Below are 144,179 nucleotides of genomic sequence, written 5' to 3' on the forward strand. Positions count from 1 at the left end.
TGGTATTTAGATAGTTCAGTGACTTGTAGAACAGTGAGGGGTGGTTGCCCTTTCATAAACTTTGAATTTCCACCCATGCATCTACTGACATTGGGATTTATTCTTGACTGTGACTAGTTCAAAGGGAAGACCTGGTCCGGGCTTCCTCAATGGTAAATATTGCATAGCCATAGCTACCTTTACCATTAGCAGTATTCGGTGTTTTCTGCAGTGTTTTGGTTTATATTCAGCGTTTCTTTTCCATCAGCACTTAGGCAATCTGGGTCCCAAGCCTTGCCTTTAATACACTTTAACACTGCCTATTAGGTTGCATCACCTTCCTGAAGTAAAAAGCAGTGAATGTGTTACACCTATTTAGTTTATTACAAAAATCCTTCCACAATCCTAATGGCTGCCCAGATCTTTTGGGAAAATCCCTGCTCACACAGCTCTCAAACAGCAGGTCTGTGTATTTTGGTGATACTCCATCACATTGGTCAGTGTTCACCCCAACCCTCTGAAGCTGGGGACCATGGAAAACAAAGTAAAATCCTACATCCAAGCGCTGAGAGATGTCCTTCTGGGAAGAAGTATTCAAATGAGGTGCACAAACACCACAAAAAACGGAATGGGGCAGGACCCAGGGAGCAGTAGCCTGTCCCTTGCAAGAGAAAGCAGCAAATAATGAGTTGGTTATAGGAGAGATAAAAGAAAAGCTGACCTCTGCGATAAGCATGGAGGTGGTGGGAAGGCTGAAGCAAGGAGGTAATTATCACAACTCTCCAGGATGAAGTGGGTACAAGAGCTAACGTAGCTGAGCAGTGAATCTCAGCAGCAGAAAAAATGGATCGTGCACAGCTGCAGGGGTTACTGCTGGAGGCTGTATCAGAAAGAAGAAAAATAGATATTGCCTGCAGAGGGACCCGGCACTTTATTGGGCTTCCAGGAGAAGTCGGCTCCAGCGTACGCAGGAATTCCTGTGAAGATGATTTCCCAGCTACTTTAGATTCACTGCAAACAGGTTTCAAGTGATAAAATTCTTTTGGGGATATGGGTTGTAATGAATGCTCCGTTTTAGAAGAGGAAACAAATAGTGCGATGTTGCAATGTTTTAGCAGGGAGAAAGCCATTGTTTCCAGATTTGTATTAATGATACGGAGTAGGAGGAGAATGAAGAGATGACAGCGTTTGTAAATGAGGGAAGTGATCAAAGATCAACGGCAATCCCAGGAGGAAGGGTGAGAGCAGTTGGAAAATACTAAATTTCAGCTCCGATTCTTGTATCCCTTAGGATATTTTATGAATCTATTTTTTTTTTCCTGTAGAGTTTTCTGGGCACCTCAACTGAAGACAGTGCATTGAGCCTGCATACCTCTATTATTTGGCCAGCAGTTAAACCCAGCTTCAGCTCCTAATAGTGAGGAGCCTGGAGTCAGTAGAGACAGCAATACTCAAGCCTTGTGAGAGAAAGCCAGCTGAAGTTGTTTCAAGACTCCTGTCAGGAGCACAGCTCTCTCCATGTGAATGATTCTGGGTATTACTCACAACTTGTAAGAACAAACTGAAGAAGAGCATTTGAGCTGCATTTTTAAATACAGCCACATGAACAATGCTTTGGAAGGAAAATAATTCTTGTCAAGAGGCATTTATATGCAGCACCAGGAAAAAAATCTCAAGATCTGCTCTGGAGATCTAGATCTGTAGGCAAAAAGATGTAAAGTGGGAAATCCCTAAACACAAAAAGAATTATGTTGCTCAACTAACATTATATTTCTTGCATGATAATAATTACAAACAGACGCAGCATTTGATGGTTTGCAGATTTATTTCTCTTCTCTACTTAGTTCAGCTAAAATTTGTACAGTATTCCCCTTCATTTGTGGAATAATTGACTTGTTCTGATGACATCCCTGGGCTTAGGATCTCAAGCTGAGCGCGATCTCCCAGTCGAAGCCGGATATCTCCGTGAAAGCAGCACTGTGATTTCATCACATATTACTGGGTTCAAAAGTTGCTGTTGAGATGCAATCACCTGGGCTGCGCACAAAGTGACGCCCGATGAGCAGAGGGGCTCCTTGCGCCCTTTATGGTGGCTGAAACAACAAACCCCGTGGCTCTCCCCTTTACACAATGTCTGTAGCGATGCCAAACCCAAAAGTCTTGAAGAATTGCATGTCAGGGAACAGCAGGAGAAGACTTTCTGTTTCTAAAGCTGCGCAGGCTCTTTGGAGCGACCTGCTCCTCTATGACTGCCGGCCAGGCTTCCTGCTCTTCCTTTCCTTTGCCTACTCCATTGCCTCATCTTCTCTATTTAAAGAGAATTTCAGCTGTCGACATGTTCTTTGTGTGAGTTTGTTGACTTCTTTTGCAGGGCTGTTTGATGCCTTGGCGCAGCATTTGCTATGCTGTAGCTGGGCTTTGCCACTGGGCTCCTCCTCAAGCAAAGCTCTTGTGTCTCCATTATATCCTGGCACCTGCAGTACCTTTCTGTATTTGAGAATGTGCCTCCAAATCTTCCTCATCTTGATCAGCCTTTCTGTGTTCTCCTTTGCAGACCTGGAGGAGGACTCCCCTGTACCATGGAGTGAGCAACCTGTCTTATCTCTGAAGGGACAGGTAGATGACATGTTTTCCAGGCTTTTCATGTGACAGAAAATATCTGCCTGTGTATGCAAGCTGAGTCACCTTCTGCCTGCAGTTGCAGTCCTTGTCACACACAGTCTCAAGTGTTATTCTTGGCAATAATATCTCATCCAGCTCTGCTTCTTCTCCCTGGTGATCGTGCACTTTGGTTTCCCATCTTTATCAGAACGGGCAGCTTTGTGCTTAAAACCTGCTTTTGTTTTTGGTGCTTTCTGTTTGTGTTGGGCATTTTTTGATTGGGAAATTGTGTTTCCCCTGTGGACCATGAGGTTTTGTCTGTGTCTTACTGCCTGGTTTTCCTGAGCAGCTGGTCCCAAGCAGACATGGGAGGTCACCTCTTGTGTGTTTGAAAATTCACAAGAAATACTAATCAGAAATGAGATTCTAAGATATTACACGTGCACAAAGAGTTAGAAGAGAACACAGTGGCATTTATAATGCTCCATACAGGTCTTAAATATAAATGTTTCCATGTATTAAGAAAGTGCTACCTTAAACTGTTCAATCACTCTGTATAGGCTGCAGCTCACTCAACAGTAAAGCTTAGGCCTGTTGCCAACCTCTCTTCAGTAGACAACACAGGATTGCTCCATCATATTCACTCTTTTCTCTCATGCTGCTGTTTTCCACCCTCCTTGGCCAGGCCCTTTTTCCCCAGCAGAGCAACTGGTAAGCAACCAGTACCTTACTTTTATCATTAGTCTCAATTCATGGAGTCATTGCCTGTAATAAGGTGCAAATCTAACCGTTAGTAGAGCTTCAAGAGCTTTTCTGTATGGGTGGCATACACAAAAGTCATGGATGATTTGGGCTAGGCTGTCATGGACATCTTGTCTGGTTCTGTCAGCACAGCTAAGCCAGGGAAAGGTTTGGCATGTGCTGTAAAAGCTGAACCTTGACCCAGCCGTGAGAGAGGCGGCTGTTTAAAATGAAGTCAAACAAAGCCATTTCAGTATTGACTGAAATACTTAATTTTATCTGCACTGACTACTGCTAACATATTTTCCACTCAGTTACAAGCAGTGGGATAACCCAGGTCAAAGATCAACCAGATGGATTCTCCGTCCTCAGCTGCCCTCTAAGGACAGGGCTGGGAGACAGGACAAACCTTAACACAGGCCATCATCCCTATGGCCTTACACCTTTGCCCTTGGACACAGGGGGAAAATGAACCAGATGCAATTGGCTGGTGATTTGGTTTTCAAGCCAGAGGAAGTTGGAGTCTCCATTGCCAGAAGCCAGTCAGCTGCCAGCAAAGTATTTGCGTGAAGACTTGCCTAACATCTTCTGGCTGACAAACTGCGTTATATGTCTGTCCCTGTGCCCAGGAGTAAGCATCCCAGTTTTCTACCTCAACATGCTGCGTCATATACAGCCAAAACTGTACACTGCTCATGGCCGTGGTCTCCAAGCCAGGTCCAAGACAGAGCTGATGTCAGGGACCTGCCTTGAGAAGAAGGGGAAGGAGCTCTGTCCCAACAACTTGCTGACACCAGAGTCCTGAAAAAATTAGCTTAGCAGCAGGCAATATCCGAGCCAAGAAAAGGCAGATCAGCAGCTGCTGGAAGCAGAAACTCCTTCGCAAGTTCTGGTCCTCTCTGTTATCACCCAAGCTGCTTGCCTGACTTTTAGCAACAGCTTTTTGTTAATTAGGTCATGCGTGGCCATTGTATGTGAAGTGCTACACGATCCAGTAGGAACAGGGTTTTGTGCCGGAGTCTTTTCACTCCTTAAGTCTCTCTTTTTCTTTGCTCTCCAGGTTATGCTGAGACAGAAGGAGGGACTTGGAGAGGGAAGATTAACCTTTCGCTGGCCACAATTCGTTCCCTCTTATCACGGAGGATTTGGCAACCCTCCCCCCTCCCATCCAGCCTATCTGTCTGAATTGCTGAAAGCATAATGCTCCCATACGAGAGATAAGTAAGTGAGCTCTCTTTCTGTTCCATAGGGATGAACTATAGTGTATGCAGATTATTAGGAGAAGAAAATAATATCAGAGAAAGGTGGCTTTCTTAAAAGGCATCGGTAGCATTAGTGTCATGTGTGAAACACCCATTTGTGACAACTGTACTGATCTTTCAACGGAAAATTGTGCCGTGCTACCTTTTAAAGTATGAAATGCTAATTTTGGATTTACAGTTTTTGAACTGGAGGGCTGTATTTTGCATGGAATTTTGTTTAATTTCCCAGTGAAAAAAGGCATTTGAAACACAACTGCCTACAGCCAACTGTCAACAAAAATCAACTGTAATAACACGCAGCCTGTCACTGATTTATGTGGTGATGTGGTAATCTTCTCAATTTAGCTGGATATTTCTTCTTCATACCAAATAGCTGAAAGTCTTGCTAGACATTTATGAATATCAGGAGGTACTATTAGGATGATAATGGGGCAAGATTAAAGAGGTGTTCACTAGTTCAAAGTGCCAGTTAAAAAGACAGAGAATTGAGAGGTATAGATATATATGGCCCATTGGTATAAGTGAACTTTATATTTTCAGAGTTGCTTAAGATTTGGGAGACAGCATATTGAGATCCATCTGCCATGAGAGCATCTTTCTAAAGGGAAACTGGGGGGAGCAGCTGTACACATTCCCCCCCCCCCCCCCAAAAAAAAATCTGCTTTTGTTTAGCAGGGGATGGGTTGAAAATCTTGAAGATGAAGCAAATGGGTATGGGTGATGTTAGGGCAAAACTGGGTGCTGAGACTCTTCACCCTTTTCTCTGAAGGTCTGAGCTTTGGACATGGTCACTTTGCTGCGTCTCAGCGAGAACTGGCAAGTAAGATATCACACGCTGTGTATTACAGCTAAGAAAAGTAGTTGGCCTCTCATAAAAGAGCTAGAACTAATGCAGACAAAACGATACTGCAAGACTTGAGCTGCAAATAAAGAGACAAGTTTGTGTTTTACAAAAATGTATAATTTACCAGGCATTTCATTATGCTGTATAAAAAGGCAAAAATGATAATTGAAAATAAATGTGGCTGCCTAGCTACAGTATATGCTGCCAGCGTTACTGTAAATAGAAGCGCTTTCTTGCTGAAGATAGTTGAAATTTTGATACAACTTCTGTCTGCAGATTTGTGTAGTGTATCTCGTTAAATTTGTTTCAGTTTGGGTATTTGTTGCAGAGAAGCAGGCAAAATGTGAAGCTCTGTCTGTGTATTTGTGTACTGAGGGGTTTATACGACTACATTCATTATTAACACCGTACTCTGCAGATGCACACATCTGTGGAGTCTGAGAGAGGATACGTGTTGGTGAGTGCATTTCAGGGTAGGCAAAGTACACCAGGTACTTTTAAGTTTGCCAAAGATATTCCATTGCAAGCTCCTGTCTTCCAAGGAACATGGTTACAAATACACATTCACCAAAGCAGTGTTGTAGGGTTATTTTTCCCTGAAGCAAAGGGAACTTTGAACTGCCATTTTTCATAGGCAGCATGCAAGGATGGGGCTACTTGGGGGTGCTGAGAATTACTGAAGAAGGAGAAAATGGGTCCATGAATTGTCATTGCTTCTGCTTTGAAAGCTTCTTTCTGGCCCCCGTCATCCTTTGGGTAAGAGCAATTTGCCACGGACACATTGTCCATCTGTGTCCTAATGTCTGCCTGGTGCTCCCTACATGCAAAATGGGAATCTTTCCTGAGGGAGTGTTCTGGGGAAAAAAAAACCCTCTCCTGGATTGAGATATTTTCCTATGAGACTTTTAATTTCTCAGTAGAGGGAGCAGCAAATGGCTTTAGGCTCACTTCATGGTGTCTGGTCATGTTCTGCAGCAGCAAAAGGCTGTGCAGGTTACTCAAGTTATGAGTGAAGCTACTGAGTTTTCATTAGCTGTGGAATTAAGCTAAAAAAGCAAAGGTAAGAGGCCTTGCCTTGACAGAAAGAGGCTTGTCACCACCAAGCTGGCTTTGGAGGCCACGGAGGTAGGGTCAGAGAGAAACAGCAAACGCAATGAGTTGCTTGTTGGGACTCCCATACCACAGAACCCCCAATAGGATGGATGTAATAGGAACACCATGGACCAAGCACTGGGAAATAAACTGATCAGAAGGAGAATTATATTTACATGTGTGTGTGTAGATCCAATGTTTAAAATTACCTTTTTTTTTTTAAGGCTTAGTTTCCATTTGGACTCTTTTTTTATCTATAGACTCAGCTGGGCTGCATTGTTCAGACAGTCATGGTTGTGTTTGGATGGGTCAGGCCCTCTGAATTCACTTGGCCTTCAAGCAAAAAACTCATCATGAATAATGAAAGAAAAGGAAAATAATGCCTGAGACAGAATGACTTTAAAAATGATTAATATCTATTCTTTCCCTCATAATTTGCCTCCAGACTTCTCCCTTTTCAAGATAGCTTGCCATTAGCAGTTGAACTTCCAATAGTCAGTACTTTGATGGAACTGGTGCTCTGAAGCCAAAGAGAACATTAGTATTTTTATTATTATTATTATTATTATTTTATGAAATCAAGGTTCATTTTGACAAGTTCAAAGCCCCAGATGAATACAGGAAGGGCCAAGTTCTGCCCTCAACCACATCTAGTTTGCTCAAATTGGCCACTTGAAACACAGCAATGTTTGCCAGAGACATCCTGAAATTCTTGAGACTATGGAAGTGTAAACACCACTTTAAGGTTCCCATCCAGTAACTGCGTATAGAAAAGCAGGTCTTGTGCAGAGCATCACTGAGGGGATTTGTGGTGAGAAAGGAACAGGATACATCAGGGGTGCAACTGATGGCCACCTTGAGTGGCTCAGCGGCCACCACTCAGATTCCCAATGTTTTGTCTCAGGCAGGGGATTTCCTTTCTCCGAAGGCTTTTATTAAAAGCTAATTCAGGTAAATGCTGACAATAAGCAAGCAAACCTGTTGAGCCCCGTGTCCACAGCTTGCAAGGAAGAGGATGCTTCCCTGTGGCATTAAAGAGAGCTAACAGCTGAAGAAAATATTGCATGTTTTACCCTTTCTATTTAAAATAGCAACAAGAAAGCACTGCTTTTGCAATTGCATTTAGGTTCATTTCCAGCACCTCCCATCTCCAGGCTCTGAAGTTTCCCAGCTACCTCATTAAAGGAACCATTTCCTATAGTGCCCTGGCCATGATTTTGAAATAACCCAAGGTAGCTCCATCAACCCCCAAAGCAGCTCCACACCACTATGTAGGGTATGCTGAGTCAGGGCTGGGATGAATGCAGAGCAATTATAACCAATGAGCTGAAAGGAAGTTAATTAGTAAATTCCAAGCACCTGTGGAGCTCTTTCCACAGCAGTTGGAGCTTCTGTTTTCTCCCCCAGCACACAGCTCTATTGCACCTTGCTTTACCTTCCATCTGAATATCTCCATCCAGCCATATGGGTGTCATTCGTTGTCTTGGCCTATCCTGAATTTTGGGTAAGTCTTTGTGTTATTCCTGAAGATTTACAGCTTTGTAGCATGACAGTGCTTTAGATTTTGGTGAGATGAAGAGCAGAGATAGTTTCATGGTTGTAGGACCTGAAGTTGCTCCTTTCCATGGCAATTGCAATGTGGAGTAGTTGCTTGATGTGAAAGATGGTGGTTTTGTCTTTTTGTGGCAAGAATCTAATAATTGTTTTACTTTTTAATCCCTTTACCCACGTGTATGTTTATTTCCTGTTACGTGGTTCTGCTTTGTTGGCATGTTTAACCTTTGGATGCCTGTACGTATGTATTGCCTCTCTCGTGACTCTTAGCTTACCATCTGTGGATAGTAGCAAGGTTTTGTGGGAACTGATACTTAAGAAAGTCAGATTCTTTGATTTCCTGTCAAAATAGTGGCTGATGATTTTGTTTGTAAGGGTGAGACGTGCTAGTTCTGCGAGCATGATGGTCTGTGCAGTACCTGAAGTCAAAACTGTTAATGGTCTTCAGTCAGGCAATGCTCCTGTTGAGTACATGGGGTTTAGCCCTGGTTAAAACGGGGATTGCCCCAGGTTTCTGCTTTATCCTTTTCCTGGTGTGTCTGGTCCTGGAGAAGGGTTGGGATAACAAAAAGTGAATCTTTTCTTCCAGGGCTGCACTTTCAGAGCAGGGTTAACACAGGCTTCAGGGGTCCCAGCTAAACTCATTTGCGAGCTTGTGGTCACAGCTGAACTCCATTACAACACTGAAGGGTAAAGGATGGCTGCAGAGTACTGAGTTGCTCCTAGAACTTTCCGTGCCTTTTGAATCAGGCTCTGCGTTAATTATCTCTGCCTGTGCTAACGGGTGGAAGGAGGCTTTTAATGTATGCCAGGAGATAAAGCTACTTGTGTTGCCCACTGAAAGCATGGCAACCTCAGCTTAAATGGCTGAACCTGTGTCAGGTGCCCTGTTACAGGCACTTTAGTGGCTCAGGGGAGCAAGGCTTGTATGGCATAAAACCCCTCCCCAAAGAAAATCCCTCTGATTCCAAAGGTTTCACCTGCAGCATAGAGCAGTCTGGGTTTTAAGATGTAAAAATGCACTTGTATATTATCTGCAGATATAATTGAATGTATATTCAAGTCCACGATAGGTACACCTGGGCTGCCTCCCTGGCATGCATAAGTATTCTCTGCATGCTTTGTGTGTTCCCTGCAATCTACACTACACATTAATATGACAATCCATATATTGTGTTAGGACATGCTGTATGCAGACAATGCTCCAGGTACTGAATTTTTATATATATATATTTTTTTTGTAAACCCTGAAATATGGCTGATATGGTCCACTGCAAAATGAACCTATATTGGAAATGGCAAAATTGTAATGTAAAATATACTGGGGTCAGTGGGGTGTGATGTTTTTTGCATACATTTTTTCTCCCTTGACCCATGCCATTCTCCCTCATATAGGGGGAAAAAAGCTTCATCTCACACAGAAATGTGATGTCCTTTACTGCCAGAGGCTCTTGCTGTTTTAAATGAGGAAAAAGCACAATGCATGAAGAAGGAAAATTAAAGCATATTCATTTTGGAAATTAGATACGGTGTCAGGAGACTCTCTGGAAATAGCAGGGTTTGAATGGAGCACCAGACTACAAGACAGTTCACTGAACTTTTGACCACTATTTATACTATGGGAGCTTTTGAAATGGGAAGACAGCAAAGTATTTTATAGCTGTTTAATAGCAGATTGTGGTTTTTACTAGACATTTATCTTCCCTTGGAGTGTGTATAAGATAAGTAAACATTATGTAGTGTAATTGTGTTGTGTTGGAAGCGCTTTAATTTAGGGTTGGTTTATTTTCCCTGTTTGTGGTACATCTCATCTCAAGCAGCAATGCTGCCTGCCTCTGTGAGTGCATGCACTTGCCACCCGAATGCCTGACCCATCCTGGGATCTGAAACGGAACTCCTGGGATCTAAGGACTGATGGTTACGTATTGGGCAAAGCATTACATCTTAAGCAGGGCTGGTTGTGGCCCTGGATGCTTTGGGAAGCTCATGTAACTTCTAGCACCAGGCCTGGCTTGATCTCTCTCTGATTCTATATAATGAAACTCAGTTTAATCTCATATAGGGCTTCAGTCCCTCTTTAACATTCCAAGTACACTGAGCATTACACCCTTCCAGGGTTGGCAGCTATCTCATTACAATTGTAATGATGCATCACCAGGCAGACATGCATGAATGAAACGCTGTTTGCAAAACCAGAAATGTGTTTGGGGTATTTTTAGGTCCTATTAACTTGGGCTGTTGTTCATGGAAATAATGTGGAAAGATCAGAATTTTGATGTAATCCAGAAAACGTTGTCTCGGAGCAGTTTTTAGCCCCTTAGTCAAGACTCTGCTTTCCCTTCTCCCTTTTCTTTCTGTCTACATAAATTTAGCTTGAGTTGGCATGGGGAAAGTTTCACCATGGCACTGGGTGTCAGTCTTCTGGGAGGGAAGTGCTCTGGAGAAGGAGCTGCCACTATCAAACCTGCAGCTGAAGGTTCAAAGGGAGTTGTGCTATACCGTGATAGCTGCACATGGTGCTATTTCTGTTTTACCCCTTTTTTTTTTTTTTCCCCTGGAGATGATTATAAAATGGATCTGTTAGTGCTTAAAACTGTGAACACTACATTAAAGCCTTTTTTTCTCTTTCTATTTTTGTGTGATATTTGGAAAGATTAAAGCTGATGGACATCCATTGTGTAGTCCCTTTGTCTGCTGTTACTTAGCCTTCCATACAGTATAGCCTATGTGGGAAGGAAAAAAAGATTCTCCTTCTGCCATGGAAGATGCTTTTCTTCCTTGGACTAGAAGCTCCTCTCCTATCACTAGCCAGTAACAACCCTTCTGTTCATCCTTATGTCAAAGCCACACTACTGAGCTAATAGAGATCGCTGACAATTAGAGATGAGCTGAAATGATTTGGCAAACTCCGGGTGCTTGTGAACCTGAGGGTGTTCTCAGATCCCCACAAGCCTGTCGGGTGTATTGCCAGCCGTGTGCTTCCCACGTCCCCCGTCCTAATAGGGAGAGCAGTTGGGACATTGAGTCCAGCTGGGCCCGGAGGTTGGAGAAGAATGAGAGGGGGAGTCTATCAAGATGCAGCTCTTCCCTGCTGAGAGATGCAGCTCTTCCTTGCTCTTCCCTGCTTCCCCTCCTGGCTGCTCTTTGTTGCTTCTCCTTGCCAAGACGTCCCAGGCACTGTCAGGTTTCTTCTCCCTGTGTGAGATGGATGTGACAAGATCCCAGGGTGGCTCTCTGTCTTTTGCTTGTGAGTAGCTAGATGGGCCATATCTGGAGATGCCACTTGAACAGACAAGACAGACAATGCATAAGATAATGTTTTAAAAGGAACACAAATTCCCTATTGGCAAATGCCTCGTCAGGTTTTCCATTTGGTTTGTTTCCTCCTTTTTCTAATGGCTTTTCTTTGTATTATTTTCTTTTCCTCTGGTCTTATGAAGCAATTCTGTCCTGTGCTCCCCAGTTGATTAAGACGATATCATGAAATACCTTGAGACCCTCTTTATGCCTGAACCTTGTAGGGCAAGTGGTAATTTTGGATGGTTTCCTTACTTTTCATTCAGTTTTAGATGATTTGAAGGTAACAACCTGAAATAATATCCCAAGTAACCCTTGTTGAAAAAGCAACCAATATTAACATACTCCAAACACGTCTTCAAATTTAGAGTATGTAATGAGATGGTCTATCACTAGAAAAGGTGACTGATTGATGGCTAAGCTATGGTCAGCAGCTTGTCATCAGGAACATGATTTCCACCTTGAAAAACTGAATTTACCTTTCATGCTCATCACAGACCTGGGCCAGCCAAGAAAGCTTTGTTCAGTCCCAACTAGCTATTCGTGGTAATATGGAGAGAAGCTGGTTCCCCAGCCTCATTAGGGAGCTGTGCTGCAAGAAAACTGCTTAGGGAATTGTTGTAAATCACTTGAATCCCATGAAACTGAAATGAAGAGGTGTATTTTCATTATATTATTTTATTTTTTTAAGGCCCCAGGGTCTCTTTCTTTTTCATCATGGTATGGAAACCTGTATTTCAGCCTTCCCATCTGCCAGAGCGTCTATTGTGAAGACTTCGGAAATATCTTCTCCTGAAGGCCAGTAAAACTTTTAACCTGCACCACATGCAAACTTATGTCTGTTAAATACTAGTGGTGAAGAGCATCAGGTGGCCAGACCCTAGAAATAGGCAAGTTTTGATATGTGGGCATATGAAATGTATCTACCTAGCTTCTAGAAACAAAGAGAGGGACCATGCTGACAGTTAGATCTTTATCCTACATGACCATACATGCTTTGCCGTATTAAAACGTAGGAAACCAGAGCAGAGCAAAGGCACAGAGGTAATCAAACAGGAAAACAAATGACTTGGCCTCATCGTTTGCATCGTAGACCATGTGAACAAGTTAAACACAACTTCTTTGTGTGCATGAAGAGATAACAGATCCACATTAATTTTAGAGCTGATTGCCATTCTTTATTAATAGAAATGTAATGCAGTGCCAATGCCAAGTCCTGCCAGCCTTTCCTTTTTATCTTCTTTTTCAAACATAGACAGCATTGAAGGTCTGATCTTTGTATCTTCTATTTATTTAGGAGCTGGTTGTTAAGCCAGGGGACAGCAATGGCACCTTGTCATGGCTGAGGTGATGATGTCTTGTCAGCAAACACTGTAAATAGCCCTTGGAGATTTTTTCTGAGGCTGAAAATAGTTTCTGTAGAATAATGCTAACTTAATATAGTTTCATAAATTGAAAAGAATTGAATGAATGACAGTAGGTTTGTGAATAATTTGCAAATTGAAACAGTGATAGAATTCGTCAATGTGTTCTCTATTAATAGTTTGCTCTGCTTTACATAGCTGCCGAGCAGTCTTGGTTCTGTTTTTTTTTGAGGAAAAACTGGATGCTTCTTATTATTTTTGTTATTTTAGTACTTTTTTTTTTTCTATTCTAAGGGGCATTGTTTACTTTTGAAGTGAATGAAAGATTGATCCAGGTTACGTTCTGACATGACAATGAAATTGTCGATAGAAATCAATGACTTGTCACATGATGAGTTAGGGTCTATAAGGCAGCCTAACAGTGTCCTTATATCTTCAGCCTTCAGCATTGTGCTTCCCTCCTTGGGAGCCAAGCAACTGTACTGTTATAGAAAGGTGGTGTCATCACTAAGGGGATTATAATGGAGTTTAATAAACCTGGAAGCTGAGGCATGGAGCCTTAATACTGGCACCAATGTTATAAAGCACTGTATTGTCTATAGAGCCTGGTGTTTGCATTTATTGACCCTAGAAGGGTAATATAAACAGAAGAGTTAGAGGTCAAAGAGCTCACCTTCCACAGCTATAGATGGCCATTGAGCAGAGCAGGTTAGCACACTACATTGAAATAGCACCATGACAGCTCTGTCCTCCCAAGGACTTCAACTTAATTGGCCACAGTTGCTTTTTGATGTTTGCATGGAAATGGGGACAAGATTATTTAGCCTTGGGGAATGTCAGTGTTAGAAATGGCCATGAACACGTTGATGCTGTGGTGTGTATTGGGCAGGTGCCATTCAAACTGGGTGCTGATGGGCTCCTGGGTGCTCCAGAACACTCCTTCCTGATAAAGCAAGGCTTTTGCCTCTTTAGCCCGTGCTTGACGTTTGCAGCCTGTTCACTTAGGGCAGATTGATGCTGGTTGTCCTGTGTGATTGCCTATGGTACAGGCATATTACTGCAACAGGGAGGGTGGGGGTAGTTGGCCTGGCCTGACCAGGAGAGCAGTTTCCCTCATCCAGGGGGATGGTGCATCCCTCTCACTCTCCCATATTGCCCTCAAATTTGGCCAGATTGTAAATTATACAGTCTGGCTTCAGACCCTTTCCGGAACAGAAGTGCCTTCAGTTTAAGCTAGTTCAGCCCTGGAAAGAGATGGCCCTAAACAGGAATCATAATTATTATTTTTTATAATTAAAAAATAGAGAAAACCCCAAAGAACATGATTTATAACAACATACAGGAACAATTTATTCTCTCTCTCCATGGATTAGAGGGGTGGTACTTGGAGCAGCTTGTTAAACAGAAGTGCTTGGCCCCTGGCCTTGCACTGCTGTTTAATGATCCACTCTTCATGTGCCACCTCTCTAATCCATGGAGAGATAGGTACAAATTGTATCTATAATGTTATATTACTTAACAGTATAATGTATTATAAATCATAGAATTGCATCCCTGCCTTGTAATTGGTGAGATGCATTGCATGAGAAATCCCCTAATTCAATATAAAGTGGTTGCTCTTATGCATAACTACCTTTCTGGATCAAACCAATTCAGCCCAGAAGTGGTGAAGGGAACGTTAAAGCTTTTTTAATTAAAAAAAAAGGCAAAAATATGACTTTAGCATAGCTTTATGGGCCCCTCATTGGCTTTATGGGCTCCTGCCCTCGAATGGCTGTTTAATAGCCCCCTGCTCACAGGGAGCTTCACTCTGCAGGAGGAGCTGGTCTACAGCATGTCCTCCCTGCTCCCAGAGGATGCTTCCATGCATGCTGGTCTGTTTGCACCAGGATTTATCCTCACATGTGGCTGTGGATCTTCTCCTGTACACCATTTACAGTGCCTGCCGCGGTGATGACCTTGGAGCACTCTTGCACATAAGGTCCAAAGTAAGCCCATGTTTTATTCCCCCTACCAAACAAAGCCCAGTCCTTGTCCTTGACTAGTGCCCAGCAAAAAACATGGCTTCAAGGGAGACTTGAACCTACCCAAAATATCCTTATTATGTAGCACTTTATCAGTAAAAGAAATATTTTTGCTGACCCCAATAGTAATCCACTAATGTCCTAAAGCAGGTTGAGTGATGGGCTCGCATGATTTATTCCATGGAGTTGCAAGTCCAGATGCGTCTCCCCCAAATAAATAACTAACCTTTCTTTAATAAATAATAAATAAACCCTGAAGCTATTCTAGACAAACTATGCTTAATTAAAGCCTGTGACACTAAAACAAGTTACCTCTCTTTTCAATTAGAAAATGCACTTGCGGCAGAAACAAGAAAATTTAGGATTAAGAGTGTCTAAATGCATGATAGGAATGGGCCTTAATGAAAGTAAATAAAACAGCCTTGGTTTTAGCAAAGCTTGGCTCTGGGATCAAGGGCTCTGTGCAGTGATGGCAGGATGAAAAGGTCCCTAAACCACATCCATGGGCACTAATAGGGCTGCTGGTGTTGAACTTGCTGGACAAGATCCTGTTGATCTCATATGGTTTCCAAAAGTGGTGGAGACCAGCAGTCAAACAGGTATGCAAACCCTTCAAGCCTCTTGGAGGCAAGAAGTCTGGAAACCCCATACAATCAATAACTTTATTATTTGTTTCTCTCTGTTTAGTTTGGGCCAATCCATAAAAATTTAGGAAACCTCTCATCACCCTCCTCCTGCAGTATTTCACCCGCAAGAAGAAATTTGCTAGGCTTGAAATGAAGAAGAAAAGGAAATAAACTCTTTGGCCCTCCTAATGACTGAAGCTAGGACAAATTTGCATTGGGGGTAGAGGGAGAAAGCTGGTCTCAATTTAGGAGGAAGCATTGTGGGGTATGTTAACGAAGTGAAGCTCCCACTTGGCCTTTCCCATCTCCTCCTTCAGCCATGGGGCAGCTGGAATTACTGATTCAGACAAGTTACTTAATGTCTTGTGCTGCCTTATGTAAAATAGGAAGGCAAAAAATTCCCTTTGGGAAGTGAAGGTGGGGAGGTGGAGGGCTGTTTTACATGCAGCATCTCCTCTGCAGGGTGATACCCTTTACTAGGTGTTGTGGAGATGGGAAAGAGCTGAACTGTTTGTGTTCAAAGTTTGCCTTGCTTAGTAAATACAAAATAGCAAGAACCCGAGATAATACTTCTATTTGCAAACAAAAAGCATTTAATTTGAAACCCCTATGGGGGTGGGGGGGGATGTATATAATTGATGCTTGTTCTTGCAAGAGACCTAAAATCTTGATGCGCTGATTCCTCAAGCTTTTTGCTTTTGAATGTATTTCTGTGAAGTGCAAAGATGACACTAAAACTCCCACTGAATTTTATTAGACGTTTTACTAAATAAAGCCAGCAGAACAATGACAATACTTTTCAGGGCAAGTAGATGAGACTGTTTCTCAAGTAGTTTTGTTGTTATATTTAGGTCTGTGGTACCCAGGTTTCCTTCCTGCTCGAGTTGTTTTGCTTTCACCGAGTGTGAATCGTTTGCTGTACAAATGTGGTGCTATGCATTTCCTTCTCATCTCCTCTTTCTCGGTAGTCCTACCTGCTCTTACAAGTGAAAGCCTGGTGTGGGGGAGCAAGAAAAAGAAATAATTCATTATTGGTTTGTCTCAGAAAGCCCCAAATAATTACGCTAAGGGAGGTAAAGTATTTGTCTGTCTTATGACCAGCTTCAGTTGCCCCTGTCCACTCCCAAACCCCCACAAGCCTTGGGGCACTGACTTTTCCTCCTCATTTTGGGCAGGGGCCATGTTATCCCTGCCAATGACCCCAAGCAGATAGGAGGCTGCCTGGCAGAGTAGGGCTGTGCCATGGGGAGTGAAGGTCAGGATGAACCAAAAATAAAGAGGAAAAATGCAAAGCTCTCTTCTCCGCAAGCTTTAATCAGTACCGGCATCCTACATTTGTAAAATGACTGCCTAACGGGTGAAAAAAAATCCATTTCTCTGGCAGCAGGCACTTACTCTTAAATCAATGCAACGCAGTAGGGCTTGCTTTGCTTCTCCTTTTCTCACTTTTCTATTTATTTGCTTTATATGACAACAAACTTGTCTCTTTCTGCACCGAAGCGAGCAGCGGAGTGCTTTGCTTCCCTCCTTTCCCCACCCTATGGGATTATTGTGAGCAGGGTGCAAATATAGATTCTTTTTGTGGAGTGTTTTTATATGCATAAAAATAGGATGTAATGATTTCGAGGATTAAAGTATGGTCAGAAACTTTTTAATACGGTATGAAATACTTGCACTGAGTGTAGCCCTCTCTCACCCTCCATGACCTCCATCCTGAACGTACAATAGCAATAAATTCTGGAGCAGATTAAGCAATTTCCCCATAGTAATGTGTCTATTGGAGTTTCAAATAACCCAGAGTAGCCTGAAACATTTGGATATTCCAGTCTGTATCCCTTCTGTATGTAGAAAGTTGATGGCAGGGCAGCATCCTGAACTTTGACTCCTTGTAAAAGTTTAAATTGCTGCCCTGCTGGGCTGAGGGAATGCTAATTACTTCGTCTCATACAATACGTCCAGACTACTTATTTAAAACAAAGTAAAATCCCTGAAGACACAGCTTTTTGCATGCCAAATCTATTGCACTCCCCCCAGGACACACCAAACAGCAAGGCCTGTTTGCATACAGCAAATTTGCTGTTTAGCAGCCTTTAAGAATAAGGTAGATCTTGCACTGCTCGTGTGAAAATTCAGTGCAGCATTTGCCTGGGTATTGCCCATAGCAGCAGCTGCAGCACACAAAAGCTGTGCATGTTTCTCCTTGGGACCGCAGAGGGTGTCCCCAGACAAAGATTGTCTCAAGACTGAAGCTATGCAATGAGTAGAATTTCTTACAAGCAATTAGGAGGCTTTCCTGGGCTTATAGCAGGGTGGGCATTAGGGGTATGTCCAAAATAAGGACAAAGCTATGAAACGGGAGTGAGGGAGGCTGCGTCTTCCTGGAGATGCTCAAAATCTTCACTGCTTCCTCCATTGCTGGAGTCTAATAATTATTAACATTTCTGTAATAACAATATTAATTACCAGGGAAGCTGAAGTTCACTCGTGATTGTTTGGTTCCTTTCAGCAATCATTAAGCACAATTAAAAGATCAGAAGTGATGAGCTCCTGGCAGTGATGCTCTACATACGGGCTGCTGCTGCCGCAGAGTAAGGAGCTGTGGGCAAGAGTGGCTTTTTGTGGAGTTCATGGTGCAAACGTGGCATCAGTGTATCCTGAAGGAAAAAAGGACAAAAAGGAAAGAAATCCCCAAAGATCACAGAGCTTACAAGTTAGGGATGGACAAATCACTCCAGGAAGCAAGAATCTGAACAAATGTTAGCCCGCAGCTCTGCCTAGCTGGGAGTTGTTAGCATGCAAGCTTGCTCGAACACAGATCCGAGAGTGAACCCAAAAGATTGTTGGCTACTTGGACTTTGAATTAGACCACAAAATAACAACCTAAAGTTTTCCTGAGCTTTGGTCGAAAGCACAGGGGTTGTGGTCCCATTTATTTTCTCATGGACCTTGAATCGACTAGAAAGTGGTGTTATGTTGGGTTTTTCTCTATATACAAAGAGCAAACTTTGTTTATATTCAGCCAGAATAAGCTTGTCCTACACAGTGATGACAACTGGGATTTAGTTCTTGGGTTGCTAAGCTTTGGGGAGGAGCTGTGGGTTTCAGTCCATGGTAAATGCTTTTGGTAGAAGATGTTCTTCCAGCCCCGTGTCTGAGAGATCTTCATGGTTCAAATCAATCTTATTTCCTCATGAGGACAGTCTTGGAAATACTCCCTACAGTTGGTATGTGTTAGCACGTCAAGACAATAGCTGGGATGTCCCAAGCTGGACCCTCTTGGTACTCTGGGGTGATGCTGTGGTCCTCTCAAAGGCCTTGCAAGCCACATTCCCCTGGTTCTGGAGCAGTTGAGGCTTCATGATGCCTTGTGGCTCTCCCAGGACCATGTGAAGGGGTGAGCAAGTGCGCTGCTGGCATTGGGAGTATTTTGGAAATAGGTTAAATGAAAGACATTCCTAATGTGCTACCTGCCAAATGTTTTTATGTAAAGAATATCTTTTATGGAGGGAAACAGCCTACAAATAATTAATTGGGGAAAGCAGACGGGTGAGGGGGGAGAATGAAAGGATTTCATAATATTTCAGACTGGGAAAAAGTGTCACCAAATCAACAAACAGGGTTTTCATTAGGAAAAATGTGCTTAATTTCAGACCAGGGATGTGGAAGTGCCCTGAGAGTTGTTCTCAGGGAGTTTTTAGCCCAATCAGAAACGAGTGAAGACCACAATTATTATGGGAGTCTGTTCTTCAGAGAGCACCAACCCAGTTTTGCAAGCCCAAGAGGTCTGAACAATCTCAAATCAGGTCTGGCTGAACAACTATTCCTGTCTCTGCTGTCTATGCCAAGTGAGATGTGAGGTTTCTTGTTACTGTTTTCAAACTCAGCGTAATGTTTAACCTTTGAGATTCTCCTGAAGAGAAAGACAGGGCAGAAGCATGTTTATTAGATCTATCTGCATTGATGAAAGGCTTTAAAATCTTACCCACAAGTAAAGCTTTACTGCAGAAAGCTGGCTGAATTTGCTGGGCTAGTTCTCACACAGGGCAGGGCTGCGGGATTTGGGAGTGTGATGCATCGAGAGGACTTGGTGATGCTTGGGCCACAATTCAGCTGATTACGAATGTGCAAAGCGCACATCTGGGCATAACGTTCAGAGCCAGAATGAAATCAGAGCACAGGCCCCAGCTCCTCCCCGGAGTTGCTGATGAAAGGTCACCCTGTAGCTTTTCCCTGCTCACGTGTGGTACCAAATACGGAGCTGGCAAAGCCTTTGTGGATGCTGTGTCCTCCACAAGCGGATGCACGAGGATGCGCTCGCATCCCGCTCAACACAGATATCGTGCAGGTAATGATTGCTTGTCAACCAGGGCTGATTCAGTAATGTACCCACATCACAGGCAATGGCGTGGTAGTACTGGAATTAACAACTCGGTGTTTTAGATTACTCCCTGGATTTATAACCTTCTGGGAAAAGAAGTTATTTCTAGACCCTCTGTCAACCCTCAATCTCTAGTAAATGAGAATATACTAGTTCTGGGACTTTATGAAGGGGGGGGGGGGGGGAATATAAATGAAGGGAAAATGATTTTGACCTGAGACAGAAATTCAGACAAAGGATTACCCGTGTTGTTTGAACAGACAGTGCATAAACATTACCTTCTATTAGGAGGAACAGAGACTTGCAACATCCAGGAAACTACTTTATTCACAAAATAAAACTAGGCCCATTTCTGCTTATTCAAATACCACCCACAACTTTCTGGGGAAAGATCATATGCAGAGCATATTTGGAAACATTATTAGGAATGCATAAAGTACAGTATTAGTCAATTTTATATGCTCAGTTGCATGAAATCTGTGTGTTTAAAAAATACAATAATTTGCATTTCATGGCTTTTGATAACCTCAGGAGTGCACTTGAAATTCAGCACATGCCCACAGCACCTCCCAGCTCACCCCATTTTTAACTGAAGACCAATGGTTTCTATTAAGGGATCAGGCAGGGACTCTGACAAGCCAGTCAATAACTATGTGAGGTTACTTCATTAATGCTGTAATGGCTGATAGAGTGAGAGGCAAAAAACAGGTTCCTGACAGCAGCAAATGAAAATGATAGAGATTCCTGAAGCAACGCGCCTTTCCTTTGTCATTGTCTTTTGCTTGGCTTATTCAAAATGTGGCATTTATGTATTCAGCCTTGATGAATGTTGGAGGCTTTAAGTACTTTTTCCATCTCTAATGCAGCGCCGATTGCACATTGTTCTTTCTTTCTCTCCCTCTTTTTTTCCTCCCTTTTTTTCCCCTCCTATAACCTCTGCTGTCAAGGCTTTGCGGGCTGAAGGGTTGCAGGCACTGGCTAAATAGCTTTTTTGCTGTAAACGGTGAGGGTGACGGGACGATGTATCATGAGCGCTGGCGGGGTCACGCAGCGACTGGGTGGCGGAGGCTGGAGCTGCAGCAAGGTGGTGCAGGAGGCTCCAGGTCTTTGGGAAGGAAAAGGTAGCGACCCACTACCTCATGTGTTACTGGGCTGGTTTATGGGAGGCTGCTGGTGCTTTAGGAAATGCACTGTGGAAGTGATAGGACAGGGGGGAATGGGTTTAAACTGAAAGAGGGGAGATTTAGATCAGACATCAGGAAGCAGTTCTTTACTATGAGGGTGCTGAGGCGCTGGCACAGGGTGCCCACAGAAGCTGTGGCTGCCCCATCCCTGGCAGCGTTCAAGGCCAGGTTGGACACAGGGGCTTGGAGCAAGCTGCTGTAGTGGAAGGTGTCCGTGCCCATGGCAGGGGTAGGAACTGGATGAGTTTTAAGGTTCCTTCAACCCAAACCGGTCTGTGATTCTATGATAATTTCCCTCTTGATCCCATCCATTAATGCCCTACTGGGGTGTCCCCTCCAATGGCTGTCCCAGGGTGGTCCCCAAAGGGATGTCACATTCCTGCTGTTCCCCCAAAGTGGAGTCATGTGTGGAATTTGAACATCAGGATAATGGATCTGGATAATTTAGCTTTTTTATTGCATATAAATGCCCACATTACAGTTGGAAACATGATATTCTTACAGTTTGCTTTCGCTCTTATGTTGTTTCATTTAACTATTTACAGTATTGCATGTTCTGTGCTATATTAGTTTTGGTCACAGGTCCTTTCTGCAAATCACTTTTCTTTAGGCCAGGCCAACCAGAGGGCCAAGGCAAAGCTTAATGGTCACCCCTTGCAGAATGGGACACCTTCATGTTTGTGCTGTGCAAGAAAGCTGCAGATTTATCGTTGCCGGGCTTTCCAAAGGCGATGCTAAAGGTGCAATACACCTCCTCAGACTTGTCAAAGTCACCATATGATGAGTTACAAAAATATTTTGTTTTTTATTGTTCTATTCTCATCATTATTCCAGCTATCTCAGCCATATGTTGAGTAGTTTTGTTAAAAACAATCTATTCCTTTCACAGTGTGTTTGCAACACCTGGTAAATACCTTCCCATCCTCTGGCTTTTCTATTCCAAGGCAATCCTTTACTTGCCTAAAACCAGTTTGTTTAAAGCCAGCTTCTGAAGATACTGTTACTGAGGCTTAATTCAGCGCAGCATTTAGGCATCTGCTTATCTTTAGTCCCCCAGCAGTTACATTGCAGAGCAGTATTAGACACATGCCTAACTCTCTGCTGACTTGAGCCTAAATGGCCTAAATATCCAAATAATTAGATTAATTTGTGGCTTGATAGTGGAAGACTTTTGGCCTAGGAAATGAGAATGCAAAAAGTATGTAAAGCAGTTGCAGATGTTTATTTCCCAGCTAACTCAGAAGAGACTAAGGCAAGATGTTGATGCTGGGCGCGAGTACGTCTGAATGTTAAAAGTGCTTTAAGTTCCTTTAAGGAGTAGCTTGGGTATGAACCAAAGCTTGATTTAAAACTGTTTCTGCAGCAGGAGCAGAGAGGCTCAGAGCTTCCACTATTTATTTTTTCTGAAGGCATTGGTAACTTCAGGGATTTTCCCATGTTTATGGTTTAACAAGAGGAGAGCCAAGTATGCTGTGGTTAATGACATAAGCATCGAAAAATAGAGATGCGGGAGATCTGGACTCACAAACTGCCTTTGGGATATGGGGCTGCTGAATGACCCTCCCAGCAAAGAGGGTGGCCACTGCTTTCTCCAGCTTGTCCTCTGTACATGCTCTCCAGCAAGGAGTGCTGTTCCCCATGGGAAGGGAGAAGGTCCTTGGGGATTACTGCACCCCCTGTGATAAATCAATGTTTATCTATCTAAGAATTATATGTCCAAGACAGTATCCAGCCTCTTCCTATTTGGATTATACAGGGAGAGGCATCTTCTGGGGAGTGGCTGTTCTACTGAGTTAGTGTCCTGCACGGGGCATGCAATTCATGTTTTGCAGGTGCCCATTTCTCCTTGTAAACCGGAAAGGGAAGCCTAGTTTGGAAATATAACTGGTTTTTGAGGTGCGTGGTTTAAAATGTTATTAAACCCCCTTGAGGTGGAAAAGCCCATGCTCATCTATATTGCAAAATGGTTTTCTATCTTAACTGGCCATGCTCTGAGTATTTTCCACCTCTATGCTAAAACAAAGCTGTGTGGAAACCACCAACCTCTTCCAAGAAGGAGGAAGTCTCACTTGGGACTGATAGGGTTACCTGCCAAATGTTTGAAGTGCCAATTTCCAGCCGAATACTCATCTGTATGGTGCGTGCTGAATGCACTCTGTGTGTAAACTGATGTCAGTCTGTTACCTCTGTGGGATGTTGGAAGACATGGTGATCTAGCACAACGTTCATCACTGGACTTGCTCTGTGGTTGCATGTGCTGTTTGAGGATGTCCCTGTTGGCTTTTGTGCAACCTACTTCTCATGCAGCTGTCAGTCTGTGTTCAGCCCTAAATTATTCCAGCTTCTTTCAGGCCACTCTTCCACAGTCTGTTTCCAAGATGGGAAAGGCTGTGATTCCTCCTGGTGCAGCCAGAATGGGATTGGCATGTCCCCATCACTGCAAATACTGGCGCTGTGTCATTCCCTCTGGGACCCAAGTGGCCAAGGGCAACCTGCTGCGGAGCTGGGGTTGAGGACTGTCCCTGGATGTAATCTGCCTTCCAGGAGAGGAGCTGCTCAAAGGGTAGTTGTGCAAACAATGCTTGCCCTCCATTAAGATAACACCCCATGGTGAGGCAGCTCCAGGAGGTGCAATTTGCACCTCTTTGCACACGCAGAGGTGTGAATTGAGTGAGGAAGCTGCCACGCTGTGGCTCCTCCATTGGGAAACCACGGGGATTGTTTTCCACCAGGCAATAACGAGAAAGGGACAATCATTTTACAGACTCCAACAATCCCCATCCTCACCTAAATTGCACTTTTGGGTCATAGCAATCTGGGAAGTAGGTTTATGGGTGATCTAGCACCTCCTGTCCTATAGAGCAGGACCCTACCATGGGGTTGGGTGGGAGAAGCGGTGGGATGCAGTGACAAACCTCACTTCTCTGTCTTCACTCTTTAAAGCTACTAACAGTAATTTCTGTTGCACTTTTGGTTGGTATTTGGATGCAAAATCATGCTATTTTGAAAGGCAGCAAAGATGTGAAACTATTAATACAGGTTGGTTCTATGTGCAGAGCTGGTTTTCCTCATTTTTTTGAAGTTGCAACTTCAGGAGCAACTGGAAAATGCTTTTCTGCAAATTTCACAGGACACAATGCACCTATTTTACCTGTTCCTATCTACTGTATGCTCCGAGCACAAAAGAAAGCATTTAATGAGCTTGATGAATTCATCAATTAAAGAAAATTTCATATGCTTTCCATGATCTGATTATTATTTCAAGGCTAAATTCTATTCAACCCATCCCAGTAGTCCCTAGCAGATATAATATAGAAATAGATTAATTGTTATGGGGTATATTTCAAAAAGAGATACAAAGTGAAAGGCACTAATGCATGTATTGCAGAAAGATAGGTGCATGTTAAATGCTTTCACAGAAGTGACACAATCCAAGTGTTTTAAGAATCTTCTGCAAATGAGGCTGCCTTTAGTCATTTTCTCTATTAAACAAAAGTTAGAGAAATTCTTGCTAGCAAACAAAAAAACTATTTTAGGCCAACACAATACATCCTGAAAGATCCAGTTTGCCATGCCAGTAGTCTTATTGGCTGTGATTTGTATATTAAAAAGACTTTAATTGCCCAGGTAAGTGCCTGCACCTGCTAAGACATTGAATATTAGAGCACTTTATTCTAATCTCCTATAATATAGGGCACAATTCACCCATAAAATTATTCTCTGCACAATTATAGCCCCGTTTTGCTGAGGTAGAAGTGCAACTTAACTGTTTGGTTTTATTCATTATTATTAAAATCATGCAAATTAGGACCATTAGGTAACAGTTGTGTGGTTAACTACTCAATAGCCTGGTCACTGCTTTTCCCTTCCACTACAAACAATTACGGGGTGGAGGTGCGTGTTCCCTTGCAGCTCAGGCTGTGCTGTGTGGGAAGTGGGGTCTGGAAGAGGAAAAGCAGTGTGGAGACCCCTGGGATAACTTCTCCACAGTGGGGTGGCCATTTGTTTGAAGGCCACTTGTTTTGACCACTGAATTATGAGCTCTGAGTCTCACCCAGTTTTCCAGAGTGTCAGGCATCCTTACTCACACCCCCCTGATATCTCCCTTGAAGAAAGCACTGTACTCCCTACCTGACTTTTGCATCTTCTGTATCATCCTGTTTCCTCCTGTGCTGCTCGGTGCCTTGTTTTGCCTGTTCAGATGTCCCTGAAGCTGCTCTGAAGTCACTGGAAAGGGAAGTTAGGTGTAAAATTGCCATCCGTTTTGTGTAAGCTGCTTGGCTTTCTCATACAGAAATTTTCCCATTTAAGTGGGAAATTTGTGATTTCAAAATCTAGAGTTTTGTTCCGAATTGGAACAGAAGCACAAAGTTGAAATTGCCTGTGAAAAACACATTTCTGGGACACGCTATTTTGAATTAGTCAAAATGTTCTAGTTCAATAAATCAAAAGGTTTCATTCCAATTATGTATTTCTTTTCTTTTATAATTAGGAATAGAACGTAAAGGAAGAGTTCAGAACAACTTTTTCTTTTGCAATGAATAATTGACTCGCGGTGTTCCAATGAAATTTAATTTTAGAGTTTGTTCTCGCCAAAACACCGTGGTTCAATTTTGTTTTAAATGAAATTGTATCAAAACGTGCTGGCTCCTGCACCGAGTTCTTATCTGACAAAATAGCATTTCCTGATGGAGAATGTTTTACCCCGATTGCTCTGACCAGCTCTTGCCTATGTCCCCCCAGTCTCTAAACAAAATAATGGCGTTCATTACTCTCCCCATTTCACTTTTATTGAAAGGATTCCAATCAGCCAAAGAGGAAAACGCAGTGCTCTGGAGCCCTGGACGCTTTACATAGTTCTTAATTTCAGCTAGGAAATACAACACAACTGGTCTGCACTGCAGATACTGGTTCAGATTAATGTCTGGAGTTACTCCAGTTTCCTTTAGTGGAATTGCTCCATGAATAAATCTGGCCCCTTCTTTTCATCCAGGTGGGTTTCTTTAGATATCAGAGGGTAACTGTGTGGCCAAAGGATTTATCACTCCTGCAGACAGACAGCTCCTGCAGACCCCAAAGCATGTTGCTGTAATATGTAATGCGATTTGTTTTATTTTGTCATATGTGAAGGAGGCAATAGCCATTCTCTTTAGGCATGTAAACCAGAAATGTATGTGCTGAATGCATGCACATAGGTGTTGTGGTGAGGATCCAGAACGCCTTGGGTTCAGGGCAAGTTTCCACCCAGCACTGGGCTTACACCAAGGCTCTTTGGCAATGCAAGAGGGTCTTAGAGCAGCTGTGAAGAGCTTGAAATCAGGAGTAAAGGTATCTCTTCAAACAGCTACTCTCCAAAGGTGAAATCCATCTTTAGCAGATATGGCTTGTTGACTTCTTTAGGAGCAGAAGAATTCAAGACCTCTTGGTGAGGAGTTTGGATAGACAAGAAAGCTACTAGTGTATGCATAAGAGAAATTATTTGGGATACTTTAAAGAGTAATGGGATGATACTGAGCTAAGGAAAACTTAGTGATGCTGTGGAAGAAAAAATACCATCTAGTGATGCGTGGACTGGTCTCCCAAGAGATCTAGGAAAGCCGTGCCACGCTGGCCAGTGAAAACCGTGCTGGGAATAGGCTGAGAGGAAAATATTTGAGTTGTCAGCTGGATGGACAGGATGCCCTATGGGATTTTTAGAGCGATTCAAGGAGTATTTGTTTTCATGTTTTGTTTTCTAATTGACCAAAACATATACAGCAGAGTCTCGCAGGACTGTGCTGAGCCAAAACTCTTGCTGAAGTCGGATGAAGAAATGTTGAGCCTGGCCTGTTGGAAAATATCCATGGGTGAAACTGTAGGAGTTACAAAACGCAAGAAATCCCCTCCAAAATGCTCATTTTGCTGTACATCCTCCCTACAGGGGACATGTGTGTAATTAGCAATTGCTTCCAGTAAATGGCTCTCTGATCACGACAACAATCCAATTTGAAGGGAATTATTGTAAAAACACGGTTTATGGATGGGCCCTTACACTAACAAGTGCCTCGTTGGTGGAATGCCTCTGTTTGCAACCAGACATTTGCCAGCCATCATAAAGTGTTGGCTTTATGGCTCATCTGCCACAGGCATCCTATAGTGTGGGGAAAGAAGTGCCGTCTTGAACATGGCTGATCTTCCACACCATGGCATTTCATGGTTAACATACACCACAGTGATGTGCATGGTCTCAGTTTACATTGGCTTTGAGGGATCCAACCCGTGAAGAAACCTCTTAAAAAGGACTCGCATCCTTTTTATCTTAAAGCACTTGGAGTAATATTGTCTCTTGATGTGCTGCTGATGTAAAGTTCTTATTGTTAGATGTCCCACGGGGGAAATCCCTTTTCTTTCTCATCAGCTGGAGTGTCTGGGCTTGGCATAACTGAGGAATGAAATCTTTCTCCAATTTACTCCAATCTTCATGAGACTTTACTACATCTTCAGGCCAACACAATCTCTCCAGTATCTCAGCACTACAAAGGAGGATTCTTGGCTTCTGTGTTGATGATCAGCCTCTCCTGGTTATCTCGTGTCCCTAAGGTATCTGTCCTTGTCCTGCTCTTTCCCTCAGTGGTTGCATACACATAGAGAAGCAGTTTAACATTCTTGCAATGCCGGCAAAGAGGGGTTTTGACCACCCTGGCATTGAGTTTTAGCCCGTCAGGGCTAAACCCAGTCACTGAGCGCCAAAAAGGAGGAGAATACACTGTAAGTTTATGCTTTTTTGCTACTATTATTATTTCTTTTCCAACAAGATCATTACTCTGTGACTGTATCCATATTTTGTGAATCAAATCTGCAGGCCCAAGGGCTCCCTGCCATACAGGATTCTTCCCTCTTGGCCTGGTTTCTGAATCATAAATACTGCAAATTGTGGAGAAATTTTATAAGCAAACAGGTTCCTACCTGAACTCATCAGGACAATGTTATGCTCATATAAACTGCTACTTGTGATGATGGGGTATATGGTATTTCTTTATTGCAAGCAAAGGGCATGTTATTCAGATAAACTTAGGGAAAATGAGCTCGATAGAATTGGGATACCCCCAGGAATCAGAGTTTCCTTTTAGAATAACAATAATAATTTGTTATTCTGCTCACCTGAACTACAGTCAGTGGCACCATACTCAATTTGCTTCCATGGCCCTTCTTGTGCTTTGAGGTGCTTTCCAGACCAAATAGGAGAAGAATCTGACCTCAACGCAATCATCTTTAGCTTTGGAGTCTCAGCAAGTCCTGTTTCCAAATCATAGAATAGTTAGGGTAGGAAAGGACCTGAAGATCATTTAGATCCAATCCCCATCATCTAGTTTCAGCTTCAAAATGAACACAGAAACTGTGGTGGGTTTGCTTCCCCATCAGGACCAAGCACACAGGAGGCAATTTGGGTTGAAAGTTGCAAGCAAATCACAAATGTCACAAGCTTTTTTGCAAGCAATGTGTCTGTGATGGGTGAGGAGTTATCCCAGCCCATTCCATCTTGAGGATGGGCTGGAGGTGAGCATCTTGCCGCACTGAAGGATGGCTTGCCTGATACTAGGATCTGGCTCTGTGGGGCTGTTGCCTCCCGGTTTTGCCTGCTGACCTCAGTGCTTTTATCTGGAGTAACCACAAGTGCATTTATCACACAACTTTATGAACAGTGAAGGTTTATTACATTGTGCTTAAACCTCGTTTAACCTTTTCTCAGGAAGCAATGCTTAAAGTGGGATTGCAGGAGACTGCAAAATCCTGGTGAGCTGCTTCCTAAGCTCCCCCCCAAGACAAAATGCAGGTGCAAACCCCACATCTGCTGCCTTCATTCTTCTGCCATGAGACAAAATATTGCTGCCTGGTAAGGATTTATTGAAAGACACAACTTTAGGTGGTTTTTTACTTATTCTTTATCTTTAGATAAATGCATGCACCTTCCTCTTCCATGGTGGCACCCACAGCCCTGACACCCCTCTGTGCAAGTGGCCTTGGGGTAGACCTCAGGCCCAAAGACCTCTTGTGAGCTGTCACTCTGCTCAAAAAGCTCTTCTCCTGGAGGAAAAAGTGAGAAATAGAAAACTAGAGCTGAATAGTACAGAAAGATTCCTGGCAGGAGCAATCCCCAGGGGAGCTAATGAAAATCCTGCCACTTGGGAGGGATGTAACAACTTGACTGAATGAAGTTCCAACCTAAAGATAGCAGTGGAGCATCCTTCACAGGCAAGAAAGCAACTTGGGAGACTCCAAAGCCGGGTAGTCTGTTTCCATGTGTAGTTTCAGTAATTTCTGCTCGTGTCTTGGATAGGCCCTTAGTGTGTAAAATGTTTGTGCCACTGGGGAATGGAAAAGCACAGCAAAGAAGATGTGAGAGATGAATGTTTAGTGAAATTAAGGAAATCTTAATTCTGGCAGGGAAAAAACACTCATCTTTGGTTTCTGCAGAGCCAATAAGTCTAATAAATAGACATATCCGTAAATTCTAACCACACCAAGCCTGAGGTGCAAAGCATAAATCCCCTTGCGTACGCTCATACTCCCTTACACTGCTGTTGATACAGAATTGATGCCACCACGGTGCTGTGTAAACAAGGTAAAATAAGGTTTTGGTTAGATTTTGTTTTGATTTTTCTTGATTTTCATTATATTTTTTACTAATTTTGATTTTTGTAGTTAATGTCCTGCTTGGGTTAGGATCAGTTGGCTGATGTGGTATGTTAAACTGATGTATTTCTTTTTGTTCCAAAGCATTCCCAGTGCTTTACAGTAAATACTGCAATTAGTAGAGGCCAAATGAGAAAGAAAACATTAGCACTGTTTGGGTCTGCTAGTCCAGTTTCCCATGAACTCAAGGTTTTCCTGCTAGGGAGTACCCTGACATCCAAGTTTTATCTGAGCTTTTAGCATCTAGACCTGACATCCCCTCCACTTTCTCAAAGATCTTCTCACATAGACTCTCATAAATACGAGGTTTCCTCAATGTGGTCAATGAACACCTTTCTTGGAAAGGCTGAGCCTCTGTTAGTTGCAGCCAAAAACAAATACTTGTAAAAAGGTCTTCCAGGTTGGTGGCAAATATCATCAGAGATTGATACCAATGATCTTCTGTAGCTTGGGATGAGCAGAGAAGTTGCAGTAGTGGCTCTATTTAAGGTGGTTGGACCAGTATGTGCTGCTTGCAAGGCACTCAGACAATTAAATCAATAATTTACCACATGGCACATCTACAATGGGTTGAGTCTTACCAAGTCAACTTCGAGGTAAGCAAGAATGTGCCATAACAGTATGTTTTTGAACCACAGCATAGAGACTTAATTGATTTACTCTTTATTCTTTTCAAAAGACAGCTGAATGTCAAAGGTCTTTCTTTTGTGAAGTACTGGAAAACCCGTTGTCAAACAACCTCTACTCATTTAATAATTTATCCCATTTTGTAAAAGAAAGGCAGCTGACACACAGTAAATCTAGTCCATGTTTAAATTACTGCATTGAACAATAATAAGAGGAATGAATAATCTAGTACATCTATTTAAAATTAAACATATATGAAACTGTTTTTTTCCAAATGATCACCAAGGGCTATAGTTTAAAGGCAGGACAGAAACCAGGAACAGAATGAAAATGCCTCACAGTAGTTTGCAAGTGGCAGCAGAATTATTTATTCTATTTTTTCTATACATAAGGAATAGAGCTAAATGAACAATGTTTAAGCATGTCAGAATTTCATCAATTTTGCATGAGCATTCACAAATATCCTGGTGGGGGTAATTGCTTGCAAATACATTTAAACTAATGATATGTTATATCCTTACTTGATATAAAACTATTAAAAGATACGTTATTGCATTTGACAATGCCATGAAGCTGGGTCAAAGCTTAATGACAGATTTCTGCATTCGTAAATTAAGATACACTCTGCTGGAAGCAAATATTTTGTAAAAATAAAAGCCATCTACTATGAAAGTTTGATCATTGATCTAAGGTTGCTCTTTGGTTTCTCCAACCACTGGGTTGGCAAAACTGGAGGGAAGGGAGGTTTCTCTGAAAACCCCATGTGTCTGGTCCTCGTGCAACAGGACCAAAGAGCCTTGTCAGGGATGTCATGTGGTTTCAGCAGTTTGATTGGAAGGCTCGAGGAATGAAGTTTATGCTTCAGCTGGTGAGATTGCTTGGGTTTCCTCAAGGAAGAGCTAGATGGTTTACTTACCTAAAGTTGAGGCCTTTTAACCTGGGAAGGAATTCAGAAACTGGTTCTATTTGGGGAGGGACTCTTCATTAGGGACTGTGGTGATAGGACAAGGGGTAACGGGTTAAAACTTAAACAGGGGAAGTTTAGATTGGATATAAGGAAGAAGTTCTTTCCTGTTAGGGTGGTGAGGCACTGGAATGGGTTGCCCAGGGAAGTTGTGAATGCTCCATCCCTGGCAGTGTTCAAGGCCAGGTTGGACAGAGCCTTGGGTGACATGGGTTAGTGTGAAGTGTCCCTGCCCATGGCAGGGGGTTGGAACTGGGTGATCTTAAGGTCCTTTCCAACCCTAACTATTCTATGTTTCTATAGCATCAAAAGACTCTGAAGAAGCCAGTAATAGTGAGGTTAGTGTCTTGATTCTGGCTGTGTCCTCCCCTTGCTCAGATGCCCATCTGAGGCATCCCTGGTTAGTTTGGTGTGGCAGGACTGTGCCACAGAGCAGCTCCATGTGCATCATCCGCTACTTTGTGGTTTTCTTATGTGAGTTTGTCCAGTATGGCACTATGCCAGTGAGCAATTTCAGTTATTGACTGGAGATTATAATAAATATGAAATGTCAGAAAATAAAATGTCCACAGGATGCAGCCAGGCAGCCTTCAAGAGGCAATGGAAAAGTCTTGGAGTCATGCAGACATCTGGGAAACAACATGTTGTCCCAGGAGAAGCCATAGGATTATTGACTGGGTAGAGTTGGAAGCAACCTAGTTCCAACTCCCCTGAAATGGGCAGGAGCACCTTCCACTAGGGTGCCACAACCATAAGAGAGGTACTGATAAGCTTTTCCTAGTGGTTTCTGTGTAGTTTGAATTCTGTGATGATGTGGCTACATGGCTATGTGCTTTACCCATGATCACAAAGGAAACGCATGCCTTGTGAAGGATGATGCATCCTGCAGAGATACCACCCATGCCAGCAGCAAGTAGGGAGGCAGCAGGAGTAATGATAAATATCGTTTACCCCATCCAGAAAGATGCCCCACACCGCTGTAATGGCGATGTAAGTGAGCTCGAATGGGTCCCAGCCCATGCTTGGGAGCAGGCCCTGATGCTGGCACTGTGGTGATGGTTTGAGCGTCTGCTCTGGGATGTTTTATGTTCCCACTCGTAGTTCCTTTGCTGCAGCCCGCAGTCCTCCTGCTGCATGGCAATACTGAAATATCCTTTCCCATCACCTCTCGCGCTCTTTCACTCTTTGAATTGCTCTGATTCCTAACATCATTGAGGATTATTATAACCTCCCTTTGTAATGTACTATAAATTTTATTATAAAGCACAAATTCTTCGGCTCCCAAGCCCCATCTTACATGGAGGCAGCACGCTGTAGTTCTTCCACTCGCAGTAATGTGAGCAGAGAGCTAATGAAGGTCTTTATGTAAATTTTCCAGTTATCAGGTGAAATCTTCACATTGAAATCTGTCACATGTTATAAAAATTCTTTATGTTATCAAATGCTAATGATAACTCAGAACACAGAGCCCACGGAGGAGCTTTGAAATCCTTCATAAAAACTGCATTCGGCCCCAGCAACCGGAGCCTTGAATTTCTACTCCGACTACTCCAGTTTGTAATTAGCATAGTGCAGGCTTCTCTGCCCTCTGAAACCATAATGTTAATTACAAAAATTACACTGTGTTTAAAAGTGCAATTAAGAGACTGCGCTGCACAAAGGGAGCCGTGGAACCTCTTTGCACACTTTGAAGCCAGGTCACAACGCAGCCCGTGAAAGAGAGTCCAAGGCTCGCTCCCTGCTAAAGGCTTGGGAAGATCATAGGGAGAGCTCAGCTAAAATGAGCTCCAGTGGGCTCTGCTGAGCCCTTAATGACTAATACTCTTCCTTGGGAGGGAAAGTGGTAAAAGGGAGGGCGGGGGGGGGAATATTGAACTAATTAAGGACCTAATCCTGCAGTGGTTATTGCATCTGGTTGGGATAATGGTTGCAGTGGTAAGTGCAGAATGAGGACCTCAAAGGTTGTGATGCAGTCACAGCCTCATCCAGCCTTGGCATGGCACCTGAAAGTAAAAATAACTTCATTCTTTTGCGCCTTAGATGTATTGACTAACTCGGAAGAATTTAATTCTTGTGCCCTGGTCCTGGGCTGAGGGTTTGTTCTGCCCTGGGGAGCTGTGGGGTCCCTGTTCATGCGGTGCTGGGACCAAGCATGGTGGTTGCCAGTCGAGGGAGCCCTTGGTCCTGCCCGCAGATATTCCTGCTTCAGCTCACAAAGGAACACTGCCAGGGATGGAGAGGGAAGAAAAAGGTGGAAACCTCAACCACAGAGTGCCAAGTGTTGCAAGAAACGCTTGGAAAAACAACCACAAAAAAAAAAAAAAAAGGAAAATTATTATTATTTTTCCTTAAACCCATTTAATAATGTGAACTTTGGTAGCACCCTCCTCCAAAGGCCTTCCAAGTGCTTGCACAAGGCGTTAATTAATTAATTAAGACCCAGAGCACCCCTCTGTGGTCGGTATCTGCACATCAGCTTATAAAGAGAGAAACCGAGGCACAGCCTGTGGTCATGCAGGCAGATGTGCCCAGGGCAGAGGAGCCCAGGGGACCGCATCCCTTCCCTCTGCACCACCACAATGATGCTCTCACCTGTCTGCCTGCTCTGTGGTACCCATCGGCTGCGGGTGTTTTGGAGGAGGATGATGTGGTAGCAACACCAGGATCACACTTTTGCAGCTCTTTGCTTGAGTCAGGGTCTGAGGCCATCCTCTTTGGGCACAAAGTGGGTGCTTGCAGTGATGCGTGGGGCAGGATTAAGCCATGCAGGCATGGGAAAAGCTATCAGCTCAGTTCTGATAGGAACCATAAGCATTATTTTTCTATGGTCTATGCTTGAATTTTCCAGTAACTTTTCTGTATAGCCTCATGTAAAAAAAACTTCAATAACTGTTCAATAACTCATCAACCTGACCTTTTCCAGTAAAAACGGGCACTGCCATGGGTGACACAATGTGTGTATATCTGTGTGTGTGTGCGTGTGTGTGGTGGGGGTACAGGGGGATGGCAAGGCAGAGCCCAGCTTTGCTGGGAAACTTCAATGCAGCCACCAGCCTCGGGTTTATTTTGCTTCAGTGCCTGAGGAAAGGAGAAAAAAAAACCACTTTCCTTCTCTTTGCCTTCTACCTGCCCAACTGGTTATAGACCCAGACAGTTTACATATGTGATCCTTCCTATTTAGAAAATTAATGGTGTTTTCTGGCTCCAAATCACAGCTTGTGGTGCTCTGCAGGCGATGAAAAACTTGGCCAGCTTCAGCAGCAAAGCAGCCATTAGAAAATTAACCCTTGGTGGCAAAAGAGCAAAGGTACCCCAGCGAGGTCCACGAGAAGTGGCAGGCTGTAGCTTTCAGGTGTACCTACATATGTTAGCAATGTAAAACCAGCACAGGCAGTCCCCCCGGAGAGTGCCCATCAAGCGTGTTTGAAGCTGGATACTGTGGAGAGGGCATGGCCATATCACTTGGCAGCGAGAGCAACCAATATGCCATGATTTTCATTAGAGCACAAGAGAAGTGCTGAGCAGAGATTATGAATCAGAGCCGCCTCTCTTAGCAGTACCTGATGGCAAAGCATTTGGGCATTTGCTCTTCGGCGCTGCCGTGCTTTCCCACCGGTCCAATGTTGGCTATTTATGCATCTCTCTGTCATTTATTGATGGCAATGGTGCATGGGAGCAAAAGTGAATGTTACAGAAAAAATAAATACATGCATATATATATAATAAATAGGGCTTTTACATCGCTGCAGATTTCTTTTTGGCTTTGAGGTATGAACTCTTCTGAGCCCTGAAGGGCTGCACGCAAACCCCATAGACTGTTTTCCAAAGACCTTGGATTTCTGCACTATAAAAGTTGTCACTTTGTTCAGTTCAATGGGGCTTCCCAAACTGCCCCAAAGAAGAGGAAAATGAAACAGAATGGAGCATACAGAGAGGAATAGCACTATGGGTCTGACTGCCCCAACCATGCATGTTTCGTGTGGTGCATTTCCCAGGCAAGCTAAGAAGGGACAAACCTGCACCCATCACCATTCCCTGTGTTGTGGGGATCTTCGGAGCCCCATGGGGTGGCTGTTGCATGGGTTTGGGCTGTGCTGGCTCTAATTTGGAAGCCCACAAGGCAGTGTTATTTGGGGTAGCCATGGGACAGGGCGAGCAGGATGAACTGCAATGACATCAGTGATGCTTTTCCTCCTGTGAGCCAAGGTGATCTGGCTGGGGTTTTGCAGGGGGGTTCTCCTCAGTGGCCATCTGTGCTGTGTGTGACTAGGGTTCTTGCTGTCACCATCCCCTTGGGAGAGGCTTCCTGGTGCTGTTGCACCATGTGAAGTGATGCAAAGATGTACAGCTGCCATGTAGGTTTTGCTCCTGGTTTACTCCTGTTCAGCAGGGACAAAAAGATCAATGCTCTCCAGCCATTGCCTTTCCCAAGTGTGTCCCTGCCCTTATCCTACAAGAATATCTTTTAAGGTATGTTTTTAAATGCAAGAGCACCAGGGCAGGCTGTGGCCTTTGCTACCTACCTGTAGCATAGAGGTGACAGGTCTAGGCAACCTGTGTTGGATGGAACAGAAACCAGGTGAGCATCACCTCTGCCACCCCTAGACCTGTGCTCACTCATCCTGCAATATGAAAGCTGGTTTTAACTTTAAGCTCGTGGGACCAGAAAACACAGCCATTAATTTCACTGCCTCTGAATTTGGGCTGCGTGGTGCTTGGTGAAATCAGCCTGTCTTCCCCAAAACCAGGGGTAAATAACAGCAGTGTTAATTACTCTTCTCTAGTTTACTTTGACAAAAAATGCCCTAAAATGAAGACTAATGTGATTATAGCAGATGCATTTTCAATTACCCTTTGTGAAGGCTATTAATAAGATTAATAACGTACAGTAAAAACGTCAATAAGCTTATCTCTGTAGTTTTTGACTGGTAGCAGTGAGCCCTTCTCTGTGCAGCCTCACCAGGCTCAGGACTAAAGTTGCTGCAGTGGGATTTGATTTCTAGGGAGCAGATAGGGTAGGATTCTTCTTTCCCTTTGGCAGCCACTGCTCTAACACTACCTATAGACCCAGGGCTTGTGCTCAGAGTGCCACTAGACTTGGCTCAACCCAGGACTTTCCAAAGTTGCTGCACAGCAAAATCTTCCCTCGGAAAAGCTCATTTTGTATTACCTGGGCTGGCGTCGGTGACCCCGTTCTGAACTGAATGATAAATGGTGCGAGGAGCTTGCTTTCCCTTCTCCTCCTTCTTAAAACCATGCAACACAGCAGCGAATAGTGTTAATGTATAAAATTAATTGCCCCAGTGAGACATTTCTTTCCCAAAAAGTAATAATAGCCAGGATTTAGCCTCGCGAATGTGAAAACCCTCTGGTATACTAATAAAATGAAAAGGTTTTGCAAAATAATATCCCAAATAATTGGGTTCCCTTTACCGAAGGACCCCATGTTGTTCCTCTTAAGCAATATATATAAAAAAAAATCATGATTATTCCTTTGGACTTAATAAAACATAATTGGAAAGAAAAAAAATCTTTAAAGAAAACATCAGGTAATCACTTTTGCTTTCCTCCATCAAATAGACGTCGCTTTGCCTCTTCCATCCTCCTTGGAAGGTGAAGAAGTCTTTAATGCTTTCAAGAGGCAAAACAAAAAAGAGAGAATTGGCTTTTATTCCACCCCTCTTTTTATTTACAACTGGAATCACAATGTTTATTTGTGCTTTTAATGGACCCACGCACAGCTCCCTTTGGTTCGAAGGGCTCCATGGTTCGGTGTTGGGGAATTGTGCATTTTTCAGGCGGTTTGGGGTTTTAAATGATGATTTTTGGTGGGTTGTGTTTTTTTGGTTTTGGTCTTGATAATTTATTTTACTTTAGCTTTGAGGCACTTTTGACTGTTCAAACTTTTTGAACAGCCCCGGCTTGTCAACCCAGTGCCCGTCGCCCCCTCCTCCTGCTCCCCAGAAGCTGCATGCTCCCACTGTGCTGCATTCATAATCAAATTAGTGCGCTGTGAATAGGTTAAAAAAACTGTTATCCAGCCGCTGCCACGAAAGATATTTTAGCCCACTCCCCTCAAAGCCCTCCCTCCTCCGCTCCCCCCTGCCTTTTTTCCTCCCTACGTGAGCCATAAAGACATCCACGCGGCCAGAAAGATCTTTACCTTACTTCTCCTCCGCAATCTCAGCCTCTTTATTGATTTCCACCCCCCCTCCACCCCCGTTACACACAACATAACAAAACAAAAGTAAATTCTCCAGAAATGAGCTGCTTGTGGGAGAAAAAGGGGTGCTTGGGGGGGGGGGGGGGGAAGCCGGTGGGCTGCTGTATGAGAGATGCTATAGGGAGACAGTGCTGGAGATAGTTGTCCCAGCTACGAGATAAAAGCTACATTACATGAAATTAATGGAGGCTGTCTGAGACATACATGAATCACTGTTTCAACACTAAGAAACCAGCACAAAAGAATAAAGAAATCTGAGTACTAACTATATCTTCAAAGGTCTCCTATTTACCCAGCTATACCGGGTAGTGACACAAGTGGGGGGAAAATATAAGAAAAAAGCACTGCTGTGATCGAATGAATGAGACCATATGAGCTATATTGGTGCCGTATGCATTCTATTTAGCTGATATCAAACACAGTTTAATGAAAGTTAAATAGTTTCTGAGGAGTGCATGAGCTGGAACAGATTAGATTCCACCGAGGGGTCTGTCAGCATATTGTTGCTCACATGTATTCCCTGCTCAGAGCTGCCACAATTCCAGCACTCCATTAGCAATACACAAAAGACTTATGCAGATAGCGGGCATAAGCACGTACCGCCATGTTGGGAAATAAAAAAAAGAGGGGAAAAAAAAAGGGAGGAGAAAAAAAAAAAGGAGAGAGAAGAGGGAAAAAAAACCACCCAACCCAGATGAAGGTTTTGTTCAGTGCATTCATCTGAAAATAGATCTCTGTAATTCGAAAGTGATAAGAATAGATGGAGAAAAGGAGAAGTGGGGGCTGGCTGTAAGGAAAAGAAAATAATAATAAATATATATATATATATATATAAAAAGAGAAGAATTCTGTAAACTACCTTAAAAGAACAGATATTGTACCAAGTATATAATGAGGTTTTGATCTTTCAGGGGGGGACAATGACATGGGTGAATGCTGTGCCCTTTTGATCCGCAAGTTACATCTGGTCTTAAAGGCACAGTGGTTCCCGTGGCCTCTCTTCCCCCACAAGTTGTGGTGGGAGATGCTTTTTGGAGAAGGGAGAGGGGGGGAATCTTCCTCCAAAACATCATCTCTTGGGCTCCTCTGTCTTATTTTAAGATGCAGGATTCATCCCAGAAATACTGCCGGACAGCCTGTGCGCCTGGTACAATTGCTGTCGCTGAAAGTAACATGAATTGAGATTAATTTTTATCAGTTCAGAGGATTTTTATTCCTCTCCCTAGGAAAAATAAATAAATATATATATATATATATATATAAAATCCTCCTTCTCGGAGGTGTCTGTTTTAAAATTAGTAGTAGGATAAGGCTGGTGGGGGTATTTAGATATCAGATAGCAATTGCTCAGTGATTATTGCGTTTTGATTTAATCTGACAGAACTGATCTCGCACCATGAAATCTGTATTTTCACAGGAAAATAGGAGTTGCCATCGTGGAACAGACCATTTGTCCACCCGCCAGCCTGGACCCACGCATGGGGGGAGCAAATCCCTCCCCCTGTGCTTGCACCCAATGCAATTACTTATTAGTTATCATGGGGATGGGGGGCAGGATTTCTCCTTGCTCCTGACTGACAGCCACTTTACACCCTACGGCACCGGGGTTTCTTTCCCCTGAAACTTTTGGCTTTCAACTCGGCTCAGTGCAGCCACAAATATTCCTCCTGCCCATGGAAATGCTGCAAACTCTTTTTGGAGCGTGCCTGGCAGCAGCAGCACTCATCCCAGCCATTCCATCCGGCAGCAGGGACATGGCTCAGGCAGTCCCCTCCATCCTCTGCCCTTCCCCTTGCCTCCTCACCCATCTCTCCTCTAATTCAGTCAAAGAAAAGGGGGCACAAGCAAAACCAGGATCATTTGTTCAGGTTTCTTGCTCTGCAGCTGGGAGCTTGCCTTATTAATATTATCTGGGCTGGGAGCGCGCAGTGTTTCCTCAGGCATCTCTTCTGAGTCATTTTATCATTATTCATAGGGATAAAAATGGCCCAAACCGAGGATGCTGAGGATCCATTTAAGGTTGCCTGTCAGATCCACTAAGGTAATTGGCTCCATTTCTTCATTCCCATTCTAAATTAAAATAATTTTATTAAGTGGTACAGTAGGTGTTTCACCTGTGTCACCAGCTGCCTATTAGAGCCAGAAAGGGCTTTTCCACATTATTTCTGCCTGTTCTTATAACATTATGTCATCGTATTCAGCCTTACATCGTGTCAGAGGTTGTGCAGTCTCGTGTACTTAAGCCCAGTGGTTACAAAACGTAGGTCCAAGATGCCCTTTTCGCAGGGGGAAGAAGTCAAATACACTTGACTGTTCCAACTCTGCTCACTCTTTCCCACATATAATTCGTGCAGCAGGAAAAATGACTGTATAACTGAGAGCAGGGTCCGTGGTGTAATTGAAAACATACTACTACTAACAAAAAGGATGAACAAGTGATAGTGGTGAGGTTCCCAGCAGCATTTTTTGGAGGGGAAGAGCTGGTTTTAAAGCTGTGCTGCTTGTGTCAAGGAGGGAAACATGTGAATGGGTCTCTACGGAGGGAAAAACGTGTAACTTGACTGGTCCCTGCAGGTAGCAGCTACTGGTGGTCCTGATGCTGATACTAATGTGGTGCTAAATAGCATGAGGCTGGCTAAGTGTATTTAGGGTTATTTTATTCATCAGAACAGGGTGAGTCTTCCTGGTAGGGATCTTCTGGTGTCAATAGTTGCACTTTAAAGGAGTGGAAACTGAGGTGAAGCTCAAAAGCACCATGGTAAAAGCATTCAGTGTCAAAACAAGGAATTTGCAGATCCCAGCTTCATGTTTTGGATTGGGTCCATGTTTCCAACAGAGGTATTTGCATCCAGCATTCAAATACAGTATTATGCTTCTCCAGTCAGTGTCTTGGCAGTGAAACTACAGGTGGATAAGTCCACATTTGAGCATCCATCTGAATTAGACATTCTGGGGATGGACTGTTAGTGACTGGGATCCCTATATCCCATCAGAGCAGGGGAACAGGGAGCAGTTACTGGAGCAGAAGAAACAACAGAGAAAACTGCTGATGGATATTTTATTTTAGCCTTCCCATAAGCCATAACTAGCAGTAAGGTGGAAGTTTCCACGAGCAGATAACACCAGCCATGCAGTGAGAAAAGGTCACTTTTCCAATGGACAAAGTCATTTCCATCCAGAAAAAGGTGCAGCTGCACGATAACATTCCTTGCGGTTAGATAGGGAAGAAGGGATAAAAAAACCCAGGCATGTTTGTTCAGTTTTCAGGGATTTTGCAACTGTTTTTCTTCAACCTGCAGGTGGCATTAGCACTAAAAATGGATTTTTCTTTCTTTCTTGAAAAGTGTTTAGCAATGAAATGAAGAAAGCTGCAAGGGGATCTGTAGTAGGACTGCGCGCTTGGAGTTAGTCATGCTAACTGCAGATGGCATTTTTGCATGTTTTATAAGGCAGGGATATACAAATGTTTTAGCACCCTGAAATATAATATATGAAGTTTCCGGAAGCAGGCGGGCTGGTAGGACCAGAGGAGCCTGAGCTTACACTAAATCTGTGCAACTGTGAATGAGTTGTGCCGCACGCGGAGCAGCGCTCGCTGCCGGCGATGCCGGGCTGACACCCGTCCATCACAGCATCACCTCCACCCAGGCAGCACCTCGAGCTGTGAGCTCGTCCCCGGCCCTCGGCGAGGGACAGTTTTGGATGCCCCAAGCTTCAGATGCCTTCTTTAGCTGTCATAGTGGGCTGGAAACTTTAAATAGTGCTGAGACAGGGCTTAGAATATGAAAGATTCCCCCCCCCCCTCCCCTTTTGTGTGTGTCAGGAATGGGAATATGAGCTCATGTTTAAACCTACAAAATCCATCCCAAACCCAGACAACAGCGCCTCCACCTTCCCAAAACTCCAACATGCTCCATGGGGCACAGTCCCAATGCAATTCCTCCCAGCAAGGCTCGAATCTCGTTTCACTTTGTCCCGGTGAGCTGACATTGAGCCTTTTACGGCCATAGTCATTCAGATTTAAGTTTGTGGCCAGAAGTCCACTCAGGTTGTGCAAGAAGTGCAAATGTGGAAGAACAAAGCCTGCAAAGGTGGAGCTGGGTCAGTCTTTATCCCACTGCCCAACTTTTCTTGCCCCAGAGCCACAGGAGAACCCAAATAATGATAAAACCAAGAGCAGACATTGTGACTTGTGCTGTTTCAGCTGTGATCGACCCAGGGTAAAGCTCAGGTATGTGAGAGCAAAGCACCCATAGGCTTTTCCTGTCAAAACCCAGAGTCTGAGGCTGGGAAAGGTGGAGTTGATCCTGTGCTCTTAAATTGTCTTTATTTTCCTTAGTTTTATGCTGCCACTCAGGCATTCCTTGAACACCCAAACTGCTGTCTCCAGCCAGGTGCTTTGCCTGCTTGGAAGCTGATACTCATGCACGAAAACCCAGGGTAAGGCTGACTTTGTTAGCAGTTCTACCTGAGACAGTTTAGGTGCAATTGCATGCAATCAGCTTAGATTGCAAACCTTCTCGCATTCCCAAACTAAAGAAAACTAAAAGGATAAGCATCATAAGAAAACACAGGGGCTGCTGCCTCCACTGGTACTGAAGTCTCCACAAGAAAGCCAGGAGGGAGAAGAGTTGCAGCAAAAGGTTGCTGAAGAGGGAAATCCTCAGCTGAAGGAGAACTGAGGCCACAGAGCTCTCACCAGAGACTGCAAGGGGATTTTTTTTATGTTTTCCTTTTTTTTTTCTTTTTAAGCTGACCATTTTATTATTGGGAAGTGCTAATTTGTGAAAGCAAAACAACTCCAGGCAAAGGGTGTGCTTTGACAAATTTCCCATATTGAGGAGTGGTGGGGAGAAGCATGAAAAAGAGGAGAAAATAAATGTAGAACGATTGCAATGTCATGGGGGGTAAGTGGTACGTTTGAGACAGGGGCTAAATCACTGTTAAATCACTGCAGGCAGAATTGATGTGAGACTGGAGCACACTGAGAACTGGGCAGGGGCATAAACCTAATTGATTTGAGGCTGGAGCAGGGAGTTAATTGGGGGCCAGGGTGGAACAGTAACTAACATAGTGCTGTGATAGCCAAAAGCATATCTCACTCTACGCCGGTCACATCCGCTGTCCTGCCCAAGTCAGACATGAATGCTGGGAGCTGGGGAATCACCCTCCCTGGTAGCTTAAACCATGATTTCATTATTTTGGTTGAAGGCTGGTTTCATGCATTTGGAGATGGACTTCAGCATGTTTTAAGTGCTTATAAGCACTCTCTGCTGTGATGGACCTCAGGAGGGAGATGCCACGCAGCGTGGCTCAGCAGTGCTTGTCATCCACAGGGTTGTTTTGGTTGAGGAAGGGGAGAAGCAATTGGCTGCCAGAACAATTATTGCAGCTAGCATGGAAAAACAGGTGCTTTCCCAGAGAACTTTATTCCTCTCGGAGAAGCAATGTGCGTCCCCAAGGAAACAAACTAGTCCAGGTCTGCACTTACTCCTTGCAAATGTTCCCTTTTTCTCTTGTTCTTTTAAACACTGTTGAATTGAGCACTCAAAATTTGAAAATGCAAAGATGAAGGTTGCCTGGGCAACTGCTTTGCACTGAGTGAGGAAATGATCTTGTGAAACAAACATTAAGTGATCATGTAATTAAAGACTGAATCAAAATTCCATTGTATAAGGCAGGAGCCTAAATTAAAGTTGACCAGGCAACTTTCCGTTTGGTGCTTCCTAAAGTTTAACAACTTGACTTAAATCAACTCTTTTTTCCCCGCAATTATTCCTCCTTTTGCATGCAATCTGAAGAAATTGATGGCCTATCAATATTCTGTGGCCAAGCTCACCTCTAGCCACAATCTGAGTTTTAACCCAGGAGCTGTAAATTCCCAGCACAGATGCTACCACTGGGACAGAGGGTGCAACTTTCATCTGCTGCCCTTGGGGGAATGACTTACAGTTGAAGGAACAATGTGACTTTTCAGGTTGTTACGTACAGTTTGCATTGTGAATTTAGTCTACATCAGATGCACCAAAGGCAGATGCAAGAATTAATGTGTACAGATGTAGAACAGACTGTCCACAGGAAGACTTCACCTAAGCCACTAGTAGTTGGAGGTTGTTTTAAATCCTCAGGAATAATTAGTATATTCCTTCCAAACTCTACTTTTTATTGATTTTTTGTTTTGGCAGTGGCTTTGGTTTTAGATTTCACCCTTTCACCCTTTCCATTACCCAATGTGTCAGAGGAATGTGGTGATACCAGTATTCCTGGGGTCTGCTTCAAGCTCTGGGGTGAGAGTGTGATCCAGAAGAGTTGTTAGCAATCACTCACCAACAGCAGAAGCAAACACCTTAAGACTGCAACATTAAATGCCACTTAGTTAGGAAAAACCTGTAAGTGCTGTCCACTTCTATATAATGTATGAATCTTTATAAGTAATAGCTTGCATTTTGTTCCTTTCACAAACTTGCAGTGACATCTTCCAATGTGTTGCAGTGTACTTGCCATTCCCCACCTGTGTTTAAGACTTTACATCAGTAAAGTCCTCTCTCTAATTCCTCTGGAAACACAAGCGCATTTTTAGCTTATGCACTTTTTAGCTTACTAAGTGATAGTAGAGCTCTACTGTTCTCTTGCTATTTTCAAGGGCAAGAAATGTCCGTACACTCAGCATATACTAGGGCCTGGCTTTTATTATTGTAATTGTTATTGTACTTAGCTATCTGTCAATGCAGAGCTTCAGTTTGACACGAATTATCTCCACAGTAGTGTGCTCCTACCATGAGATGCTCTCACAGCTCCCAGCTGCAAGCGTGAAGGCAAAGGACTAGTTTTAACCTTCTCCCATTTGCACCCAGTCTCATTCTGCCTAATGATCTCACTTTTTAATAGACATTTTTTAAATCCCAGGCTACCCAAATAGTCTGTAAGAATTATATATACAAATACAGCCACACAATAGAGAAGCCTTTGCTTGCATTTACTGAACTGACTGTGGGTTTGGGGCACATCAGTTCTCAGCTGCCTTTCCAGGGACACTGTGGCACTCAGGGTGAGGACTTGCCCATGAGTGCTTGTCAATTAGGCTGGCTTCCTTTGGTAGCTCCTTTTCCTCTGCTGTCAGGTAGTCTTTGTCAATGTAACTTCTTCTTTCTTGTAGAGTAGGCCTTCTTGTGGGTGAGAAAAATTAGTTACTATCTAGGTGCCAATGCATTTTCTCAGTTTGTTTTGAATAATGAGAGCTGTTTGAATTGTTTTAATCTTAATGGTAGTTGTATGATTTAATTTTTTTCCATACTCAGTGTTTATGCTGGCAGCAATGGCAGAAGTTGATGCAGTTTTGGGATAAAGGATCTGGAAGAACTTGTGAGACTTCTTCCACCTCCATTGCCATATGTGCTGACGAGCACAAATAGTGCTTGTTTCTAAGCAAAGGAGACTCCGTGTCTGTTGAGTTCAGCTTTGTACTGTTTTCATTTCTCCACGATAGGTTGGGATGTTCATTCAAAGTTCTTCCTTTACTGTGGGACATCCCTGACATTCTCCCATTGACACAGACCAACTGGTGTGAGCTGGTGACCTGCACCAATACTTCAGTTGGATCTCGCTGCTGCTTCCTCACCCATCCTTTTGTTGCCACCAGCTGACTCCCAGTCTCCTTGCTTAGCCAAGCAGTGTTTCCCTCTCTGTTCTTTAAAACTCCTACAAGTGTTTCTATTTCATGACTTTACCCAACCAGTCTTACTCTCCACTCATCATTTAGTGGATGAGTGAACTGTGCTTCTCACCATGTCCATGTCCACCCATCTATAACGCATCTTTCCCATCCCATATTTCAGTTCTGCTTGACCCGTTATCCCATGGATTTCTTTCCATCATCACCATCTTCCTCACACGTCCTTTTTTAGCCCCATTAAATGAAGTTGTTTCCTTTTCTGTGTCACTTAGACCTGGATATACTCAGGGAAAACCAATTCCTGCTCTTCTCTCTGAGGCCCCTCTTCCAGCAGCTTGAACCTGTGGTTACAGAACAAGTCTGGTTTGAGTTTGGCAAAGTTATAAGCGAATGAAAGAGTCTCTTATAATGGGAAGTGTCATCCAACCTTAATAATCAACAGTGCTCTCAGCCCCACCTACAATATGTGTGTGTGTATGAAAATGAAACCTGAAAACTGAATGAACATGAAAAGGCCTCGACCTACTTTCAATCTCACAGGCGTACTCCCCACCTCTAATGGAAGTAGACAGGACAGGTCTTGTACATCTCTGGCTTCATTTTGCAGAAGTGTGTTACAAGTGGAGAATTATTGTGGAAGGAGTCTTGTAGACAGTAAAACCAGGGAAAGGTTTTGTTGCAGGATCTCATTTGCACAGGGGTAAAACACTCGAGCTCTTCTGAATCCCATCCACGGCAATTCAGACAGATGTTGAAACATGCGGTAACCAAAAGTAGGTCCAAGCCTTGGGCCCTCAGGTAGGCAGATCTCTCTCCTAACAGGCTGTGCAGTTGCAGGGCCTGCTCTCCAGCTGCAACCCAGAGGAAATTTGGAGGGAGCAAGGGATTCGCCGCATCCTCTTTAAGCCAGCCATTAGCTTATTAGGGAAAGGAGGGCTCTTATTCCTGGGAGCAACGTTTTGTGAACTGTCATACTCGTTTCCTTCACACGCTGGCACAGATTGCCTGCTTGACCTGAGGGCTGAAGCCATTTACATTTGTGATCTGCTCATCTCTCAGAAACCTCCACAGATTAGAAATACCACAAACCATGTTTGTTGTCGCGAGGGCAGAGACGTCTGAGGAGAGGTCTGGGTGTCGTGTTTGACCTCGGCTGAAATACTGGCTCAAAATAGGCCTTTGCTTTGAAGAATTTCAGAGTCTCTAATCTTCAAAGCACTGGCTAATGTCTAATTGACTGTAGGTAAGTATTTCTTTACAAGAGAGCTCTTCTGCAGCACAACTCTCAGACCAAGCTTCTCCAGTGTCTTACAGGTGAATGAGAGAACTCAAAAGCTAATACAGTCTCGGAAAAGATTTTGTGTTGAAACTGCATAATTGCAAGAGCTTTTCCTTCTGTGTTAAGATTTCTAATGAGCTTTTTACAGGAGGCTGCTGGTCTCTCAGCTGAGAAATGCTATAAGACAGCAAAAAAACAGAGACTTTACTTCCTCAGTCTTTATTCTTCCTTGTAATGTCTGTAGTGTTTGCCATGGGGGTGCTCTATGTTGTGCTTCCGCAACAAGGATGAGTCCATCCTTTCTGCTTTCCTGTGGTCCCAGGCCCTTCAGAGGGGCATCAGAGTGGCATTACCCCTCTGGCCCTAGGGGCTGGCACACATGCTGTGGCCTCAAAAGGTGCGGAGCTGAGAGTGAAACCCTAGAAGGAGCTGGTAATGCTGTAAGATGGAGCGGTCAAAACCTCAGTATATTGCTGTGAGGAGGCCATTTATAATTTACCCACATTCCCTCTTGCTGAAAAAATTCCTCTAATTCTTCCCATGTGAATGCAGAGCATGAAAGGAGCACCGAAAGTCTCCCCTCTTGTTTTCCCATTCATTTTCTTATGCTAAAGCCCTGTGGACGAAACCCGTTCCAGGTGCAGGAGAGCTTTTCCTGTAATTTACCCATGGTATTCTTATCAAAAGTGTTACTTCCAAAACTATTTCCTTTTAACATTAATTATTCTTTGAGCCAGCTCGCTCACAGCACACAAAAGGGTACAGAGGCTTTGCAGGATTTCTTCTTTTTCATTAAGTACCACATGTGCCTCTCTTTGCATACATAGAGTAGTTCCCCACCACCTTGAAGACATCACAGCGTGTACTGTAGGAACCAAAGCTAACTGGTATAAAATCGGTGGTTGTTGTTTGGTTATGTGCTGTGATGTTTCCCATATGACTTAGTGATGAAGCTTGTGGGGCTGGAGGTGTAAGAATTAAATTAAAAGTTTAAATATATAAATAAAAGGGACATAAGCTGCTGCTGGGATAACGTCTTTTGAGTCTGAATCTTCCCTGCAAGGTTTGGTGTGCGCATCTGATCTTGCCCAACAAAGGGAGATGAGGATGCCGGTCAGCCCCATGGGCACACAGGTTGCTTGCTAAAAGCAGTACAAGAAGAGCTGGGAGGAGAGAGCAGGGTTAATCTCTTGTCCTCTTTGCCCAGGGGAATGTTTATCACCTCCCAGGGAAGGTCTCCTTTCCTTCAGTGAGTTAAGTCAGCCTTTGCTTTGTTTGATGCTGCCCATTTGAGGAAAGCTTCTCCCTGACCTTCTGCCAGAGAGACTGATGACAAGGACGGTTTGAACTAACCTTGACATTCACCAGGGTAAATGGCTTTTTCCACAAGTAGTCAGCAAGCAAGGAGAGCCAGTCAAGAGCTAATGAATCTGTACCTGAGGGAAACTGAACAACAGTTGTACTTTTAAAGAAGGAAAGTCTTCCCTGGTTTCATTTGGGCTTAAATGCTGGGGGATTAACTCTTCCAGCTCACACTTGGGTCTTGCCATGTTGCCTTTTGGCTGCTGGCAGGGAAGCTACCAGTGGACGAGTGGACAGAGAAAGCCTCAATGGGAAAGGAAACGTTCTCAGCTCTCTGACTGCTCCGATGAGGGATGAAACTGCTGGAGTCCCTTCTCTCCCCATGGCACAGCAACAATCCTCTTGCAGCCCCACACTGCCGTTGGTGCAGGGAATTAGCTGAAGGGACTAGATCGAGGACTGATGGGTGGTTGGGTAACTGCTGCCTACAAGCACTGTACCCCCAATGACACCTTTAAAAAGGGCTTTAAGGCTAAGCTTTAGTCCTGGGCTTTAGCTTTAGGAAGTGGAGTGATCACTGTGGCCATCACCAGTGCTGGCTCTTGATGGATAGGGATATCACGCATGGGATTGTTTGTACTGCAGGAAAGGGTCTGGTTGCACCTCCATTTGGGGTATTCGTTGGAGTGTCCCTACATTATAAAAGCAGAAGCACGCAGAGCCTGCAGTGCCCTTTTCCTGCTGGGGAAGGAGGTTTTGTTGGCTGCTCAGCCGATATCTGGGAACAATAGAAAGAGCTTTGGCTATTGCGACATATTTCACTTTTCTCAGCACTGTCCAGATGATGTATTCGTAGTACTAATTAGGTTGTTCAAAGCCCAGTTTTTGTGAATAAGCCATCATTGTGTGAAGATTGGCCTGACAGTCCTCTGGCCTGTTCATTCACAAATCTTGCCTGTTGCTTCATTTAGTGTTAACTCATTAGGGGATTCCTCCTGCAGCTGGCAGGAAGGACACGAGGTGTTGCACTGGATGGAGCTTCCTGGATGGGTAGAATACTAGATGATCTTTAAAGGTCTTTTCCAGCCCTAACCATTCATGAAATCAGGGTACTGCTGATTTCAGCTCAGTTTGGTGAACCTCGGTCTTTCATGGGAGCTCATGCTCCTTGAAAGAAGTTTGCAAAGGGACTGGCTGGTGAAGTGAGAGCCCATTTTCCTGGGATGCTTGGGAAGTGACTGCAGCCAGCTTTTGTCTGGCAGCACTTGGACTCGAGGCACATGGACTGCTTTCCTGAGTCTGCTACTAATTCGTGTGTGCATAACTCCTACTGGCTGGACTAAATCGAGCTCTGTAAAATGTATTTATTAATACTTACTTCCTAGGGCTGTTTATTTAAATGTTTGCAAAAGGCTTTGGAAGGCTAAGCAAGGGGAAGGCACGAGCTCCAGCACTGAATCTTAAGCACTGGCAATGGAGATGGTTGGCAAAAAAACAGCAATACATCTTCCTCGGGATAACAAAAGTAGCGCCGATGCCATCTTTGTCTGATGATCATCTTCCAAGGGATGATTTAACAAACACTACAGTGTTTTAAGGAGGGAATGAAACAACACTGGGGAAAATGGAGCTGGTAAAATGAAATAGGAGCTGTGTGTTTTCGCTTCTGACATTTCCCCCCGCGGGGCTTTACCGAGGTTTTGCCACTGAGTGCAAGCGGTGGGAGCAGAAATGGGCAACATCAGGGATAAACTGGGACTGGAGTTAGTACGTGGTGAGGATGTGCCAGGTTTTGTGTCTGCTGATCAAACAGATGAAAGCGAACAGCCCAAGCACAAACCATGGTGCTGGCACAGAGGGAAGCACCAGAGCTGGAGAGCACCCCGGGGTGATGTCTGGAGGCAAAGAGAACCCTGTGAGAGGCTGGAGACAAACCATGGCGCTGGTGAGGCTCCTGGGGAAGAAGTTGTATACAGTGGAGGAGATAATATTTCATCTCCCCGCGGGTCAGTTGGTTCTCGGCAGAGTGTTCTCTGTTTGAGGTTTGAGGATTTGCAGACAGACAAACTCCACAACCCAGCAAAGGTCAGTCTAAATATCAGGCAGATAAACAGCACCTTTGCCGTAAGCACAACTCCGATTTATGGTGCTCCATCTACTCTTTCCTTTACATGATAAAGTGAAACGCGTGCTTCTTCAGAGGGTGGCAGCTGAGAAATTTAAAGTAACATAACTTCCTGAGGTGTTTTCAAAGAAATATGCTTTCCTGTATGCAGCCTGCTTCCTTTTTAAGGTTTTTTTTTTCACTCTGGTTATTTTGCTTTGGAGAATTTCTCCTTCCTGACCCCGTAGACCTGCAGAAAACCATGACACCTGCTTTGCAATCGCCTTTCCAAAACAAGACCTCAGTGGTGATGGGCCTGCAGAGCACTGCGCTGGCCAAAGGCCACCTAGGAGATGTTGGACCCTCTTCCTTGACCAAAGCTGTCCTTTGGTGGATCAATCTGCCCTTGGTAAAGCCAGCACTGCTGGCAAGGTACAGGGCTGCAGATGTGTTCTTACTCCGTGTTGGTCACTCTCCGGAGCCCTGGGGCAACCTTAGGATTCAGCATGTCAAATTTCACATGCCACAATCAAGAGTCCTGTGAATCACATGAACAATTAACATTGTCCATAGGATCAAATTGACATAAGGAAGAACAAGGCATAAGTCGTAATTTCTGCTACTTCTGTTTAAGTCAGGCAGAAAACCAGGAAATTTGTGCACAGAACACTAAGGATAACCAGTTTTTAGGGTCCTGCCTTTCATTCCAGATTGGATTTCAGTTAATAACACAGCTCCTCGATGCCAGGTGAAACCCTTTTAGCTAGAATTTGCTTGCGCTATCTTCAATGGAGCCCACATTTCCCCATGCTCCATGAAGTATCTTTAAAGTGAATACAAATTATGCTACAATGGGAAACCAGTTTTAACAGTACTAAAGTGGGGCAAGGGAGTCACAGTACACCAGGATCAGACTCCCTTTAATTTTCTTCTTACTGACCTTCTGGACAAGATCTATGTAATTAAACCAGTAGGTAGTATAAGTATTGAATGCAGAGGATGCACCAAATACTCTTTTAAGCTAAACTATCTTTCCCTAGTGAAATAATTGAGCAAGTATTACAATGTACAATCAAAATAGCAAAAAGGTATTTTTGCTCCTAAAATATATTAAAATTAGGGATTAGTGTTTTAAGGTTGTTTTGAGGGGTGTTTTTTTTTTCTGTTCGTAGAAATCCTATGTATGATTAAACACCATCCTGTCCTAGGAATTGTAGTTGGATCCAGAAAACTTGGATTCTGGGGCTGCTTTGCTTCTAAGCTGACTGATTGAGGATCTATTTAGCCACTATGTGGACGGTGATTTTTAGTATCACTCTGCACCTGATGTAGCTTAATATTTTGTCTTAAATCTACCTCTGAATCACTGCAAGATAACATTTGTCAGGAGCTTACATGGCTATAGGCTGTTTGTCACAACAATGGTCTTGTAGATACCAACAGAGCAAACCCTGGTTCGACTGGTCAGTTCACCACTTGTGGCTGCAGTCTTAAAATTGTGCAAGTCATTTGCCTAGTCTGTAATATTAGCACCAAAAAAAAGCACCTTTTAAGTAATTCTAAGGTTTTATAGCACAATACAATCATTGTAGCGTTATGAAAAATGCTAATATTAGCTTAAATGCTTTGAAGCTTGTTCCAGGAATTTGGATTTCACAAGGATGTCCCTGCAGGTTTTACACTCAGGAGAAGACATTTGGGTGCAGAGAGGAAGAAAACGGAACTTCCTTATCTCTTTCAAGTTCTGTAGGGTTTGGAGGGCTCCAGGTGGGGGTATGTGGTTTGATTCTTTAAGCAAAGGAGGCCTTTTCACCATTAAAATATAAACCAAGGGTTTAGTGCCCTAAGTTCAAATTTGACATTTTTTATTCTGTTTCACTTTTCTTTTTGGAAGAAATGCTGTTTTCCTTGAAAAGCTGGCAGGTTAGTGCAGAGGAGGCAGCTGAGGTAAAGCTGCAACCTCAGGCAGAGAGGTGAGGATCGGGATATGTGGTGGTGGGCACCAAGTTGTGTATGTGTGTGTGCATAGATCCTGATAATTAAATCCCTCACGAGGCAGGTAACCCCTCAGTCCTGGCATAATCAGCTTCCCCCATTGCATCTCTTGCAGCCCGTTCACTCCTATCTTATGACACAGAAGAGTAACATGCTATTAAAATCGGTTATTCTAGATAGTTCACCTCAAAACGCACTGGGGATTTGATATAATTACTGGAATATTCCCCTGCTACCCATGGTCAGGGGCAATGCCATATTGTGCTACTGACAGAGCCCAGCATATAGAGGACTTCTTTAAGTTGTAATAGAAATATCATTCAGAAATTACTTTCTTCCTAGTGATTTCTGACTCACTTTTCCATGATATAAGTGGATACAGGCTGACAATTAGGGCTGGGTGCACATCCAGTAAAGCAGTAACTAAATCCATCAGTACATAAACACGTATGTATCCTAACATGAACCCTCAGTGACTCTCTCTTGGTGGAAAAGAGTACTTTCTTTCTCATGCAAAACATGGGTGAGAGCAGCAGCAGTGACAGTTAGCATTCAGTATCCTCTGGAGAAAGTTTTTTAAAAGCTTTTTAGGCTTTTTATGTGCTTACTTAGACCTGAGGGCTCTGTTCTTCTTGCAAGACAGCAGCACTGGACCGTGCTGCTCTGAGCTGGAGCCAACCAGTGCATCTGGGACAAAGTTTTATGGTACCATTCAGTGTTGACATGAAAAGCCACGTTTTCTTTTCTCTTTCTGGGGTTTCTTTAGTCTTGGTGGAACAAGAGAGGACAAAGAGACACACAGTATTTCTGCATCTCCACTGCCATGCTTGCTTGGGTTTTGTTGGTTCACTCAGGGTTGGGGTCCTGCTTTCACCCCTGTGTGGTCTGCGGGGGGACAGCGCTCTTGTTGCTCCCCCCAGTGCCTGAGCATCACCAACCTGTGCACCGCTGGGTGTTTCCATGGTGATCATAGCTGGGCTGGTCTCCATGGTTACAGTGGTACCCTGGCTGTGGGATGGGGAGCTGCTGTTGATGGCTGGGGGTACCTGGCTGTCCTGGGACAACTGCGCTGCAGTGCAGCAGGGCATGACTGAGCACAGTTGCAGGATGGGGACATCAGGTCATGGGCAACATCTGGAGGACAGTTTGTCACTGCTGCCAGCCTCAGGGTGCAGAGCATCTCTTCCTGGCTCTATGAGGCCCGCAATTTCCATACAGGCACAGAGACTAGAATCCAGCCCCATTAATCACCTGGGTCCAAACATCTCCCTTTGTGTCACCCTGTGCCGTTCAGTGGCAGGGGCAGTGTCCCACCACCGTGCAGGTGGGAATGTCTCTGGGAGGGCAGGGAAGCTCAGGGGCAAGACCACCATCAAACATCGCAGACAGGTACTTCATCTTGGTTCGGCTCATGCGATGCAAACCTGCACCTGCTCAACCTGCTCTTCACCAGACCCATGAACCCTATTGCACCTCAGCTGCAGGAAGAGAACCTGCTTACAGCCACCCATGCACAGATGCTTAAATAGGAAGCAGAATGTGCTGAAGTGAGCAAATCCTGATGGTCAGGGATGGCTTTCTCTGGAGCAAGAAAAGCTCCAGTGGGTAAGGTCAGACCTGAAAACAAACTGTGCACCTGATAAAGAGGTTTTTTATTCAGATTTGTACATTAGATGCTGAAGGTGAGCTTTGTATTTCTTGGTTGCTGGGCAGCGAAAAGAGCTATGTAGGTTGCTTTTATCCCTGCATTAGTTTGGTTGGGCGCTGCCTGTGTCTTGTGTGGACACTTCCCTGCTATAGTGGCCTGATGCTAGCCATGAAATGATCAGCCATTCATAGATACCAGTGGGCTGTGAGGCACGGGAGCAAAGGCACGGCTGGTGCTGCTTCCAAAGTATTGGTGAAGGAATGGCAATTTGTTATTTCAAGTGATCTAATCCTGGTAAGGGTGAAGAGTGACATAAGCACAACAGTAAACAGCATTAGTGTCACCGAGGGCTCTGGGAAGTGTTGGATCGTCTTCATCTGACGTGGCTGGAGGATTCTTTTTACCCCCTTTGCTCAAAATGCTACCAATGATCTAACTTCAATCCCTATGCGGCTATTTATCTCGGTGTCTCCTTGGGGTGCTGGCAGGCAGAACATGCCTGCTCTGCCATGGGGCAGGGGAGAGAAAGATTAACCTGGGAGTGATCCATTTATCCTAAAATTGATCATGCCAAGTCACAGACAAAGATGATGATGAACGTGCATTGGAGAGGCTCATTTCTGCGCAAGCATTTGCCCATCAAGAAGAAAATCTGTCCCCTTTCAAGCACTTCCAGTTAAACACCCTCAAACTGAAGCACCTCTTTCTTCTCTGCCCAAATTAGCCAAGTCACAAATGACCCCTGGCTGCTTTCCAAACTTTTTAACCCATTTTGAACTGAATTTGCTGGTGTCTCCATCCTGGTCCCACCCATGTCAAGGTAAAGCTTCACGCTTGCTTTAATGCAGCAGGAGTAAGCCTCTGCCACAGCCTCTCAGCGCAAACACTTCCCTGGAATCTGAGCAAGTGAAAAACAGTGGAAGTGCCTGTACCTTGGACTGAAGCCTCTCAGATTTCAGCACTTGATGGAGTTTAACTGCGCTTTAAAGTGTGTAACAGAGTTTGTGTGTCCAGTTTGCTTCCACCAATGCTTGAGGATCGAAGGGGGCTGTGGTGCTTTCTGGATCCATCCTTACAGGTGGAGTTAAACATAAAAATCAGAGGTGATCCCTATGGATCCCCTTAACTGCTCCGGGGAGAGCGAGGAGGAAGCCAGGGCTCTCTCGCCATGCAGCTGTGCCCCTTCCCCTCTCTTGAACTTGGCTGTAGGGAATAACTCAGACAACACTGCCCTTATCTCCCGGCATTCCAGAGCCGCAGCAGCGCCGGCCGTGCCGGGGCGTTATCGGAGGCCCGGGTGCCCCACGGCACCTGGCTGTGGGAAGGTCAGTGCTGGGGCAGGCTGTGCTTTCGGCTTTGTTGTTCCTCCCCATCGCCCTGGAGCAGCCACAGGGGTCAGTCTGCAGGAGTACTGAAAGCCCTGGGGATTGTTAAGCGCCAAATCCTGTTTATTCCCTCTTTTACCAAAGCATATTTCACCGAAGAAGCAAGGGATGCTCATTCCATTGCAAAGCAAGCATCCTCTCCGCATCCATTTTAGCACTCTGCCTCCTATAAGCAGTGATATTAGGGGAAGGAGCCACATTCTGCTGGATCAAGCTATGGTGCACGGGGCTGCAGACGGGGTTAAAATATCACCTTGCCTTCGCCAGGGATTTTTCTTTCTCTTATGAAAACAGAGTGGCCTCTGAATGTCAGCCCAGACTGCCTGTCAGTTCTCAGCTGCACCATGGGATAAAGCTGCTGATCCCTTTTATCCCCTTCTGGGAGTAGTATTAATAGTATATTCATTTTTGTTCCATTTATAATTCATTACTGCCCAGTTATTTGGATTTACTTGTGTTAAAAGGCATAACGAGACAAAAACTTAGCTGGCTAGGAGTGCGGGGAGGAGGGGGAAGGCTCTTCCCCTCCTTCAATCCCTATCTTGCCTCCAGGGTGATGGGAGCTGATGGCTGGGGGCCGAGCTTTGGTAGAGCAGGGTATACACGCAGGGTAGAAGGGAGGTCACTTTGTCCACAGGATGTAAAGCTTTAGAGGTCACTATTGCTCAGGGGTGTATAACCTCCAAACACATAGGAAGAGCTGTGTTACTTTGCTCCAGTCTGGTGTATTCCTAGAGCAATATGCCCACACCTCACTGAATTAAACAGCAAATCTAGCTCCTGTTAGGTGTTTAAAATGTGCTCATAGCAGAAAGATTTGTTTTAAACAAAGAGGAGCATACATTTTAAATACAAATTTCCCTTTGTTGTTTTAACCTTCCCCCCCTTCCAGTGTTTTTATCTGCTTGCAGTTGCGTAAGCATTGGCTCTCCTCTGGGCATTGCAGGTTCAGGGCCAGAGGGTCTGCTCTGCCCACAGCACACACTCCAGGAGAGGCCCAGATGTTCAGAGGAGGTTAAAAAAGAAGCCCCAACCCAACAACAAAAAGGAAAAGCTGTGGTTTTTAAACCACCTTTACGCTTTCCTGCTCCTGGGGCCAGCCCCCTGCGTAAGATAAAACAGCCTCGAGTCTGCTTTATCTCACCCCCAGCTGCCCACCATCCCCAGGGATGCTCTAGCAGAAGGGCTCAGCCGGACATGGCAGCTCCCAGCCTCTTCCTTGGCAAGGGGGGGACGGTGCCCAAGGGAGGTGGATGTTGTGGGACCAGCCCCACTGGGACCCTCTCGGCTGGGGCTCACCCCGTGGATGGTCATGTTGGGTTTTCCTGCCTGCTGTGCATGATGCAGCTGGGGCCAGTGTTGGGCTCTGCAGTCCAAGTGCCTTTTTGATTTTCCCTTACACTGTCAGGCTGCTTTCCCAGCAAACTGTGGCTTTCGTGCTGACCCCCTGTTCACACCAGGAGAGGATCTAGTAGATGCCTTCTACGCCTTGACCCAAGTAGGAGCAAACTTGCTCTTGCAGTATGCCCCTCACTATGACCACCCCCAGTTTTGTTAGCTGGCTTGAATTAACAACTGACAGAGGTCAGTCAGGACAGTCACATTCAAAATATGCTTTTGGGAAACAGCCTAGAATATGGGCAGGAAGTTTTATTTTGCAGATAGACCCACACAGAACTCTGCAGACAGAGAAGCATAGATGGACAAATCAGTCAGCCAGGGTGCCTTTGATCCTGAAAGCTCCCAGTCTTTGAAGGGTTTTTTGTGTATTAGTAAGATCCCCAGTCTCAGCCATCCCTATCATCCTGCTCGACCCAGTCACTCCCTTCCCAAAGGGCATCTGCAGATGTACAAGAGCTACCCGTGGGTTCCCAAGATGAGAAATCCCAAATTGCTAAGGAGTATACAGGGGGTTACTGACATGTAGCTCCCACTGCTTTTGATTCAATACCCAGACTGGCCTTTCCGAAGCTCACAGAGGCTCTTGGGAGGAGGGTTTCACACTGTATTTGCTGTGTGGCACCATAAATTCTTGGTTTTGTTTCATTTTTGCACCACTGTGGACTAGAGGGGAAGTGCAATACCAAAGGCTTTTTGTCTTGTAGATATAATGATCACTAAAGATTAGTACTAGTAATAAGTTTTAGAAAGACGTTTTCTGTTTAATTCAGTGTTTCCAAGGAAAAGTTGTATATTCCCAGATATGATATTGCCAAAAAAGGCAGTATTTACACCCAAATGCTTTCTGCACTTCTTTAGCACTCTGGGCAGGATAGTGGCCTTCACCAGTAAAATTTGGACTCCCTTCCCTGTTTGTGGAAGAGTTACCTTTGATTTGGATGAGCATAAATGAGATAGGAGTTTAGCTGTATCCTGTTAAACATTTTCAGCATGTTCTGCATTTATCTTCACTGTTAAGTAAGTCATTGCCTTCCCTGTGATTTAGATGGGCGAAGTATGTCAGTGTAGATACATGTGAGTTTTTTCCCTCTATTTTCCTCCCAAAACCATGACTCAGACCAAAGAGAAACAAAGCCAGGTCTGAACCCCACACCTCATTAGTGGTGTGCTTGTCTTGCTCTTCAAAAAGGCGTAAACTAAAGGCCAGTGGCCCATCCCAGAGTGATGCTGATGCTTTTGCCCTCACCCAGGTGCAAGAGCAGTGCCTGCACTTGAATTTTTGCTTTGCTTTTGTCCTTGTCACCCTTTCTAATGGCACACTGAGCAGGTGGCATGGGGAGGGAGGTGCAATGGAGACATCGTATAGCCACAGGCACTGCAAGCAAGTGCCCTCCCCTCCTGAAACACTGCACCCATTGACTTTGCCCACCTGTTTGCGATGGCTTTGGGGTCTAATACCTTTTTGAAAGGGGAACAGAGACCCTTAAAGGGAAGAGGAGAGGGGGCAGGGAAGCTGCTGGCAGCCCCTGTAACAGGAGCACGGTTTGCAACCCCATTCACAGCCATTGTCTGGCATTGTTGTACCAGACACGCTCCATTCACGGCCCCTCGCCTGTCCCTTTTCAGCAAGTGCCCACTGGTCCTGCTCTGTTTGTCAGCAAGAATGAGCTGCTGGGAGGAGGAATGTTTCCCAGACAGCGGGTGAGGAGGTCAGTCTGGACCTCTGGACATTAGTGGCACAGACTTGCAGCCATGGCATGTGAAAGCAGGGTGATCCTTTGAGGGTCTGGCAGCCGTTTGGCTATGTGCGGCAGAGCGCAATTCAGACCATGAGATTAGCTGTCAGGTCATCTGCTGTGAAATCCATTATGAAAAACACCCGGAAACTGAGGCTTCTCTTGAAATCCTCCCTTTACTGAATTGCAGAAATCATCTTTGCAAGCTTTTGTCAGATACATATATATGTATAATATATTTATATGCTCACACGCGCGCTCGCACGTATAAAATGATGTTTGCTGTAATGCCTCATGCAAAAACGCTAGTTGAATAAATCTGTCACTGAAACTTCAACTCCAGATTACTACACTCTAAGATCTGCTATTACAAGTGGAAACACATCTTTAGAAAGTTCACAACAGTCTGGAGCAGATGAGCTATCGAAATGCAACAGAAAATCTACCCCTTCCAGATTAGTCAAACAATGAATGTAGTCCTGCACATAAACACTGTCTAACTGTACTGGCAGGGTAAATGGTTCCTGATTTAGGCATTTCCTCAGACTGTGAATGCCAGTATAAATTACCTTGAGGAAAAATACATTTCTAATCTGGAAGTGTGGTCAAGCGGTTCAAATACTGGTAACAAATCAGTCAACTACCAAATTATTAAACATTTCCAGTATTAGTATTAATCTCTGGTAGCAACAACGTACAATTTGCCAGAAAATACATCCTTAGTATATCTTGATGTACTTAAAAAAGTAGTTTTAATCTATTAATCTATCCCTAGTCAGGGAAATCCAAGAGGAATGAGGAGTCTGGTTTGCTGGATTTCAGAGGTATCCTTTCATGGTGGTGGATGTTGTTACCCCTCTGTGTTTTCAAACTGCACGCTGCCTTGTGTGCATTATGGATTTATGCAGTAATAGCCATATTTACCTTTGCAGCCATCTGAATGTAGCAGCAAAGCATGAATGCCTGAAGGAGAAAATGAGAAAAGAAAGAGGGGAGCAGGGTAATGCAGGTATTAATCTCTCAGTTGATGAAGAGTGGTTTCTGCTCTGCATGCAAAAGATTTCCTTGTCTTCCACAAGATCTTCTCAAAGAGCACACTCAGTCCAGTGTATTTTGATGGAACTATCTGAGGTGTGAAGATATAGAGAAAAGAAGAACTCAGATTTGTGTAGGTAGAAAGTCTGGATCATTTTAGTCCAACCCATTGAAATCTTTGCCAAGTTGGTTTTTAAATTTAATACCCTCCCTAAAGACCCTTGGTACCAAACCCAAATGTTGATGAGCTTGTGCCATGACTACGCGTGCCAAGAGAGCTTTCAGGGGAGAGGTTTTGGCATGCATATAGAGCAGATTTTTACTGTGACTCTTAGAGCATCAGCCTCATCTCAAACCACCCTCAGGCCTGACCAGAAGAAACCGCCATCAAATCAATGAGGTGGATGCAGCAGAAAATGCTCTTGCTGGGTATGGGATTGCAGGTCCAGCCCCAGCACAAGTGGATTGCACAAGTCATGGATGAGCATGTCGCCATTGTACTTTTCTATTTGCATAAAACAATTATCCCCTGGACAGTAGCTTCGGAGTTGTCTAGACAACATGCTTCTGATGGTATTACTGACCTCAGACACACTGGGCTAGCTCTAAATTAGCAATGAGGAGGGCTGGAGGGATGTATTATAGTAGTTATAAACCATAAGAAGGTATTTAAATAGATAGATAAGACACATGCAAATCTTTTCATTGCCATGACAACCATCTTGATATAGGTTTTCCATACGTAGCGAGAATGGCAGAGCAAAAGGCACTGGAAAAATAGCAAGAACCTGTAATGATAATGAACCCTGACAGTGTATTAGTCTAGATTTTGGTCACTTATTAACTCTTAATAAAATACAAACTTCTATAGTAATACAGTGTTCAGTGGGTCAGGGAGCAATTACTTTTAAACCTTGGCTATAAGGATCTCTGCTATATGGCTATACCTAATGTACCAATTCTTCACAAATTGATCCGACTGATTAAAAAACACTTTGCTATTAGATGTAAATTGCTTAGCTGCTCAGAAGCGCTTTGCAGGGACGGGTTGCACAAAGCATGAAAATATGTCATTTATGGACATCTTTATATTTCCCACCTGGTTTTATTGGCCAGGCGAGGAATCTTGTAAATCTGAATCCACAGATAATTGTCACAAGAGAGCTGGGGCCTCCAGTTTCAAATGGGAAATGCAGTGCAATCCCCCAGCACACATGTGACCCCTCCATATGTGACCTGTCTGAGCAGACCAGAACTGAGTATTTGTTCTTTTCTGTTCTTCTTCTTGCAGTTCTTAATCTCTTCGAAGGGCAAACCCACTAATTTGAAGGCCAGTTCATGGCTTCCATGGTGCCTCCTGTAGCCATTGAGGGTTTCTCTTCTTTCTCAGACATTCAGGATGAAAACATCTGCTGGAGCTTGGACCTGAAGGCATCTTGTCCGACTTGTGTCCTATGTGCTTGTCCCCAAGCTAGTCCAGAGATGTTGGGATGTGGGTGGCTCAGGTGGGAAGGACACAAGTATATTACCCCACTTCAAACAGTTTTCTCCACAAGTCAGGTGCATCAGTAGTGACCAGGGCCCTTGGAAATGAATTGTGATTAACCTTGCAGGGTGTTTTTTGACTGTTGGTCTTTTTTCCTTGATGCTAGTGAAGATGCAGTTGTAGGGACCAAGCCTGTCGCAAACTAATTCCTTGTTACCACTGCTTGCCATACCTGCAATGGATGGTTTTGGTTTGTAAGGGTGTTTGGAGGTGGATGGCCCACACAGTGCTTTTGCATAGTCCCATTTCCTTCCACCCCAGCAGGCAGCAGGGTACCGCATCCCCAGCCCAGGCTGAATCTACCACAGCCTCCATGCCATCTCCTGTGGTCCCTTTCTGCTGCCTCTGTCCTGTCACACTCCACATAAAAGCCTTGCCCTCCTTGGCAGTGACCACTGTCCTTTAATTTATGCCTTCAGGTAGTAATTTTGTCCAGCGCTGTCAGGCTTTTGCTGTGCAGCTCCCCACAGCTCTCACACCAATCCTATTCCTTCAAGCTTCTTTTGGGCAGTGATTCGTCAAAGCCCTTGAAGATGGCAAGACAGGCAGGGTGCTACAACAACTGCCTATTATTCGTATTTTTTGAACTGCAGCCTTTTTACTATAGCTTTGTGTTACCTCTCTGCCCCACCTGTAAGGAGGTGGGAAGTGATTTGGGCAGGGAGCATCCTGTCCTCCTGCAAAGCGCAGCACCGAGCACGGCAGCTCCAACCAAAACCCTGCGGGTGATACCGTGGTGCAGAGAATAATTAAAAAGCTGCACTCTTTTCCCAGATGAGAAACACTCCTGTAGTGTGTAAATCAGCCACCGTCCGGGAGGAATAATCCAGGCGGGATAATTGTGCAGGGGAAAGGCCCCAGGCGTGATAGGGGTTTGCATTAGCAATGCCTTTTCATCCATCTGTCTTTTGACCAGAGCTAGAGAAAGCCAGAGTTTTGACTTATAAGGATGTTTTGATCAACTGATGATTATTTCAGTGACGGAGCTCCTGAAGTACACACAGACACAAAATACCTTATTTGTGTACAGGAGCAGCTAGGAGCCAGGAACTGAAAGGTTTCCTTCTTCAAAGATTAATCTGTTTAGGATCTACCAGCTCCCTGTAATCCTGGGGAATTCAACCATCAGTTTGACTGGGGGAAATATTTCACCCTGAGTGTTTATCCACTGACTACAGTGGAAGCAGAAACAGGCCAAAGAAGAATTTGGCTCAGAGCAGGCATTAAATTGTACCATTTATTGGTATACCATTGTTATTTATTAGTCAGGCTATAGAAAAGCTGAAGAGTCCTGCTTACAGTCAGAGCTTGATTATGCTGTTCAAGTGTGTTAGGAGCCCTGTCTGACACCTCCAACAAGTATCCCACTTTTGGGTGTCATTAGGGAAAGGTTAAAGGTGCTGAAAATGGCTGGTACCAAAAAGTATCCCAAGAATGATCGTGAAAGCAATGCAAAGGCAGATATATTTGTCCTGCAGTCAAATGGCTTTTACAAGTCATATATAACATACATGCTACTAACAACAACTACACTGTTAAAAAGCGTATTCCAAAGTTTAGAAAAGGTACTTTGGTGCTATGGAGGAGAAAGAGTCTGTGACGGAGCCCACCTATGTATTTTCTTTTTAAGATCATCTAAACTTTATTGAAGACTAGCCACAGAACGGAAAATTGTTGGTATTAACACTCTAGGGCATCCTGTGTACTGAAGTCTCAATTTCTGATCCTGAATACGTGTTCCGGCTGACAAATTTTGGGGTGTTATTTTGCCTTCTAGATATTCAGATGTTCTTGGGTCATCTGGGAATTGAACAGCTTTTGCATGTATTTAAAGCAAAGTAAACTTTCCTGCGTGCCTGCTGATGGGGAGGAGCAACCTTATTTATGAACACAGGCACCTGCCATGTTAATTTGTACAACGTTTGTGATTTATCCTAAAAGAACACATTACACAGTGGATTTGCAGGAGTTAAAGGGAATCTGCAGGGTGACTTTAATCTTTATGTCTTTATATACTTGAGGGCATTTTACTGCACCTCTGCACTGCTTTCACTACACAATCATTTTCTGTTTTAGAAATGTAGCCATTTGGATCAATAGTTACAGTCCAATATATTGTGCTTCTGATGGGAGCCTCACAGGACAGTTAAGAAGCACCGTGGTAATTCCACAAAATGCTTGGCTACACTCTGAAATCTATTTCAAAAGTAAAGTTGGCAAAACATACACTGCGCAGAATTACACGAGCCCTAATGAAATTGTACTTACTCCACTTACTTGTATTAAAACTGAATTAGGAAGAATGGGATGTAAAGGGATGTTCCTTGCTTGAAACATGAGGGTTTTAATAGGAAGCTGTAAGTATTAAGGACCAGGCTATCAGCAGTTTTAAACTCCTGTGGAACAGTGTTTGGAGCGGGTTTTGAAGGGAAAGATTTCTAGGTAATGTGGTAAGCGTGCATTTAAAAGAAAAGAGGAAAAAGAGGATGTTTGGAGACATTTACACAGCACACAAAGCAATAAGTAAAAAAAAGGATCTAAAATCATATGTCCCTTAAAGCGTTAACAAATGTATCCCGAGCGTTGTGGGTTTTACAGTAAATTCTTTATCTATAAACAAACCGGGTTATCACAGCTGTTTATTGTACTGCTAGCCCTGCTCCTAACCTTTATGTCTTTATTGCTTACATACCATTCCCTTGTTTATATGTCTGTACCAGCCTGTGCCCTTGAACTTGGCCCCCGCGAGCCCTGACCCGGCGCGCTCGCTCACTCACGTGGGTCACATCGGAGATCAGTAAATGGGAGATGGGGCTGGAATATGGGCAATTAACACACAGCCAAAGCCTCACTGGTGGTGGTGGGGGGGGGGGGGGTTAGACCACCAGCCACGGTCCTTGGTGCTGGAGCTGCCAGGATGTGGGCTTCACCACTGCAGAACCATCAGCCCCCCTCCCCTAGGGCCTTGGCAGTGCGCATTAGAAATGAAAGGAGAGCCGTGTGCTCTTCCGCTCTCTTTTTGTCTGTCTGTTTTTCCCCCTCTCCTCTGGCTGATAAGCTGACAGCCAGGCGTGCCTTGTTCTGATAACTCAGCAAAGTCTGGGTTTCGTATGGACAAACAGCCCGTGCCCTCCAGCATCTTCGCCAGCAAGGCTTGAAGGGCAGGACAGAGCGGGCAGCACAGGAATAAGCAGGGACAGGGGCATGGCTGGGAATATCTGCCTTCAGATCAATGATAAACTTCAACTGTAAGCTAAAAAGTACTTTACAAACCCTCTGATGTCCCACACGATAGATTTCAATGCATAAAGGGTTTTGGCTCAGATCAGTGTGTTTGCCACCGGGGGTGCTGTCAGCGGTTGCTGTGGCATCTCGTAAGAGACGGACCCTCCAAAATGTGGGCAGCACTGAACATGCTGGGACAAACCAGTGTCAGTTTGTACAATAAGCCTTCCTCACCACCCCTTGGAGAAATTGGACCGGGTTTAGTTTCATTTAGAATGGGATCTTCACTCAAAAAAAAAACCCTCCTGGTAAAAACATCTCCGGGTCTGAATCCAATCCTTCATTGCTGCTAAAAATAATGTCAGTGAATGGAAGAATTCACAAATTCTCCCAGGGAAAAGAAAAGATGATCCCATTAACCTACATTACAGCCATCACCATTAAGAGATACCATTAACCTGCAGTTCCCACACAGTCTTGTCGGAGATAGTACAGTCATCCCTATAATTTTGGAGATACTACAGTCATCCCTATAAGCGTATGCTAACTCCTGACAAACGCAGTATTGTAGCCAAGTCCATTGTCAGATTATAAGGACCAATCCGTGTAGCCTTTCATGAGTGTTTTGGGTATTGAGGCAAAAGCCTGTCTCAAACCACACTTTGGATCAGAGCTCCAGAACAGGAATGGGTCCCCTGCTATCGAAAATGATAGGATTTGACTGTCTTACAAGGTCATGAGCAGTCATAATGGATCAATAGAGAGGATGAGATGTGTATCAGGAGTTTTAATGACATAACATTGTGTTGTAGAAGTTGTTGTTTGACTTTCTAGAGAAACATATATATTTTCAGTGGCTGTTCTTCACACATTTGTTAATGCTCAGCTACCAAAGTGGGAGTGCTAATGAGTACTGATATCTGGTGAATAAGTTTAACTGAATCCTACTAGTTGGAGAACTGGAATGTGACTGTTTAATATAAAGTATATATATTTACATATACCTGGGCAGTATTCTGTTCTCTTAATGTATTCTGTGTACACATTTAGCCTCCCATTGCAAGCATTCTGGTAAGTTTAGTAATCAAATATTCATATACTCAGGAAAGTGACTTTTTCTCAGATTTTTACTTTGTGCTGTCCTCCTATCAGCCAGCCCAAGGTTTTGTTTTATTTGGGGGAGTTCTGGGGCTTTTGTTTGTTTAACTCAGAGGAAAGACCTGCAGAAAAGTCAGCTTGATTTTGCAGTAAAGGAGCTGGAGTAGCACTCAGGACTTAGGACTTGTTTCAGGTTCTTATTGTTGCCATAAGCTAATTTCATAGGCTAATCCTTGTGCCTCAGTTTCCCAGCTAGTGGTAATACATTACTATTGTGAGTAAGATGAAGATATATTCAGTATTAACCAGCTGTTCTCAGACTGGGAAGGGGTGGTTTTAGAGAAAGCTGTCATTGTAAGTGGCCTGTTGGGAATCCACGCATCTCTCATAGGCCTAATTGTGATGCCTGTTGCCCAGGGGAAGAAACTCTCCTTTTCCTCCCACACCAGCACAAATAGCTGTTTGGAAAGCTCTTGATAACATCACTAAAGGAAAAGGATCTAGGGAGCTTCAGCTTTGAAAGCCAAGTAGACAACATGAAGACAAGGTCCTACAACCTTGGCCTCCATTGCCACACTTCAAAAAAGGCAATAAATACTCTTTCTGACTAAGTATGCTTCCTATGGTGCAGCTAAGTATCCTTCCCAGTTGCATAATGGTTAACTGAGCCCTAAGAATGTGCTTGATATATTATTATAGCCCTGATGTAGCCATCAGAGAGTACCAGGCAAACAGCATGTACTTAAAACCGTGCTGTTCTCATGCCCTTCCATGGGATATTTTAGTCTATTTTTTTACTACCTTTGCAGGTTGTCTCTTTTGAAAAGTGATTTCACAGAAACATTCTCTAATCTACAATTGAGACAATCTGTACGTTAAAGGCTATGTTAAAGCAGGCCCTTTTTCTGAGGCTAAAGCCCCCCAAGTAATAAGATGTATATTTATGTAACAAGAGGTCAGCTTTATGAGAAATGCTGTTGTGGCTTGTAATTTCAGATGAAATGGTCCAGCGCTGGGATAAGAAGTGCTGGATGCTGACATGTAGTGATGTGCAAACCCCCCTGTCTGAGATGAGTATATCTCTAACTTTGCTCTAATTATCAATCACTTGATTCATGTCAGAGCACTCACATTTAAATCAAGTTTTTGTGCTATTTAGACAGGTACTCTGTAAACACAGGGAGAAGAGGTGGTTTCTGGAACGAACAGGAACGCTGCCTGAATGGCTGCTTGAGTCCATGTTCTGTCTGAATAAATTAAAAGCAAGAGTCTTTCATGCTAAATTTGTATGGCCCTCTGCACAAATTGCCCAATTTATTTGGGTGGCGAGACGTTTTGGGACACAGGGGTTGATCAAATGCATTCAATAGGACCCTGCAAGTTGAATTTAAGTATAAAATGAAATTCCCTGTGTGTTGGTTTTGATGTTCTTAATTTAGTCCCTGGTGGACGGTAGTCTGCATTACAAAACCTTCACACATAATTTGGCACAGTTTGGGTGATTTGCAGTCTCTTCCCTCACTCTCTCTGCATAGGATGCCTTGAGCAGAGCCTGCATGGAGGCTGGGTGACCTCTCCTCTCTCAGGAGGGTGGTCTCTTCAGGTCGCTGTTCAGGTCAGTTCTGCAGCAGGGTAAGGAAGCTTTGACTGCTGCTTCTTCACTTGTGTGGGTAAACAGAGGACTTCAGTATCCAGCGCTACCAGTCCTTAACCTTCAAAAGCTAAGCAGTCACCAAGGGGGATGGGGAAGAAATGCTAAGAGAAAGTGCAGAGCAAAGAATGTAAAGAATTTTGCTTATCTGTGACAAGTTTCTAAGCATGTTTGATTATGGTAATAAGGATATGTCGTTAACAAAGGATTTTGAAGGCATGTACACCATTGATAATCAGCCCTGGCCAAAGTACAGCGAACATTTAAAACTTGATATGGGCTCTTCTTCGATGGGATGTGTTTGAAATACAGCAGCACTTTAGTGTGAATGTGGAATTTCACTTGATGTACAAGGGTGGGGGTGTGGCAGCTAAGGAAGGAGCTGTATCTACCAAAGATAAAGTCCCCATCACAGGCAAGAGATGACTGTAAAACACTCACAATTCCCAATCCTTAAAACGCTCCGTAATTGCAAATATGCTCATTGTTTTAACTTACCTCTGCCAGTGCTGTGCTGAATTAGTCCCTGAATGGGATCAAGGGAAGAGGAGAGGAAAGGAAGGATGGGAAAGAGAAACAGAAGAAAGCAAGATAGCCAGAGAAAAGGGAAGGGTGGAGGCAGTTAAGCATAATTGCCCTATGGCTTCATGTGGAATTGTAAAAGCTCTTGAACATCCTTGCTGAACCAGCCACAAGATCATTCTCCACATCTCTGATGCATGGGAGGCTTCTAGTCTGGTGCTGTGGGGGGAAAAAGGGAAAGAAATGGTTCAGGAGGAATTTACCTCCTCTGTTTGGATGCTTTCTAGTGTGTGTCTTGCCTGGAAACTGTCCCGGTGAATGTCTCCCCCCCACTAGCTTCTGTGCTGGTCCCCCATGTTAGGTCCTTTGGCTGTCTCCTCTGCATCCAGCTCTCCACTTGTGGGATGGGAGATCCACCACCTCTGTGGTCACCCCCTTTCTTTGATCTGTTTAGCTCTGTAGCAGCTGTTCCCACCAACAAGCAATCCATGGGAATTTACTCTTGCTCCACCTGGAGTATTCCTATTTTTGCCTCCTTATCTCCTAATGAGTTTATAATCTAGAACAGAACAGTAGCCCTGCTGTTTTCCAGACTCCTTGTCAGATAATGTCACTATCAGACACATTCAGGTGACACACAAGCCACTTCTGGCCCCATGTGGGCTCCTGAGTGGGTGCTTTTTTGAGGAGGAATGGACTTGAACAGAAACTGTGAAGGCAAATGGAAGAAGAATGAAAACCACCCATGAATGGGACTCTTCAGGTGTGTTCCAGGTATAGTATTTGGGTGCTGGCTGCCCAACCCTAAACGTGGTGGATATAACTCAGTATTTCTTCTCCTAGTGCCTTTGGGTTGAAGAAAGCCTTTTAATATCCACACACCTCTAATAAACTAAAGCTGTAACGAGGCTCTTTCTATTTGTATTGCTCTTTTGTTGTCTCCTATGCACATTTACCATTGATTTTTGCCAAATTCCCCTATACTGTAACTATGCAGTTATAAACTGTTGTTATTGAGGGGGACCAAGGAGAGAAGGGATAGCCATAAAATCACTGGCTGCAAACTAACACTGCAGCTCTATTTGGGTGTTTGTCATCAACACTTGGGGATTATTGCATACAAGATTCCTAAACATCAGCCAGCCACTGACTGCTTTCTCAGCCACGTCAGACAAAAAAGTTATTTATTTATGGGGGTTTTAATGGTAAGGAATTAATATTCTGAATCATTGATATCTTTATTGTGCAATTTGCTGCCATTAAATTACTTCTTTTCTCTCAGAGTTGCCTTCTATGAGACATGAGAGGGTCGGTCTGTGTGCCTGATGTCATCTTTCAGGATGCATGGAAAACAAGGGAAACTCTCTGGAGCTTTCCTAAGTTGGGACATCCCCTCAGGTCTGAGGAGGGAGGGGGGCACTTGCTAACGTGGGCAGGAACTGAGGGAAGCACAAGCACAGAGCTGAAGCTTTGCAAGCTCTAGAAACTCTAAAGCAAATGGCTTCGTTTGGCTTGAGCCTGTGCAACAGCCAGCTACAACCGAATGCTTTATTGCCGTCTGGAAGTGTTTATTTTCTGAACATAAATTCAAGGGACAGATTCAAGGCATGTCAAGAAATAAAGCATATCATCATGTGAGCTAAGCTGACAAGGACAATTTACTGTACCCTGCATTCGTTCTGGGCCAATCGGAAGAGAAGAGGCTATTAACATCCTGAAATTCCCGCTGTTCGGCTCTCCCTGTCCCTTCACTGAACTCGGGAATGGCATGTATTAACCCCTTGAAGGCCTCCAGTGCACGGTGCACATCCAAAGAAGGGACACTTGTTCAGGCCTGGTAGACATATGCAGTGTGTCCAGCTCTTATTGACAGCAGCAGCAAACCGCTTTAAGAGCCATGACACGGCTTGCGCTGTCTGGAGGCCCATCACAGGGTTAACATCTTTCCTAGAGGCAGTTTCTGTGCTGTAGATGAGCACTGACTTACCCTGTTTAAATACGAGAGTTCACTGGTCAGCTTGACCTTGAATTCTCTTGCAAAGACAGGAACAAGTTGACATACTGTTCGTGTTTCCAGTGCCTGCAAAGTTCAGGGAATACAATGCAACTGCAGCTCACATGCCGTGAGCATCACTTAGAGAAGAGAAGGGAAAGTTCATTTCCTACTTTTTAAATCCTGCCAGCACAAAAAGTAACAAAACCAGAAGAGAGTCAGGAGGTAAAGCACAAAGGGCACAACAGCAGATATTGCAGAGGAAAGGTGCCATTCATAGGCCGGAACGTGTTATAATAAGATCCACAAGCAAAAGTCCACAGAGGACTGTTTGCATAGCAGCATTACAATATCTACATGTGTAAATAGAGCGAACAGACCTTAAATCCACGTTGCAGCAGTGACTGTTTGGTCTTTTACCTGCAGCCACACTGCTTGAAGTATTCCTCCTGACTTCATGAATGCCCTTGCGTAGGACAGCACCATCAGCCCTATTCGAACATTACAGCTGAGGGAAACGTATTCTTCCAGCTCTGAATATGCATATTCTGTATATAGCACTGCAGAAAGGCAGTGCAGTTAACTGGTCTCCAGCTCTTTCTTTTCATCCTGTCCCTTCTTTACATGGCAAAGGGAACAGTTTCAGCACAACAGCTCCTCTCTGCCTCTTGTTCCCAGTGAAAAGCACAGCTCTGCCCTCTCTCCAGCCCCTGCATGAGAAAATGCAAGCTGATGGAGCACATGGGGAAAGGGAAGCCTGAGAAGAAATCTCCCTATCGTCTTTACTAGGTCTTCTTTTAAAGCATGGCTGGCTCACGTGTATTCTGGGGAGGCTGAAGGCACAGCACACCCAGGCAGCCACAAACCTATAGAGGCAAGAGCAGAACCAGGAGCAGACGCCGGAGCCTGGGTCGCTGTCGGCCCCGCGTAAGGCTTCTCTATTTGTTTATCACTGTGCCTGAGAACACATGGAGTAAATCCACACATATTAAAAACACACACACTCCCCCCGCTGTTCGGTCCCCTTTTTCATCTGGGCCTTAGTCATCCCTCTGTGTTTTGGCACGGAGTCATGCAGCAGGCTCTGCCTAGCATATTGGCATAATGTTCACAGCTGTAATCAAAACATTTTTCCTCCTATCTTCTCCCAAATCACTTGGGGTCTCCTTCTCCCACTGAGGAGCCTGTCTCATTCATCCCCTGGCTACTACACATGGTTTAAGTATTGCAACATTCAGTCCTAGACCAGAATAATATAAGAGCCACAAAGAGTCATTTATCTGGCATGACATATTTTATGCTCTTGTGTAAGTTTTCCTAAGGAACTTCTGAATGTCCTACTGGGTGACTGTAAAGGCACCAAGGACTCAAAGTCATGGGCAGCATCTTTATTACAAGCCCTAAAACACTCAGCACAAAGACAAAGCTGAGTGAATTTAACTTTTCTGATCTTTAGATACTACATTGTCTCACCAAAGTCCTTCCAAAGAGCCCTTTAAGAGCAAAGCAGTTTGGGGCTGAAAGGATCCTGGCACCAAATTGACCTTAATCTTCTATTACTATACAAATGTTTCTGTGCTTTAAAAATGCACTGCCTATTTCTTACTCTGAGAGTACCCTAATCTCAAATTAGCCTTCTGAGCGTAGGTCGGGAGTGCAGGAGTGCAGTTCTTACTGGTTCAATTAAAGGAAATAACACAAAATCACACAGGCTATTGCAGAAGTCTTTGTCAACAACTTCCTCAATACTCAGAGGCTGCTATACAGCCAGATAACATTGTTATTAGAAACACATTAGTGTGAGAGATTTTATATATTTATATATAGAGATATATGGCTAATAGATACATTCATCTTATAGCTACCACAGTAAAAGTCTTGGGCCAGTGCTTCTGATTCATTATTAACACTTGTTTTCATGTTCTGTTCCTTTGGTGTGTTTACAGCTTAGCCTTGCACTTGCTGTGTGTTTTCCAAAATGCTTGCACGTAACAAAGCTCTGATAACTACAAAGCCGTCGTACTATTACTCACCAATGCCCTTAAAAATGATGCAAAGTGAAGTATGATGTACCAGTACATACTTTGGAGTTAGGGAACTAGCAGGTATGTGGGGAAGGCACGTTGTGTGAACAGTTGATACACTGGGGATAATGCATTCGTGTAAAAATCCTCTTTTTAAAGTGATTTTCCTTTCTTTCCTTCGGGTTTTTTTTGTTTGTGTCCTTGTGCTTGAACATTTGACCCTGGGGGAGTAGGATGGAAGGATTGTTTAAACACCAGAGAACTGTTTATTTCAATTTTCTCCCTCTTTTTCTCTCTCCCCCCCCCCCCCCCCCTTTTCAGCTCTCTTTACAGGTAAATCACTCGTGATATGGGAGAGTCTCAGAAAGTTCAGAGGTTTGGGGCAGGAAACGCCTCCCCTCCCCCTGAAGTTTGGATTCTGAGCTAAATTTATCTGAATGCTGTCATTTCCCTGCTTTTCCTTCTCTACCTCCTTCACCACATTCCTCTTTCTCCCTCCCCATTCCCAGACACCCAGATCTTATCCTTTCCTTGACCTGCAGCTCCCCCTCCCTAGCCTTCCACAGCTCCAAAATGTCCAGAGGCCACGGCTGAAGGTGCTAGTTTCTCCTGTTGTTTCTTTTATTCCTGGGCTCTACCATAGCAAGAAATGCTCTGTAATCCTTTGCCTGCAGATTCTGTCTCTGCACACATATGTTAGAAGTAGATTCAGTGGCCCCTAAGATGAAAAGGCAGCAGTGGTGTCCAGAAGGGGCTTGCTGTGTGCGAGCACGCACTGGTGATGCAGCAAAAAGCCCATATAGGTACAAGCCATTGCAATTTGTTTTGAGTAAAAGGATTCTGAAATAGGTGTGAAAGTTGGGCCGAACTTCCAGCCTGCTTCTGTTTTCCCTGATGCATTCTACTCATGTGCATCACTTATCACTATCTCGAACAGGTCTGTCCTGGGGTATGGACTACACAGAGTTCAACAAGATCCCCCTCTTCTTTAATTTCCTTTATTCCTTATATATGATAGCCTTGCACTGTGGCTATTCTAGTTTTCCACAGAAGTGGCAGGCAGCCAAAGACTGGAATCATTATTTGCAAACTCTAAAAATAGAGTCAAGATTTATAGGAAGAAAACAGATACGTCTTGTTATAAAACCATGAACAAGGATTGGCACTAATAGAACGGTTTATTCCTTTTTGATATTGCTTATTGTAAATCGCACTCTTTTGGGGAGATACACTAGATAGTAACTGTACAGAAACATTTCCTTTACTTGAAAGTGCAGTTTATTTGTTGCAAAGACTCGATTATTCAAAGGAAGCAATAAGAGACGAGGTAGCTCCTTGGAACTTTGTGTATGGTTGGGGTGGATAGTTTGTTTAACAAAATAAGTATTAGTGGTCTTCTTCTGCAGGTCACTGCTGATAAAACATGCAGTGGGTCTCTTTGCCCAGCAAAAAGATGCCCCATGAGTTGCACTTCTGATTAATATTGCTTGATATTATAAAACATGAACATCGCCCCCCTGACCTAACTCATCTTCATAACACTCCGCACACGGTCTCCTTCCTCATGGGCTCTGGGGGGCAGCAACAAAGGGGGAAAAATAAAGAGGAAGGGGGGAAGCCTAGGGAAAGAGAGGGAGAGACTTTCACAAAGAGTTAAAACGGCCTGATGAAATCCTTACAATGTACACCATATGGCTTGACATTTACCAGATTAGTTAAACATTTCTACTGGGGATAAATATTCCTGCACATCGATGTAAAGAAATTGCATGAGACAAGGGCACATACAGCATATTTATGCCATGGAGTAATCTCTTCTATTTTTTTCCCTTTTCCTTTTTTCCCTCCCCTCCCCTTTGCCTGCAGAACTCAGGTTACTGAGCATGTAAGGTCCAAGAGAACTAAACCCGAATGAACCCCCACTCCTGTGCGCTCCCAAGCTGCTTGTCAATGTGACTGCAAACGCAATCCCCCTCCCAACGCCACCCCAAACACACTCAAAACTCTCACCCAGAAAAGTTTCGAATGAGCAATCTTGCTATAAAATCCCCCAACAACTCTATGGAGAGGCTAAAACATTAAAGTTTGTCACAGTCTATTTCAGGATTCGGGCTGCCTGTGGAGAGATGACTGTGATGGCTGCCAAACTGATTCAAGGCGGGTTGATGCAGAGGAGGTGACTGCTGGTGCCCGTGTCTGGTGTAGACTACTCTGCTCCTTGGTGAACAGCCCTAAAGCCATAGATTTCATTTGATCTTTGCAAAGGCTAACATTTGTCTGCTGTCATTTTAGTAAGATTGATGACAGGCTGGGGTAGGCGAGGAGGAGGGGGAGTGCAATGGGAGGAAGGCTGGTCCCCACAGCCCCTATGGCTGTGGCCAAGCCTGCCTGGAGTCACTGGCCCAGACCCTCTGGTGGGCTGCAGCAGTGGTGAGGAGTCGCTCCTGCACCACTCCAGCAGTAATTGTGCTGGGTTCTTGCAGCAGATCGCAGGAACCTGGAGACATAAAGGCACCATTCTGCACCTTATATATCTTAATAGATTATCCGCGTCACAAGCAACACAGAGCAAAATGTTATGACAACCATAAGAATGTAGTTTACTGTGGCTTAATGTGGCTGGGCAGTGCAGGGTAAAGCTATCAAAAAATGCTTGTATTTTTTGTATAGTTCTGAGAGAAACTAAGTGATGTGGACATGCAGCTATTTTTATACGAAAGCCTGACTTTTGGCAAACTCTTTCCAGGCTATAGCAGAAAATGCTTACTCTTTGTATTAGTAGTAGTATCACGGTGCCAAACTGAAAATCATATGCTTTCCCACTTGGAATTTTTCTCACAAGCTGATGTCTGAGTTGATGTAATAGGGGAATCTTCTACAAAGGACGCATGCCCCAAACGGGGCAGCCAGTTGCTGGCTGCAGCATGCAATACGCCCCGGAAAAGAAATAGCTTTCATTTTTGGGCAGGATGAAGTCCATGTATCGTTTTCCATGAATGAATGAGTGAATGAATGACTATCAGGGCTGAAATTTGATCTTACTGAAAAATCCCAGCGATTCTGGTTCCACAAGGCGCATGTGTGCACACAAGAGGGATCTGGGCGCTTCTGGGTAAGCAGTGCAGCTCACTAGGGGAAGAAGGTGTAGGGATAGGGTTACTGCCCTCGTGGATTAGGAAGCCAGAAATGTACCTGCCCATCTTAAACATTAGATTGGAAAACACTGAGGTAAGGGCTGGAAGAAGCCCTAGACCCTCTTTGGGAGCTGGAGGGGAGACGGGTGCAGGAGCAGGTAACGTTAACAAGCTGGAATTCAAAATATGCCCGACCTAAAGCCCCAGGCTGGGACATGTCCGGGCTTGGTGGAAGGCTCAGCTCCAGCCCCTCCTGCTGAGATGTACAGTACTGAGACTGATTCCGTGTGGATTTTAACCACGCAGTGTCCCATCAGGACAAAAAAGACATCGCGTGAGGATGGGATTTCAGCTGCAGCCAGGGAAAAATTCAGTGTAGAGTATGAAAACAAGCTGTATGCTGCTTGTTCTTGGAGGTCAGAGATGAACAAATGGGAGAGCTGGCAAGGGCCCCACATGAACTTTGCACTTGTGCGATTGCGGGTGGCTGAATTGATAAAGAGTGAGCCAGAGAGATAAATACACATACAGAGAAAAATAAGAACAGATAATGAAGTTGCAGTATATTTCCTCCTAGTGATGAAAGGCTAAGAATGAGTTACAGATCTTTCCTTACGATAAGAACAGATAATTCTTTCCAAAATCATTTATCTATAAGATACTGAGGTATTGTTTAGGTCTGCATTAGTATTAATCTAGCTCTTTGCTTCTCCATCCCAGTCCTTCCACAGGTGAAAACATGCTGGTAGGGACCCTAAAGGTTTCACATGCACGTGGATGCATTTCATCCTGTGGATGAGGTATTAGTTTTTATTGTAGGCAGTTGAGAAGAAAAGGGGCATGTTTATCCAAGTATCTCAGGTAAACCTGACATGTCTATTTATGCATTACCAGAGTTTAAATCTTCATTTGCTCAGGTCCTTAATGTACGAGGAGCAGTTGCTGTAAGTGCTACAAGATCTGTTTACTGCTCTGGGATATAATTAACTTTAAAGAAAATGAAAAGAAAGAAAGGAAAAGCTGATGCCTGTATGAAGAAAACAACCCCATCTGACAACTTTGATGTAAGAAGAGCCTTCTCCCTTTGACTGCTCCGGAGATGCTGCCTCATCAGGTGGGTGTGCTCAGCCCTTTCATCCCCGCAGGCAGGGCTAGATAACATTTACATGTCTCAGAGATATGACATGTGTACGGTACATGTGTGTGAGGGCGGGTAGCCCAGGCTTGAAAAGAGTATGCAGGATAAAGCAGTGTGGCTGATTAAAGTGGGAAAGCAGTGGGAAAGATTAAAGTACTTGATTTTCATAGAATCACAGACTAGTTTGGGTTGGAAGGGACCTTAAATCTCATTCAGCTCCAACCCCTGCCATGGGCAGGGACACCTTCCACTAGAGCAGCTTGCTCCAAGCCCCATCCAACCTGGCCATGGACACTGCGAGGGATGGGGCAGCCACAGCTTCTCTGGGCACCCTGTGCCAGCACCTCAGCACCCTCACAGGGAAGAACTTCTTATTATCTTATCTCAGTCTCCCCTCTTTCATCTGAAAGCCATTTCCCCCTCTCTTGTCTTACATCTAGAAAAATGTGTTTCACATGATTAGAAACAGCATTATTATTATTATTAATTATTATTATTTCATTTCTATTTTACTGTTGTTACAGTATTCAGTACAGGCCTATTCCTCACTCCACCTTCCCAGAGGTTCAGTGTGCTGCCTTGAGGTGAAGGACCCATCTGGAATCATGCGTGCCTGTTGAGGGTCAGCTCCCACCTCTCCTCACAGCCTCCAGCTCTCCACAAAGCCACCTTCATTTGAGGAGATGGTGTTACCATTAGGGACAGGCATGGGGCTGAGAGAAAAGCCAAGGCAAGCTGGGGATGGAGCTTGGGATGTGCTGTGGTCTGTAGGAGCAAGGAGCAGAGGGGATGATGGTGTGGGTTGAGCACCACATCCATGAGGAATGGCTGTTTGCCTGCAAAGCTACTTGTGGGTCAAGGGGACTCACATTTCTGCTAAACAGTCCGGTATGTCTTCACCTTGTGTAATCTCAGCTGGACCCTTTGCTGTCGTGCTCCCCACCTGTAAAACCTCTGCTTTTGAATCTTAAGAGAAATCTTTACGGTGGTCAGTAAATCCTAATGCTGTGCTTGTTCTGTTTTATGAGATTTCCACTAACACTCGGCTGTGGAGATTTGTCACTTGTCCGATCTAACAGCTCTAAGGACACAGCAGACTTAGGCTGAGGGGGGAAGAAGTCAGCTGGCTCCATCGCGTTTAAACGAGCTTCAGGTTCGGTACATTAATGTGCTAATAAGGAAGTCTTGTGTTCCCACACTGTTCTTAAAGGCATTCTCACACTGCTGACCTGACCTCTTTAATCCTGGCTTTCCTGAAGGAAAATCTGATCCATCAGGCCTCCTATATCTAAAATGGGATGAAAGGAAGAGATGGACCTATTTCTATGCTGGTGTTTCTCAGGTACCTCAAGCAGTCTTGTTCTTTTTCTATTCATCTCTCATTTCCCTGGGAAGGAGGGGAAAAAAACCTCCTGGATGAGAGGGCTCAAATCACTGAAGATGAGAAACAGCAAAAGGAAATAAAGAGGTCACACACCTAAGTTAGCTTATGATTAAAAAGAAATTAGTGGGGCTATTTTTAATTTGTTTAAATATATTACTTTCTATTAAAAAGGTCTTTATATTTCACTAAGTATGAGATGAAGTGTGTCACCAGAGGAAGGGTTTTCAGTTTTAGTCTCTTTTAAACAGAAGTCAAAGAAACTCCACTGAAGTCACAAATGTGAAGGCAGTAGTAATGGCAGCAGAGTGGGACTTCTCTACAACACAGCGTGGTTACCTTCCAGTAGGGCCAGTGTGCAAGAGTTCAGGGAAGAAGAATGAAAGCTGTGTATGACAGGTCCATTGTGGTCTGTGGTACCACATAGCCCCCAAAATACTCAACCTTAGAATGTTGTGCAGCCTCCCTGTGCTCAGAGCCAGCCAAAGGTGTTTGAACCACAGCCTAAGGAGCTGGTGGGAGCCCTCTTGAAGGCTTGAAGTGCATCTAATACATGAGTTGTTCTGCCAGGGCTTATGTCTGTCTTAGTTAAAGCTGCCAAGCTATGGATATTGCCAGGCTACAGCTGACAGAAATTAGTAAGGATAGTTGTAAATGAAGTTTTGTAATGTCCGAAGTCTACGAGGGAGCTTTTTAAATCGGTTCACAAGCTAAACAGTGATCCAACTGTTCTGAGACTTTCCAAGAGATTGCTTGGTTTTCCATTTCCCCCCCTGTATTTTCAGTTCTGGGATATCTCTTTTGTTAAATGGAGTACTTAAGAGTAAACATAGTGATTGCAGTCTCTGGAAACCTGTGAGGCTACGAGGGAAATCCACCATAGCGTTTCAAATAAATAAATAAGTCAAAGGTTTGCTTAGGAATTTGTCACAAACCTCCAAAGCGATGCAAACGCCCTCAGTATCTTGTTTCATTCCCAGCTGGAGAAGTCAGGCCAGAATCACTGAACATTTCACCAAGTCTTGCTAACCTCCTGAGCTGAGTTGTGAGAAATTGTTCTTGACATCACATGAGCTGGGCCACAAGGCAGGACTAATGTGATATTTGCTGTCGAAGCATGTTTCCTAGGAAACATGGTACTTAGAGAGCTCAGCCCTCCCTGACACCCTTCCCGCATCCTCCAGTTTCACCCGTTCCCACAGCATCTGCAGAGGGCAGGGATGCCTCCTCTGACCCCCAGACACCCTCAGTGTGGACCTCCCGCTGCAGTGTGATGCTTCCCAGCAGCCCCATGCACCCAGCTGAAGGCTGAGTGGTTGTGGAGGTTCTGATTCACCCATCTCATTGCCCTTTTTACTGCGATTTATCCATTTCCCTGCCTTTTTCTTTCTCCAGCAGTCTGCAATGGGAGCGATAGAGAAGCTAGGCTATATCCTTCAAGACTGCTGCTGGAAAGAAGGAAGTTTGAGCCTTCCCAGCAATCTCAGCATTCCCTGTCGAAGGAGAACTGGTGGAAAAATGATAGGAAAATCAGCAGATTACTTAAAACTTCACTTGCCATGAGGCTCCTCATCTTTTTTGACTGCAGTTTGCAGTACAGTAGTTATTATGGTACAGGGATTTTTAGATCATTGGGGTTCCCCAGTTCACTCTCACAATCTCATCTAGTGGCTGTAGATGCTGTCCTTGACATGAGACTCGCATAAATGATTCCTGTCATTCAGGCCAAACTTTTCAGCAGGATAGTTCCCATTGAGGATGAAATGAAAGGAGTCGGTTCACACATGTTAACCAAATGCAAATCCTTAGATGGAAACTCATGGTCAGCTTTTTCCAAAGCTATTTTCAGAACTTCCACAAAAGACTGTGCTGTGATTATATGTATTCATGATATGTATATCATGTATTCAGCTCAAACAATATTTGAATGATGCATTTAGAATTCCTCCTAAAAAAGGACCATGCTTCTGTAAACTGCATCATATTTGTAAAAGAGGAAAAAGAAACCTAGCTTGCTTTTCCTTTCTTTCTCTCTTTCTTTTTAATATACCATTTCATAAGGCTGTAAGAATTGGTGTTAATGCTACGATACACACAGACACACTTCTACATAATCAGATGCATTTGCATGTATGCCATACATAAACAACCCTATGGAATCCCGACTCTTCACTGTTGAATTTGTCTCCTTATTTTTCAAAGCAGAGAAGCCCCTGGTGTCAAGCAGTTGGTGTTTTTTACTTTCACTAGACTGTAGAGCAAATACAGCCAACAAAATAAAGCACTCGGGGGGTTGTCGGTTGTTTTTTGTTCTGCTTTTCTTCTTCTTCTTACCTGGCCATTTATAACTACCTGTTTTCCCACTGTCTCCTCCACTGATAAAACAGCATTCTTTGACTCTGTCATGAAGTGTCCTTCATGTTGCCAATATTGATTGCCCCAAACCCTTGAAGGCCAAGTGTATCACCTCCGTGATGCTCCCTGACTTGGAAAACAGGAGAGCTAAGGTTGCTACTGCCAGGCATTGGTTACCCCACATAGCAGGCAAGAAGACGAGTAGCCTTAAGTCACTGGGCTGATTCATTTATCCCTCTAATGTCATTCTCTTCACCTTGCCACATGTTTGTGTAGTGAAGCTGTTTGGCCAACATGCCCTGCAGGCCTTGTCTGAGTAATGAAAGTGCAGAGGGTGGAAAAGAAATTCCATTCTGAATCGGTTAGCTCTATCTTCAGGTTTTGATGGTACCCAAAAGGTTGGGATGGCTTTTTGGTGTGCTTTTGGATTCAGAAGAGCAGTATCTACTGGGCTTTGCAAAGCCAGCAGAACTTCACTGGTGTAAACCTTGGCAGAATTTGGGTCCTGTGTCCAGAGAAGGCAAATCAGTAATACCTTTTCTGTTCAAACCCAGGAAAAGTTTCTTCAGAGCATTAAGATCATGGGACAGATAATGTCAATCAGCTGCAGAGAAACAGCATCAGTTTAGCTGAGAATCTCTATGCAAGTCTCAAGTCTGTACCAATTTCATAGATCAGCACTTTCTATTGTTCAGTCATGCTTTTCTTGCATAGGAGCTATGCAGGCTTTGCAAATCAACCTCTACCATCATGAAACCACATTGCTCACAGAAGGCAGAACTCTTCTGAATTACATTAGAATAGCCAATATGCAAGACCCTGGTGGGTCACCCAGACCATTCATTCATTTTCGAAGCACTTTAGCAATGCCAATCCTCATGGCACTATGTATAATATATGTCAAGGGATGTTGCTATCCCCCATTGCCAGCTGAGGAAAGGAGATTACAAAACCACAACTTGAATTATTGTTGGAGGCAGGACTGGAACTTGGGATTTCCTGGACAGATTACTAGCCTTCACTTCTCCCTTCGTTGGTATAACTAGCAGTGTCCTGGATCTCCCTTATTCCAGTGCAAGAACACACTTGAATACATTTTCTTTGAAATTGTCTGGTTTGGGGTCACTTCTGTTGTGTACTTCTGGCTGTTAATGATCTGTTGTCTGCAGTGAAATGCTCACTAGTACACTGTAAATCACGAACAGATGTAAAGGTGTCCATTCGTGACTACTGATTCAATCCCTCTGGATTCCTGAAATCAGCTACCTGCAAAACTTTGGGAGACATGTCTTGAAAAAACCCAATCCTTTGTGACTCTTTAAGTTTTTGTTCTTGGCTGCTAGTCACTCGGAGGGGTGTCTTACATCCTTGAGATGAACTTAGTGCAGTCCTCATTGACCTAGCAAGCCATTTTTTCCCCCTGACGACAAGCTGGGATCACATCTTGTAATGACTACTGCAAGATTGTCTTGTTAGGGAAAGGGCTAAGGTGGGATCGCCTTTAATGACAATGAAAGCACCTCATCAAATCTGAGTCTTTGGTTTCCCAGTCATGGCTCTAGAATTTGAGCCGATGCAGACTTAGTAAATCAGTCAGTCAAAAATTACATCAGTTGAAGTATAATGTTCATGGCAGTCCAAAAACCTGAACATGTAGGTGATTTGGAGGGCGTTTTGTTAACTCTTTAATTGGTCGTTTGAGTGCTGGAGGCAGTAGCTAATTGCCTGTAGGTCAGAGTAGTCCTAGAGCTTAGGTAAATGTATATTGTCATATGTCACATTTTCATATGGCTCCTTTGCACAGGTTGGTAAAAATGATTGCTGTATAATTAAAATTAAGACAAGGTGGGAAAAGTGATTCAATTAAACCCCCGAAGCCATTGCACAAATTATCTGAAGTACCAAAAACTAATGAATAGTTAAAACTAGTTTTATCTTTTTACTCTACATTCTTCACTCCTGAGGGTATTAAAATGGCTGGAGCCTTTCTCCACAAGTTCTCAGAGGTAAGTTTTTGGGTGGGCAGTGCAAGTATGAGTCAGCGCAGAGGAATCCAGGCCTTTTAAAATACCAGCACACAGAAACTGTGTTGCCTAGTTGTTTTGAATTGAAAATAACCAGACCTTAAGCACAAGAGACCTTTTGGTTTCTCCACCAGCCCAGAATTATTTTGCAAACATCTGCAATATTTCACTCTGCATGCAGCAGGTATTATATACCAGGGAGGGTGATGACAGTCAAAATAAATGAGATATGTTGTAACCAAAACATCCCCAGTTTTACATCATACATTTCACAACCCGCGCAAGCATCCTGTGCTTTGACTTGAAGGCTAAAAGGCATGTGGTAGTTTTACAAATGTCTATTAGTATTAACAAATATGTTCCATTATTAGACAGCATGCCACTGCCCCAACCTCCCGGTGCAAGAGGTGAGTTAATATGGCTTATAAAATATAAGAGCAGTGCAGGCACAGGCTATGGAAATAAGAGCCCTGGCTAAGCAGGAGGTCTCATTACGTTTCGTGGGACAACTTACTAGAGGCCTGAACATGAGTATAAAAGCTGCCTCCCAGCTAAGGAGGTTTATGGTTCCTGTCCTTTCCCAGAGCAATACAACTTTAGGAGGTTTAGAACAACAAGGTCTGCACCTTTGGATACTGGCAGTGTGCTAATTCTGGCTGGGTTTAAACAGAGAGGTGAAGGGGAGAATTAAGATACATCTGTTTGCGCTATCCCTGTGCTTTTTAACAGGGTTTTTTTGATGGTTGAAAGTAGGGAGCACTTAGGAGTTGTGTTTTTTTTGCACAGTTGGTTATTTCTGCGTGCTCTTTGCTGCTAGCTGTAAACCTCCATTTCTGGGAAACAGAGTGTTTCTTGGCCAGGAGTGCCTGGAGAGGACCTGATACACTGGAACTGTACAAACAGCTCACCTTAGGAGGAAAGAAGAAAGGAGTCTTGCTAATTTTCATTAGAAGAGATATTGCCTTGGAAGATATTCAAAATACACCTTAGTAGAGACTGTTTCCAGCCATCCAGGTAGAGGTGTCTGTAGGCATTGCCCCTTGCAGGGTGGTGTAGATGTATAGTGTAGATAAAGAACACAATAGTGCCTTTATGCTTCCACCTCTTTGAATGTTACTCTTGTTCTGCATTTGAAAGTAACAGTTATAAAACCTATTCTGACCCTTATTCAAAGTTTAATCAGAAACCTTAAATAGGAACTAATTTATTATCACAGGTAGCATATTCATATAAGTACCAGCTTTATCAAGCCATGAAAATCCCTGCTGAGGACCAGGATGATTCAGGGAATAGTAGGTTATGAAAACATGATGATGTCAACTCACTAGATGAGTCTCCATCAATGGGTAAAGCTTCTGTGGGTAGATAAAATAAACCTTCCCAAAGACTTCTGTGGATCAGAATCCCAAGAGATGTGGAGAACAAAGTAGAGAGAAAGGAGAAAACTGAAACACAGGAGGTGTTCCAATCACGTGAGGTCTTCACTTTCCCATGCTCCCTAATGGAAAAGCAAACAGCCAAACTTTGTCAGAGCTTCCTAAAAAGTATAAATTATACATGGGCAAATGTCTCTCTCCTGGTGTTGCAGTCTCCCCACCAAAATACTTTCTGCAGTCCTTTTGGGGTGTGCATTCAGCCTGGATTGCTGGTAACCAGAGACAAATTTTCCACTGTTTTTTACCTGTGATTGAAGAAAAACACTGCTTGTGTGATTAAAGAGTGTTTAACGTAGCCTTTTCTACATACCCTTGGCCCAAGACCACCCAAACACTAGGTAAAGTACTGCTTGTGACCAGTCTAGGTTTTCCTTCTGCTTCATGCCATAAGAGACAGTCTGTAGTTGCTTGGTTTTATTAATGCAGATTGAGAGTTTAGAAGACTACCAACAACCCCCCCTGATTATGGTATAGGCTGCTGCTGATTGCTCCAAGAGAGCACTGAAATTCCCGCTCCGCACATAGGAATCTGGAAATGACTCAAGAGTGCTTGGGATGCCTTTGTGGATTCTCTCTGTGTGTATATATAGAGAAAGTATTGAATTACTTTTATACAGATGTATATGGCAAAACCATACAAAACTAATACGAGACATTCTGTGACAGATTCACAATTTTTCCTCTGTGTATAGAGAGCAATTCAAGGTCATGGCACCAAATACGTCTTTTAGAAGTACCTCATTTCACTGCCTATGGAAGGCTTGGACCAGGGCTCCATATTTGCTATAAAATTACATATTTTAAGATATTTAAATCCAGTATTTTGATCTGTTAATATGGACCTTGCCAAAGAAAAATACTAATCATTGCCACCAGCCAGGCCCACTCACTTATCAGACATCCTCTGATTGAGGATGCAGCCACTACTGCAACCCCTGCCTGCTAGGCTTTGTGGAGAAGCCCTACACAATGTGCCCATGAACAAAGCAGTGGATGGTAAAGGAATGTATTAGAGAAACTGCCTTAAAAGCCTCTGGAATTACAAAGACAGTGAGAGAGACTTTCCACAGACTTTCTGGAAATGCCCTGTGAGTCCCTGGTAGGTTCCCCTGGGAACCAAAGGAGCCAGTAGGAAGATAGTAATGGCCTATTAAATTCTATAGGACATGCTTTGGTGGCGAGGGGTGGGCCTATGGCATTTCCATGCGTTTTCACTAGCTAGCAGCAGAAGGGCATGCACATTGTACTTCCTTTGGGGTACGTTTTAAATGCAGCGGGAAGGATGTGAAGGCAGTTGCCTTCTCTTAGAGAGCCTGGAAACACTGAATTTCCCTATGGACTAGCACTCCTCTTGATATGCATCAGTGTTTTAATGGTATTCTCTTGTAAAAAGGAGGTTTTAAAAGGTGTTTTCAGTACATGAGACAAACCTCGTCACTGGTGAGTCTGGGGACCCATCATCCCAGTGTTATCTCAGGGAGGCACAGTCCTTGCTCACATTAACTCATGTGCAAGGACCAAACTGCTTGAGGCAACAGTTCCTGTATCAGCCCGACAAAAAGCTGAGATATGAGATACTCCTTTGGTAGTGCAGTCACCCAAGGATGCATCCTGAGAGTAAAATCTGCCTTGCCATGAGCAGAGAAATTACATTGATGTTACAGGCTTTGCAAGGGATATTGTTCTTTGGGTGTTCTCACCTTGTCCTGGCTTATACGTAAGACAACAAGGCTGAAAAGACCCTGTTGGGTACCCAGAAAGGAACAAAGTTAATAATGATCAGCCTGCAAAGACAGATTAGGCATGAGCAGTGGAATTGACTTAATTGTTTTATACAACTTCATGACTTTGTTTTCCTTCCTGGTGTTTTTTGGTAGTTACATCTTAGTAAAAGAAATCACAGTTCATAAGATATCACTGTGCAAATAAATGCCCTGCAACGCTGCAGTGGTTTTGGTGGCTCACAATTAGCCTTGATAACCCAAAGGATGGAGGCTAGCATATGTCATGGCTGGAGTCAGGAACAACATGCATCTTTGTGTCTATTTGCATATGACAAATTTCTTCAGTCAGATGCAGGCCAGGCTGAATTTAGCCATCTTGGCCTTGATATTATCCATGTGGCTAAAACTGCCAGTCCATTTACCCTGGAAATTATTACACTTGTGCACTGCCAAATGCACAGTTGTATTGCTCCTTCATTTCATGCTGTTGTATGTTAAACGTACCTCTGAGTCTTAAGCAAGTCTAGATGGAATGGTTTTTTGTTTCAAATAAATTAATGCTGGGGAGGGGAATCTTTTAGTGCCCTTTCAGAAACTGGCAATGTTTGTCATTTTCTTCTAGCTTAGGTAGTTATGACTTAAAGGAAAAGAAGGAAGTAAAGGGGCTTATGTAAGAATTCCGATGACTGATCACTCAAATTTAGAGTGGGAAATCTGCTTTAGTGAGGGCTAGAGTAGGAGCAACAGCTACATAGCCAGAGATCAACGACTAACCTAAGTTTGTGAGCCATAGAATGAGCATAATATTTAGACCCTATATAGGTGCTGAAGATAAGCGTGATTATGTGGAGATGAGCAATAGATCTGCTGTATCTACAACAGTAACTGCTTGGAAATACATATAGAGAGACTCTGCTGTACTTGAACAACCTGTCTTACGACATCTGAATTTTAGGATGGTCAGGGCTGTGTATTTCTGAGTCCTTCAAAAGATGGAAAGGTATCCCTGAAAAGGAGCCATTTGGGGCCCCTCTTCTTCTGGAAAACTGTTGGGATCTGCATTCTTGAGAGGCATCCCAAGCTGGGGAGGAGATGTTTGTTTCCAATTAGGTCTTGTCTAAGAAATAGACCTATTTCCATTAGGAAAACTACTGTAAATGATGAATTCTTCACTGTTGTTCCCAAAGCAGAGAGATTTTGTGAGGGTCACCCATTCTGCAATAAGGGGTTTTATACAATTCCCTGAGGAGATAGTCTTGTGTCTCCACAGGGAAAGATTCATCCCTCTGTATGATCCTTCTTTTAGGTAGGATAAGGAAAGCAACTGGAAAGATTAAAGAGCAACAGTCCTTATGAAGGAAACAGGCTATCAGCCATCTCTGGAAACCAGCACTGCCTGTCAGGGAAAACTGTTCTCATCATACAAAGCACACATTTCAGTGTGCTCTTGCAAGGCAAAGGTTGAGCATAATGTATACCTATATCTTAGTTAATAAAACCTAAACACAGGGCAGAAATATTATGTCCTCTCCTGCTTGTTTTGCAGAAGAGAACAGAGGTTTGTTGGCACCGAGAGAAATGTTGTTTTTTTCCTTTGGCTTTCCCTGTCATTTTTCCTCTGTGGAAAGGGGGAGACATTCTGGCTGTAGTTGTGTCTGTTTTCACTATTACCAAGAACAAACCTTCCGTTTTCCAAGTGAACTTAAGGTCCAAGCTCAGTTTCCTTCTATAAATCCTGAATCTTTCTCACATGATCGGCAATTCTTGTGATGAGCATGAGCAGGGAGCCAGGAAGGAAAGCTCAGCTCTCCAATGTAAAAGCTTTAGGCTCTTTCCCGAAATTCCCAAAATTTTAGGGCAAGCTTTCTATTTATTACAAGGTTGAGTTATGAAAGCAGGGGTAGCTTGGTGAGTGTGCAATGTGCTTGTGCTCTCAAATGGCTCTGGATGACTGTTGGTCTGTTACATGCTGCCTGCTGCTGAAGCCTCAAAGACCCTCTGTTAAGAGTAAGCCTGGTAGCGGCTTGAGGACCACTGCTCTCTTGCATAGCCTCGGGCATGGGAATGGACAACCAGTGTGCATGTGGGCAAGTCTGTCTGAAACATTACAGATGGTACCTGAAACAAAAGGTGCTTTTTCACCCCTTTTTTCTTCCTGTCTGGTTTCCCCCATTTCCCACCACCCAGCATTTTTTCAGTCTCCTTTTCCCCTCCATCTGGTATTTGCCTTCTTCCTCTTTCCTTGCAACCCACAGATGTTTGCTGCTCTCTTGGGCCTCCAATGCTGTTTGATAAGTGGCTAATCTTGAAGGAGCAGGGCTGCTGTGCTGGCCATGCAGAGGAAGTGGTGGTTTCCCTCCCGAGCACTGCGGTGAGGTCTCCTCCAGCAGCAAGGCCCCATCTTCACCTTAGACCCTTCCTGCTTCATCTCTGTACCAGGGGTGAGTCCTGGGCGATGGGGCCAGAGAGGTCCCCTCTGAGCAAAGATGATTAGATTAAGTTAGAAGTGAAAGATGTGAGAGATGGGGTGGACTAGACAGGAGATAGATTATTCTTATGTTTTGCTTGAGTAACTTGAATTTTTAATAGCTTTGCTGGTTTTCTTTTGTTTTTCTACTAGCTGAAGGTAAATACCCCCAATTTCAGCAGCACTGCTTTATTACAACTGGACACTTGGTATCGCATATTTCTGGACTGAAACACTTCATGCATTCCTTCAGCCCAAATGTGAGTGTTCTTTCTCAAATCTGCTTTCTAGGAATAAACAACCCTATAACAGGCATTGCTGAGCTGTCTGCAGCAGACAAACACATAAGAGTTGCAAATGCAGCCAAAGACAGATATCAAAAAGAAATAGTCTCGAAACGTTTGGCACTGTTTGCTCACCTTTGGAATAGACATCCTGTTCCTCCTCTTCAAGTGTTTCACGTTATTTTTTTTAATAGAGCTGGGTGAGCTGGTATTTCTTCTGCTCAAGCTGTCTCTAAACTTGTATTTCCAACAGTGGTAGCAGATTATGAGACGATACTTATAGAAATGACATTATATCATTCTTTGAAATACCCATCCTGCAAGGCAAAATCTGCAGAAATTATAGGACTAAGAGGCCTCCTTTGAGAGGCAGAAACTATTTTAACTCGTTATTTTTAGAGCTCTGCAAATCACATATTTTTCTCTTCATTGGCAATTCAAAAAAAAAAAATATTGGAAATTGTAATAAGTTTTTTTAAAAAAAAGAATCCTTCACACCTTTTTTTTTCCCCCATAAAATGGAAAGTTGAAATATGTCATTTGTAGGCAAATGAGATATTTCACTTAAATTTCAACCATTTCTTTTAGATCCTTTTCTTAGAAGACCCATTAAACACAGAATGGCCTGTTGCAGGCTGCCTGCCCGTGTGGAATGGATATGGGTTCTTGGTCAGGACACATGTTCTGGAGCATGAACAGTGACACAGGAACACACACAACTAAACGTTTCTGTAGTTGGTTGGGCCACCATGAGCACGGGTAACCATGTGTCTGTGTCTGCACTTTGCTCCCACCTCCACCAAGCACCACAAGCATCACTGTCCAAAACGAAACAAAGAGGTTGAATCATCTGGAGTATTTCAGAGGAATAATGCTGAGATCTCCCTGTGATTGCCAGCATTACTCTCAGCACCTTAAATCAGCCTATTAAGTCAATTGCCAGAGATAGGAAGGTGCTAGTGCTGTGCCAAGCTGTGTGGATCACAGTGTGGGGCACTGATGCCAGGATGCTGCCCTGCCCACCAGTGTATGGGTAAGTAATGGGAATGGCTGTTTTCAATGAGGAGATGGTGCTGCAAACAGAGCAAACAGCTCTGAAAGTTTCTGGTATTAAGGAAGGTTGAGCACTGGTTTCATTTTTATGGGATGGATTTTGAAGAGGGTCCTAATTGGTAATAATCAGCCATTAGAAACGGATGTGGTAGGGAAAGGGTGGATAAAGGGAACAGTAATGGCAGAGCAGTAATTCCATGTGGATTAAGGAGAAGCTGACATGCAATATAGCACAGAAGAAAATTTGTCAGGATTTGCTTTGGCTAAAGCTGGCTTTATAAACAGGAATACAGCTCACTAGAGACAGGTCTGGTGAATGAAAACAGGCACAGGAACTTCTTCCTTATAGCTGAGTGAAAGGGCTGCACCACGTAAGGCGGATGCTCCCTTGTCTTGCCTTTTCATGCCATGCTGTGCCCTGCTGTGCCACAGCTTCTTGTGTCAGCCTGTCTGGCAGTGTGTACCAGAGGGAGAAGGAAAGTCAGCACAGAACCCCTCATACTGTAAGGTATTTCCTTGGAGCTATCAATGCCTGGCTGCTCTTTCCTGTCCTTCCCATTCACTCTTCTTGCTTTGTAAACCTTTTCATTTGTACCTGGGCCCAGCACCAGCTGAGCCTGCTCTGAACCCTGCCCATGGCAGGGGGTTGGAACTGGATGATCTTAAGGTCCTTTCCAACCCAAACCATCCTATGATTCTATGAACCCAGGGGTACGTGCTATAGAGGGAGCACCTTGTGCTGGTCCGTGCCTCTGGGACTACAATGCTCCATAGCACTGTGGCCACTGTAGATGTGACAGGTGTAAGGAAGATGTAACAGAGCAGGCTGGGGTCTGGCTTTTCATTTTCCTCTTTGTTGGGAAGGATCTTGGAGAGAAAGGGGACTGGAGCCAGCAGCAGATTTGGTGCCCCCATGGCACTGGGGGTATTGCCAGCAGCAAGAGCAGGTTTGGGGAAATAGAGGAAGATGTTTATAATGTGAAGAGGAAGTGCAGGAGATTTGGAGAAGGTTAGATGATCAGAGGGGATTGCTATGACATTCTCTGAGAAGAAATGGTGTTTCTTGGGTGTCTTATGGGCAATCAGTTCATTGGGCTGCCATAGGGTCTCTCACATGGTTTGTGACTTGTGGAGCAGTGTCAGAGAGGCACCTTCACTTGCCAGACATTCCACTCATAAGCAGATGTCCCAGAAGATACAGTCCTGAGCCTTGTTTCCAGCTCAGGAAATGAAGGCTTCAATATTCTTGTCCATAAAGAATAGTAATGTTTCTATTTCCTTTTCCTTTCTTCTCTCTCTCTCCCCCCGCCCCCGCCTTTCTTTTAATGAGGAAAGAGAAAAGATCTGAGTAGGAGAAACTTGTTTTTCAGACATCTTACTTCCAAAACTTTTTCTTCACAGTGGTTCAGCCTATAATTTAAGAGGTTTTGTTTAATTACATTTAAAAACTTCCGTCTTTAATTACTTTTTCTTTTTTTTTTTATATTAACACCTAAATATGCTACTATTTGGGGCACAAACAGACAGAGATTACAATTAACAGATTAATTACACTCTTTTTGTCAGTGTAACCTCATGGTACAGAAAGTATTACAAATCCATTTTAAAACATATTAAATGTTCATATTAATGAGGATAATAGAGAACAAGTACCAGCAAACTAAATATTGTTAATGATTTTGAGCTATTAAATTCATTACCATTTCCTTTCATAATAAAGTGGTTACTTGCTAATTAGACCTTTTTTAACTCATCATTATTGGATTCATTACATTGTGTGCAGTTAACCCTTCAAGATCTGCCTGGGTATACAGATGCAATTAAAAAGTAATTCCAACAGCATATGAAGCCGTATGCTGTTTGCAGCCCTGCTTGTGTTTTTGACGGTAGCTCCATGTACTTTTCTTCTGGTACATTTTCTTGACACATCATGCCTAGCAGCTTCGTAGCTGTCACAGCAGCTTCAGCAACACGTACGATGGAAACATGCTGTATTCATTTCATTTAATAGCTTTTAATGTTAAAACGAAACTCGAACCCACTTGTTTGGCCCAGGAAAAAAATACCCATCGGCACGCTAAATGGTTGATGTCTTCTACTTCTAAATGGTTGACGGGCTACTCTTCTCTGAGTTAAAGCTGCTGAGAGTTAGGATGATTTACCTTCTCCTCCTATGGAGGCAAGATGTACTTATCTGGGTATCTGGTTTTTCTCTGCAAACCTGGATGGAAATCCTATCCCTGCTAGAGTTCACATCAAAATCCCTCTTGAGTGGAAGGTGCCCCTGCCCATGGCAGGGGTTGGAATTGGATGCGCTTTAAGGTCCCTTCCAACCCAAACTGTCCTGTGATTCTATGATTTCAAAGTACCCCTGTACTCACCTTCCAGCAGCTCTGAGGGTTCACTCCCCTCTTGGTGAGGGGGTACAAGCCACCTTGTCCCATGTACCCAGTTACTGGAGAGGGTACTCTTGGAGACTGAACCAAAGTGCTTCTTTGCTTCTTCTTCTCCCTCCACTTCTCACTCTTTCAAAGGATTAAGAGAAGAGCCTCCATCTCTTCTTTCTTTTTTTGTCCATGCACACTTTTTCCCCTCCTCTCACAAACAACATCCCCTCACACACACTTTCAATTTGTAAGTATTTAAATAGCACAAAGATACTTATTCTGCACATCACTGGGACCTAATGGATAGCACTCCATGCCTTGCCTGATCGTGGCACAGTAATGTGGAATGAGAGAGGTAATAATCTTTGATTGGAAAATGCCATTTTTGGAGCAACTCTGCAACAACCAGCGCTGGGATGGCAGCGCCGGGCACATCATCAGCCAGGCACACAGTGCTGTAAGCAACGCCGCCGAGGAGTAGTTTTGCTTGGGTAAGAAAGGCTTCATGACACTTATTGCTACTGTACTTGATGGCTGGTGGCTGGGCTGATGGATACCCTGCAAGTCCAATAGATAACAGCTTAGATATGCAGGTACTGTATGGCTCTGGAGGAACACCGCTGTGCCATCATTCAGATCAGGCCATTCTCCTCCTTCCTATTTGAGGCTGTGTCTTTGCATAGGGGACATCTGAGGGTACGGCCCTGGGGCTGGCTCAGGCACGGCAGCCTCACCGCCATATATAACAACAATAACACCACATATCTGTAACCTCTGTTTTATTTAAAACCAGGTCTCTTTCACCTGTAAATAGCTAGGGTATAAATGTGCCTCACCAATCACATTGGACTATTGTATTATACAGTCTATTGAATGTTTTTGGCAGGCATGAGCCCCTATGCTACTGTGTCCTTATTTTATTATTGTTTTGAGGGTAGAGCAGTGTGATTATCCATTCTTGCTTCAGGCATAGCAAGCCATCTGGAATGCTTATTAAACCCACAGGCAGATCAGAAGGATATAACTCTGATGATGTACATGTACATGGGCTGTACTACATCATCAGAGCATTGCTCCTCTGATGATGTAGTACACATTAGTGGGCCTAGATAATGGATTAGAACTAGCAGAGTGAAAGTTAGAGTTTTTGAAGGATGGATATGGTGAGGTTTTTTCTCTCCCTCTGGGTAACTGCTGGCATAAGATGTGGAAAAGAAAATTTAAAAGTAAGCCAAGGAGGCTTCAAAACTTGTAAGTGCTCAGCTTGTCAATGGGGAGGGACAAGTGGTGATCAAGAGGCTTAAGGAAACAGCTTTGAAACCCTGAATCATTGCAAAGAGGTCATATGTACTCATCTACTTGAGTGAAAAGGGACATGGAATGTGGCCAGAAATAATGTCACTTCTCCTGTCCTTTGGTCGGTCATCACTAAGTGGATTTTTGGTAGGACTTTGCCTTCTTGTCATGCTTCAAAAACCCAACACCCTGTGTTATGACACATAGAACTCGTTTTTCAGCACTTTCCAAATTTATGCTCATCACATATTTGCAAGTACTATTTAGAAATAAGCTTTTCAAATGAACGAGGAATCTGATCCGCTTTCAAACTAGCCATGTGGCTTCTCTTCTGACTAAGTGTGCAAAAAGCCCAACATCAGTATAAAAGAAAACCAATCTGGGCACCACGTATGGGGTGTAGGTGAACGAAGGAATAACTATTTGCATGTCTGTGGGGTTCTATATATAATTTCTATTTCTCTTTGCTCATAACCCTGCACGCAGTGGTTTTTGGAGGTAGCTGATATTTGTCTAATCATGGAAAGGTGTTTCGTGTCTAAACAAAACCTTTTCCTGGGGAAGCTGGAAAGGTTCGGAGAAGTTAGGTCATTCAGTCGGGAAGCTGAATGTGTGCTATGCAATTTAGATAACAAATTGCACACTTTAAATATCAAACTGTAAATATCAAGTACTCAAAAGAATATTGACATTTTTGAGCAATTCCAAAGAGTAACAGAACTTTCAAAGAGGAGCTGTACATAGTGAACATATGCTCTAAGAATCATAGCTGCAAAGTAAGGCAAATGCCTGTTTTAACAATGGCAAATAGCAAGTCCGTAAAGGTATGGGTCATATTTTATTAATGCTTAGTGTGTCTCAGGTTTAGCCACTTTTGTCAACATCCTAAATGTGGGCTGTGTGCATCTGCATGTCGGAGGGAAGCGTGCAGCCTGTGTGGGGAGATGCACATTCATCAAGGCAGCAACTGTTTCGGGTGCACAACAGCAGTATTGTAGCAGCAGTTGCGTTATTGCTTTGCCACAAGCTTTACTTTAGGGTGACTGTGTGGCTTTCTACTTTGATGGCGACCAGATTATCTTGGAGGTGTAAGGGAGAGCTAATAAAAATTCCCAGTTGGAAGAATCACAGGATCATAGAATGGTTAGGTTTTGAAGAGTGGAGTTCGTATTTACATGACTAGAGTTTTCCTTTTGACAGATTTTGGGGCTTTTATTGGTACACATAGTGAACCCCAGTTGTGACCATTATGTTTTCCTCTTCACCTGGGCTTGATGGCCACTAGGAGAGTTTGCTCCCTCTTTCTCAGCAAGTATCTGGAGAAGTTTCTGTTTCGTTCCTATATGAAATAGAAATAAACTTGGAAAATTCTTCATTCTCACTGCAAACCAGACATCTCCTTTTTGGTCAGTCCATGCTAGCACAGCTCCTAGGTGGCAATTTTGCCAGTAGGGGTGTGGGGATGCAGTAAGGGTGTGTGTGCCTGTGCGCTTGCGTGTATGTTGATTCCCAGATTTGCACCCCTCTTTGTAAAGCATCCCATTTTGCCCTTTTCCAAGCCTTCCTCCTCTTCTTTCCTTTGGTGCCTCGCCGTGATCCCACTCACAGGCACACCCTTCCTTCTCTCCCCCATGAATTGCCCCGTCTCCTGCAGTTTGCTTTCTTGCAGCCCGCTGCAGGGCCGTTGCTTTCCTCCAGCAAAGCCTGCTGTGTCCCCCTCTAACCTGCCCGTGCCAGCTTCCTTCTTTCCCTGCTACCACTTTGTCCCCCCCCCCTTCCCTCTCTGGGGAAGGAGATGACAAACTGTCACTTTCTCAAACACCCTCTCCTCCACTGACTACTCTTAAAGAGGCAGTGGGATAAATGAAATTCAGCATTCGAAAGGCTCAGCTCCTCCAGAAAATATTCCACCCACAAGTGGGGAGCTTCAAAATCCATTCCTAGCAGTTAATGCTCCATCCTAAATGACATAGCTTTCCAGTGGTGACATGTGCATTGATCTGCATTACAAAAATAAGAGAAATAGCACTTCTTTTCAGCAGCAGATAATTACCAGCATACATCAGGTTCCCTCCTGCTGATACCCACAGGGTGGAGGGGATGGGAGTGGGCATTAGGTGGAAGGGACGCGACCAGCTTGCACGTTCAGCCAGATAAATAATATCGATTGGGGTTTGTGTGGAGTCCCAGCACCACCCCTCCTCGCTGGTTTGATTAGCCACAGGGGTACATTCACTGCAGTTACAGGATTTCACCCCAGTCATGTCTTCCACACAAAGGTGCTAGTTAGGCTACAAGCAGGAGCGAGCTGAGAGGTTCTTCAGCCCTCGTCAGGAAAGATCAGAGCCAGGTACCTGTGGCCATGGTGGAAGAGATGGATGAATTATGGGGCAGATGTGTAAGAAAGCCTCTATGTGGGGAGAGCAGGCACCCTGGCACACATGTAGTTTGGAGGCTAGGGAGCTGGGGGAGGTAATTAACAAATGGCTAATTGCTGGGTTTTGTGGTCTACATGAGGAGACTACATGCACTGATGGGCTAGGGTCTGTTGTAGGGGCTTGAATGGCTCCCCTCACTGGGGTTTGGCTGTCGGGTTTGGCTTTGGGTCCCCCATGAAGCAGCTGATGCCCTGTGCAGGTGAATTCAGCTTTGCAGGAACTTCTGAGCTGCTCTGCAGTGAACCTGCCTCAGGCAAGAGACACTTGAGCTCTCTGCAAGAGAAGGGGTGCCACTCACCAGGCGCCGAACACCTGCGCTGCCCTCCGGCAGGACAAGGGCCTTTGCTTGACTCACCTCTCTTTGGGGCAGATGTCTATAGAAAACATCACTGCTGTCATTGATGGCTGATCCATCGGTACACAAAGCAGCTCCATTTTCATAGTGCTGGAAGAACAGCAGCTGGCAGGGAAGGAAAGGTGATGCTGCTGCCTGCGTGGGGCTTTGCCATTTCTCACTGCATAGTCTGTTGTTCTTTAAAGGCAAATAAAGCCCATTGGCAACGGGACTGGAAGTGCTCTCTGGGCCTAAGCACACTTCAGTGTGTTAGATCGACTGAATTTCCTCTTCATCAGTGAATGCAATCTGCCGTGAGAAAGTTTTACTGTCTCGGAGTCCTTATGAAAACATTCTTAGATAATTGAGACAGTCCCAAACAATCAAGATAACCAGATGTGTCTGTTATTTGTAATTACCGGAACATGAATTCTTTCTTCAAGAACAGTTCCATTTTTTTTTGTGCTTTTTGAATTACTCTAGATAATGGATAGGAAGATTAACTCCTCTGAAAAGTAATCTCTGGTTTGTACCTAGTATGTCTCATTCAGATGCAAAATCACCTCCTTCCAGAACTAGGTACTGGGGCTCAAGCAATACGTGAAATGAACTCTCTGCTTCTGCCATATGTGAGATCCACAGCCTCTAGTGCCCTTTCAGGTGACGCCGTGAGGTGAACTCTGAGGCTTGAAGTCTATGAACAACCCATGAAGAAGATGCTAAAATGTTCTCTTCAAGCAGGGAAAATTGCTGAAGGCTCGAAAATGGTTTCACAAGCCACTTCGTTAAGTAGCACACTTTGAACAAAAGGGCTTTTGCACAAGCTGCATTTGCACCTAGAGCTTCTGCAACGTTTTCAGCTTGCAAAGTACCCAGCTTTCACTGCAGCGCAGTGCATGAGGTGAAGGAATTCAAGGCATCCCTGACACATTCACAGTATAGGAAAGACATCTATGCATCTCCTCTTTCTTCTAGTACGGAATGGGACTTAGCCCACACCTCAAAACTGTTATTTTCAGGGCAGTAGCCATGACCTTTTGTTGCAAAACGTGCCTGAAATCCTCCCCATTCCCATTTCATCAGAGCTTGAGTCAGAACTTGCCTTTCACACCCAGTGCTGGGCTATGGATTTGCCCACCCTTTTTCTGATATACCTCCTTCTCAGCTGCTTGCCCTCTGTTGGGTTTTCCTTCCATGTGTTCCATATTTGCTCCACTCCTATGTACTGCAGGTTTTTGTTGGCATTCAATTTTTCAGCATACTGAGAAGTCCCATATCCTGTTTCTAACCACAGCTGTTACCATCTTTGGTACCTATTTTACTACTCATACTTTCCTCATCTCATGCTTGGCCACTGTAAATAGGAAGGTGGGGAGCATCCAAGTATCATGGTTCTTGTCTCCTTTTCCTCTCGTGTTTACTCCACTTTTAGCATATGAGCCAATGGCCTCATCTTTGGCCTCTCTCCTGACAACTTCCTCCCTTTTATTTGTTTATCTGTGCTTATTATTAATAGTGGTAACACCAATGGTGATGATGCTACCTTCAATTGTTCCAAGAAAAGGTTTTTTTTTTTTTGCAGAAAAAAAGAGTAATTCTTGCACAGTACTCTATGAATACTTGGTGTCTGGTGAGTTCAGTATAGTCTTTTTCTTTGAAGCTCATTCAAACCTTCCCTCTTTCTCTTGACAGTTCTGCCCTGGGCCCTTTTCTTTGCTGTCCCAAAGGAACATCCTTGAATCTGTTAGTCACGTACGTATCAGCTGAGACTTCTGTCACCACTTCCCAGCCTGCTGAGGACTTAAAGATCACAGCATTGACTCGGTGCTGAAAATAAATGGGCCTTACAGATGGTTTGGAAGACTAGTGAGAAATGCTTGGCTTTACTCCTGCTAACTAGTTAGGTCTATTCAATACGAGCTAAGCTTCATCATCTCTACTGCATGAAGTGAATTATGACAACTTTGCCCAGGTATGAAGAGTACATGGTAGATTACCTGGTTGTTAAACTGCTACCTCCCTCTCCTTGAAAAGCAGAAAGCATCATTTAGTTGGTACTTGGGAGCCAATGATGTTTTCAGCAAGGTCTGAGCATTTTTCACCCTTGATAAATGTAAAGCAGGATTTCTGGTGCAGGGAGTGGTTTATCACTGATTTCTTTGCCAGGTTCCTTCAGGCCTCATTCTCCTCAATCACACAGGTCCCTTTTAGGTCCATGGAAGCATTTGACATCTTCAGGATGGCAAAAAATACACTGGTAGCAATGGGCACCAGGGAATTAGGTATTTTTTTCCACGAGACCTGTGTTTTAATCACTTTCTGGTCTCCACGCTTTCAGTGAATTTCCCAGGTCTGCTGACTCCTGCCTCTCCAGGCTCCATCTGTGCTTCCATGGAATGGCTTCCCCTGTTAAAACATTTCTCAGAGGCACATTTACCACAAGCTACTCGTGTCATTGACTACCTGTTAGTTAAATTTCTCATGCTAGTGTGTATATTGTACATAGTTTGTGTTACAAGAAAGGAACGTGCACCTTTCTTCTGTATGGTCATTTTGTGGGTAGTCTATGGCTTCACGTGGCAATCTTTTTGAGCTGAACTATGTACTGGTGGGGTAAGAAGGAATCTTATCTAAAGCAAACCGTGTGCTGAAGTTTGCCTTTAGGTGAACTAAAACTTTACAAAGGCTGGCTTGGGATGTCAGGAGTGGCTTGAAGACCTATAATGAAATAGAGAGTTAGACAAAAGGATTTAATTTTAATAGCATTGTGTGTGACAGCGAGAGGAAGAAGTCTGGAGTCTAGGCACACAGAACCAAAATATAAGGGAAGGGAGGCAGAGGGAGAAGAAAACTGGGCTGGGTCTAAAAGACAGCTAAAAAATGTAATAAAGAAAAAAGACAAGACAAAAGCATGGAGCATAAGGCAGGCTACAGAAAAGTGTTTTTCAGTTTGCATATATTTGGTACCAGGGCAAGAAGGAGACGAGGAAAGAAAGGAAATTGAGCCTAAAACTATTTATCTAGCTACTGAAGAGTCTCTTTTCTTCCCTTTTCTTAGAGGTTTCATTAAAATGTGTGAACGCCCTTTTTTCCCAAGAGTTTCCAAGTGTCTCTTTGTACTAGCAATAAAGCAGACATCATGGTCCTACGGTGAGCATTGCAGAAGGTGTGGCTGTAGGTGCCTAGGAAAACAAATCCAAGGAATACGCCTCTTCATCAACACGTGGATGTTCTGTCAGATACAAGTTAGCTTCAGGGAAATGCATTCCTCCAAGGAATGCTTCTAGAGAAACACCTGGGGGTTTGCCAGGGCCATGAGAAGGGCTTTAGGCTTGGGACTTCCCATTTCCAGGTCACTCCGGTCCTCCAGTCTGCTTACACAGCTCCTTCTCTCTGCCCAACAGTCCTCACAGCTATACAATGGTAGTTTCCACACTGTTAAATGCAGCTCCTTGCCTGTTATTTTCCACCATGTAGAGACACAAGGTGGAGAAGTGTGATAGGGTTAAGCCAAGGCTGGCTGAGGACAGCACTGGCCTTAGGGGGTACTGCTGAGCCCACTGCATGAACAATGTTCAGGCCTGTTTACCCAGCCTGCCCTCATCACAAATCTTGTATTTCCAAATGAATATTTTAAGGGAAGGGAATTGTGCAGATTGTTAGTGTAGCTTATTGGGTTTTAAAAATTCATGTTTCTAAATTCCCAGCATTATTTTCCTCTTGCTTTAAAGGAAAAGGAAAAAAAAAACAAGAGGGGAGGGAATCTCTTTTCAATAAGGACTTAATTGTCTGTTGCATCTGGAAGGGCCTCTGAGTTGAATCTCCCTTCTCCACAGTGCTACCTGAGCACTTCTGTCTCACTTTCAAGCTTTCAGCTAGAACAGGACTTTTGTGGCCAAAGAAATTTAAGCTCAGGGGCATGTAATGGACTTGTCCAGCTCCAGTATCCATTAGGGGCTGCGCTGATACCAAACAACCTGACCATCACCATCAACCTAAAAGTGAGGCTCATCTCATGCCACTTCAGCCATCTAAAAGCTAAGCTTCTTTAATCACTTTGATATTGCCAAAGGGAGATCCACCAAAGGTGAAATCTATTCATCTCGCTTATCTTAGGCACTTTTGGACAGGATGAAGCTCCTCCTGGGTTTGCCCAACCCACTGTGTTAATGGTGGGCTTAGATTGGATGCTTCTCTTTTACACGGCTCAAGCCATGTAAGATGAAGTCCATGACAAGGAGCTTCAGGAGGAGCTTTGGCTGTTGGGGTAACTTGTTGCTTTAACCAACGTGGACTTGAGGATTTTGAGGAACTGTGGATTTTGAGGAAAGCTGGAAGCCGAAAGAATGGCAGCTGTGCCAAGGTTCCCAAAGGGAAGGTTAGCAACACTTGGTCTGGATTGATAAGCTCATTGAGAAAGATGTGTAATAGGAATAAAAATAGTTTGTGCTGGGGCATACACATGTGGGCTCTGCAAGGGGCAGCAGCTGAACCATCGCATTTTCAGTGTACTTTGTGGTTTATCATTAAAATAGCCAAAAGAGTTGAAATGAAAGTACTCTTTCTTAATTCTTAAAACAAGGGCCCACTTCAAGTGGCTCTGCTTGGATTTTTATCACGCTGATACTACCCCAGCTCAAGCAAAGGGCATTGATACTAACCTATTGAATGTAGAGCTGCAAGAGAAATGAGAGAATTTCACTGTATTTCCTATTGCATCTTTCTAATGACCTTCTGTGTTTGAGAGATGCCTGGACTAAGAACAATATATATATATATATGTACATATATATAAATATAATAATACTATAAATGGAATAATATATATTACCAATACTATTGCATATTATAGATTACTAGATAATTATTACATATTATTATAAATTAGTATATACAATATCTAATATAAAATAATGATACTATAATATATAATACTATTATAATACATAATAATAATTTTATATATATATAAAAATCTTTTCTTAGGTTCCTAGAGAAACATATTTATCTATCAGGAAACAGTATCATTTACTGTACTGGAGTACCTTGGGATACAGAAATTTGGGCTTCTGTCTCATTTCATTACCAGACCTGGAGCTTAGGTTTGAAAATGGTGTAAGTTTAGTGGTATTAATGGCATGGAGATGGGGCTGCCTTGTGGTAAGGACAGACACCTGAATCTAGCACTGTTTTCCAATAGGCGACAGTAATGAATATGAGTGGTAAAGCAGTTTAAATGACAGATAATTCACCTGCACACCAAAACCTCAGAGCCACTGGGTTGGAAGAGTGGATGTGGAAGAGTGGATGCCCCAGAAGCACCCTGTGGTGCTGGCAGACAGGAGTACCAGCACGAGAAGATAATTTAGGGCATAAAACCCCTCTGTTGTTACTGTCGGTACTCAGGTACATTGCAGCAATGCCCTTCCAGTACTGCTTAGAAACTGTCCAGAAGGCATAAAATATGCTAAGCAGCTGTTAAAGGGGAAAAAAATAACGTGGCAGAGAAAGATGAAGGATATGCATAAAAATACATTGAAGACACTTCTGATCGAGGTGTGGGATATGACATTTTCCTGTTTGTGATGCTGCAGTGTGGTAGCTGTGCCGGTGGCAGGGCTTTGGAAGGGGGGGGGGGTTCTTTTTTCTATTAAGGGCAAACAAAATGAGGGTAAAATTTGAAGTTGAGGAATTTTCTGCTGCTAGAAGGCAAATCACTGCACGCACTACTACGAAAGAGCAGGGGCAAACAATACAGCATGCTGGGGATTGCAGATGCGTGTGCAGTAATGCTGTGAATACATTAACTTCCCTTGTTGTCAAGGCAAGTGACAGCGGCTGAGTGAAATCCAGAAAGGAGCTACTGTCAGCGCAGTGCCCGCCCGGGCAAAGTCACATCGCTCCTAACAACAGAGTCTGTTCTGGTTACGTCTGACACCGTGATCGAGAGGCTCTCGTTTGGGGAGTTGTATTTATTGTGAGCCAGGGAAGTCCACTGAGCTGCTCGATGAGGCTCCAGCCTCCTGCCATGGCCATTAGACAAACTCATCCACGCCGTGGCATCAGTAGGACTGGATTTTCTGCTCTTCTCTTTCCTTTTCCATCACCTTTTTTTTCCCCCCTCTTTACTGTAAAAATGACAAAAAAAAGGAAAAGCATAGGAGTAAATAAGTACTTCTGGACCTGTGCCTTGGATGCCCTGACCATTAGTAAAGAAAGGGTCATTTCATGAGGCAAAGCGAGTCACTAAAGTCTGCAGTTTTCTGCCTAGAACCGTGCACTAATCTGTGCAGAAAAGGGACCACACAGCCCCACGTTTCTCTTTCCTTGTGCTGTGCACGTCCCCAGGAAAACTCCTCAAAGGCTAAACCAGTAGATTTAGCCCACGTTCCCGTTTGATTAAGGTAGGTCTGTCTGCAACTTTACCCTATGCTGAACATGTCCAAGGCAGGAAGGTAAACATCCTATTGTGCTGGGTTTGATGGAAGAAAACCCTGGAAAACGCTGCACTTTTCCAAGAAAGCTGCCAGAGGCACATTATTAGGTCTGAATTAAAATGCAGACGAGATTCATTAAATTGTTGACCCTGCCCCCTCCAAAAAAAAAAGTCAGGTTGCCATCTGAAATTGACAGCATTAGAGACAAATTATGTGCACTGATTAATAAGCGTGGGCTAAATTACGGCTCCAAGAGCGGGTGGAGCGCAGTGGGAATGGGAGCGAGGGAAGGAGAGGAGGAGGTGAAACACATCCTGCTTGTGGGCACAGGGCAGGACCAAGGTGGTGAGGGGGGCTGTGGCATTGGGGCGACAAAGGACAATCAATGAGGGGACGGGAGGAAGGAACAGAGCCTCCTCCAGGAGGAGACAGTGATGTGGCACCCACTATGCAGCAGCTTGCCATCATGCTTGGGGATGAGCGGTGAGCTCAGGGACTACGTTGCCCTTTTTCTTTGGGGTAGAGGGAACATTTAAACAAAGAAGGAAAAAGACCAACCCAAATCTGGGGTCGGATTTAAGAAGTTAACTAGGAAATGTAGGGTAGATGAGGGACTTGAGAAGCCGATTTCCATCACACTGTGGGATAAAATACACTGACCGTTTCACTATTTCAGCCAAAAAAAGGGGAAAAGGAAAAGCAAGCAGAACAGTGTGTGTATTACAAGACATAATTCTCTGAAAATACTATGACCAGTGCATAGCTAGCAACATGAATGTTATTAACATGTTAATTTTGCTAACCCTTTAACCTATTGATTAGCCAAAACAGAAGGAAACAGCATCTTTCCATGCTCCTCCCCTCCCCCCCACTGGCTTCCATGTAATTGGATTCAAATTCACATCTGTAGCTACTAAACCAATGTTTTCAACCTTTCTCCTCCACCTCCCCACCCCCAACTGTTTAACCTCCCATCTCCAGCTCTGGCATAAATGTAAGCCTTTATTTGTGAATATTCCGATAAGCACTTTGCCTCCAACGATATTGTTCAAGCACCAGCATCATTGTTACAGCTGTAATTGTTACTATCAAGACCCAGTTCTTTGTAATTAGAAAGTCAAGATGGTATTCAGCAGTATGGCAGCACAGATTCTCATTTGTTAGGCTATTAGGAGAAAAAATGTTTACAGAGAAAACAGTGTCATTGTTTAGTGCTCTTAATTGACCATCTGCCTGGTAAAGAAATGTCCAAAGAAGGATAAATAAGACTATAGTACACTTATTTATTTATTTTCTTTGTGCAATGAGTAAATTAGGAGAAGCAACAGCAGACCCAAACTAGACAAGACGTTGCTAAATCAGGCTGCAAGTGAAATCATGTCGTGAATACATTAACTTTTATTTCTCTCAGTGTCAAGACTCGTGTCTGCCTCTTCCTCAAAGTTTGCTGGGAAGAAAAAGGAGGCCAGATCTTGGTGGGCACCGCGGAGTTGACAGCATTCATCTTTTAACAAAGTCAAGCATATGCTGCTTTGAGTGCAGCATCTTTGCATGCTCAATGACGTGTTTAATGTCACCTTTCCCACTGTAAATCATCCCTGAGTAAATCCACAAGGGAGAGTGGTACTAGGAATTAAGCAGGAGAGAAATAAAATTCATGACCATGTGGTTCTATCTCAGGGAATTTGGTGCGTATTGACAAGAGAGATTCACACCTGACGGGGCCGAGAGCTAATTTGTAGTAGGGCTGTTTATCTTCTGCCTGAAAGGAATACTTTTTCATATTTAATGTGCATTTTCCTCCCCTCTGTGTGTGTGTGTTTGTGATTTAACGTGGCTGTGGGTGCATCTGGTTCTGCTGCCTGGCAAAAAAGAAACGCAGCTTCCAATTTTGGGCTAATTCAAAATCCTGCTTTTTCTCGCTGAAAAAAGGGGCATTTTGGTCTTCAAAAAACCAAATCTGATCTTTTCACTGTGCAAGGCGCTGTTAGGCAGGGAGTATTTGAGCTGTTCTTGCACCATTTGTTTACGGTTTGGAAATGAGACCTGAAAAAAACCCAACAGTATTACCATGCTAAACCAATATGGTAAATGACCAAACTGATCTTTTGTACTATTTGTCTTCCAGCATTCCAGGTGGAAATAATCCAGTGCATTTGTATGTTGATTTATTACAGTGTGGAGTAAAAAAAACAACAACAAAACCAGAGAGAAGCAATAGGAAAAAAGGAGGAAAAAGAGGAATGAGCAAAAAAAGTAAGAATAGCATTTTAAACTAATAATAATCTCTCAAATCATTACCTTCCAGTTTTGAAAGGCACCAGGATGCCAGTAAGGGGAGCCCCAGTTCTGCCTCCTCCATGGCCATTGCAGTGCCTGTACAGAGGTGCAGCCACTCAGGGACAGGGGGACAGCAACCAGCATCCACAATTGGTAGCATGACAATGGAAGGTAAGATTTCCCACCAGTTACAAAGAGGACAGTGTTTTAGCCACCAGTTCCTATGATAATAAATGCACTAATGGCTGCAAGTGGGTTTTCTTTCCATAAAACCTCTCCTTCAATGCCTTCACCTGACACCTCAGGTGCATCGCTCCTTGTTCATCTGTTCCCTATGGAAACCTTCCTTTTTGGCACGTTCCCCTGATTCCAGCTCTAAGTACTGACCCTCACAATCTTTGTTGCTTTATCTTGCTTGGGTGCTTACTCCTGTGCACAGATTCTGTTTGAGTTTTGAGGGAGTACCTCAAAATTGTGGGTTTCTGCCTGATGGCTTAGAGAAGGGGTGGTAGGTAATGGAGTCAAGCTATCATTTGTCTTCAAAACACCAACATGTAATGTACTGCTTCAAAAATTGAACTTTTCTTTCCATCCCATTTCTGGAGATCTTGCATTAGTGCCAAGTGCATTTTTCGGGGAGGAACAACCCACCTTTTTACTACATGTTTTCCTTCCAGTAGGGAATAGAACTAATACAATAATATCCATCAGCACGTGCAGGAAGGTGAGAAGTGTGTAGGGGTACTGCACCTTCTTCCTGACCTAGAAACCCTCAAATTTATGAGGTCCAAAGTCTTTCTTTCATATCTTCTGAACTGGAACTGAGGGAAGTAGACATAGAATCATAGAATCATAGAATAGTTAGGGTTGGAAAGGACCTTAAGATGGCAAAGCCTGCTTAGATAGCCTCCTGCTTGGATGTGCTGCCATCCCCATACACACTGCCTGTTTCTCTTATTGCTGCATCAGTTTTGATAGCAGTATAATAATGACATTGTAATACAATGATAAAGGAAGGTGCCTTTATAACCCGCATCTCTGCCTGTTTCCCCAGCAGCACGTGTATATACCAGCACCTGTATGTCAGCATGCACCTCACTGGGGTAGGTGCTTGTACATGGAGCCCGTGCCTGCGTTTTGTCTGCGTGTGTTTTGGAGTAGGGAGCAGAATAAGTGGCTCAAAAAACTCTGATTGACAGCAGTAGTTTTAAGCTCATGCATGTCTCGCTACTTGTTCAATTTGTTTAGTCCAGTGGTCTCCTTTATTAGGAGCCTTAGGGTTTTTCTTTTGATTTGGCAGGATGATTATAATGAGAGCTCCTTAGTGCTGCTACACCAGGGTATCTGCCCACTTGCTCTCAGCCTCTGCTGTATAGCTTGTGATTAATGTAAAACAGTCAGATGCCCTTCAGATCAGTTGAATTTGGGGATTCTATTATTAACATGAAAAGCGTGCTGACCGCACAAAGCCCTTGGTGGTACCAATTAAAGACAGCATCAGTCAGCATTGGCACTTCTCATACCGCTGCTCTTTTTTGTTTCTTATTCTTTATTTCTCTTCATGGCAAATCTTTTCCATGGCAATGATGTCCCATCCACCTCCAGGTACCTGTGCCATGCTCCACCCCCAAGGCATGACTTCCTTGGGTTGCAGGGAAACACCTTGCTTTCCACCTTTCCTGCCCAATTTCCACACCCCTTAGCTGGTTCTCTATCTGGCCAGACGTGAGCAATGGGATTTGAGCACAATATCTCTTCAATATCATCACGCAGAGATGGGGACTCTGGCCTGGATTGCCCCTAATGGAAAGCCCTGTGGTGCTCCTTCCCCACTGGTGCAGTGGCTCCTGGCTGCCACCGCAGATCACTGGCTGAATTTCACAGTAAGACCCCAGCTTATCACCATTATCTTTTTATTCCAGTCAGTATTCCTTGAATATCAGAAGTGAAGAGCTGGATTATTCACAAAGTGTCCAGTGTTAAACCCTATTTACATGCAGAAGTTGTGCCAGCTTACCCTGAGGTTAAATCAGTGCAAACCCCTTCTGTGAGGACTCTTCTAAACTAATGAGAATGACCTCCCATAATTTCTTTAATTAAAGAACAACAACAACCTAAATCAAGATAAAACATGCTTCATATTAAATAAGGTTGGCCAAGAAAATGGTCTTGTGTCACTTGAAATGCTGACTACATCTGCACTGACTGAATTACAGCAGTGCTGTGGGCAGAGCAAACCTCAGCTCTGGTGTCTGACTTCTGCTTGAGCAGCAGTGAGAGGGTGTTACATGTGCCCTCACCGAAGGCACCGGAGGTTCTGCCTATGAGGTGGCCAAGGTCTCTCCAACAGTCTGTGATGAATCCCATGCAGCACTTTTGAGGTTTCACGAATTCATATAAGGTGTCTGGATCAAGACAAAGCGCTTTCACATGAAAGCTCCCCCTTCCCTCACTGTGCTGCTCTGTGCTTGTCAGGAAGGAATAAACCTGCACCACGGAAGAGCAGAGAGAAAATCCTTCATTTCTGAAACTTTATCTTCCAGAGTCATACTTTGTCTTGCATAAGGCTCGCCATAAATCTGGGGGGTCTTGTAACTTTGATCTATCTATTCCCTCTCTGTCTACAACACGTACTCTGATCGCGCTTCTTAATGGCCTATGAGGAATTGAGGAGCCCTTGCGTAAGGGGAAAACCAGTGCTGGTTTCTTATTTCTCTGCTCATTTCTGAGGCAAAAAAAAAAAAGACCTTTAGAAGCTACTTAGATGATCCTTTCAGTTGTGCAGGCAATGGCTATCCTCCTTCCTTTCGTTGCTGATTCAGGAAACCGCTGAGCACAGAAGTAGCGTGGTTTCCCACCCAGCAACAACAATCTCATCACCAGTATCATGACCATCTAAGATCGTCTTGTTTATCTTAAGATATCCCCTTCTAAACCAGCTGCTTTCTATGTCTGTGCTGAGAGATGATTATTCACCTACTTTACACAGACCTAACCCCTTCACTTGCTTGTGTCACCCATTCACATAGGGGTTGGTGTTTCCTTATAGAACTCTCCCCATCAGTGCTCAGACCCCCCTGTAAGGGGCTCTATGCGCAGCAAAGCCAACCAGCCCCATGAAGCTTTGAGATATCAGTGCTGCTCACCGTGTATCATACTGTAACAAGAACCTTATGAACAAAATCAGTGTGATTAATCCTAGCAGAAAACTTGGGCAAAACAGGAATGTGATTTTCTCCTCAATCAATACTATGGAGCTCCCACCAATCTTTGAAGGATGTTTTATTCATGCATGAAAAGATACTGGGGCCCCAATATATTATAGTCATTCGTGTTTAGACCTGTAAATGAACCCCAAAAGAATCATAATATTTTGCTGCCTGCTCCACATATGCACCCAGCTTTCCAGTATATAAATTAAAGATAAACTGCATTTAATCCCATTAAGCATTAAAACGTAAGTAAACAAATTGACTAACAAAATAGAGGGGGATGGCAGCAAAAGAAAATAAGCTCAGCAAATAATTGGTTCTAAGGAAGTTAATGAAAGTTTGTGGTGTGCTTTTTATATGAATAGAGTTCGGAAGAGCTGATGGTTTTGAAGTGTTACTCACAAATCTCCCGTATCCACAATAGATCTTTTGTTAAGCGTACCAGCGCATTTATTGTGTATGACAGCCTAATAAAATGAAGTCATTTGAATAAACACTGTATCAGAATGCCCTATCTTCTGGGTGGCAATGCGCATTTCCCCCGCTGAAGGAAACATTTAACATTCTCCCCATTTTAATACTTTTAATAAATATTTGCAATTCCTGTGATAATGCATAATGGCAGAGCCATGCATTGCCTCCGGAATGGATGTGCCTGCTGGCAGGTGGCCATTTTCCAATTTTCTGTCTCACTAATATACATTTATTATGTATTTCTAAGGGCTTTATATTTTTCCTTCCCCCTCCAGTTTTTGGCTTGCCATAAAATTGCTATTTCATAAGAGAAAGGACTCGTGACAAAGAAATTCCAACTGAACCTGCCACTGACAAATGGACATCTGCTGGCCAAGTCAGAGAAGGAAAGCATTTCCCTGACGTAGCTCTCAGTTTGATCCCTTCCCATTCAGCCAAAGCCACAATACGTTTGGCTCAGAGACTCCTATCTATTACCAAAGTGGTATCAAGAATCAGCTCTTGCTTAGTAATGTGTTCTGAAGTGTGACACTGCATTGCATCATGTTCTGCGTGACATGACATGAAACAACAGAACGTTACACGATGGGTTATGACACAGGGAAGTAAGATGCAAGTTAATATTATGCATTACATATTTATTCCTTTCCCTAAATGGTTGGATCGGGGCATATGATGAGCTGTGAGTGGTCTCTTCTATACTGGCTTTCTACAATAGCCGTCGTTATAGCATCTGAGCATCCACCAGTGGATAATTAAGCCTCTATTGACAGATGAAATCCTTGAATCTTTCAATAAGCACATATCGTTCTCTGTATTTAAGTAGCAGTATTCATTTGAAGAGCATGGGAGCAGTGACTCTCTAAGTACGAAGCATAAACAGACAGGCAATAAGAAGTGGTAAAACTACTCAAATGATGCATACTTATCCTCTAAATGGAAGGAAGCTGATTTTGTAAAACTCTTTATTGCATTCACAATAAAGCAGGGGATATCCTGTATCACAGCGCATGTGCTTCTTGAACATCCTTTCTGGTAGCAAATGATGTTCAGGGAGCACGGTTTGTTATCAGAGAGCTATTTATGATGGCCAAGATAGAAAGGCACTGAATAAATATCTGCAGCTCTCAGGAACTGAAACATGATGGTGAAATAGATGGAAAGAAATATCTCAAATGAGCAGAGGGACAGAACCTCCCCACCAAAGGTGACTGCAAATTCAATAGCTTTTTCTTCTGGTTGTATTCAAAGCTGTGAAGCAACGGGATAATCCAAATTAATTATATACTGTTTGTTACACAAAACTCTATTTTGATTAAACTAATTCCTGGAATGATAAATACAGGCTCTCCAGCAAAGGATAAAGACTGCGCTGTACCTGTACTCGCAACGTCAGGAGAGGTGGATTTGCCTAATCAGATGTTGTTAAACATGCTCAGAAAGAACTTCTTGGCCATCAAGAAGTGACAAAAACATGGTTCATTTTGGCACCTTCCATGCACTTGCTAACACCAGGGAGCACAATCCCACCTTGCTTCAGTTGCACCCTGCACAGAGGAAGAGGTACAAGCGAGGGAGATGGTGTATGGCTGCAGCAGTGACCACCGAGTCTTCCTGCAGAGGCTCACAGCATCCTCAGCATCCAGCCTCAATAAAGGGGCAAATCCCCACCAATTTCATTGCACTTCTTTCCCCTTGTGCAGCCCTTACAGATAACTATATTGATGTCAGTGGCAGGTATAGACAGGCTGGCATTTGCTGAACCTACACTGGCTCAGTGAAGCTTGGCAGGCTCAATTAGGTGGTGGTATAAAAAAGGAATGGGGCCGTTTGCTTTGATGAAAGCAAAGCAGAGCTGCTGCGGCTGGAAACTCACATTTTCCCTGTCGTGGCCGACAGAGTGCATTTGCTCAGGAAAAGTTGCGATTCCTGTTAGATTACTGGTTGGCATTTGACTGTAATTCATAGAGCAGCAAAGGCTACAGAAGGTCTAGTTAGGAAAGATGCTGCTGAGCGGTGTGTAATAGCTGCTGGGGCTGCGTTTGAGTTAATCCACTGCCATCTTTCTTTATCTTGGTCAGACACCACATTCATGTTTCCACCAAAGCAGCAAAGTGACTTTTCATTATGCAAACTACTGTTGCTTCTTGGGCTGGGAAGCCCTCAAAGAGGGTAGGGAGAGGGTATCTTTCTCTGTCCCTGAGCTAAAGTAGGACAAGGCTCCAAACAATTAACTGAGGATTAGGAACAGGCTGCTGTACAGGAGGTGAACCTTGGATTCGCTGCGGAACTATGGCAAGTTGCTTCATTGTCTGCAGTTGTGGTTTTCCCTTTACTTGACCTGTGCTGGCCCCAGTTCAGGAAAGAATCACTGTTTGGAAAAGTGCTTACTGGACTCAATGTGAATGTTTCAGTGCTTTCCTGAGCCGGTCCTGGCTATACTGCAGTGCTGGGGCTGTGCACGGCAAAGGCACATCTCTCACTGATGATCATGGGCTGATGCCAGGGCTCAGACTGCAACTGGGAAGTGCTCAAGTAGAACATTTTTTGTCCTTTTTTTTTCTTTTCTTTTTTAAATGAAAATTAATTGTGTCTCATTCTTCTTCATGGAAAGCGCCTATTTTGAAAGAAATTCAGCTGAAAATCATGAGGCTTTGGTGCAAACTTTTCAGTTAACCACTAGATTTTATCACCTGTCTGAAACATTATTGGAATCTGAAGTATGTGTCCAAAAAGATTATTATTTTACATAAATATTACTAGATATTTATGTAAAAAACATATAACATATTATAAATATATATTATATATCAGTAATACATATTATATGAGTATATATTTAATTATATGACATGTATTAAAATACATAATATATATTTATATATATTTATACATCTTTTTCACATGATTTATGTAATGAAGGATAAAAATGCTAATAGATAGTTGTATAAATTATTTCTGATAGGGTGATGCTCTAATATAATTTATATAGCACAAATAGTATTGTAACAATATAACACAAATAGTTTTATATTGTTCTATAAAAATTCATAATTATATATAGGATTAAATTAGGGATTGAGGAGAAAAAAGAAGTTTTCCTCCTTTGAAACGGACAATAATCGAATGTTGGGGTGAACAAGGGCCCCCCCAATACCTCCTCCTGCCACTCTCGTCAGTGGCAAAGTGCTGCTCAGGAATTAATTCTCTGTTATTAAACATTAGACTTTTCTACCTGCTTTTTTTTGGCTACTTCCTGCATTAACAGCCTTGCTGCCTGTTTAGAGCTGCGTTGGGGGCTTGCTCCTATGCAAGATGTTGTTGCAATTAACCCATCTCACACTGGAGAACTGTGGTTTGGTTCCATTTACTTTATTAAGCGGGGGATACGTCACTATGGGTTTGCGTTGCTCGTGTTCAATGCAAGTTGATAAGAACCAGCTATTTGAAGGAATGTAGAAAAGTAGATTAAAGGTTTCCTGTCCCCTCATGGTTAGCTTTCTCATAGACGAAATGAAGACTCTGTGAGCGGGCACAAGCTGGTGATACCATCAGTTCCTCCACCAGTAAGCTGACAGTATTGGCGGTCTGAATCTGAGCATCTCTCGATAATGATTTCCTTGTGAGAAGAATTCGCATATATGTATTTCTTCCTCTGGTGCATGCATGCTGTTTCCTTAGCAATGAACTGTGGATTATGGTCCAACTCTGCTGGGTCAGTTGTCAAAGTACAGTAATTCACCTAAGCATTTTTTCTGAGGGGCGCACTAGTATTTTTGAGGCAGGATGCTCTCTGAAAGGGGATGCACCCCAAGATTTAATCTCAGAGCACAAAACTCGCCTCAGGTACGAACAGCAGGTAGATGAATGGGAAACGAAGAAATTGCTGAAGAAAAAGACAAACTGCACTTTGCCCAGATGATGCACTTGAGTGAGGAACCTGATCGTCATGCAGAGATTTCAGCTTGTGCTGGTGCTGCATCGTGGTACCCTGACCCTTTAGAACCTCAACCCCCAGACCTGCAGGGGATCATGTGCGTTGTCCCAGCAGCGAGTGCCTTGCTGCTGATTTCATCCGTTTCAGAGTTTAGTTCCCTTGCAGAAGGTTTCTCTGAAGTAACTTTTCATTACAAAGGGTGGCCATTAAAGAAAACAGAAGAAACAAAAACCAGCAAAATCAAGGTAAGAAAACCCACCTGAAAACAGGGAAAACTGCGATTCTCCATGAATCTTCTTTGGCCCATACTGTAAGTATTTAATAGGATACCTTGTAGGAATAGACAGCAGCGGATTCCTACAATAACTTAAAGGACAGCCTTTTCCTCTCACTTCTTTTACAGCACGGCCCACTCGTCCTCCTACCAGATATTGCTTGCACAGCATCACCATTTCTCTTCGGATAATCAGTATAGGTTGGTAATAATGCATAGCAACACACAATTAAAAATTAATAGTGAAATGATGACATTATTCTCTTGTAGCAGAACCCCCTCCACCTTCCAACAAAGGCCTTTAAAGCACTTTGGCTGTTTCCCAAATTAGCTGATTAATGCCCTGCCTAGCACTACTCCCATGATGCACACGTGCTATTACCAGGCAGGAATTGCTGCTGTCCACCCAGGAATGGGGCAGGTGGCAGGGAATGCTCTGCTCAGCATCCGTCAGCCCCACCATGCCTGGAAAACCTGCTCCAATGGCAACAGCATAGCCAGCCAGTGTTTGATACTATTGGAGTCATCCGTGGCATTTGCAACTGCAAGGCAAGGCGTTGGGAAGTCTGGAGAGAGGGGATTTGCTTTCCTCACCGCCAAAACAAAGGCTTTGCAATGTTACATATATTATTCTGATCACAAAAGTATCTTGCATTAGGGCTTTCAGCATGAGATAATTGACCTTGACATTGCTTTCAGCTGAGGGCACGTAACTCTTATCGCAGTGACTTATCTTGAAGGAAAGCGTGCAACTGCAAGGAATATTTACTTACCATCTCCTCTTTCTTTTTTCTGTGCTCTGCAAGGACAAGTAGGCAGAAGCGTAGTGAGGGACGGAAGGCATTTTATGTGGATGAACACATGAAGAGGTGATTATGTATTGCTAAAAGTCTAATCCTTGGATAAACTACAGTTTGCTATTAATTCTTTGGAATTGCTTAGCTGCTACTTAACATTTCCATGACTTAACAATTATATTCTTGAGCTAAGAGTAACTTTCCAACCAAATGTGTAGGGATTAGAAACATTGATAATTATATTAATTAATATTAATGGCAGGGACAATATTTGTAGTCATATGACAAACAGGAGGAAAGCAGGGCTTTAATTTTATCAATTAATTCTCTTTCTAATTGCTTCCACCATTCAATTGTCAGAACGTGTTCCACTTGCAGCAAGAATGTGTCAAGCAGGAAACGGAAAGTTAAGGGGAAGGGGAGATGTGTGTTTGTACATCCAGGCACACGTTTAGCCTTGGCTGTGGGCTTTGCATTTTCTCCTGTCTATTTATTATAACTGCCAATCATATGAGTAATGGGTTCAGTCTCACTTGAGATGGGTTAGTAGGCAGAGGCAGTCAGGAGCACAGAACATCACTTACTGAGGAGCTCTCCATGTTATCAATGTCCCTCTTCCCACACCTTGCCATAGGTGCAGGATGAGCAGAGTCCAGCAAGCCAAGCAGACCTTGGACAAGAGCTCAGTGTGTGTATCTATACAGACTACTCAGATTTGTTTAATACATCTGGTTGGATCAAAGCTGTCTCTAGAGGAAGGCAGAGAGCTGCAGTCCATTGGCCTTAATCCTTCCCTATGCTCCCATATCTTTATACTGCTCCACCAGCTCAACGCTGCCATAAACCCAACCTAATCCACCCTAGCACTGCCTGGTGTGAGGAGAATCCCTCACCAGATCCCTTACTGAGCATCACAGCTGCCACAGAGGCTTCTTGGCACCAGGAGGGAGGTGAAACCCTCCCTGCAGATGCGTCCAGCTCAGGGAAGAGCCAGGAGATGATGCTCTTGCTTGGTGTCCCAATAGGCCTGGGGTGTGCAAAACCCAGCAATAGGGATGGGAGCATCCACTGGGGAAAAAAACATATCCATAAAATTTTCTGCATGAAAATCTCCATGTCCTGAAACCACTTTCCTCAGGGAGATTTCAGCCTATAAAGAAGCTTTAATGTGTTGAAGTTTCCCTCCACACAGAGCCTTCACCACATAGCAATCCAAGAGGCCAATAAAACAAATAATCCCTATCTATCTCCTGGGGCAGTAAAAAGGAATGCCACCAGCTAAGAACTGTGCCTTCAATGCCTCTACAGGCAGGCACCAACAACCCCTACAGCTGCTAATCCCCTTGCGTGGCTTTACATTCGCTGCCCTCCCAGTCAGTGCCCGGGTGCTGTGATGTTTCAGCATCTGCTTTTCTTCTCAGCTCATCCCTCCTCTGGTCTTCCTTTGGATCGCATCCCTGTAGCAGTGACAATCCCAGCCAACGCTGCACAGGCCGAAGGGAGCCGTCACCCAGTACATGCTGCTCCATTTGCCTTTTGGCTTTGCCAGCTAAACTGGGACAAGTTGCTGTCTGCTCGGCCCACTGGGGGAACATGTCCTGGGGACTTCCTTATCCCCATCCCAGTGAATGTGGGGGATTCTCACTCATGAGGATTGGGGAATACTCCCAGATTTCTGCTTCTTGTCGGCTGGATGCTCTGCCCATTCCATTGCCCCTCCTTGCTGACATCCAAAGCTGCTCCCCAGCACATTTGCATCTACGCATATTTTTAGGCTAAAACCAGGCAGCATGATTCTACCTTGTTGTGCAAGACTGTCAAAAAGGCATTCAGGACAGATTCGGGTCTTTTGTGCGGGTATAAACGTTGCTGCTTCTCCATATCCCCATCAGGAGACAGAGCTCAGAATTAGTCCTTTTGTGTTTGTTTCCACTACACCGGGATGGACCTGTGAGCCTTTGCTTTTCCCCATCAGGAAGCAGAGATTTAACGTATTGAACGCACCAGAATTGCTTAATGAGTGCTCAGTGAATATTAATAAAAGTTTGGACGTGACTCAGGCTACAATGGATGAGAAGTTTGAAAGCTTTGGTTCAAGATTACAGGAGGCTGTGAGAAAATATGGTCTCCAGCAGCTAGCATATAGTGCAGATATTTCACTATCCAGGGATCTCTAATTACTAATAATGTACAGGAACAGTATGATATGTCCTTACAATCGCAGAATCCTTTTCAAAGATAATCTTTAATAGTTTATTTGACAACCTGTAAAATTACAGAAAATTATTAGGCTGGGGAATTACAAAAATCCCCATGGCACAGTCAAACAATAAAATTATAATTACCTGTGGGTAATTGAAATTTAACTGTTTTTTTATTGTATATTACACATCAATAGCAACATAAGTTCAAGAGTGTCCCCCTCCCCTCCCTTTTCTTTTCCTTACAGAAGCGGGGAAAATGGACAACCCTGCTGGTAGCTTGTGAGCCCTTGTCACAGAACAGAGCTTGAACAATTTCGATTAAAGCAGTACGTTCGAGACTGTCATTAGACCTGCATTAAATTACATATCTGGAATGTTAAAAATAAAGAGTACTGAAGCTTATTCACAGCTGCCTGTGGTAAAGTATGGAGTCAAGGTTTTGATTATCTTTAAAGTTCTTATTTTTCCCTTTTCTAAAACTTATTGTTTCATCAAACAAATATCTAGCGCATTTAAGAACAGTATGAGCACATGAGCAGAATTGCTTAAGATGGATAAAGCGTTAGCGTGTTTCCATTCTGTGCTCGGCAGTATTGTTTAGTACTAACAATGGTAATTTATCAATTATACAAGAGGGAACAAAGCACTCTGAGCTCCAGAACTACCTATTACAAGGCCCAAAGCTTGAGACCCCTTCCAGACCTCGGGAGGCATCATTTAACGTGAGCGCTTGCATTACCAGCCTTTGCCTTGTCCTCTCTCGGTGACCCCACGGCGGCTGCTCAGTACTCAGCACCGCGGCACATCAAGAATTCCATGGCTTTTTTTTTTCCTAAACCAGGAAAATTGTAACCTTTGTTCTTCTTTCCTTCTGAACCAGGGCTCCTGATAATGAGGCGTGACTGTTCCCTACCCCTCCTGGCGGCAGCCTGCTCTTCTTGTCTAGGAGGTGAGCCCATCCAGTCCCCTCTCGCTGTGTCGCTTGGGATGGCGTTAGGGATTTTTAGCACAAGCCTAAGGACAAACCCCGACCTTTTTGGATGCAACACAAACCCCCAGATATGGTATGCTGGACAATTCATTGTCCATATGACAGCTTTGTTACGTACAACTGAGATGCACAATGACGGTGTTTGCTTCTGTACACGGATCAGGCTGGCTACTTCAATTTGATTCTGTAAAGTGCTTTCTGATCATGATGTGAATGTAACTGCACAAGTTAAAATAGCTCTGTTTTATTAAGAGTTTCAATTAAAATGTTTAATAGACAGATTTTATCGTGAGAGAGGCATCACAAAGGCTGAGTACAACATAATGGTGAGGCAGGTATTGTTATGATTATTATTACTGTTATTTATGTATAAGCATTGAATTATTAACTGAAAACTGGGAAATCAAGTCCCTGCACCCCAGAGAACTCACAAGAACAGCTTTTTTTTTGGGCCAGGCAAAGCATCTCTGCTTTGTGGCACAAGTAATGGTGCATATACCCCGGTCTGGAAATCTGTGACCCTGAATGGGTTTTCCCATTTCCAAAGATCAAAAGTGGCAGAAATTCAGTTGGATCCATCATTGCCTGCCTTTTACTCTTCCCATTGCCTTTTCTTCTCTGCCTTTTGGTGCAAGGGCCATCCCTGCACGTTAGAGCTGTTTACTCTGTGTCTGTTTACCCAGCAGAGCAGCTGGAAAGTGCTCATCAAAGTGGTATTTGAAGGCTTTTACCAGGAACCTGAGAGGTATTTTGCCTTCCTCATTGTGTTTTGGCCTCCTAAAATCTAAAGTGGAGCATCTGTATTAGAGTTAAACCAAGAATAAGTCTTTCAGAAGGAGAAACCCCAAGAGGGACTGTATCATCAAAGCAGTTAATGGTCTAAGCTACAGCAGAGAGACAGGGCTGGCCCAAAACTCACGGTCCTTATGCCAAATAGCCATGACCTTCTATAACACAGTAAGGAGACATAGCTGAGAGAGTTTTGTTTTGCTCTAGCTGTTTCCTAATCTCGACCCTTGACCAACACCTGAAGGCCATAGGAAAGTTTTCCTCCATCCTTATTTCAGCCCTCATTCCCTGGCAGATTCCAGCTGCTGAGCTCAAAAAAGAGAAGCTGGAGAGCGGTTGTCCACTAGGATTTATATATACGGGATGCTTGGAAGCTAAATCTTCCAACCACTGACATGCACCACACTGTAAGACAAAGAGCAGGAGATAAATTTTCCTGCCTTTGAAATTTCTGCTCGTGTCACTCACCCAAGGCTAATTTTTACCATTGTGACTCCAGTGAGAAGAGCTATCCTGACATGAGTGTCTTACTCTGCGCTGTGATGCCGGGATGAAGTGAGAGCTAAGGATGAGCAATTGTAGCACTGCCAGGATTCAAGCCAGGTCAGATTTGTCATTTGCTAGAAGTGCCTTGTTTTTTGACGTAGGGATCAGGGAAAACACATTGATGCAACATGTGGAGAAGGACAAGAAGGTCAATATTTGCCCCTATAAATATGATTCAAACAGACCCAAGCCTCATGGTAATGGCAAAACATTTCCAAGTGAAAACAGAAGCTTTTAGGGATAGCCATTGACACTGAGTGCAACATAATGGGAGGGTCCAAAATCAGGGAGCTCCCTAGGGAAATCATCATTAATGGTCCTCATTTTGCTCCCATCTGTAGGGTGTCTGAGCTCACAAGTGTTTAGGTAAGGAAGGCTGCAAGTTCCAAATGAGGTTCGGCTGGTTTTCCTTCTCATGGATGAGGTTAGAAGGTTAATAAAAGAGTTAATCCTGGTCTGCCCTGCAAAATGGAACAGCTCATGTATGTGAGACTTCAAAAGGCTCTGGAGTGTGTGTGTATGGGTGGTGTTATTTCCTGACAGAGCCGTCCCAAGAAGACGGGGGTTGCTTTTTGGAAGAGGAGTTTGGCCTTTAAGTAAATCAGCTGGAGTGAAAATAAAAAGGTAAAAACTAAAATGGTTTTGAGAGTAAATCCTTATTGAGTTGACTTAAACTTTTAAATACGTTAAAAGTTTGAAGGGCTAAAAAGAAATAGTCAATTTAGGGAACATTAAGCTAAAGCATCTCTCCTCAAATTGGAAAAATAACAAGGATAACAGTGAGAAACACGATACAGATTTACTCACTGGTTTGGTGGACCTGGAAATATTTTGTGTTGCTTTCACTCTGGCCATTTGTAACCACGGAAGGGTTGCAGAGCACAGATAGAGGACAGGCCCTGTGGGTACAGCGGGGGGGTTGGACACTCCTGTTTCTGGCCTCCACATTATGCCCAGCTGATTATAGCACCAAGCAGTTATTTATAAGGAGAGCTGGGTGTCCATTTGCTTTCCAGCACTAAGGGAATGCCTACTGCACAGCACACAAAATCACTTCAGGCCCTGTTAGGTTCTTCTGGAGAAATATATACTACAGTGTGGGTTGCTTATATGCCTCCATGACATGATATTCCTCCTGCATAGATGAGGCTCCACACTAAGGAACAGTGTAAATGTTATAGTCGATATCCCTTGGCAGAGAAACTGCACTGCAATTTCGTCTTTCTTCTTTCCTTCCTCCTGCACAAGGCTCCTGTGCTAGCAGCTACCCATCTCCTATAAGGAAATGGCATTGTGTTAGAGTTATATAGTGTATCATATTAAATTTTATAACAGTGCTTGGTGTTTTCAAAAGACTTGGGGGGGAAACAGCATCAATCAAGGAACCACATTTGATAGACTTGGAAGGGGTCTCCTGGGTCATTTTGTCCAAGACCTCTATGAAACAGGAAGGCTTCTGCAAAAGACCTTTCCCATAAATGTATCTAACCTTTCCTTAAAGACACTGAGTGATTGTGCCATAAATACCTCAAGCAGGTAAACTAGTCTGATTGACCTTACGACCAAAAAGTGGCTCCTAATACTGTATATAAGGTACAATTTTCCACTCCTTCAGCTGTAGCTAAGCAAGAAAAAAGGCCAAATACACAGTAATGGGCAACACCACAGACTGTGCAAACAGTTTTGCTTTCACTTTACTGCCATCCCCTACCATAAATCTGGATGTACCACTGATACTTGGTTTTCCAGTGTAGTGTCTGCGATCCTTGTGGTATCTATCTCACTTTGTCTCTGCCTTTTGGAGAGCCAGCATTACAGAGTGTGGAAGTAACAAAGACGTACGAGCAGCACTTTCCGATTCAGAAAGCCATTCAAAACCCTATGCCATGCAGTTAAAGTGTTTATTTCTATTTTCTATTTATTGGAATTTGTGAGCTGTTTCTCATCAGGACCACGGGAGCTGGGGGAAGCACAGGCCTTTCCTTGTCTCCATCAAGAGTGTCAAAGAAGAATTTTCATCCTCTTCTAACAACTGTTCATATAGAAAAATAAATACCTGGTAGTTCAGCTGTTTGTGGTTGCAGAAGTAATGCACTGTGGGCTGGTTGTGGCCCCATCCTGCTCTGCTGCTTTTCTCTCAGTGAATTTTAGAAGTGTCGTTCTGTGTAGATGTGTTATTAAATCACAGACACATTCAGTTCTGAGAGCTGCCTCAGCTGCACATAAACTATCTTTGTCTTGCCTTTTTCTGCCTTTTCTGATGGTGAGAGAGCTGAAGGCTGCTCTCCCTCCCACCTGTTTCTGTCAAGTGCATGGTACTTATGGAAAGGGGTTGTCTCATGGTGTCCACCTCACCTGGATCAACATTACCTAATTCATTCTGGATGCAGGAGAATGTTAGACACCCTTCAGGGCATCCTTGCAGCTCCCAGGGAAAAGCAAGCCTTAAAGGCTGAATATGCCACCGTGGTGCTGCTGTCAGCTGTAGGAATGAACAACCATCTTACAGTCACACAACAGGTTTTGCTGTCACCAGCCACTTGCTGAACATCACAGAGCATCACACCTAAATGAGACACTGAATAGGTCCAGTAAAAGCCTGTGAAAAGGCTTGGGACAAATGTTATTTTAAGGGAACCCCAGCAGGCCCAGCTGGCCAGCCTGCTTTACTACCAACACTGTTCACAACCTGACCCAGAGAACCATATTGCAGAGTGGCTGAGGAACACTCCAGAGGAATTTCTTCTTCAGAAGACCTGAGAAAGAAGTTTGACAAGGTTGAGCTGTCCTGAGCTTGGTTTCAATGACCATTCAGTGTTCTAGGGTAGAGCAGGCTGTCTTCCTGTTTTGTTTCTTGGTCCAGGAAAACTGGAGTCAGGTCCTGAAAGCAAAAGACACAAAAAAAGTGAGGTAATTTTGACAGAACACGATGATCCTGGGTTTAAAGACACACTGGTGTCTCCGCATGGCCCTACCTACGCTTCTGTGCTGTGCCTCCTTTATGCCTTATGCCTTCAGACTTGCTCTTATTTGTCCTTTGCTCAGTGTTGATCATTTCATTAAGATCTTTTCTATAAATGCCTTTTCTATACAATTATCTAAATGCCATCCTTTCTCCAGAGTTTTAAAGTATTTCCTTAGTATTTAATCACATAGCAATACGGGCTCGAATACACATTGTCCAGTTGTTTAAGTGCAGAGGGTGGTGAGGTCTTGACAACTCAATCTGGTATTATAAAATCACAAGGGAAATACCTATGCCAAGAAAAGGAATGCAAACACTAACAGACCTGCTGTTTATTGTTTATATTCCTTTCAGCCATTGCTGGCTTCCCACTGAACCACCAAAGCAGGCTCCCCTCACCATAACAGCTCATCTTCACCCCTGTCCTGTCCTGAGCTCTGGCTGCTCCAGCAGCCCCTTCTCTGCTGAGACAATTTGAAGCCCACAGCCATTTGCTTACACAGGATCCCTGACTCACATAATAAACTCAGGTTTGCGTCATGTTGACCTGCTTCAGTCCCCACATCCCCTGTTTTCCTCTTGGTGCTTCTCCATTGTGAATCTCCAGATTGTGAATAAATAGAGAAACACAGGTTTGTTCTGTTCCGTCGAAGGGGGAATGAGGACAAACAGGGATAGTTCAGCTCTTTTATTATTAGTATTATATCCTTTTTGAGGGAGGGTTTTTGTTTTAGCCCAGACGAGTTCTGACCTGTACCCATACCCGTACTGTTAGGTACTGCTGGAAACAAAATGGTGCATTTGCATCAGGTGCTCCTAAACAAAATATAATGACAAATATCATAGAGATTTTCTGATCCTGCTCAGAAGCAAATACGGGGCTGCATCTTGCAATCCATTTGGATATTTACAACAGAACATGGCATATCATTTAATTTAAATATGCAGCATGCTCAGTGTAATTAATGCTGTGCAGTGCCTAGAAAATCCTGATTTCTTAATGTGATACAATGCATGCATGCTGAGACCTTTTTTTTTTTTAAAGTACTGTATCATTTTGGATCATTAATGGGGAGGCACAACCACTAACCAGGAAAAAGAGCTTTGCTCACTTGGCTTTTTATGAAACTTCCATGCAGCTCCCCAAAATACGATGCAAACTACAGGTTTGTTTTATAAGAGAGGGGGGGAGTCAGAGATTTAATTTTCCCTTGACACAGCATGATGCCTGAATAGCCAGGCAGCTATTCCTAAATTATGTGCATTTCATTCCTAGGAGCTGTGAGCATTTTGAATGGGCTGTTGTTAAATACAGTACACAAGCATAAATACTCGAGGGAACAGCTAGCTGAGATTTTGGCATGAGCAGAAATCTGTTATCTATCGTGGAAGTATCTGAGCACGTAATAATAATGCATATTGATTTGTCAGGAGTGCTAAGAGAGGGGGTTTGGTATTCTGGGATGAGAACTGTTAAACTTGGGAACATCTTGTGTGATTATAATAAGCCACGGTATTTGTGTGCTGTGGTTCTGGCAGGGACAAAACTACTCACACATAATCTTTAGACCTGAGAGGCTGGCCTGGCTCTCAGTTTTGGAACTGAACCTAAGAGCCTCAATGCATGATAAAGACATGTACATTATACATAAATATAATACATAAACGAAGCGTGGGGAGTTTACAGCTGTATCGAGATAGATGACAGGTAACAAAAAGGCAGTGTGCTTGGCAAGACGGGTGAGGGCCAAAAGCCCTTCAACATCAGGAGCTTTGCAGCCATGACTTCAGTGAGCTTGGCTATTAGTTTCCTACTTTATCAAGCAGGTCTGATTTGAATTGTGCAAAAAGAAGAGAAAAGGAAAAGGATTCACAACCCCTATCACTTTGCAGGGTTATCAGTTTCTACCAGAACACACTATAAAAGCTCTGCTTATAGACTTGTTGATAGCAAAGCAAATTTTTCAGGTCCTCTAAATAAATCTGTTCCTAAATATAATGCTTCAACTTCTATATTCTCATCTGACACCTGACAATTCAACCTTAAGAGTAATTGGTCCTGTCTTTGAACCTCTGCAAATACTGTATGAGGAGGGTGGACAATTTATTGATTTAGATTGATTTTTGCAAGAAGCATATGAGACAGATACAGTACCAGGTGTCACACGCTGTATATAGTACGCTCCTCGAGACCATCCACAGGCATTGAGACAGGGTTCAAGAGTATACCCAGGTAATGTTGAGCCAGTGCTTGCAAACAAAGCCACCCTGCTGCATGATACTTCACTGAGAAAGAGACCTCAACCAGAAACAACTGAACTGGCCAAGTTTGAATTTCAGGGTGAGATGACATGGCTTTCCTGTTGGGAAGCAGCCCAAGCTATGTGCAGGAACCCAAAGGGTTATTCTAGGGCAGGTTGCTCAACCCACTGAACTCTTCCTGTTGATGAGCCTTAAGAAGGGGCTGGAGGAATGATCAGGCGTTTTCATGCCTGTAAGTATGTTTTTCAGTGCTGTGGTTAGTTGAGAACCTTAGAAGCCAGGGCAGTGGATTTGCTGGGAGTGAAAACATTTGTGAACTGGCTGTTTGGTTTGTGACAAAAATTGTCACTGGTATTAATAGCTCTGAGCCCCAGGAAAGCCCTAAAAAACCCCAGGGAAATAGCAGAACAAAAGGAAACAGAAACAAGATGGCACTGAGGGTCTCATCACTGGGGAGGATGATTAAGATGTGAGACAGAGGGCTGTCCCACTTGTGTACCAGTTTGGCTGGGGAAATCACCCTCCTCCCGCTGCCTTGCTTCCCTCATCTATAATGAGGGAAGGAATAACTCTGCAGCACACTTTACACTGGCATTGCATGCTAACTTCATTACTGTTTGCAACAGCCTGTGCAATCCTCAGAGGAAAGGAATAATAACAAAGGAAAAAAAAAAGAATGATAATTACCAAGCACACAGTTTTCATCTCTAATCTTCATTTCAGGATTCACTCTTTCTGATGTCAATATTTTGCAATGGAAGAATGAGAGATGCAAAGTTTCTGTTTGATGGAAGTAAATTCAGATTTAATATTGCCGGGGAGCCGGGTGTTTAATACACTGGAGCAGGCTGCAGGCAGCCGCCCTGTTTGCTGCTCCTTTGTACCAGTTCAGGAGCATGCCCGTGAGCAGGGAGAGAAATGGAAAGGGGCTGCTCTGAATTTCCAAGGAGTGTGTGTGGGGGGGATGACAGTACTTTGTCATTTAGCTCTGTCACGACAATTGGGAGTGTCGCACAACGAAACAACATGACGTGCGCCTGGTAAATGAAGAGTTTTCCAAGTGATGTACAGCTGCCAAAGCTGTTGTTTGGTCACAGAGTGAGGCAGAAGAAAAACCGCTCTGAAGAGGCACACTTACAAAGTGTCATAGAATCATAGAATTATAGAATGGTTTGGGTTGGAAAGGATCTTAAGATCACCCAGTTCCAACCCCCTGCCATGGGCAGGGACACCTCACACTAAACCATGTCACCCAAGGCTCTGTCCAACCTGGCCTTGAACACTGCCAGGGATGGAGCATTCACAACTTCCCTGGGCAACCCATTCCAGTGCCTCACCACCCTTACAGTAAAGAATTTCTTCCTTATATCCAATCTAAACTTCCCCTGTTTCAGTTTTAACCCGTTACCCCTTGTCCTATCACTACAGTCCCTAATGAAGAGTCCCTCCCCAGCATCCTCATAGCCCCCTTTCAGATACTGGAAGGCTGCTCTGAGGTCTCTCAAGTTTGTTGTAAAGTGGTTTCCTCTGTGTGTTTAGCCCATTGGCTATATCCTATGAGCAACAGGAAAACACCCTCTTATATCACGCACTCAGCTTCCGACCTGCTGAGGACTTTCCACAAACTCTTTAGGAATTTCCCTCTTTTCGTTAAATTGGGTTGGCTCTCATTAATAAAAGAATGGTCTAATGGAAAAGAGTTTCTAAAATTATACTGTAACCTAGAATTGCAGGATTCAGCTTTCTGTGCCTGAAGAAAAAGATTCCAAGGCATTAAACTTACTTTATCAAGCATTGCACCTGACATGCTCTCATAAATTTTACATACATTTTAACTTATTTTAATATTATGCAGGCTTGGTTTAAAATATTCCCATGAAGTAACTAAAATGAAGCTGCTCAGCCATAAATTAGAGCTAAAAAAATACTTGTTCCCCCCCCCGCCCCATCAATATTTCTTTACTTAAAATCATGCCTTGTATGTAAGTTAAATTTTCCCCTCCTGAGATACTTTGTGTAGCTTAACAGGCCTACCACAGAACCAGTGAGCTCTATTTCTGTAGTGTTAAATGCAGGCCCTTCACTGCTTTAAAGCGTCTCACCCAAAAGCACACGCGCAACCCTTCCACGACAATACTTCAGCAAGGCCCAGGGCCCACAGCTGAAGTTGAACCATGTTCTTATATACATATATAGGAGCAGCCCTGTGTTGGCTGGGCAGATGAAGGCACGGTGGGCAGCTCTGTGGTGATGCCTCTTGCAGCCCATCATGGTCCTAACACCTCACGGATACCCCTTTGGTTGCGACATCCCTTTGGCCAAGATCACCATCCAGCAGGTAACACCATCATCGACAACTCACCACAGAGCTCCGTTTGTGTCCCCATTCCTGAAGCCATTTCAAAGGCTGAGCTAAACTACACAAACATTTGCCTATCTAGACATAACAGGACTGTTATGAAATCCTGTCAGCTTGTTGCCATTTAGCCTGAACACACGCTGCATGTGTCTGCCGGGCCATACTTGGGCAGCTCTGTAGCACGCGCCCTGTCCCAGACACTGCAGTGATTATGTCTGAATGCTCCTTATCTGATTGAAAAGCCGACAATGCCGCACATCTGCGCTCGCGAGGCTCTGCTGCTGCACTGCCACGCCAGTATTTATTTTGCTTCTCCAAGTTAGTTTTCCTTGAGAAGCAGCAGGGGCCTTCTTCAATGAACTGAAAAATGTGCGTTGTATGAGGGTCTGCGGAGGGTTTGTGCTGGAGTTCAGCGGGCAAATGCGAGCTGGGGAATGACATTTCAGTTAAACATTTGGTTTACATCTTTATATGCCAAAAATATTAATGTCTTGACTTTAGCAAACTGAATTCAGCACATTATAGTCCTTTTTTTTTCCTTTAAATGAAGTAATTATAGCCAAAACGTTCTGTGGGTATTTATTCTTCCTTCTCAAAGGTGGAGTTTTGCACATGAACATTTGGGTTTCGGGGCTGAATTGTCAGTAGCTGCTCACTTGACACTCCCCCGTTAGTTTGCATTGGAAACCACCAGTAGTTTCTTTTCTTGTGTTTATTGTGTTACCCTCAGAGCTTTGATCAAGACATTCTGGATAACAGCAGATCTAGCGAAATGCCTCTTTGGTAGTTTTGAAGCAGAAATGAAGAATGTGGTTTGTGTCAAAGGATCTGTGAAGACAGTTAAGGTAATTGAGAAGCGGAAGGGCATGGAGGGAAGTGCAGCTGAATGTCCTCTTCCATCTAATTGCATCAGGAATTCTACATTAACATGCAAGTCCTGTCCAAAGGGAAAAAAATAAAAAGCTTATTTTTAGGTAGAAGCCCTCAGTGGGCAGTAAATTACCCATAATATCCCCCAAACTAGCAATTAGCCCTGTTTGCTGACTACCTGAATTGTTTCACAGTAGTTCGGCACAGGCTTACCAGTTATCACCATACTTATCATCAGAGACGCGGCGTTTGGCTCCCGCAGCGCCACATACTCTGTGCCTAAGGTCAGCCATAATAACAAATACGTTTTATTTGCTTCTTTCGGCCCTTCAGAACTGTTTTCTCAGGCTTTTAGTATATGAGGAGAGCTGATGCTGCCGTGCAGCTTTAAATGGCAGGGATCTGAGAACAGGAAGCGATTCGCAAGTGTGAGTATACTTTGGTATTAGTGAATGTGAGTGATTTCTGTCGATTCCCCTGTTAGCAGATAGCCTTAAGCATCTGCTCTGAGAGAAAAGAGCTTTCTACCAATTTCTAGGGTTTCCTCTTCAGAAGTTCTGACGCTGGAAGATGTTTTTCAACACGAGCCTGGAACTGAGGAGTGTAAAACTAGAAAACATGGAAACAAAAACCTATGGAAATTCTTTCCTTAAGGCTTCTGAGAAGTTTTCATACCCCTGAATTTGCCAAAATAGTAACTCAGGTTTGAAAACGAAAGCTATATTGCCTGCTTTGGCAGCAGAAATGATCAGGGGCATATACACACACACAAATGCAAGCACACTTATCCTAACAGCATTGTTTTCCCTGAACAGGCCTTGGTTTTAAAGAAAGAAAACTGAGAGTGACTTAAGCATTTGAAAGAGAACACAGAAATGTCTGGACCTGAAGCATTAAAGTTCTGATTTTTAAGCACTGTGCACACCTTTCTGAGTAATGCTCTACTTTACACATTATTTCTCAGGCAAAATGCAACTGAATTAACATACACCTACTATTACCATTTAAATCCCATTTTCCACGCAGGTTCTGCATCCCATTGTACTGTAACTCTGCCTCTGATCTGGACTAGGTCTGAGTCCATCAGGGAATGAAGAAGACAGAGCAGGAATTCATGATGAAGAGGAGCATTTGACAACTGCTGCTCGTTTGCAAATGCACTCCAAGAAGCAGAAAACGGGAAGATGGCCTTTGTCTGGCTCTGGCTAAAGTGCTTCAGCTTCTTGTTTCCCAAGCAGGAACATCAGCTCTGTGAGCAGACAAACTGCCTCCTCCGTGTAGCCAAGAGAGGCTCTCAAAAGAGCAAACCATCTGTTAAAGGGTAAGCCATCACTCTGACTCTTTTTGCTCTTGTAGGGGCAGATGAATGTAAAGCACAGTGCATGGCTACAGGTTGGTAGAAGGAAACAGCCCTGAGCTGCCCTGCCACTTTATACCTACTGATGATGCTGGAAAACAAAGGCAAATGACACAGAGAAGACTAGGTGAAAGAATGATTCCCTTCTCAGTCAGAGCTTAAGCCAGGACACAGGGAAAAGAGTCATACTGATCAGCTTTACCATGCTGAGAATTGCTCAAAATGACCCCAAACCTCCACTGTTTGAGCATGAGATCCTCATGCAGGGATCCACAGGCAATGAGCTCCAGCTCAGTGAGACGCAAGGTGGCTGGCCATCTCCATCAGGTACTCCAGGGGAAAAAGGGAAGCCTTGGTGGGGACAGTGCTAACCTTTTCCTAGGGAAAGATAAAGTCTTTAGGTTGAATGTCAGTTCCACCCTTATTAAACCAGGCCTTGACTAAGAAAAATAGAAATAAGCTGACCATAAATTCACAGTCATCCCCGTTGTGAGCATGTACGTGCATACCTGGCCCAGGCAGGCAAAAGCAGATTGATTAAAACACAAAGTTCACCTTGTTTTCTGAGCTGAAAGCTCATGCTGTTTCTTGGCAGAACAGGCATGTCAGGCCTGTAATAACCACTTGCTACCTTGCTTCAATCAGCGTTAAAACCAGCACAATATTAACATCTTGGGGAAAATACATCTGGAAACTGCTTTCTGGGGAGGGAAAAATGAAAGGGAGGGAACTGGATACCACACCCAGAGTTTGTTTATGTCTTGATTTCATAGTGACTTTAAGGAACTTCAACCTTTTCCCTCTCCTCACCTGAAAAGGTTGATTTTCAAACATTTCCTGTTAAAGTGCAGAGCTGAACACTTGTTCAGAACGATGTGGCAAAGAACAGCGGTCCTTCAGCTGAAAGAAGTAAATTACTTGGTCTGGCAGAGGTTTGCATTTGCTACTTGGTGTTACTCTGGAGGAGGCTTTTGTGTTCACATCTTCCCACGAATCCCCACGTTCAGTGCAGCAGGATGGCATTACCTGGGACCAAGCCAGCCCAAAAGAGGCTGTTGGGCCATAAGAACCATGTGGTCAGAGCATCCTCACACCGCAATTTGGCACAATGACACACACTTGGATGGGGAAGAGAAGCTGGGTTTATGCCTGAGGGATTTGAGGTCAGAACACAAGAGCTGGGCTTTAAAAAGACCGTGTGTAAAATGGTTACTTTCTGCTGACATGGTAATACTGACACTGACCTTTTCCTCTTGATGTCCTGGTATGAATATAGACTTGACTTTATTTGACGGCACCTCTTCTTTCTGTTGATGCAACTAACATTATTGCTTCAGGATTCGGGGGACACGTGCTTGGCATGAAAAAATGTATGTAAATCCTGTTGTGGGCAAGTTAATACAATGCTAAGTAAGTAAGGGGGCCAAAGAAAGCCTTTGGTTATCATTTACTCTGATACTTTCACCCCTTTTTTTCCTGAAGTGCCGTATTCCACCACTGATAGTTTGAAGACTACTAATGATGTGCAGCACACATGCTCTAAAATCCATGTACTCTATGTGGCTGCATTACTGCATTACTCTGCATACTCCAGAGCATTTGGCTCTGGAGTAGTTTTAGATGGCATATTAGGACCAAGCTAGGCTGTAGGTATGTATTCAGTGATGCTTAAATGTAATGCCCTGCCCTTCCTACATCCCAGCCTGTAACTGCGTGGTATTCTGCCCCGCCAAAATTCTGTTACCATGGGCTTCGTTGGCATTGACAAAATAGACCCTTTTTGGCTTTGTGTCTCACTGGAAAATAAAGCACTGGGGCTGGTTTGCCAGCCACCTCTTTGGGCCAGTTGGGTGCAGCTGCCTCACGGACCCAAATTTAAAGGGCTCTGGGCAGGACTGATTTAGGTTCCGTTTTTATTAGAGCTGTTGGGTAGGTACCAAGGTGGAGAGTCGTCTTTACAAGGGTGAACATGTACTCCTAAAGCATCTAAGAGCATAGGCCAGCTAAGTACTTAGCAGAGTGAGTAAATATGTTATAATTAAGCTTTTAATTGAGAAGTCTGTATTTAAAAGAATAAAATCCTACAGCTTCCATATGAAATATTACCTGTGCATGTCAGGGGGCTGGGGTCGCATTCACTTTCTCCCACTGTTCTAAGAGCTGTTTTAATAGGTGGAGATATAACAAGTACAGTGCTTGATACGGTAAGTGAACCACAACACTTAATATATTTGCAGGAAGACATCTGAACGACAAATAACTTTGCTTAAATGAATAAACTCTGCAAGTCACATTCATTCAATCAGGGAAAAGAAACAGTGCCAGGGAGGCAGTGTATCTGTGCAGCACACTTTCTGTCTGCAGCACAGATGCTATGGTTTACCTTTGAACTACCTATGTGGGGAGGAAAAAGTTATCCTGCCTTCATAAATGAATTTGGGAATAATTACATCTAATGGAAAAAAAACAAAACCAAACAAAAAACCAACCAACCCAAATTTAAAAAAATCACATCTGTTCATGGACACTGAATGGAAAGGGATGTGGAGTTTGTAACGGTGCTAATTCATTATAAATTAGTCCCATTTTTGATTGGCAAGAGAGGCTGAACACAAACAGAATTACATTAAGGGCAACAAGAGTCCAGGCTACACAGACAAGAGTAAGGCAGTCAAACTTTCAGAAAGGCAACTAGAAGGAGGACAGATCATGCTGAGATCTGTTCAGTCCTGGTGAAAAGAGCACTGTAAATGTTTATTTACTTACTTACTGTACTCAGTGGCTTCTTCAATAAAAGAACCAATATCACTTAAAAGCTCTGTCATGCAGCTGTCTCCTCAAACTGCTGAAGCCTGTCCCCAAGCTTCCTGCATTACTGTTGAATGCATGGAGTTGGGTCAGTGCTGCAGTAGCGTAAGTGGGACAGAAAGAATCACATCCCATATGGGACAGAGGTGGAAAACCCTCTGCAGGGTAAGGATGCCCACAGGAAACCACTACAAGGCCTTTCTCTGAGTGCCAAGGTTATGGGCAGGGGTTTAGAACAGCATCAGCTGATAAGGCAAAAAGCACTTTGAATTGTTTTCAAGCCACATAATGATTAATAAATACATCTATTTTATGAATTTCTGAATTGTGCATCAGTGCAAATCCATGTTAATATGATGGAGGTCAGTGGAGCATCAGTAGGAGAAATGAGGGTTCAGACAAGATCAGAGGCCAAGCACATTTAAAACTGAGGCTCCATGAGGGATTCTTTGCATCACCCCAGTTTTGTACACCCAAAGAAGCTCACTGCTCTGGCTAGAATGAGGAGGGTTTCATCTCCTTTGGAATGCTGGGGTAAACTGTCCTTGTACAAAACGCGTTCAGGGTCGAGTTTTAGGCAGTATTTTGTGCTGCAATAACCACACCATGACAGACAGACAGCCTCTGCATCAGATAAGAGGAAAAAAATCCTCTTCTGCAGGTCAGTACAAGGAAGGAGCCTGGCAGAGCTATAAATACAGGCCCAGAAGTGTGGAATCTGCTGCATTAACTGCAGCCATTGGCTGTGTTTAGTTTTTCCCCCAACATTTCAGGTGTTTAGACAGAGGCAAATGTATACATAGGGGAATCTCAGCTGCTCATTGTGAAGGGATTCTCTCTGATAATTGCTGTGGAGTTTTTCAGACAGTTACTTTAAAAATACATAACTGATTAGAGGGAACTGAACTGGGTCCAATTTGTTATGTGTTCAGCCTCAGGCTGAGAGGTGGAAGCTGCTGAACAGTGAGGCAAAAGGCTGATCGCTTTTCCATTTGCCACGTACAGGCCAAAGAGACTCAGTGGGGCCAGATACAGATTTTCACATAACAATTTGAATGTTTTAATCAAGAAAACCCCCGGTCACCAAGCAGCTGAAGTCAGACATTTACTTTATGCAGCTGATTTCCAGAGGTGTGTGAATATACTGCAGTGCCCAGTAAAGGCAGGGAGTGATGAGGAGTGCTCGGAGCATGGGACGTGATGAAGAAAGAACCCTTCATGATGGTCTTGGTGTGTGATGGTTTTAAATCCCAACTCCAAAGGTGCCGGGGACAAGCTCTGCAGGGAGAGGGGTGGTGCTGAGATCTATGCACATAATGATTGGGAGACAGAGTGGTGAATGGCTGTCAGCAAGTGCAGTCTGGCTTTTCTTGGTTTTAAATGTGAACCCAAACTCTGAAATGATGTGCATTTCCTGTAGCCAAAGGTTACCATTGGCTAGAAAGAGGTTCTGAGGCTCTATCTTAAAAGCAGTGTTTAACACCAGTGTTTTTACAGGATGGGGCTGGCTGTGTGGATGCAAGTGGGAAGTCTCTCGAGGCTCATCCCGCACTGGATTAGCCGAAGTCATGCCCAGGTTAGTGCAGCCAGAAGGATGGTCCTGATAAGGCAAGAAAGGAATGAATGTGCAATGGGAGGTGAGTGACTGCTAACCCAAAGAGTTTGCTTACTCACATTGCCAGGGAAAAGACAGAGCAGAAGTGGCACAAAACTTTATCTAAAGAAATGTTAAAAAGAATCTTCTCCTACATAAAATGAACTAATTAAAATTAACATTGTGGTTCTTCTTTTTCAACCCAACAAACAAAATTACTTAAAGGGTTTTTCTTTCTGAGTGTCACTTTGGAAAACACATTCTCAGCTTGGGGATGGAGAAGACAGCCCCTCCATTATGGAGGGTTCCACTGAGGCATCCATGGCATTGGGCTGTGCCATGAGGCTGGGGTCCAGAGATGCCAAAGACTCACAGCGAGCTCAGAGGCAGTTTGCAAACAGCCACGTCACTGCACAGAGGTCACTGACTACAGGCACTCAGCTAATCCAGCTTCCAGGTTGGCCTGGAGTGAAGAAATGGTGCTACCACAAACTGAAGTTGACAGCCCCTATGGCAAACCAGTCATCACAGGCTTGAGTTACCAGCACAAGTGCTAGGTTTAGAGTATTATGAAAATATCTGCATTCTGAAGTGCTGTGAATTATACCAAATAATTCTGAATATCTCTTTTGCTAACCTAATGAATCAAAGCGGAGCTTCCCGCATTATCAGCAATCACCACGGAGAAAATGGATTTCAGTGTACATAGTTTCTGTATAAATAGTGCATACCCAGCATATTCTTTAAGTAAGTAGTGTCTGATTGCATAATAATAACAATAATAAAGAGTGAGGTGGCCAGCTTGCAAGCAGGCCTATCAAAGTATCAAGTGCACAAGGCTAGTGTGCTCCTAACTGGAGGGAAGGCAGCAGGGATGTGTCCAGCTCACCAGCGCACTCCCCTTCGTGGCGTTTCCTACCACCAGCAAACCATGGAGCCTGGCGAGCTTCTCCCTGAATCCTTGCATGGAAACAGGCTCCTGGCAGAGCCAAGGATGTTGTGTCTGCAGCACAGAGGCACAACTGAGTGGTTTGGGTGAAGTAACTCACATTGCTCCTTATGGCTTTGTGGGTAGGATTTTCAGTAGCTGGAAGGACCAGACCAGCCTCTCCCCACTGCTGCCATGAGTATCCTTGAGAATTCATGGAGAGCAGTAGGCTGGAGGAATGCACTTTATGGGGTGGCTGGATTGTTTATGGCCTGAAATAAGAGATCCCAACCGAAACCACTTTGTTGGTTTCTAACAGTGAGAGGCAGAGTATGAAGCTCATATAACTCTTGCTGGGGAGTGGATATGAAAAGAGAATGTGGGCAAAACCCAGGACAACCCACAGATTCAGAAGCTGTCTTGCCATTAATTACGGCTAATGGCCTAATACCAGTAATAAACACCTTCAAACTTAATACATTCCACATTCAGCCTGTAGAAACTCCCTTTACAGAGATGGCCCAGAACAACTAAATGGTCTAACAACCGGGATGCCAGGATTAGGCATTGCTAACAAGCAGTAGTAACACAAAAGCAACAGAGGAGGGGGTGCTTTGAGTACCTGGAGATAGCAATTTACCACCCAAAAGGAACTTCTAACAGCTAAAAGTATTAATAGAGTATTATTTTCAACCAGAAGTGAGTGGTCGAGACAGTACCAGTATGGCCAGGAGGACTCTTCCATTTGAGCATTGCTGCAGTGGAGCTCCATAGGTGGCTGGAAACACCTGCCCTGTGCTGTGAGTCCATGGGCATATCCCAGCTTAGACACAGTGCTGGGAATGGGCCACTTAAGGGGATGAGCCTGCTTAAGATACAGCCACTCACTCTGTCCTCAGCACTGCTGAAGGGGAAATGTCCCTCGTTCAGGCCTTGGAAATAATGAGGTAAAATGGACTTGGAACTATTAAAACCTCTCCAAAGACAGGACCAGATATTAGAATATCTGATGGGAAAAAAATGATGGGCAAACACAGCGTACCTGTACAGGGGCCCTCCTCTCACAGAGCCGCGGTGAAAACTCCCTGGTCACAAAAGGAGAGCTGGAAATGAAACATGAAGTAGTCTGCAGTGATGCTAGAAAAACCAAATCAACCAAAATGCAGCTAAGGACACTGACTGCACTGAAAAAGAGGGCTCTGAAGGCGGGTTTCAATGCTGTAGTCAGAGACCAGGGTTTTCCTTGCTTTCCCAACAAAGCCAGGTGCACAGTAGGACAATATGCAGTTATTTCCATGGAAAACAGGAAAAAAAACCCCAGACATATCCTTAGGGTGAATGTGAGCTGTCTTAAGATCAAACCCAACCTTTTAGCATACACTAACTTGCTGTACTAATGCTGGTTGTGACTATCGGTGTCGCAGCTTGACTCCAAGCCACACAGATACTCATGTTCAGGGCCAGTTTCTCTCCAAATACTCCCCAAACTTGGCTTTAGGGTGTTTGAAGTAGAACTGATGGAGATTTAAGCATCACCCCAAACACACAGTTCAAAACATCAGGGTTCCTCAATGGCCTCATTCATGTGCTTGAAATGAAGCACGTGCTGAATGAAGGCCTGTGGAACCAGGCTTCCCGGAATGCCGGGCACTGTTGGGTCAACAGACGGCTCTTTATGTTGGAAGCTTCAATACAGAACTGGTGCCCAGCTTTAGATAATCCGAATCTTATCGTTGCTACAAAGACCTTGCAAAGCACAAGTTATCACCATGAAACCAAAAGCTGCTTTTTATAGCTCACCCTAACTTCATTGAATCGAGAGTCAAAAGTTTCTCAGTACCTTTGCCATTAATTAAAAGGAGTAAAATCCTGTGACCCTTTTATAAGGAAAAATAGAGCGGATGTAGCTCCCATGCCCTGGACACACTTACATTTAGCTTGGGGCACTTCCAAAGGCCGCGATCCAACAAGATACTCAAACACCTGTATAACTTCAACACGCTTTCAAGAACTTCGGTGAAAGCAGGGAAAAATAAATCCTGTGAAAACACCGCTTTGTTTCTTTCAAATCTGATTTTTCAGGCCTCTCGAATGCAATGCATCACCTGAAATATCTCCTTCCTCATGTAGAATATTTTAATATTAAGCCAGATATTTTTATATTTCCACAAATTAAATGCAGCACGGCTGAAGGTTTGACAGAAGCTTTAATTTGCACATAAAAAGGTAGAACGATTTCAGTTTTGACAGCATAAGCTTTTGATTTGTTAATAAAGGCAATTCTTTCTCAATTGTGAACCTACTCCCCAAATAAGACAATGCCGTTTGTAACAGAAAAACACACCTTCCTGGCGTGGAGAATAAACTTTTGATCCAAGTTATGAAAGAAATTCAGACTTTATAAAAATGAAAGGATGAACTTTCACACTGAAGCTTTAGTAGTAACAGCACAAGAACCAGAGGAAGGTGCGTGTTCCTGCCACGTTCTCCGTACCTGTTGTTATTAACATAACCTACCTTCACGAAGTTTGGATGAGGTTCATTGCTAGAAAGTACCTGTGAAGAGTTGAAGTCATAGAATTATAGAATCACAGAATAGTTAGGGTTGGAAAGGATCCTCATGCTGGGAGCTGTGTGTCTGGAAATGGGTTTGGTTAACAATTAACACAGTTTTTCCTTGTGATGTTCTAATCAAACTGCAATTGAAGAACACTAAGATTTCAGACTCCTGTGAGGAAACCCAAGCACCACAGAGCTTTTAAACCGAGACGTAACCAAAGGAAGCAGAGGCCAAGCTTTCAGACTGACTCCTCTGTGCCCATGTCACCCTTCTCTTCTCCTCAAAGACCACAGAGGAGGAGAGTGTGTGCAGCTATGGAGCAGTTCAAGCAGAGCCAGCTTAAGCATGGAAAAACAATTAAGATGTGGATTTCTGATCTCAGATCAAGCACATTATTCAAAGCTTTCCCCATGTGACAGCCAAAAGCTGCAGCATGGAAGCAAAGCTGAAAGTACCCAGGATCCGTTTCAGTCTATAAAAGGGTAATGAAGCACCCGACCACGGGGCTGCCAAGTTCTCAGCTTTTACAGGCTCACAAGTCCTCTACCCTGGCACCAGAAGTTGACTTCAGCTTCTCAATGAACTGAGCCATGCGTCCAAACAGTCTGAGGTACAAAAAGTGTTGTTACTACAAGCCCACCACTTCTGCCTCTGAGAGGAGACACTAATCCAGACCCAGTGATACACAGGCAATGAGCAAATGATGTGGATACACCTGAGGTAAGATACACCAACCCACCTGCATAGGACTGGAAATCTCCTGGACATCTGCAGCCGTGGCAAGGAGCTGTTGACTGTCTGTGTCACTGGAAAGAGGGGTTCCTTACAGATGACTGGCAGCAGCATATCCTGCTGTAATACTAACTAAGCCCATGACACAGCCTGGCATCAATATTTTACTCTAGTGCACGTGGCATTTTGCAGTGACACTAGATACAGTGCTCTGAGGCTTACTGATTCAGGCCTTCCATTTAATAACAAAGGCTCTTGAGTTTTGTAAACTTCTAAGCTCTTGCTGGAGCAAGTCAAGCAGTTCACTGTTATTTTCCAAACAGTATCCCCTTGTGCTTGTCTTTACCTTCATCTCACCACAGTTGCCTCCTAATCCAGTGTTGGTGAAGCAAGGCTGAAGGTATTTTGGTCATGTTTTCACACTACTGATGTACAGTTGCCTTGTCTCTTTCCACTTTCCCTCTGACTACACTGGGCTATGCAAATGCAGCCACATGGCACAACATCTCCTTTTTTATTAAATAAAGCGTTTCCAGCTCCAGTGCATGGGCTTACACCAGGTAAACCGCATCCCATTAATGACAAGCAGCAGAAGAGAGAGGTCACTGGTATTAATGCTAGAAAACATTTAGGGTGAGATGAGAGGGGGAAAACAAGCATCCAGCAATTTCAGTGAGATTATCACAAGTAATCTCCAGTGATTTTTTCACTTCACACTGGTTTACAGCCTCAGGAATGGCTATCTTAAACCATAACCTTCTTCAAGTTTGAGCACTAAAGATGCTGGGCTCAACTGACCTGATTTTTCAGCCCCTCTACTCTGCTCTGGTGAGATTCCCCCCTGCAGTCCTGCATGCAGCTCAGGAGTCCCCAACAGCATAAGAGGGATATGTTGCTGCTGGAGCAAGTCCAGAGGAGGCCACGGAGATGCTGCGAGGGCTGGAGCAGCTCTGCTCTGGAGCCAGGCTGAGAGAGCTGGGCTGGGGCAGCCTGGAGAAGAGAAGGCTCCTGAAGGGGAGACCTGAGAGCAGCTCCAGTGCCTGAAGGGGCTGCAGGAAACCTGGAGAGGGGCTTGGGACAAGGGATGGAGGGACAGGCCAAGGGGAATGGCTTGAACCTGCCAGAGGGGAGACTGAGCTGAGCTCTGAGGCAGAAGCTCTTCCCTGTGAGGGTGCTGAGGCGCTGGCCCAGGGTGCCCAGAGAAGCTGTGGCTGCCCCATCCCTGGCAGTGTTCAAGGCCAGGTTGGACACAGGGGCTTGGAGCAAGCTGCTCTAGTGGAAGGTGTCCTTCTCTGTGCCAGGGTGCTGGAACTGGATGATCCCTTCCAACCTAAGCCATTCTATTATTCTATGACAGAGACACTGTCTAGGGACAGCATGTGGGTGGGACGCAGTACTACCACCCCAGAGCAAACCCAGCTTGGGCTGGCAGGAGCAGTATTTAAAGTGCTCTCATTTCACCTCTGGATCCTATTGTTGAAAAACTAAAATCATTTTTGTCACAGTTCAGTGGTGCAGCCACCTCTGGGAGCAGGACTGATGCCATAGCTTAGTTCTCTATCTTAGGGTAATCAGCTGTAATTCCACTAACTCCAATGGGTTCATGCTGGGGAGGGCTCTCCCTTTCACAGGGTTCAGTGCTTTGGTCATGCCTGAACACAGTTCTTCAAGATCACAACTCACAATACTACTCAGTAAAGCATCAATCAAGCCTCTTTTTTTAGTAACTTGGAAATGAAGTATTTCCATATATTATGCATATGAAATATAAAAACATTGATGACATATTTGGGGCCCCAAAAATTCAGAGGAGTCTTACCACACAGGGCTGTAGTTGCCAAAGTTGCGTCTCAAGAGCTTTTTCCTGGCCTCGTCTCAAAGGACATCTTTCAGACTTACCCTCCCCTGCTAACACTCACCCTTCCCATGCTAGCAATGTATTTGACAACACCAGCTTGATCTCCACCTGGCTGCCATCTCCTCCACACATCTGATCCTGCCCCGAACTCTATCCCTCTTGAAATAAATATGGGCACCACCCTGCAGACCAAGTGACCTGGAAACACTGCACAGAGATATATGAGCAATGGAGCAACTGTGCCAAAGGAAACTCACAAATCACACACTCTGGGCAATGTGACAACTGGCAGAAAGACAAAATAAAATGACTGCCTCTGTACCTTTCACAGACTCCCTCAGCCGACACCACTACAGTCTGCTGCTGAAGCATGTCTGCAGCAGCTAAACCTGCTGTTTCTCTAACAAACCTCTTGCTGCAGTCCTTCAAAGCAGAAGGAACTGGGGCAGCCAAGGTTGGGATGGTGCTGGAAGCCAAGACGGTCATTTCCTACCAGCTCAACAAACACCCAAGGACAGAGAAGAAGCAGCAGGAATGGGGGATAAGGGACAGATTTCAAGTGGTCACCCTGTAGTCACCTACCAGGCCAGGCCCTTCTAGCAGTACAGCACGTTTAGACAGGAAGCAATCACTGCAGCTCCTGAAATAAAGACACAAACTCTCAGGCACTGCAGCTGATGCCCCCATCATTCAAGTTGTCACAAACCACAGATGCCAACAGTATGATTTCTGCTGTCAATATCAATTTGGAAAGTACCATCGATAACGTGCCAGTACGGTTCAATAACGTTTGACTCTAGGGACTGAGCCTGCACTGAAATCCTTGCTTTTTTTTTTCCCCACTTGTTTTAAGCACTTTTCCAATAGACTCTATCTCTAGGTATGGGCTAGGCAAGCACGGTGGGCATCTGTGTCACATTAGCTCAGTGTGTCTTTGCTTTGGTGGGTTAGCAAAGAAGACTTTTTGTTGCTATAAGCATCTTCCTCTCTGTGAGTGGTCAGCAGGGGCCACAGAATTCTTTTTGGATGGATACACGTCTCATGGAGATGCCAAAGGGAAGGGAAGAAGTCTGACACAAAAAGCTCAATTTAGACCCTATCAGGACCTCAGTGCAGACTCAGAACCTAGCTAGGACTTGGTTTTGTGAGAAATACCTGTTTTTCAAGATGCAGACACCTAGAAGATTCCCTTCTTCACTCTCAACCTGAAAACAGAGATGGAGCAGTTAAGGGGGAAGAGAAAGGCCTTTAAAATCACAAGCTGTGTAAAAAGTTTCTTTGCAAATAACAGTTTAACACTAAGAAGTTAGGCTAAAACGGTTGCAAAGTCTAAAATTAGTTACATTTTCAACTAAGAGCATATGCTTTTATTGTCTCTGATCTCAAATATAATCCCAGGAGGCTGTGAAAAGCATGTAAATTACGGAAAGCTAATTTGCTCCAACAGCGACACCTCCCATGTAGTTGGGAGGTCTATTAGACCCAGTGTACTCTCCATTATTTGCATATTAATAGCACCTGCTGAAATACTTTGGGATTTACTTTTCCAGCCAGCAGAGGGACAAAACAACCCCCCAAAAATGATATAAAATTCCCCTTTTTCCTAGAGATTTGATGCACAATAAACTCCTTCGGCAGGGCTAAGAATGCCAAAGTAGCGGGAGGCGATGGGGTAGGATTGCAGATGCCATCTGTGATTTGCAGAGGAACTGGACTGCAAGTTTGCTTAAAGAAAAAGAGAAGGATAAATAAAATCCTAACCCAAAAAAGCAAACAACAAAAAAAGCTCTCTCTGGAAAGTGCTGGGTAATTTGAAATCACTCACTTGGCTCCAGTCTGAAGAATGGAAAAGTTTAACTAAAGAAATCCAGACACTGCAGCAAGGATAAAAAAAACACACAACAAAAAACCCCCCTCCACATCCACAACCAGGGAAAGCAGAACCCCCCAAAGTGGACCTTGATTAAAAATCTACAAACCCTCAGGCTTTGATATTAGCCAGGCCTGCAAGGCCTTGTCTCCTGCACATAAAACAAAAGCTAAATTAAAACCAGCTACAGCCTGAGATTTACTTAAGAAGCCAACTTCCAATCTCTGCTTCTGACCACTGCTTCCCCTCCTGGCCCCCTAACTAGAAAAAAAAGCCCCTTGTATATATTCCTATAGCTCATCTTCTTCAGGGTGAGGGTGAAAGCAGCTTCCTTTCCACGGTAGCAAATGGAAAAAGCTCACTTTTCAGTGCAAAGCTGAGCCAGACCCCGCAGGCTGGACGTTTAACACGTGCCTCTCTCTGCAGAGTGGATTTGGGAAGCTGACCAGGGAGGCCAGGGCATTCCTCAGCATCTCTCTTTCCAATCGGTATTCCTACAGAAGCACCAGCCGTGCTCCTTTCAGGAGCTACAAGGGGCCCCTATTTCTCCCTGCTTTTTCAACCCTTTGCTTTAATTCTGATGGTGCACCCTTTTAGAACAGGCACTGAAAGGCCCACTAGAGTTACTTACTGCTGGTGTGCTGGGTTTCTGTACCATTTTAACTACCTTCACATTCCCAAGCAAAGGATGCAATTGACTGTAAGTTAAAATGACTGAATTGCTCTCCACGTATTAAAAAAGTAGTGAAAGAGCATTTTGTGTAGGACAGTGAAGCACAGAATAGTGATGTGTTGAGCAGCCTGGCCAGTGCTCTGCTGGGAGGGTGAATCCAGAGCCTGTCCTGAGCAAGGGCAGCTTTGAGCCTGGTGAAACCCTGTGGCCACCTTCCCATGCAGCAGCAGAGCCTCCAGCTTCATCCCATTGCATTGTGTGACTCCAGTGTGAGAGGTGGAGAAAAGAAGGGGTATTATTGGGAAATATATTATTATTGGCCTCTTCTCTCTTCACCAGAGAACTCAATTTGTCTTTCAGCTTTGAACAGCCAAATGAGACCTATGAAAAACTTGGTCAGTGTCAAGTATAATTACTGAAGGAGGCAATCAAACCTTACAGCAATGGGGACCCCTGAATGCTCTAGACAGGCAACTCCCACCATGGCTGTCAACAAATGCTAATTCTCATTAATGTGTATGGAACTCTTAAGTGCTGCAACAGTGGTAGCTATTAGTATTAGCTGGTAGCTAATTAGTAATAAGCAGCAGAACTAGTTAAAGTTGCAGCATGGCAAGCGGATGCAGATTGGAGGACTCGGCTCTGAGCTTCTGGACACTGTTGGTGATAACTGTAAGCATATTTTTGCCTAGTCAAGAACCTCTAAATGGCTGGAAGGGAAAGGAGTTACCAGAAAGGTTCCTGCGAGGATTCAGTGGTTCAGGGCACTGAGAAGCAAAGCTCTCTCTTTATGTTTAATATAGCAACTCAAAACTGTTAAAACCTGAGTGTTGCTATCATTCTGACAGGTTCAGTGCCCTATGAAAATGGGCTTGCACCCCATTTCCAGAAGAAGAGGGGAGGCTCCTTCTCTAAATTTTCTATGTCCAGCAATCAATTACCTGTTGTGGGCTGGTCACAGATGCTTCAGGGATGACCAGAGCAGGCACAATGCCTGGGTAGGGGAAGTGTCTTCACCAATAGAGAGAAAACTCAGCTCCAACAAACAGGACTTGGTAACCCAAAGCATCTGCCACAGCACAGCCTTTCCTGCTGGCATGCTGTGTCTCAGAGAGATAAAGGCACAAAGAGGCATTCAGAGGAACCTGTCCTCTTACATGCATCCTGCCCTGGGGCATAGCATGGCAGGGAGATACCTACTTTTACTGCTTGCCCTGCACGTGGCTAAAGAGTGCCCCAGAATTCATGCAAAGTGTTCTTCCCGTCACAGAGTGCCATGTATTTGTAATGACAGCAATAAAAATAACAATAAAAACCCACCCTGAAAAGCAAAACCCAGGCCATTACCTATTATACCAAATTGAATTGGATGTTCCTTACCTGAAATTTCATGAGCAATTAGCAAACGGAATTATCCACAAATGCATGCATGCCCTATTATCCTTGCAGTGATTTCAGCAGCCACAACATTCCAAGCCTGCAGTTTGCCTCCAAACCCCAGCTTTCTCTTCTTTCTTATTTTTAACATGAAGTTCACGGCAGCCAGTGTTTTACCACCTGCATGCTGGGGGAGAAAAGAAAGCAAGGGGGAGAGGATCAATATATACAGTATGTTTATATTCAGTGAGAGCTTGTTGCAGTGGTGAGCTGTGATGTGTGAGTTTGCATTGTCTGCGAAAGGAGCCTTAGTGGCACTGCAGCTGGAAAAATAAGGGAAGAACAGGGACCGTCTTTGGTGACCAACTTTCATCTGGTGAGTTACAATTATATGGTAGGAAATGATACCTTAGACCACAACCAATTTGTGAATCCCAGGAAAGGCAGAAAACTGATTCTTCATCAGGGCTGCAGAACCTGATCTATAAAAATTTGGGCCTCAGCAGGAGGTTGTGTCTAAGTGTGATTTGCATTTCAATGCTTAGTCCACCACAACCTTTAAATCTTCCCGCAGCACTCTCACAATGGCAATTTTTGTTCTCAGTGTGCTCAAAATAACATATTAAAAACTAAAAAATCCTGGTACAATGGAAGTCAGCTGTTAATGGGAAAGAATGCGCCATTTGTGCTCAAATTGTTTCACAAAACACCATTACATCAGAGCCTTTCATCATTTTAGGGGGGATCGAGTCCCCTGACTCCATCTTCAGGGACTTCATGTGGTGCTCGTCACTATCATTCCACTTGCACAAACACCCCAGCCCTTTCAACTTTTATCTGTCCAGAACCCACAATATGTTTGCTACATTATCTAGTTTCTGTAATTAACTTTTCTGTAGGAAGAATTCACAACAAATAAAAGCCATTTCCCTGGAAAAAAAAAACCCACAAGCTTGTGAGTGATGGTTAAGGGAATTTCAGGCAGGTCCCTTTTACAGGAGGGGCAGCAGCTCTGCCATCCTTCCCGCTGACTGATGGCACAGCTCCAGCTGATCCTACATAGAGCAGATACCAGCGCTGGCAATGATGATGCTCACGTTTCCCCCCCCCCCCCCAAACCTTTCTGGTCAGAAGATGAACCCCGATATGTGCTGGGGATGAATTATTCATAGGAACAGGAGGGTTTCCCTGTGCTGCCGCTGAATCAAGGAGGTGAATTTGCAGAGAGGTAAAATCTGCTCCTAACTCCTTTAGCCAAGGAAATGTTCCACGTCGATTGCTCACAGCCTCTTAACCCTGTGTCAACAAAGACAGGTCTTCATGCCCTTCCTGTGTGTTTGTGAAGCCAACTGAGCCAAACTCTTGGAGAGGAAGCCAGTGTGCAGAGCTGTCCATGGGCCATAGAAGATGGTAATTAATGTTCTGGCAGAGCTCAGATGCCTCTCCTTGCTGCATATGGAGCCAGGTTTTGTCCTGAGGAGCTGCACGGAGCCATAAATTCAAATTTACATTTATTTTGGCAATTTGATACCTGTTTTCCAATGTGTAGGATTTTATTGCCACTTACTCAGATATGGCTAAAGTTAGCAAGCCGTTCCAAGGACAAGTTCTCCAGCTGATTGAATTTCCAGGGCTCCAGACCTCAAAGCCCAAGTAAAGGGTGCAGGAGTATGTCTACCAGCAATAGAAGAACATCAAATACATATCCCAAATGTGCCTCTTTTTGCCTTTGCTGTTACTGGAGTTGACAGGAACATTCTACTGACTTCAGCAGATACAGTCCTAATGAAGGATGTTTTTCCTATTCACTCATAAAGGCACTTTCATTCCTTCACTCTCATTTGCCATGTTGGAACCCAGAGATTTGTTTTATTGCACAGTGATACATGCTGGCATTTGCAAGACTGCAGCACTTCCACTGTGAACTTTCATCCAAGCTGCTCTCCTATGACGAATGGAAAGAAATCCCCACAATGAAGGTTACGGCTCTTCTTGAACTGCACTGAGTGAAGGGTGTTGTTCCATTAGGAAGAGGCCATGCTTTGGAGAAGTTATTCCCATATTTGAGAACCTGTGCTTAGAGACATTTATGGGTGGCTGATTCTACCATATAACAAACACTGACTCTCTGAGATTTCTGACCTGGGGCATCCCAAACAACCACTTACTTTTCAACATTTCCCTTCACTCCGGTGTCTTAGAGCCTGATCCGAGTATTTCGGACTGAAAAAGAAGTCTGGTCCTGAAATTCCTGCTATAAATAAACAGGTAAAAATCTTCCTACAAATGCAGGATGAGTAAGTTTCCTTTCCTTTGAGGATGCTTCCTTGTTAAGAGCACAGCAAGCAGTCAGAAGTACAGATCTTACCAACTGCTCTTCAGCTTAACATCTCTGGCATTCAAAACATACAACTTCTGTGTTTGTACTACATTTCCCTAACAGCTTACATCGAGGCCAAACAGACAGCATTCTGCAAAGGTCTTCTAAAATAAGCTTATTTAAAAGAGCAAGGTCAATGCCCAACAGATGTCAGATTCTGTGTGTAGAAATCAAAGAGTTAGGAGCAAATGGAATATGTCAGAGCTCATTGGTTTTCCATGCCAGGCTCTTTTACCAAGTTCACATTTCTGCTGCCAAAACCAGTAACAATCCCGTCGTATGGACTTCAGCTTTGGAAAAGTGTCTGTACATAAGCTACTTAGCTCCATAAATAAAACTAGCACACAGATAAATGTGTTTATCTGGACATGCTATTTATTGTCTCCATAACTGTATTTTTCCTTTAATGGGACACATGCTGGTTTCATGATTCAGCCTTAGGCTCTATTAAAATCAGATTAAAAGCATTAGTAATGTAGTTAATTCCATTCATAATATGCCCATCAACAGAAAAGAGAACATTAATATATATATATACACATATAGGATTTAAGATATTTTAAAATCATTCTGCTCCATTTTGATCTCTGCAAAAAAGCTCTTTTTTAAATCAGAAAGGAAAACTTTTCTCTCTGTTCAGAGAAAGTAACTCTGCCATGTCTTTTAAACCGCAGCTTTCAGAATGATATTTGTGATTTCAATTAAAACATGCTATTGTCACTTTAGCCTCCCTCTTTGGTATTTTAAATTGATCCTAATGGCTTTGCCTTAAGTGATGTGTGTCCCATAGTGAATCCCTGTCACTTACAGCACCTCCCGCTATTGCCCTCCCGAATAATCGCTACCAGATAATCACTTCTTCCCCCTTCTCCCAACGTTATTGCTTGCTTCCCCTCTGACTTTGCATGCTGGTACAGTCTGCAAAGTATTTGCTCTTTAACATCTTTAACATATGGCTTGTTGCTCTGGCACACCACAGTCAGGGATTTAAAAGAAGGATAAAAGCTGCATGAAAACGGCCAAACTGATGGCTCTACAGGTAGGCTCGTATCTCTCCATGGCTGTTTTCCAGACTGCAAACTGGAGAGTGAGGAAATGAAGAGCAAGAGGGAATGAGTGGGTTGCGATTAAAATTTCTTTGGCAA

At 43.8% G+C, this 144,179-nt stretch overlaps 3 long non-coding RNA genes across 4 annotated transcripts in view; 2 read left to right on the top strand and 1 right to left on the bottom strand.

The window, feature by feature from the left end:
* Window positions 1-7,861: 7,861 nt before the first annotated feature.
* Window positions 7,862-75,293, top strand: LOC133273324 (uncharacterized). Of its 2 annotated transcripts, none has more exons than XR_009744737.1 (5): window positions 7,862-8,023; window positions 58,888-59,086; window positions 65,856-67,806; window positions 68,315-68,412; window positions 75,101-75,293. It is a non-coding gene; the product is annotated as an uncharacterized LOC133273324 (long non-coding RNA). The 2 variants fall into 2 exon arrangements; XR_009744738.1 differs by lacking the exon at window positions 75,101-75,293 and adding an exon at window positions 73,154-73,413.
* Window positions 75,294-75,941: 648 nt separating this feature from the next.
* On the top strand, window positions 75,942-87,453 carry LOC133273516 (uncharacterized). The gene is made up of 4 exons (XR_009744860.1): window positions 75,942-76,663; window positions 76,954-77,111; window positions 79,627-79,711; window positions 86,862-87,453. It is a non-coding gene; the product is annotated as an uncharacterized LOC133273516 (long non-coding RNA).
* Window positions 87,454-114,137: 26,684 nt separating this feature from the next.
* Window positions 114,138-144,179, bottom strand: part of LOC133273328 (uncharacterized) — a 518,549-nt gene continuing 488,507 nt past the window's right edge. Inside the window, exons 11-14 of the long non-coding RNA XR_009744742.1 lie at window positions 140,658-140,841; window positions 137,890-137,939; window positions 137,302-137,374; window positions 114,138-119,322 (exon numbers count right to left, since the gene is read on the bottom strand). This is a non-coding gene — a long non-coding RNA (uncharacterized LOC133273328). The remainder of the gene's footprint in view (window positions 119,323-137,301; window positions 137,375-137,889; window positions 137,940-140,657; window positions 140,842-144,179) is intronic.

The sequence above is a fragment of the Pezoporus flaviventris genome, unplaced genomic scaffold (genome assembly GCF_033815535.1).
Source record: "Pezoporus flaviventris isolate CSIRO_AGI_PZ_B2104156 unplaced genomic scaffold, CSIRO_AGI_Pfla_v1 ptg000031l, whole genome shotgun sequence".
NCBI classification, from domain to species: domain Eukaryota; kingdom Metazoa; phylum Chordata; class Aves; order Psittaciformes; family Psittacidae; genus Pezoporus; species Pezoporus flaviventris.